The sequence below is a fragment of the Phyllobates terribilis genome, unplaced genomic scaffold, assembly GCF_046119375.1.
Source record: "Phyllobates terribilis strain yellow unplaced genomic scaffold, ASM4611937v1 Scaffold_5__5_contigs__length_657084704, whole genome shotgun sequence".
Taxonomy (NCBI): domain Eukaryota; kingdom Metazoa; phylum Chordata; class Amphibia; order Anura; family Dendrobatidae; genus Phyllobates; species Phyllobates terribilis.
Window position 1 is genome coordinate 486,454,515 of NW_027362765.1, and position 110,120 is coordinate 486,564,634.

Below are 110,120 nucleotides of genomic sequence, written 5' to 3' on the forward strand. Positions count from 1 at the left end.
TCAGAAAGAGCATAGAGAGAACGGTAGGCCTACACACTCACCCTGACCAGTGGGGCTCGCCCGAATGCTCTCAGACACCCAGGCCCATTCCTAACCGGTACCACTGTTGGGTCATTAATAATACCTACAATAAAGACCCTGGACTGTTTGAAGTGGACTCTGAACTCTTACTATTGCGGCCTGCACTATCACCCCCAGCATCCACCTACACTGCCCTGAGGCTACACTCTTCCCGTGGGGAGTTTTGCTACCCCTGTGCTGCACACCAACACCAGCCTCAGCGGTCTGCCTTGCAGCGGCGGTTATCCCTGACCGCAAAACACGGATAGCGTAGTCGGACATTCAAAACACTAATAAATAGACTGCCACAATTTGGTCTGACCACCCCGAGCCACGGGATCGGGTTGCCACTACTACCCCCATCAGCACCGTACACCAGAAGGCCCGGTTCCAGGTACCCCACGGCCCAGGGGGCGAGTCACAAACATAACACCATCTGTAAAAAAGCTGAAGTTGAAAAGAGGATGGCTTCTACAAATGGATAATGATCTAAAACACACGTCAAAATCCACAACAGACTACCTCAAAAGGCGCAAGTTGAAAGTTTTACAATGGCCCTCACAATCCCCTGATCTGAACATCATTGAAAATATGTACCTGGACCTCAAAATAGCAGTGCATGCAAGATGACCCAGGATTCTCACAGAACTGAAAGAATTTTCCAAGTAAGAATGGATGAAAATCCCTCAAACAAAAATTGAAAGACTCTTGTCTGGCTACAAAGAGCATTTACAAGCTGTGATACTTGCAAAAGGGGGGGCTACTAGGTACTAACCATGCAGGGTGCCCAAACTTTTTGCATTGGCCCATTCTCCTTTGTGATTTTAAAAATGTAAAAGATTTCTCTCTCTCTCTCTCAACAGTACAGACCAAAAGTTTGGACACACCTTCTCATTTAAAGATTTTTCAGTATTTTCATAACTATGAAAATTGTACATTCACACTGAAGGCATCAAAACTATGAATTAACACATGTGGAATTATATAATTAAGAAAAAGTGCAAAACAACTGAAAATATGTCTCATTTTCTTGGTTCTTCAAAGTAGCCACCTTTTGCTTTGATGACTGCTTTGCACACTCTTGGCATTCTCTTGATGAGCTTCAAGAGGTAGTCACCGGAAATGGTCTTCACTTCACAGGTGTGCCCTGTCAGGTTTAATAAGTGGGATTTCTAAAAAAGTATGTCTTTCCAAATGCATCCATGAGTGCTTTCTTACTTCTCTCCCTCTTTCGCCTTCCCCATGATAAATTTCAACTTTGTGTGTCTGAGGACTCACATCCAGGTGAAACAGGTGCTGGCGTCAGCGAGCCCCCTCCCACACGATTGATACCCCTGCTTATGCATTGAAGTTGTGCAATTAGGTACAATTCTAGTAAAAGCAGGGAGAATAGAATTGATACAGCAGACCTCAATGATCCACCATAGAAAATGTCAATGTGCAAAAAAGGAGAATTGCTCAACAGAAGCGCTGCTGGAACTGAAGATCAAGATCTTTATTATAATAACATTTTGAGATTTGTCTAATCCCTCCATACATGTCCATACAAACACTAGTAACATACATGCTTTATATAGTGGCAGGTACAAAACACCAATAGTAAGAACAGCATATCAAAATAGATTTAGAATTAGTCAATAAATATAATCTGTTCAAGGGAATTTGTCACTAGGTTTTTGCCACCCATTCTGAAAGCAGCATGATATAGGGGCAGAAACCCTGATTCCAGCGGTGTCACTTACAGGGCTGCTTGCTTTAGTTTTGATAAATCCCAGTTTTATTAGCAGGAAATTATCACTAGCAAACCTGTTGCCATGTAGTTCTCCAAATTCATGGCCTTTGTATAGCCCCACCTTCAGCACTGATTGGCAGCTTTAAGCCTATGCACAGTGTACACAGAAAGCTGCCAATCAGTGGTGTGGGTGGGTAATACAGAGCTCTGCGTTCAGAGAACTGGAAGATCTGCAGCTGGTAAAACAGTGATTTTCACAAAACAGCAGCAAGCAGCCCAGTAAGTGACACATCCAGGATTCAGGGGTTCAGCCCCTGCTTCATACTGCTATTAGGTGGGAGAGCAAAAACCTGGTGATGGATTCCCTTTTAGCAAAAACATATTCAAAGTTAGTTTACAGAAGCTTTTAGAACATTTGAAATGAATAAAAATATGTTTATGAATAAAAGATCTGACTATGGAGTCAGTGTTGGACCAAAATTATTAAGCTTAGGGGTTGTGTCCTCTGTGTGACTCCAAACTTATGAATCCCCCCAGTGCATGCACTGTGCGATGCGGGGATTCACTGGTTTCAGACCCAGGACCAGAAGGTATGTATGCGTTATAAATATTGAGCGAGGCCACTAGAGGGCACCGCCTCTCTCCATGCAAGAGTATGGAGCGAGACCATGCCCCTTTGCCGGGGGTATATATAACTCATACATACCCCCCGGTCCTGAGTCTGAAATTGACGAATCCCCGCAACGTACAGTGCGTGCACTGGGGGGGATTCATAAGTCTACAGTCACACAGAGTGACTGCAGATTTATTGTTTCGGACCGGACAACCCCTTTAATAATGGGTTAGGGCAGCATGGATCTAATGATTTAACTCCTTCCCACGATGGCTATTTTCGGTTTTTCCATTTTCGTTTTTTTTCCTCCTTTTCCAAGAGCCATAACTGTTTGAATGACACCATTCATTTTATCATGTGATGTACTGGAATGCAGGAAAGAAAATTGCAAGCGCAGTGAAATTGGGAAAAAAAAGCACAATTTCACAATTGTTTTTTTTTTTTACCATATTCACTATACGATAGAAATGACCTGCCAATCTGATTCCCCAAAGCAGTATGATTACTGAGATGCCAAACATGAATAGGTTTTTTATGTACATGGCAAAAAAAAATCTGAAATTTGTAAAAAAAAAAAAACCCTAATAATTTTTTCTTGTGTTGCCATTTTCCGAGACTTGTAACGTTTAGAATTTTTAGTTAATGGTGCAATGTGAGGGCTTATTCTTTGCGCCCTGGGACAACATTTTTAATGATACCATTTTGGTTCAATCCAATGTTTTGATCGGCCATTATTGCATTTTTTGCATTGCTGCGGCTGCCGAAAACTAATTCTGGCGTGCTGTAAACGTTGTTGTCAGAGATTGACAGCCGCATTTAACAGGTTAATAACCATAGGTGGCGCTCCGCTCCACACCCGGCTCTTAGAGGCAAATGATGGTTGAATATCACAGCCATCATCTGCTGGGAAAGATGCAAGCTCAGGAACTGAGTCAGGAAGCCGGTATATGATGTAACTGCACATCATCAGTTGGTAAGGGGTTTAATTCAACATTACTGCTCCTTTTATCCCCCCAAATCATCTGTCAGAGGAAATAATAGGTGGGTTAGGCTACCTTTAATATGTATAGGATCCTTACATTATCGATCTAAACTTCAGACCTCATTCAGATGTCTGTAATTTTTCACGAGCGCAAAAAATGGTCCGAGTTTCATCAGTGTTTTAAGTTGGAAAGCTTCTATACATTACAATGTTGATCACGGACCACATATAGATATTGTGCATGTGCTGTCTGTGATTTTCACGGATCCATATACTCGTATGGATAATTTGGATCTGTTTACTCTGATCAAAAACAGAGGTGTTTCCATGATTTTTTTGAGCACACACGGTCCACAAAAAACACAGACATCTGAAAAGCACTATAGACCTTAAGGCGCTACGTTCCCACGATGAACTTTTGGTGAGTTTTTGATGTTGCTGATTTTCTGCACCATTTGTACAACTATTAGGCTATGTTCACACATGTTGGGTTTTTCAGCGTCACAAATCTGCAGCAAAACCTAATCTCTGGCAGGAAATAAGCTGCGTCAAAAACACAGGTTTTGCTGCATTTTTTCAGCGTTTTTTTCACTGTCCTTCTGTCTCTATTTAAGCATGTACATAAAGTTCTGTGAAAAAAAAGTACCCCATTCTATTTTGCCATCAAAAACACTAAAAAAAATGCTGATGCAAATTTTGGTGCGTTTTTGATGCGTTTTTTTCACCACCCATTACTTCCTATGGGTGAAAAAAACGCTGAAAGAAGTGACATGCTCTATTTTCCAAAAATCCAACCAATGCACAAAATATGCAACAAAAAAACCCATGATTTGTGAACAGAGAATTCTGTTTTCTCATAGACTTTGCTGGTACTGCAAAACGCAGCTGAAAATTTGCATAAAAATCTGCAGCAAAAAACGCTGAAAAACCCACGTGTGAACATAGCCTTATGGAAATTAAGTTGTGTTTTTTTCATTGTGTTTTTCAGTCCATTTTTTTTACATGCATTTTTATCATGTTTTTTGATGCTGCATTTTTTTGTCTCAGGCTACATTGCTCACTTTTGCGGCAAAATCGCGCCCATTGAACCGCATAACATCCGCATGTAAACATGTATAGATGCGGATATTATGCGGTTCAATGCGCGGATGGTACTCGGGTATGGAGAAGAGGAGACTCTCATCTGACCCAGGTACCATCGTACCTGCAAGTTAAAAAAGAATTCTAAAGTAAAAAAAAAAAAATATATTCATACTCACCTCTCCGGCTGCCCTCAGTCTGCTCCCGGCACCAGCCCTCTCTCCTCGGCATCCCGCGGTGTACTGGCAGGACCTGCGGTGACGTCATTTGGTCAGCTGATGGTCACGCGACCATCAGCTGACTAAGTGACGTCAACGCAGGTCCTGGCAGTACACCGCGGTACGCCGAAGAGAGAGGATCGCCGCCGGGAGGAGACTGGGGGCCACCGGAGAGGTGAGTATAAGTTTTTTTTTTTTCTTTTTACTTTTTAATTCTTTTTATTTACACTAGATGCACGATTTGAAGCAGAAATCTCCTCATAAGTTTGTCACACAATATAAATCCATGCCAGTTGCATGGATTTATATTGTGTGATCAACTTGTCAAGCCCTTTTCCAAGTGATGCTCAAAATCGCTTGGAAAACAGCTTGAAAAAACTGCATGTAAAAATGCTTGAAAGACGCTGAAAAAACGGATGTAAAATCCGCATGCGTTTTTTCTACCAAGGAGATGCAGAAATGCTGAGGAAATTTCTGCTTCAAATCTGCATGGTGGGCACATACCCGTAGGCTGTATGCACACATCGCATTTTTGCTGCGCGGATTTGTCACAAAACCTGAAGGGAATCCTGATGCCAGTAAACTGAATGAAAGTCTCATGCACACCTTGCTTCTTTATGACTTGCAGAATCAGATCTGCAGCATGTTAATTTTTTCAGCGTTTTTTCACCCATTGACTTCAATGAAGTCAGTGAAAAACGTTATGAAAACGCAGGTCTAAAAATTATCCCGGATTTGCTGCTTTTTTTGTAGCATTTTTAGATAGCAGTAAATGCTATTGAGATAGATGATAATAATAACCTATTTGGCCTCTCATTGTCGATATGAGAGTCAAATGCCCCTGGGCATCCCTGGGGCACATTCGTATGGTAACTATTCTCCAGTTTACAGTTGTATTAAACATATTATGGTCATGTGTGATAGTTATTTGATTGTGCACCTTAGTCTGCCCATTTGTTTGCACTGGCTTAGTTCTCCCTTTGTGAGACTCCCATACTGTGACACCTTGGAGCATTATTTGCACTATCCCTATTTACTTTCTTTTGCTTTTATATATACTTGGTATATCTATTTACTCTATGCATCACACTACCATCCATTATTTAAATGTTATTTATACTATATAGTACAGACCAAAAGTTTGGACACACCTTCTCATTTAAAGATTTTTCTGTATTTTCATTACTGTGAAAATTGTACATTCACACTGAAGGCATCAAAACTATGAATTAACACATGTGGAATTATATACTTAACAAAAAACCGTGAAACAACTGAAAATATGTCTTATATTCTAGGTTCTTCAAAGTAGCCACCTTTTGCTTTTATGACTGCTTTGCGCTCTCTTGGCATTCTCTTGATGAGCTTCAAGAGGTAGTCACCGGAAATAGTTTTCACTTCACAGGTGTGCCCTGTCAGGTTTAATAAGTGGGATTTCTTGCCTTATAAATGGGGTTGGGACCATCAGTGGTGCTGTGCAGAAGTCTGGTGGATACACAGCTGATAGTCCTACTGAATAGACTGTTAGAATTTGTATTATGGCAAGAAAAAAAGCAGCTAAGTAAAGAAAAATGAGTGACCATCATTACTTTAAGAAATGAAGGTCAGTCAGTCCGAAAAATTGGGAAAACCTTGAAAGTGTCCCCAAGTGCAGTTGCAAAAACCATCAAGCGCTACAAAGAAACTGGCTCACATGAGGACCGCCCCAGGAAAGGAAGACCAAGAGTCACCTCTGCTTCTGAGGATAAGTTTATCCGAGTCACCACCCTCAGAAATCGCAGGTTAACAGCAGCTCAGATTAGAGACCAGGTTAATGCCACACAGAGTTCTAGCAGCAGACACATCTCTTCAATAACTGTTAAGAGGTGACTTTGTGCAGCACGCCTTCATGGTAAAATAGCTACTAGGAAACCACTGCTAAGGACAGGCAACAAGCAGAAGAGACTTGTTTGGGCTAAAGAACACAAGGAATGGACATTAGACCAGTGGAAATCTGTGCTTTGGTCTGATGAGTCCAAATTTGAGATCTTTGGTTCCAACCACCGTGTCTTTGTGCAACGCAGAAAAGGTGAACGGATGGACTCTACATGCCTGGTTCCCACCGTGAAGCATGGAGGAGGAGGTGTGATGGTGTGGGGGTGCTTTGCTGGTGACACTGTTGGGGATTTATTCAAAATTGAAGGCATACTGAACCAGCATGGCTACCACAGCATCTTGCAGCGGCATGCTATTCCATCCGGTTTACGTTTAGTTGGACCATCATTTATTTTTCAACAGGACAATGACCCCAAACACACCTCCAGGCTGTGTAAGGGCTATTTGACCAAGAAGGAGAGCGATAGGGTGCTATGCCAGATGACCTGGCCTCCACAGTAACCAGACCTGAACCCAATCGAGATGGTTTGGGGTGAGCTGGACCGCAGAGTGAAGGAAAAAGGGCCAACAAGTGCTAAGCATCTCTGGGAACTCCTTCAAGATTGTTGGAAGACCATTTCCGGTGACTACATCTTGAAGCTCATCAAGAGAATGTCAAGAGTGTGCAAAGCAGTCATCAAAGCAAAAGGTGGCTACTTTGAAGAACCTAGAATATAAGACATTTTTTCAGTTGTTTCACACTTTTTTGTTAAGTATATAATTCCACATGTGTTAATTCATAGTTTGATGCCTTCAGTGTGAATGTACAATTTTCATAGTCAAGAAAATACAGAAAAATCTTTAAATGAGAAGGTGTGTCCAAACTTTTGGTCTGTACTGTATGTGTATACCTTTCCATTTTATATTTGCAACCAATGTGGTAGTTTGATTCAGAGGTCTTCAGGTATATATGGATGGTATTTTGTTGTAAATTTTAGTTACCATTCACAACAATGTTTTTATATTGTGTCCTGGGTCTGTTTTTTGCATCATACACATTCCCCTATTTTCTCTTTTTAAATGGTTTTAATATGTATATGCCTTTGAATTGATGTACCAATAAGGGTATGTGCCCACGATGCAGAAATTCTCCGGATTTTTTCCTGAGCGTTTCTGCATCTCCCTGGCAGAAAAAAACGCATGCGGATTGTACATGCGGATTGTACATGCGTTTTTCCTGTCAGGGACATGCTGATGTGTAGCGTTCTTCACATGCATTTCCGCATGCGGGTTGACAAGCGCTTTCCAAGAGATTTTAGCATCACTGGGAAAGTGCTTGACAACTTGGTCACACTATATAAATCCATGCAACCGGCATGGATTTATATAGTGTGACTGAAAGAATGGTAAAAAATAAAAAAATAAATATTATACTTACCTTCTGATGGCCCCCGGTGTCTTGCTTCCCTCCGTCCTTGCTGCCGGCAGCGGTACACTGAAGGACCTGCCGACGTCAGCGTCGCGTGACCCGTCACATGACTATGACGTCAGCGCAGGTCCTTCAGTCCATCGCAATCTGCCGGCATGAAAGGACGAGTGCAGCGGGGGCCGTCAGAAGGTAAATATAATCTTTATTTTTTATTTTATTCTTTTTTTTACAGTTTCTATGGTACCCGGGTCCGGAGGAGAGTCTCCTGTCCTCCACACCCGGGTACCATCCGCACATTGAAACGCATGCATTCCGCATGTGCTTATCTAGTAAAGCGGAATCCATGCGTTCTAATGCAAGTCAATGGCGGCGAAAACGCAGCACTGCCGCAAAATAATTGGTAGTGCTGCGTTTTTTCCGCAATGATAATCCGCAGCGGAAATTTCCGCAGCATGTGCACAGCACATGCGGATTATCATTGGGGAACATGGCAGACCTTCTACCAAGCGTTTTTTAAGCGTTTCTGCAGCGTTTTTGCTGCTGCGGGGAAACGCTTAAAAAACGCATCGTGGGCACACAGCCTAAAGGAGTTTTACATTAATCATTTTTTCTGTCGGATCTAGAAATAGATAATATGGAGATAGACAACAGATATAGATAGACATATAATTGGACATTCCCTGACATATTCTAAAATTGCACCCTATGGAGCTTATTGGACAGCTTTTTTTGAGTAAATAAATAAATAAAAAAAACTACGTGGGGTCCCCTAATTTTTTTGTAACCAGTAAGGGTAAAGTAGACAGTTGCAGGCTTATATTATCAGGCTGGGGAGGTCCATGATTATTGAGCCCTTCCCAGCCTAAAAATACCAACCTGCAGCTGCCCCAGAAGTGATGCATCACATTAGATGCACCAATTCTGGTACTTCACCTTGGCTCTTCCCAATTACCCTGGTGTGTTGGCAATTGGGGTAATGGTGCTTGAGGTTGATACAATCATGTGCGTATTACATGCGTTTTTAGTGCGTTTCCAAAGCAGAAATGCACTTAAAATGCATATGCATTTTTGGATTTTCCTGCATCTATTGCAAGTCTATGGGGAAAATCTTCACATAAAACTCAGTGTACCCGCAAGAGAAATTGACATGCTGCAAATTTTAAACACGCACCGCAGATCAGATTACACTGAGTAACAAAAAGCACAGTGGCCATGAGATTTCTATAAAATCCCATCTACTTTGCTGGAACTGTAAGATGCTGCTTTTTTTCGCTGGGAAAAACTCACCTAAAGTTCTTTTTGAGAACGTAGTACTTTCTCATGAGTATTTGGTGAACGTTTGATTATGCAGATTTTTTATTAGTGAAGTTAGGTTACTTTTTTTTTTACATGCTTTTTTTCACGCTGATGTTTTTGTCTCTTTTTGGTTTGTCATGTTTTAAATAAAGATACTTTGTTTAAGATACTTCCTGGTATTAGGCTTTTACTAAACTTTCTTGAAAAAAAAATCATGTGGGGATCACATGTGTTTTTTTACCTGTAGATTTTCTGCATCTAATGCAATTTTATGGGGGAAATCTGCACATAAAACTCAGTGTACCTGCAAGAGAAATTGACATGTTTCAGATTTGAAACAATCATCGCAGGTCAGATTACGCTGAGTTAAAAAAAAAAAGACACATTGGGCCTGAGATTTCTATGTATTCCATCCGCTTTGCTAGAATGTTCTCGTTCGATCACAGCAAGCAGAGATCTTATAGGGTAAGATACTGAGGTGCAGCATATATTACGGAGCTGCGTAACTTGGCAGGAAGGTATATGTTAGGTGTGTGGCGGAGCTTACTGACGCCATTCTCCACCTATACAGTCCCTGGTGATAGGACTGGCCGCAGCTTTCCTGCACTTTGCTGCAGTAGATTTGCTACAGTACTTTTCCTTCTAATTCCTTTTCTCTAGATGTCCCATAAACATGTGGTGTCATGTGTTTTTCTGGGCATCAGTAGATAAGACCTTGTGTCCTGCAGCTGATAGTACAGCTGATGAGTAGGATAAGGGGTGAACCCTGTTACCCTCCAGGGGGCCGATCCATCCAGGAGAGTGAACTTTACGCACAGTTACTTGTGCGAGTCCCTCTCATTACCAGGCGGCAGAGGAGGAGGCCGGCATAGTAAGGAGGAGGCCGGCATAGTAAGGAGGAGGCCCCAGGAAGGCCGCTCCACCCCGCCTGGTGCCTGCTGCTGCCCCTGTCAGAGCCTCCAGCCATCCTGCCCCCCAATGGTTAAACCCAGGGGCGGGGAGCTGAGGAGGAGAAAGGTTGGTCCAGGGACTTTGCTACGTGTCTCCCTCTCCTTTTATACCTCCTTGCTCAGCTCCTGGAGTCACTGTCCTCCTGAGACTCCGCTCCTGGCTCCTTCTCTCCAGAAGTCACAGCAGCCCAGCTCCTGCCACCATGTCCAAACCGGTAGGAAACTTTAGTTCTGGATGCACAGCTCCTCCTGACTGCTGCATGATCCGTTGCTGGATCTTGTGATCAGGAGTCAGGACTTCTCTGGTATCCAGGGGCTGTCACTCACTCCCCTGCCTGTCTGGAGTACTGTGTCTTTAAATCTGAAAGTAGACTGCTAAGTAGTAATTGACAGATTAGGTCTTTTAAGATGTTCTGCAGCGGCTGGCTTTTTTTTTTTAAAGAGCTTTTTCTGCTGTAAATATTTTTATCCTGTCTTCCTCTCAGGTTAGTGATCATTTTTAGGAAAGTTGGGTGACCACCATATATATGAACTATATGACTGGTCCCATTTATCACCTAACTTAAAATGATTTGTCATTCAGGCTTCTTGGGAAGCTGGGTGACCATCTCTGCTGGAACTTACATTTCCAGCCATAAAAAACATATATACATATATAATGATAAAATACAAGGGACGATTATATTTACTGGAGAGCATTTAATACAGAAGAAAAAGTTTGGAGGGTAACATGGAAAAAGTTAAAGCATTATTTGTAAATATGTCATAGATCTTCATTATTGTAGTCCTCTGTAAGGACAAGGCCAGACGGGCGTATTTTAGGGTCTAGGTACTCACCGCAGTGCCTGGACTGACCATGGACTTCCCAAAACCTGAACTTAAAGCCTCATATACACATAAAAGGATGTACGATCAGGTCTAACATTGGAAACTGAATGTGTGAATCCGACCTCAGGCCCCTTTCAAATGTCTGATTTACTCCTGTTTTTTTTTTTTTTTTCTCCGAAAACCTACTCCTTAGGATGTGCAGACCCCCAGCAGGTCTGTGTATTGGAAATACAGACTTGTAAATCCGGCCTTAAGCCTGTTCCTTACGTCTGATATTCTCATTTGTCTTCTATTTGTGTTTTTCACGGCTAGAAGACATATCCATTATAATCTGTACTGTAGGGCTGTTCACGCGTCATTTTCAAAGACATGTCTCCATTTTTTAATTTTTTTTCCCAGACATTCAATATGCAAAAAAACGCCCAAAACGGAGACCTGTCCATTTTTGATCTTAGTCACTAATCAAACTCAGTCTTTCCCAATTTCAAGCTCCGCTCCAATCCTCTTCTCACAAACGTTATTGAAATACCGACTCGCCAGATCACATGGAGTATTCGGTGTAAATCGGGAGTCGCTTTTACAATGTAAGGCTATGTTCACACTTTGCATTTTTGCAGCATTTTTTTTAATGCAAAATTTCGGCGATGTTTTACAATACCAGCAAAGTCTGAGATTTCAGAAATCTCATGCACACACCTTGTTTTTTTCCTGACTGTTATGTCAAAGAGCTGCGTTTTTCACCAATAGAAAGTAATGGATGCTGCAAAAAACAGGTCGTATCAGGTTTTGCTGCGTTTTTGGCACCAAAAACTGAAGAAGTTGAATCAGGTTATTTTTTTTTTTTTTTGCACTAAACTTTATCAGCATGCACAAATGTACCCTGACAAAAATACGGCAAAACCTGTGTTTTTTTTTTTACGTTGCTTCTTTACTGCCAAGAGAGCAGGTTTTACCTGAGGAAAAAAAAACGCAATGTCTGAACATAGCCTTAGCCTATGGAGTGTCAGAGTGAGGCTCCATAGACTTACATAGTGAAGAAAGCGACTCCAGGTTCACGCATAAACCCCTGTGCGACCCAACGAGTCAAAATTTCAGTGACTTAAGTGAGAAGAGGATTGGAGCGGCGCTGTAAACCAGGGAAGATGGCGATCGGTATGTATTTACTTTGCGCTACACACGTATTTCGACCAGTTTAGTGAACAAAAAATTTCTTGGGAGTTCTTGCAGAAATAGCTAGCATTGAGAAATAAGTGTTTTATCATTTGCTCGATTTCTTTGATTTTCAGCTACAGTTGAGGTTGCATACAGTCTGTAGACCGTTTCCATGAGCTAGATGATGAGGATGTTGGCATGCAGCACTAGTTGTCATTTGAACTCTTTACGTCTTCTATTCTGCGACCATAACCCTTTGAAATACTCATAGTAGCCAAGCGCATGAACAGTATAGTCCAAACAACTATGACGTTTGTTGCCAGATGGGGCTTCAAAGACCGTCCTGGTGAAAATTTATAAAAATTACAACCTATCACCTGTACTCAGGATAGATCTTACGTTGTGGATCATTGAGATCCAAACCAATCACAGGAATAGGGTCCCTATTCTTCTGTTTGAATGCCAGAGGTAACGGAGTATGGAACTTGGCTATTTTCATCACTCACATAGTCAATGTGTAATAGTCACTTGACATATTGTGTACACTAAGGCTGGTGTCTCAGCTTTGATTTTATTGTAATATATTCCAGCTACGTTACCTGAATGGAGACATTCATGTGTAGGTCGATATTAAGGAATTCCATTCTACTTTCTGATCATCCGACTTGCTTCCTGTAGGGTAATCCCATGATAAGATCTCAGGAAGGTTCACATTCCAAGCCAAATCTGTCAGCTAAATGCTGAATTTAGTATATTTAGTATTTTTAGAGCCCCATTGATTCCATGGTGCTGTATAAGAGAAGGGGTCACATACAAATCTAAATTATGAATAAATTAACAATGACAGAGGGGAGAGGGGCGAACCTTTGTGGGCTTACAGTCTACAGGATGATGGGGAAGGAGACAGTAGGTTAGGAGTTGCAGCAGCTTCGATGGTGGTGAGGTGGCAGGGGGTTATTGCCCATACACTTTAGTCCCATCCTTTTGTGGCCAGCACAGGGAGATAGAAGTACATTACATGAAAATAAACAAAGACCAATAGACGAAGAACATGTAATCTGTAGACGCAGGAGATCTGCCAGTGGAAGGTGTGATTTTTAAAAAAAAAAAAAAAAAAATTCCGTTGACATGTTTGTAAGTCTTGTATGAGCTTCACCTTCTGTTGGCAGAACCTACAGACATGAGTTGCATTACCTGAGCACTGCTTCCCCACTTGAATAGAGAAGTCCCATGTATGACCACGGCTCCATTCAAGTGGGGAACTCAGAATTGCTGCTTTTGAAAAGTGGCGGACCCCCAGCAATATGCAACTTATCACCCATTGTTACAACCCCTTCAAATGATCAAACCACTCATTATTTGTTCATTTTCAAAACATCCTACTGGTTATAGACTGTAGATAGTTGCCTGTTTGGCCAACAGCTATTCTAGCTGACATCACCATCACACCCATAAATGCTCTGCCAAGTGTGCATGTGTTTTCCATAGGGAGAGAACATAGGGCCGGGCTTGTTGAAAATGGGAATTTTGAGTTGGGATGCCCCTATACACATTGGTTGATTAATGGATTTGGTTGAAATTCATCTTCTAATGTGTATGGCCACCTATAGTGTGTAAAGCCATCTTATGTAAGTGGTCAGCAGTATCCTAGCTGACGTGCAGTTTTTAGTTTTCTGTAGTTCCGCTTATGACTGGCTCATTGTTTGTCTTCTTTGTTCAGAATTCTTTTTCCTAATTTACATTGAATCCATGGGGAACAGGAATGATAACATTTCTCTGCCTGCAGGGATGTAATGTGGGCTTTACACATTTGGACTTTCAGGGTAGAATTTACAGATTTCCTAGAAGTAGTGTTTGTTTTGTGAAGAGTCATCTGACAGCTGACGCATTAAGGCCCCGTCACACTTTAGCGACGCTGCAACGATCCCGACAACGATACGACCTGTCAGGGATCGTTGCTGCATCGCTATGTGGTCGCTGGTGAGCTGTCAAACAGGCAGGCTCACCAACGATCAGGGGAGCAGCGACATCGTGGAAAGAATCTTTCCACGATGTCCTGCTCCTGGTTGCCAGCCTGCTGAAGCAGGAGCAGGCTGGTAACCATGATAAACATCGGGTTACTAGGGGCACACGCGCACCAAGTAACCCGTTGTATAAATATACTAATGCTCTGACGTTATTAGATAATTTGTATAATAATTTATATTTACTATGCCACCAAATGTAAATCATTGTGTTATCGCTCATCAAGTGTAATTCAGTGGGACAACTTTACAGGAAGTCTACAAAGTCCATGACCTGGTCTCCTCTCCATATGTCATATAGTAATCTTCACTACATAGAGGCTGCTAAAATGCTTACAAGAGTATTTTAGGTTTAGCACTTCTAAATATTTTGTGTTTCATTACTTTACTAACTCCCCTCTCCCACTCTCTGATCACAACCTTCTTTCCTTGTTTGTCAAGAACTGTCTCCACTTCCAGGACAACCCCACTTACCACACATACAGAAATCTATGTGCCATAAACGATATACAGTCATCTTTAGCTCCCATCTCCTCCCTCTCCTATCCAGACTCAGCATTGTCACATTGTCTAATCTGCTATCTCAGATCACTCTCTTCTTGACCCTTTAGGGTACGTGTACATAGTCAGGAAATGCTGCGGATTGGACGCAGTGCACTTGCTCTGCATGCAAACCGCAGCGTTCTACATTACAAGCAAAGTGGATGGGATTTGTAGAAATCCCATGCCCATTATGCGTCTCCGTGCACCTGTGGATCACCCGCGGACACGGACATGCGGCGCGTCTTTCCTAACCACAGCATGTCAATTTCTCTTGCAGAGTCGCTAGTCTCCGCAAGAGAAATTAGATCAGTGCAATGTATTGATTGCGGTGAGTCCACATGGTTCAATGAGCACATGCAGATTCACCTGCGTGCATTGCTTTGGACACAGCATAAAGTATACTGCATTCAAAGCGCTGACCGTACTGATGGTGTGCACATACCGTTACAATCCTGTTTCCGGTCTTTAGACTCTACTCAAACTGCCCTCACTAAAGTCTCTAATGACCTATTAACAGCTAAATCTAATCTCTACTACTCTCTGCTTTTTCTCCTGGATCTCTCTGCAGCTTTCAACACTGTGGATCATCAGCTCCTCATCACTATGCTCCGCTCTATCGGCCTCAAGGATACCGTTCTCTCCTGGTTCTCCTTCTACCTCTCTGACCGCTCCTTCACCGTATTTTTTGTTGGCTCTAACTCTTCTCCTCTTCCCATTACTATCGGAGTTCCTCACGGCTCAGTCCTAGGCCCCCTTCTTCTCTGTATACACTGCCCCTATTGGACAAATCATCAACAGAATTGGTTTCCAGTACCATCTCCATGCTGATGAGACCCAGTTATACACTTCTTCTCCTGACATCACCCCTACCCTAATATAAAATACCAAGGATTGTCTGTCTGCTGTCTCTTAACATCATGTCCTCCCTCTATCTGAAACTGAATCTCTCCAAAACTGAACTTCTCGTGTTTTCTCACACTACTAACTTGCCTATACCCGATATTGCAATTAACTTGGGTGGATCAACCATAACTCCCAAGCAGAACTTTCCTTTTTCTCCCTATATCCAATCACTCACTAGCGCATGTTACCTGCATTTTAAAAACATTGCTAGAATCAGTCCTTTTCGCACCTTTGAAACTGCAAAAACTCTTATTGTCCTTATTCATTTTTGTCTGGACTACTGCAACTTTCTTCTGATTGGTCTCCCTCAAACCAAACTTTCTCCTCTCCAATCCGTCCTGAATGCGGCAGCCAGGGTCGTATTTCTGTCCAGCTGCTTCACCAATGCTCCACTTTGTGCCAGCCATTACACTGGTTGCCCATCCGCTACAGAATACAATACAGAGTAATCTTTCACCCACAAAGCTTTTTACAGTTCTGCACCATCCTATATTTCCTCCCTCATCTCAGTCTATCTCCCTACCTCTGCCCTCTGTTCTGTAACTGATCTAAGACTAACATCCTCCATAATCCAAATAATCCATAAAATTATTTATTATTAGACAGGTAACCATCATTGTTCAAGAAAGGCAATAAGGGCCTATCTAAAAGAAACACTGTCTTTGTTGCCCATAGCAACCAATCACAGCTCTGCTTTCAAATTACTAGAGCAGTTTCAAAGATGAAAGCTGAACTCTGGTTGCTATAGCTACATAGACATTTTTTATTTCTCTTCGGATGGATTCACTCATCCGTGTGTCACGGTCCCAGCACGGTCCGTGATGAACAGACCGGTGGCTGGTCTCCAGACTTGAACTCAGCAGCCTCATATACACCTGTGAAGCTGCTGGTTTGGGGTCCGGATGCCCTCAGCCGGTCTGTGCTCGGACTGTGACACACGGATGAGTTAATTCAGCCTTAGGCACTTTTGATAATTAGGCCCAATATCTTTAAAATGTAGAAGTCTTCTATATAGTCCACAGTAGAAGCCGTCACTGAACGGGAATATCCAGCACATCTGTTCTCAGCGTCTCCAGACTGAACTTCTTAACCCACATTTCTTGGGCTTGACATATTGTGTACATGAAGACTGATGATTCAGCTTTGATTTATTTTAATGTATTCCTACTAAGTTACCCAAATGGAGACATTCATGTGTAGGTCGAATATTAAGGAATTCCATGACATGTACCATTCTACTTTCTGATCATCCGACATGATTCCTGTAAAAGTCAGGTAATCCCATGATAAAATCTCAGGAAGGTTCACATTCTAAGCCAAATCTGTCAGCTGAATTTAGTCTATTATTATTTATTATTTTTAGAGCCCCCTTGATTCCATGGTGCTGTATATGAGAAGGGGTCACATACAAAATACGAATCTAAATTACAATGAACAAACTAACAACGACAGACTGGTACAGAGAGGAGAGGGCCTGGCCTTTGTGGGCTTACAGGATAATGGGGAAGGAGACCGTAGGTTGGGGGTTGCAGCAGCTTCTATGGTGGTGAGGTGGCAGGGGGTCATTGCCCACACACTTTAGAACCAAATTAATAAGTGTGGACATTTTATTGGACATTCATGGGAGACAGTTCACAGTAATATCTATGTCCCTCCTCCGGCCACAGTATGATGGGACTCTGGACACAGCCAAGTTGGCTGCACATCTACACTTTCTCCATATCTCCGATAAAAATATATAGAAGTTACAGATACAGTGTAGCAGTGCAGCCGGCTCAGCTGTTCCTGCAGTCCCATCCTTTTGTGGCCAGCGCAGGGAGATAGAAGTTTCTTACATGGAAATAAACAAAGAGCAATAGACGAAGAACATGTAATCTGTAGACACAGGAGATCTGCCAGTGGAAGGTGTGATAAGAGAAAAATTCCGTTGACATGTTTGTAAGTCTTGTATGAGCTTCACCTTCTGTTGGCAGAACCTACAGACATGAGTTGCATTACCTGGGCGCTGCTGCTCATCTCTTCCTGCAGAATAGACCTGTCATAGGTTACATTTGCACTTGCAGGAATTTTCTTCTTCAATCCAAAGATGTTCTTCAGCAGCAGCTTGAAGTAATTTACAGTACTGTCCCCCTACTATAGCAGACCTTTCATGTCAATCAATGCATGCTGGACATCTGACATTCTGACTTATTTCTTGCATATTGTGATGCGTAAAATGGCACAAAAAGTGGCAAAATTTACTTTTGCTATTTATGGTTCAAGAAGAGACCAAAATGCACCAAATTTGTTATAACTTGTTTTGTCAGTCTTTGTCTGGTCACTTGTATGGGGTGGATCTGACAACCTGTGATTTGTCTTTGGTGTGCATGACCCACCATTATATAAATACTATATGGATGGCAAAATTAGTGTTATAAATTGCAGTATATTTAGTCATTCTGATAATTCTATCAAACATTAAGCCAGTATGCCAAAATAGTGTATGTGGATTGAGGAATAATGCCGCACTATTAAACTACAGCAGGTCATAATCAAGATGTGTGCATCACCATCACATGCTGCACAAAAAAAAGAAAAACTATTGCAAATTATGCAGTATAAATTGAACATCATGCCTAAGTTTTCACATGATGATGGTATGACAATAGAAATGAGCAAACAGACTTGCACTTTCCTGGAGCAACAGTCACTTAAAGGGAATCTGTCATCACCACTTTAAAGTTATCAGACCTCTACTATGGGCATACAGGGTATAGAAAAGTATATCTATACATACCAGTATGGCCCATAGTAAAGGTCTGAATGCAGAGAAATATAGTTTTATCTCCTTGGTTTTTCACAGGCTTGGCGTCCACCGGACGCCAAGTTATCCTCGCCCATCTGCTTATTATTCCACCAATTCCCCGCCTATGTCCACGTGTAAGTGGACTTAACATAAGTCCAATTTCAGTTACATCCTTGGCACTATACCTTATGAGGGTTACTAGTTTTTGCTCCTTGGCTCTGGCCATTCATGGGGCATTTAGCAGCACTGTCTGCCCCTCTCTACAGATTACATATATTTAAAAGGTTCTTCCTGTGCCAGTATGTTCTATATGTGGACTTGTTCATTTATGAACTTTTATACCATTTTGCACTTTAATATATCTATACCCTCACTACCCTTGGCTGGTTACTCGTCAGGGTGTCTGTTCTGCTCTGAGCACACTGTATTTTAATGTACTTTACATGACTTTTTACAATCAAAATATGTATCTAATAAAGAATTTTTCTATTTGCATTTAAAAAGCTCCATTTGTCTCCTGCTTTCACATGCTCCTGATGAGGTTGCGGATGGTCTCCTGTGGTATCTCCTCCCAGACCTGGACTAAAGCATCTGCCAACTCCTGGACAGTCTGTGGTGTAACGTGACGTTGGTGGATGGAGCGAGACATGATGTCCCAGATGTGCTCAATCGGATTCAGGTCTGGGGAACGGGCGGGCCAGTCCATAAGTTCAATGCGTTCATCTTGCAGGAACTGCTGACACACTCCAGCCACATGAGGTCTGGCATTGTCCTGCATTAGGATGAACCCAGGGCCCACTGCACCAGCATATGGTCTCACAAGGGGTCGGAGGATCTCATCTCGGTACATAATGGCAGTCAGGCTACCTCTGGCGAGCACATGGAGGGCTGTGCGGCCCTCCAAAGAAATGCCACCCCACACCATTACTGACCCACTGCCAAACAGGTCATGCTGAAAGATGTTGCAGGCAGCAGATCGCTCTCCATGGCGTCTCCAGACTCTGTCACATCTGTCACATGTGCTCAATGTGAACCTGCTTTCATCTGTGAAGAGCACAGGGCGCCAGTGGCGACTTTGCCAATCCTGGTGTTCTGTGGCAAATGCCAAGCATCCTGCATGGTGTTGGGCTGTGAGCACAACCCCCATCTGTGGATGTTGGGCCCTCATACCACTCTCATGGAGTCGGTTTCTAACTGTTTGTGCAGACACATGCACATTTGTGGCCTGCTGGAGGTCATTTTGCAGGGCTCTGGCAGTGCTCCTCCTGTTCCTCCTTGCACAAAGGCGGAGGTAGCAGTCCTGCTGCTGGGTTGTTGCCCTCCTACGGCCCCCTCCACATCTCCTGGTGTACTGGCCTGTCTCCTGGTAGTGCCTCCAGCCTCTGGACACTATGCTGACAGACACAGCAAACCTTCTTGCCACAGCTCGCATTGATGTGCCATCCTGGATGAGCTGCACTACCTGAGCAACTTCTGTGGGTTGTAGAGTCTGTCTCATGCTACCACGAGTGTGAAAGCACAACCAACATGCAAAAGTGACCAAAACATCAGCCAGAAAGCATTGGTACTGAGATGTGGTCTGTGGTCCTCACCTGCAGAACCACTCCTTTATTGAGGGTGTCTTGATAATTGCCAATAATTTCCATCTATTGTCTATTCCATTTGCACAACATCATGTGAAATTGATTGTCAATCAGTGTTGCTTCCTAAGTGGACAGTTTGATTTCACAGAAGTTTGATTTACTTGGAGTTATATTCTGTTGTTTAAGTGTTCCCTTTATTTTTTTGAGCATTGGGGGGGAAATGCTTGAAAGATTTGTTTCTTAGACATACATTCAAATTACAAGTGGTGATATAAAGAATACACTTGACAAGAATGTAAACTAGCAGACAATCTCTACGTAGAAACTGAACAAGAAATGTGTGCCAAGATATACGAGCTCAGAGTCTTTCTGGGAATGAATAGGGGATACAAGACTCCATATAACTCAGATTCCAAACAAGTAGGAATGAACAATATGCAGAGGTTTATGATTGGGCCAATCTACTGACTCAGCATTAAGAACTTTCTGTATTAGATCTTAATGGGATTTTCAGGGACTATGATATTTATATCCTATTCTTAACTGAAATTGAGTCCCCACTAATCTAAAATTAATTGCCTATCCTCCTTAACCACAGTGATAAATACATAAATCTAAAAATGCACAAGTTGTACAATTTCTTGAAGATGTAAAGATTTGTAGATATAAATTGTAAAACTATTAAACCCAGCAGTGCCTCATGTATCCTGGCTTATGTGCCTACGTAACCCTGTACTTTTAGTAACTTTATAAATATAATTACTCTGTTCAAAGACTTCTACTTTGTACTCCCCTAATCTGCTGAAAATGCTGGCTTTTAATTCCCTTCTGTGTACTTGGCTGTTGCCTTTCCTCAGTGCCAAATATGATGTGACAAAGAGTCTTTATATGAAACGGTGTCAATTACTTTCCAACTTCTCTGTAAGACCCACCTAGGCTGAATGCTCTCTTTTACACAGCGTCACGCTGACATTATGTCCACAACGGGGTATTTCACTGACTGAGAGCAGATGATGGGTGTATAAAAATCCAAGTATTGTAGTATTCAGTAGCCTATGTAGGAATTATGATTACAAGTTGTCTCCAGATTTCTATTACAGTAATTGTGAGGTGGTTCCCAAACTGCTTTCATGGCCTCTAGGGTTATGGAACGATTCCTACTAATGGCAGTCATCCAGCATCACATTGTGGATGGAATCATTAATATTTCTACCTTCACTGCAGGGTCCACATTGTTAATGATTTTGTGCTGTGATACTTTGAGGCATTAATATAAAGAGGGCCCTGTAGAGAATACATGACTATCCATGAGTCCACTTCAATACTCTCTGGTAACCGGAGCAGCCTGTATGAAGCTCCTCAGACAGCCATGGAATGCTGGCATCTTGGGCTTCTCTTGTGACTACTAGGTCCACGTGTCAGAGACGTTCACGATGAATTAAGGAAGTTTACACAGCTCAGGTCTGGCTGACAAAGTACTTAAGGGGATTACCATCTCTGAGATCCTATCCTTGCCATTTGCCACAAAACACCAGGATTGGAAAAGTCGCCACTGGCGCCCTGTGCTCTTCACAGATGAAAGCAGGTTCACACTGAGCACATGTGACAGACGTGACAGAGTCTGGAGACGCCATGGAGAGCAATCTGCTGCCTGCAACATCCTTCAGCATGACCGGTTTGGCAGTGGGTCAGTAATGGTGTGGGGTGGCATTTCTTTGGAGGGCCGCACAGCCCTCCATGTGCTCGCCAGAGGTAGCCTGCCTGCCATTAGGTACCGAGATGAGATCCTCAGACCCCTTGTGAGACCATATGCTGGTGCGGTTGGCCCTGGGGTCCTCCTAATGCAGGACAATGCCAGACCTCATGTGGCTGGAGTGTGTCAGCAGTTCCTGCAAGATGAAGGCATTGAAGCTATGGACTGGCCCGCCTGTTCCCCAGACCTGAATCCGATTAAGCACATCTGGGACATCATGTCTCGCTCCATCCACCAATGTCACGTTGCACCACAGACTGTCCAGGAGATGGCAGATGCTTTAGTCCAGGTCTGGGAGGAGATACCACAGGAGACCATCCGCAACCTCATCAGGAGCATGCCCAGGCGATGTAGGGAGGTCATACAGGCACGTGGAGGCCACACACAATACTGAGCCTCATTTTGACTTGTTTTAAGGACATTACATCAAAGTTGGATCAGCCTGTAGTGTGTTTTTCCACTTTAATTTTGGGGGTGACTCCAAATCCAGGCCTCCATTGGTTAATACATTTGATTTCCATTGATGATTTTTGTGTGATTTTGTTGTCAGCACATTCAACTTTGTTCTGTACAAAGTATTCAATGAGAATATTTAATTCATTCAGATCTAGGATGTGTTATTTGAGTGTTCCCTTTATTTTTTTGAGCAGTGTATATATGAGCACAACCCCCATCTGTGAACGTCAGGCCCTCATACCACCTTCAAGGAGTCGGTTTTTAACCGTTTGTGCAGACACCTGCACATTTGTGGCCCGCTGGAGGTCATTTTGCAGGGCTCTGGCAGTGCTCCTCCTGTTCCTCCTTGCACAAAGGAGGAGGTAGCGGTCCTGCTGCTGGGTTGTTGCCCTCCTATGGCTCCCTCCACATCTCCTGGTATCTGCTCTGGACACTGTGCTGACAGACACAGCTACCCTTCTTGCCACAGCTCGCACTGATGTGCCATCCTGGATGAACTGCACTACCTGAGCAACTTCTGTGGGTTGTACTGTAGACATCGCCTCATGCTACTGTACCTCTAGGGGTGAGAGCAATGTCTAAATGAAAAAGTGACCAAAACAACAGCCAAAAAAGGATGAGAACAGAGAAATGGTCTGTGGTCACCACCTGCAGAACCACTCCTTTATAGGGGGTATCTTGCTAATTGCCTATCATTTTTACCAGTTTTCTGTTCCATTTGCACAACAGCAGAAGAAATTGATTCACAATCCGTGTTGCTTCATAACTGGACAGGTAGATTTCACAGAAGCGTTATTGACTTGGAGTTACATTGTGTTGTTTAAGTGTTCCCCTTATTTTTTTGAGCAGTGTGTGTGTGTATATATATATATATATATATATATATATAATAAAAATTTGCTATAAAATAATTTTTATTCTACATATACATAAAGCAATGCACTATTATGATTGGACTTCAGCCACAACAGTAATATATCTAGCAGCCAGAATTTACTTGAAAAGGTAGGTAAATGTGCAGAACAAAGTCTATGTAATAGTTAAGAGACAGCAAAACATGTATATCTAGAATGATGCAATAATGAATAAAATTCAACAACTACTGCTTAAAGGGAGTATGTCAGCACAAAACGACTGTTCAAACTGAGCACATCACTTTGTGGGGTACATGCCCTTAAAAAATCATACCTTTAGTATCCAAATCTGTTGCTGTATTCAAAAATACAAATAAGACGCTCCATCAGGAGCAAACATACCTTTGGTGTAACCGGTACAGTTGCACAGGGGCAACTTCCACCTCCAACGCAGCACGCAGCTTCTGTCCCAGCACTTAATTGGGGGTATTATGCACTTTTGGAAAGAAAAAGGGCCCATATACTGTTCTTCCACAGAGGCCATCTTCAGTCTGTGTCCACCCCTGCACTTGGTGCACCTTTTGGCACAGCAGAGCAGTTCACTGCACTTTCTCAGCAATTTGGTTTTTCCATCTGTCTCCACCATCCTTTGGCTCCTGTAAAAGCCAGAGCTGTCAATTAAAGAAGAGGATGGCAGAGGTAGATGTGAAACGCGCACTTAATTGCCCAGCCATGCCAAGGGATCACCGAGCATCTCATTATTATATTTGAATAAAGAACAATTTCTGACAAATATGGCAACGGATTTGGACACTAAATGATTTTTATTAGGGCTATGTCCCCTACAGGGTGCTCTGCTTGTTTTAACAGTCAGTTTTTGTTGACAAACTCCCTTTAAATGGAATCTGTCATCAGTCTGTGTTATGTAATCCGAGATCTGTATGATGTAGGGTCTGAGACCCTGATTCCAGCTATTTATCACTTGCTGTTCTACATGCTGCCATTTTGGTACAATCAGTTTTCTCTGCTGCAGATTTGCAGTGCTCAGAATACTGAGCCCTGTATAACCTTGTTCACATCACTGATTGGCAGCTTTGTGTGCACACTATACATTGACAGAAAGCTGCTAGTTAATTATGGGGGGGGGGGTATAGGGTTATACAGAGTAGTTGACTAGGAGGCAAGAGACATTCAGTACTGTAGTGATAATCTTCTTATAATAAAACACAGATTTTATTGAAACATCACACAGACTATTGTGTGACACATCGCGAGAATCAGGGTCTCAGTCCCTAGCTCAGGCTGCTCTCATATTACATAAAAATCTACTGACAGATTCCCTTTAAATTAAAACTCTATCAGCTGGAGGAAATGTCTTTCACACTGATCCCTGTCAGGAGGTTGAATTGATAGCGTCCACCACCGACTGCAAGGGACACTGCCAAATTTCTACAAACAGTACATATTGTGGTTTTACCCAGTGATTGCAGTGCCTCATACTAGACAAATGGCAAGATAAGAGATGTATTTTGCTTGTTTTGCCTTTTCTTGATGTATTTGGTAGCTGCTGTGAATCGGGTCATTGCCAAACAGCTTTGATTTCCTAGAATGGAGTGTTTTGGCTTTCTCTTGGGAAGAATATAGAAGCCAGTATCAGCAAAGGCCCAGACAGACCCTGACGCTGACAAAGGGGCATTGTCGCACCATGGTGCTGCCATTGGGGGGGAGTAATGTGGAGGTTATGCCAGGAGGTAGTGGTGGGGCATGTGGCTCTGATCGTGTGGGCAGACAAAAGGGCCCAACTCAACCCTTTATGGCAGGTCAAAGAACCAGAGCTGAGGTCGGAGGATAGAAACCACCTCAATTGGGAACATAACGAAAGGCTCCTGGACCTCAAACTCCAGACAGGATTTCTGTTTTGAGGAATGACTGAAAGCTGTTCTTCTGTGTAGACCTGCAAAAGTGTTTGGGCTGGTGAGATGTGGGGATGACACCAAGGGACTCAAGTTAGTGCCATATAGACCAGAAGGAACATTCAGTCCTAACTGGTGGGAACTCCTGCAAGAGTTGTGTTTATGACGCCGGTCGTGAACCGAACTGTAACGCCTGTGTCTTACTACGGAGCTACAGCTACAACTGCTCTTCCAAAAATGTTCTCTAGGGAGCCTGACAGAATTTTTTTGTTAAAGAATAATTACAATGGAAATCTAGTTTCCTATTTTTTTTTCTTCAATATTTTAGTCTATCTGCTGCACAGATGCACATAACACCATTTCCTTCGACTGATCTGTACACATGGCTTTGGTTTCCAAATTATTAACATTTTTCAGAGGATGTTATGGTATGTGCTCCACAAATTGATTTATTTCAGTGATGCAGTGCAATACAGCCAGACAATTTGTCTCTAATAGGAAGCAGCTTTATTATGTTTAATTTTTGACTTTGGACTAAAGTTAACCATATGAAATCAAAGTCTACCTTGTAGTTATGGAAAGTTTCTGATAGTATCACATAATGCCTTTACCAACATATAACATAATGATGACATGTGAATTATAAATCAGTTACTGTGGAAATAAATAACATAATATCAACTTCAAACTATTGCGCAACAATTCAGGACGGCTGCACTTCTGAGAGCTGTTATGATTGAGTTCAGTTGTCACAATTGCCAGTTAATAGAATTGCCCAAATATTAAAATTTCATTTAGATTAAAGGTAGTTGAGGCTTTTGTATGTTCATTTATTGATTGGCCAACACCATACAGTGGGGAAAATAAGTATTATTTCTATAAATCCCATCCACTTTGCCGGAACTGTAAAATGTTGCTATTTTCATGCCGCAAAAATACACAACATTAAAAATGCGCCAAAAGCTCATTGTGGGAACGTAGCTTAACAGTCATGTAAAGCACTGTTAACTTAATTAGTGCAAAAGTCCATTTGGGTGACTTAAATGGAATCTGTCAACAGTTTTTTGCTATGTAAGCTGAAGACTGCATGATGTAGGGTTTAAAACACAGATTTCAGCAATGCCTCCCTTATCAAGCTCCATGGTTTTCTTTGCTTGCAATGCGGCGCTTGCATGCTTGTCTGACTCCACCCCCTCCTATGATAAGCACCTCTCTGTCTATGGACATTGTATATACAGAGCCTGGTGGGGGTGGGGTTAGCTTCCTCAGCTTTGCTTCATTTCTAAATCTAAAAACTCTGGTCATGTTAGAATGGCTGCATCCAGTAATCTAAGTGATAGATCGTTGGATTCAGCTTCTCTTGCTTCAGGCTGCTCTCAGATGAGGTAGCAAAAACCTGCTGACATATTCCCTTTAAGTGTTGCAGGTGGTGAGCTGAAGTATATATTATGCTGGATAAATTATCATCTTAATCAGTTTGCTGCTTGGTTAAGAAAATCTTATAGTATCGAGCCCTCAGGCACAACTGAATCATTCAGTAGTTTCCCAAACAGTTTGTTTCCAAGCCAATTTTTTGCATTGGGCAGTAATATTACTAATATCCTGGATAGACAAAGGCCAAAAGGTCATTCTTTTTACTTCTATTGGGGTAATGTAACCTTTTATACACGATTACTATGTACATTTAGAAGTTTTCTGTGCTAAAAGTACATCATGGCACATGGTCTAATAAGTAACTAATAGTCTTGGTTCTGTTATCAATATAAGGTTTCAGTAAAACTTTACCTATACCAATTACAAATTTGTCAGACATATGTATACAGTAGTTTCCATCACGACCTATGGAGTTGATAAATAGTTGACGGGCCTTTTCTCCCTATTTGCCCGAATTGTAATATATGTTACTCATCGAAAAACCTCTTCTACTTGTGTTCATATATACTTAGAAATAAAATCCCAGGGCATTTGTGAACTTCCTCTACTCTGTGTGCTCTCGGTTTTGTATTTGTTTGCTAGATGCATTTTCTTAGTTTCCTGGATAGATGAGTACACTTACTGCGTAATACGCTGGTACTTTGTATTATTTGTAATGGTTAGATTAAAGGGAATTGTTAACTCGGACAACCCTTGACACGTGGGGAAGGTCATAGTATGTGGACTTTTACTCTATGTTCCGGAGTTTCATAGTTAAGGATCCTTTGCTTTGTATTTCTTTTACGTCACTTCTAGTTCTTTATGATAAACCTCTGATAATCCAGGTTGAATTGCCCTCTCAGTGCTCCCTTAAAATAAATAATGCCCCAAGTGTCCCTTAAGACAAAAATAGTGCCTTTTTAAAAAGTAATGATGCCCTTTGAATACCACCTCCAAAAGCAATAAGTCTACTTTTTGTGCAACCATCACAAAAAAATAAAATTTATACTCTCCTAATCTGATCTACTAAGGCAGGGGTGGAGAACTTCAGGCCCACAATGACCTTTTCTCCGGCCCCCGGGCAGATTCCTGGGGACCACAGTGCTTGAGCCGGCGGCTGTATTTTGATGGACACCGGCCTTTTAATTTCTTCTTGCTCTGTGAGCATGTGCACACAGTGTTCACTACTGAACGCTGAGGTGTGTGCAATGAAAGATTACATCCTGACACCAGTGCCGGCTTCAAGACTTACTTTGTGTGCTGAGTTGGCGCACAAGTTCTATGGCCCCCAAAGGATAACTTAAATATCCAAATGGCCCTTGGCAGAAAGAAGGTTCCTCACCCCTGTACTAAGGCCTTTACTGCATGCAGAGTGGGTCCGCACAGATGGCACAATGCAGTGACACATTTGTTTCATCTACGCCAGATGCTGACGTCTTGAAGGTCACAGGTCTAAAGCGACCTACTGGATGGAGATTGATGGATCCAACCATAACCGTGTCTTCTCAACATCAATACGATTCAAAGTTATGCTCTTCCAGACAGCCGGGGCACCTGACCAGAGCTTCAGAACATGTGTAGTTCCTTGTATTTTTGGCCACTTTTTAGTAAACTTTCAACAGTAAAAAAAGAGAAAGTATTACTTTTTAAATATTGTGCCCCTAAGATTTTGCGCCCAAGGCAACCACTCATGTGGCCCCCACGGTCATCATGTAAAGAACCTTGAAACAGAAAAGTAAGGTCTTATTTGAGAAAATGTCCTTAGAAAGTATGGACTAAGACAGCCCTCCAGTAGAGGTAGAGCGCTGCTGCCACCAGCAATGCGTGCTGTTGCCCCAGTAACTTAATATAAAGGAATTTACTGTTTCAACAATTTACTAATTGTTTGGGAGGTTGAGTCCCCCATACACATTACATTTAAAGTTGTCCCGACCCTCATATTTTGGCAAGACCGGCCTACCATCTTAAGGTTATTGGGGCCTCCCGACTCTTCCCCGGTGGAGAGAAGGATCAGGCAGTTCACATTTGGACACCCAATAACTTTTGTTCATAGAGGTGGCAATCTGCTGGTTTGGCTACTTTCCTCACTGAAAACACATGAACCCTTGTCGGGAGAGATATCTCAGCTAAGGGCACTTCTTCAGTTTTAATGAGAAAACTCTGTCTATAAGATCTCCGAAATAAATGGCCCTTTGATTTCTGGGGGTTGTTAAGATTTTCATGACCTGTACAGCAGAAGAACTGTTTCTTTTTGGTCAGGGATGTTTTATGGTGAGTCAAAAAAGTGAACCTACACGTTAAGGTTATGGATAGTATTAGATATAAATGGGTAATTCTAAACTAAAAAAACTGCAGCATGAGACCTGCTAGAAAATGTAGTAACGATAGTCTACACACAGCATGGTTTGTTTCCATGGACATAGAGCCATTGAATTTCTTACTAAAAGGCAAATGTCCAGCGTCTCTTTTGGGTTGTCTATCAGGGAGGCATTTCATAATGCAATGCTCAGGTTTACTGTGAAGGCTTCACATTGCTCTTACATAAAGGACCTTTTGAGTTTTAACTCTAGAAGGCTTCTGCAGAAACCAGGCTTGGAGCGGAGCCAGGCCATGGTCTCATGAATAGGACTTTGTTGTGTGGATTTTGCGATCGTTCTGTCCACCTCCTCTGAAAGCTAGACTTATTTTTAATTAATAAGTGGTAGAAATATATAAATAATTGCCACTGAATGGGCATAGATTATGATAAAGAATGTCCCTGAAAACTTTACACTTTCTATATGATCATATTATTGTGATAAAACAGGTTAATAAAATCTATTTAAATATTCTATTTAATAAAAAATAAATGGATACGAATAGTAAGAAGTGATAGTATCGAAAAAGCCTTGTACACACGAAGAGGTTTGGGAACGGGTGTGAGTATTTTGTAATGCTTACTTACTGACGGCAAATATTTGCTTCATGGTTCTGGATCAATTGAACTTCAAGTAAATGTTTATTAAGTGCAGGTAAAATTACAAATGTCATAACTGGAAAGTTACTAAGGGTTGAGAAGTAAAGATTTCCCCTATACGCCAAATTTTGAAATTCTTATTGGGTATGTACTTTTTACAATTTTTGGGTGTTTTTTTTTTTTTTAACCACAAACTTTAGCATCAACAATTATTTTGCTATCTTACGATAAAAATACATGCCGCAACTGAAACGTTATTCACTTACTGAGAAAAATTTTGACACAAGGCTATGTTCACATTGCTTATCCACTTCAAGAATTGCCTTAAAAAATGCTTGAAAGTCTATTCCTATTTCTTTCAATGTTAATCTACTTTGCTGTTCATAAGTTCAGTCACTTGAGCCTTCCTTTCCTCTTTAGGTTTTGAAAAACTTTTTTCTTTCCCACAAGAATGTCATTTTTTTTTACACAGATTTCTCCCAGAATCCACTCCAAATTTGACACATCAAGTCAAAAGGCTACAAAAAAATCTAGAGGAAAAAATTCTTTAAAATTACTTAGTATAAAAAACAAAAACACAAACGCTTTAGTAAAATAATAATCCAAGGAATTCTGAGCCAAAAATTGCTGCTTGTAAACCTTGTTGTTTTTGAGCCTCTCTAAAAACAACCTCTCTCTACATAACCTAAGTGTCCAGCAGTTGGAAACAGATGGTTTGGGTACAGTAGAGTAGAGGATGTAATTGTCAGTAAAGGGGTATTCCTCTCATGTGAAAAATCATTATGTCTATGGCCAGCTTAAATGCCACTCCGGGTCCAAAAATAAAAATTGAGCTTAGAATCATGGAGGTGTTCATGCTCCCAAAGTTTAATTTGCCTAAAATGAAGCAGGGATCTCCGGATGCCCTCACTAGGCTGCAGCTGAAGTGAGCTACAAAATATCTACTTCGGCTGTGTTCACATAGCATTTTAGCATACTTCAGTGGCTTATGTCTGAAGCCAGTGTCGGGGCTTCTATCTGAAGCCAGCAAAATGGAATTTGAGCGTATGTTCTGACAGGGCTATTGACTATATTGATCCAGATGGAGTCATAGTGTGCGCTGTCAGAAATAATTTTCCGCCATATATGCCTAGCTGAGTCAAGCACTAAAACTTAGTCAACTGCGTCTTTGTGCCTGCCTCAACTAGGCGCATTTAAAATGATGTCTGGCAGAGCACATTATGACTCGAGAATGCAGAAGCAGACAGAATATATAAATGTCAGTGGATTTATATTTCAAAGACCTGCTTCTAGTTGAAGCGCCTGCTTTGTTATGATGAGGGGCAAATACCCCAAAACGTGTATCTGCAAATGGAGTTTCTGGTTTGACTTGTTATCTTAAGTCATATGGCAAGGCTCGTTAAAGAGTCAATATTGACTTTTAGGATTGTTAAAGGTCCAGTTCTCTTTCTGTCTAGAGAGACATTTAAATTCCCAGAGGGAGCATTGCATGGCCTACAAGTCTCCTTACTGCATCTTGGCACTCTCCACAAGGTAAAACATTACCCCTTAAACTCACTGAAAAAGAGGAATACTACCGTGACGGAGGCCAGAAAGTGACCAGTGTGAGTAGGCTCTATTCAACTGAATAGCTCTATCGAGGTTCCTGTTGGGAATTCAGTTTTTCGAGTATTCTGATGGGACTCTCGACGTAGTGCTTGGTGTAGAACACTGTATAAGTGGGAACCTAGCCTTACCAGTATGTGTCTGTGTGTATATACAGTACAGACCAAAAGTTTGGACACACCTTCTCATTTAAAGATTTGTCTGTATTTTCATGACTTTGAAAATTGTACATTCACACTAAAGGCATCAAAACTATGCATTAACACATGTGGAATTATATACTTAACAAAAAAGTGTGAAACAACTGAAATTGTGTCTTATATTTTAGGTTCTTCAAAGAAGCCACCTTTTGCTTTGATGACTGCTTTGCACACTCTTGGGATTCTCTTGATGAGCTTCAAGAGGTAGTCACCGGAAATGGTCTTCCAACAATCTTGAAGGAGTTTCCAGAGATGCTTAGCACTTGTTGGCCCTTTTGCCTTCACTCTGCGGTCCAGCTTGCCCCAAACCATCTCGATTGGGTTCAGGTCTGGTGACTGTGGAGGCCAGGTCATCTGGCGTAGCACCCCATCACTCTCCTTTTTGGTCAAATAGCCCTTAAACAGCCTGGAGGTGTGTTTGGGGTCATTGTCCTGTTGAAAAATAAATGATGGTCCAACTAAACGCAAACCGGATGGAATAGCATGCCGCTGCAAGATTCTGTGGTAGCCATGCTGGTTCAGTATGCCTTCAATTTTGAATAAATCCCCAACAGTGTCACCAGCAAATCACCCCCACACCATCACACCTCCTCCTCCATCCTTCACAGTGGGAACCAGGCATGTAGAGTCCATCCGTTCACCTTTTCTGCGTCGCACAAAGACACGGTGGTTGGAACCTAAGATCTCAAATTTGGACTCATCAGACCAAAGCACAGATTTCCACTGGTCTAATGTCCATTCCTTGTGTTCTTTAGCCCAAACAAGTCTCTTCTGCTTGTTGCCTGTCCTTAGCAGTGGTTTCCTAGCAGCTATTTTACCATGAAGGCCTGCTGCACAAAGTCTCCTCTTAACAGTTGTTGTAGAGATGTGTCTGCTGCTAGAACTCTTTGTGGCATTGACCTGGTCTCTAATCTGAGCTGCTGTTAACCTGCGATTTCTGAGGCTGGTGACTTGGATAAACTTATCCTCAGAAGCAGAGGTGACTCTTGGTCTTCCTTTCCTGGGGCGGTCCTCATGTGAGCCAGTTTCTTTGTAGCGCTTGATGGTTTTTGCAACTGCACTTGGGGACACATTCAAAGTTTGCCCAATTTTTCGGACTGACTGACCTTCATTTCTTAAAGCAATGATGGCCACTCGTTTTTCTTTACTTAGAATTTGTATTCTGGCAAGAAAAAAGCAGCTAATAGTCTATTCAGTAGGACTATCAGCTGTGTATCCACCTGACTTCTGCACAACACAACTGATGGTCCCAGCCCCATTTATAAGGCAAGAAATCCCACTTATTAAACCTGACAGGGCACACCTGTGAAGTGAGAACTATTTCCGGTGACTACCTCTTGAAGCTCATCAAGAGAATGCCAAGAGTGTGCAAAGCAGTCATCAAAGCAAAAGGTGGCTACTTTGAAGAACCTAGAATATAAGACATATTTTCAGTTGTTTCACACTTTTTTGTTAAGTATATAATTCCACATGTGTTAATTCATAGTTTTGATGCCTTCAGTGTGAATGTACAATTTTCATAGTCAAGAAAATACAGAAAAATCTTTTAATGAGGTGTGTCCAAACTTTTGGTCTGTACTGTATGTATGTATGTATGTATATATATAATTACTGTAAAGAGTTGACCCCTTTCTGACAAATCATGTTTTTGTCTTATTTCTGTAAAAGAGCAACAACAAAGGGTCATTTTTTTCTAAAATAGGGGAAGCCATAATGCTGTGATGGATCACACTGATTAGGATTGCATTGAGATTTTGATCACTTTGCTTTACTATGCTGTTAATTAATTTACTGATTTACTCAACTTTGTATGTAGATTGTATTTATGTAATACGAAAATATGTGGCATAAACTAGTTGGATGTCATAATACTTCTGGCCTGGCTTGAAAAAGTACCGTAATTACTGCGTTTTTTTTTCTGGATGCCATATGTTCTGTCACGTTAGAACTTGACTTTATAGGTGCAAAGGGTGGAAGTCATAGATAACTATTTGACTCCTACACCTGGCAATAAGGTAGCGCTTGTCATATGATGGCATAAAGTATGCAGTAAGATATCTTGTGTCTACACACCATCCCCCTATCCTTTTATCTTTTTGTCAGGTGGTTTTACAATTTGTTGAAATAATGTATATAAGTTATATCCACCCTTCAAAATTGTGCCTACACTTAAAGGGAACCTAACACCTCCGAGCCCACCCACATTGTCATTGCATTAAAATTATCATGCAGATATAACGTTAAAACCTAAAGTTTAAACCCAATTATAATCCTATTTACATACATTTGTTGTGTTGGAGAAACAAGGTCCTGTTTGTACACCAAATCTTCTCTAATCTTCTGATCATTTTCTCAGGTCATGGGTCAGATGGTAAAGTGGCAGGGATACGACAGTGTACCACATATACAAATTTCATAACTCCCCCCAACCCCGTCCTTCTTAGTTCTCTAGGGGTGTAGATCCTGTTCTCATGTTCCTTTCGGGGTATGTGTTTACAAAGTTTTTAAAGGGTCTAAAGCTACAAGTCTGCAGTCAGTCTATGTGACTGCAGACTTGTGAATCCTTACATCGTGTGCAGCGGTCACGTGACCGCAAGAATGCGATATGCATATTCCTGGCCACAATCCGACTAGATGGGTGCGGCCTCGCTTAATGCAAGTGTATTGAGCGAGGCTGGATACAGACTGTGGCTGGGAGTATGCACACAATTGCAGTCACATGAACATCCGCTCTCGGCGCCGGCATCGGGGAATCCTCAAAAGCGTGAGGTCTGCAGTCATAGCATGGCTACAGACTTGTAGCTTTAGACCGGACAACCCCTTAAGGCAGTGGTCCCCAACCTTTTTTGCACCAGGGACCGGCTTGAAGCAAGATCATTTTTCCATGGCCCAGCAAGGAGGGGGTGGGGTGGGCGGGGCTTTGGTCATATGGGGGCGGGGTAATGGAGGGATTTGGAGTTTAGTGCATACTTATCATATAGTGTAGACCAGGTCCCCGCCAGGAGCTATGCCAGGAGCCCCACATAATGTGCTGTGCCAGGAGCCGCATCACTGAGGCCCCATCACGCCCTGCAGCAGGACAGGGCAGCTGTCCTGACAGCTGCTGTTCAGCTGCATTTACTTCATCCCAGGGGCGGACACAGACTGTAGTGGGCCCCTGTGCAAGAAATTTTTGGGGGCCCCCCCCGCCCTTCATAAGGCAACAAAGTTATGTAAACATAACCCCCCCATGTGCATCTCTCACCCCCCCCATGTGCAGCTCACCCCCGTGCATCTCTCATCCCCCTCCGTGCATCTCTCATCCCCCTCCGTGCATCTCTCATCCCCCTCCGTGCATCTCTCATCCACCCCCCGTGCATCTCTCATCCCCTCCGTGCATCTCTCATCCCCTCTGTGCATCTCTCATCCCCTCCGTGCATCTCTCATCCCCTCCGTGCATCTCTCATCCCCTCCGTGCATCTCTCACCCCCCCGTGCATCTCTCACCCCCCCGTGCATCTCTCACCCCCCCGTGCATCTCTCACCCCCCCCCGTGCATCTCTCATCCACCCCCCGTGCATCTCTCATCCACCCCCCGTGCATCTCTCATCCACCCCCCGTGCATCTCTCATCCACCCCCTGTGCATCTCTCACCCCCCCGTGCATCTCTCACCCCCCCGTGCATCTCTCACCCCCCCGTGCATCTCTCATCTCTCCCCTCCCTCCCATGTGCATCTCTCATCTCTCCCCTCCCTCCCATGTGCATCTCTCATCTCTCCCCTCCCCCCCATGTGGATCTCTCATCTCTCCCCTCCCCCCATGTGCATCTCTCATCTCTCCCCTCCCCCCCATGTGCATCTCTCATCTCTCCCCTCCCCCCCATGTGGATCTCTCATCTCTCCCCTCCCTCCCATGTGCATCTCTCATCTCTCCCCTCCCCCATGTGCATCTCTCATCTCTCCCCTCCCCCCCATGTGGATCTCTCATCTCTCCCCTCCCCCATGTGCATCTCTCATCTCTCCCCTCCCCCCATGTGCATCTCCCATTCCCCCCACTCTTAGTTAATTGTATTTTAAAAAAAATAAAACTTGTTATACTTACCCCCATGTGATCCCTGCAGAATCCTGGCGCTCGTCCAAATCGCTGACACCAGGTTCTCCTGACTTCCGGCCATGTGACGGCGCCGTCACATGACCGGAAGTCAGGGGAATCATGAAGGTGCTGGCGCAGGAGCGCAGCGCTAAGATGTCCCGGACCCGGCGCTTAGCATGCGGCCGGGGGCCCCATGAGGAGAGAGACGCACAAGAGGGGGGCTCCTACCGGCCGGGCCCCATACTGGAGTCAGGGCAGTCATGCCCTGATGGCGGCCCTGCTGGAGGCTGGAGGGGCCCCCTCTCCCCGCGGACCGGCTGAAAAACCCCAACGGCCCGGTCCTGGTCCGCGGACCGGCGGTTGGGGACCTCTGCCTTAAGGCATCAGCGGACCCACCGAGGTTTTCCTAGGAGAAGCCACTTCAGGAAAAATCCGGCTTCAATGGCAGTTTGACGGCTGCCAGCGTCTTGTCCCTGCGCGTTCATATATAAAGTTGTGGGCAATTTCCAAACGAATGTGCCTGAATAAGAAACGTTAGTTGCTTCTTTTAACTGCTTCATGGTTTTCGAACCCTGAAGCAGTTAAAGTAGTAGAAAAAGACTGAACATGTGCACAGCAATGTCGTTTTTACATTGCTGTGTACTATGTTTACTTTTTGCAGTAGTTTTGCAACGCTTTATCGGCTGGGTTCGAGAGACGTCTTGTGTACAAACATGCACATCAAGGTGAGATCTATTTCTATCCCATAATATACACTATGGGTTATGTTTAGTGGCTACAAAGGTTAACTTCAGAGATGAACTGTGTTTCCGTAAAGTGTCGTTAAACTTGTCTGAGTCACATTTCTTTAGTCACAAAATCCTCCAGCCATGAAATAGTGTTCTGCTGCCAACAGTGTAAAGAGTAAATGTTTATTTCCTCCAGAGGGCAAGAGAGGAAAAGCTCATACAGTTCTGGACTGATATATGAGTTATATTGAGACAAGTCCCCTTGTACTGTTCACAGTATATGATTTAGGTCAGTTTTTCCACATTGCCAGTTTACTGACATTGGAAGCACATAGGTGTCTGATAGTCCTATTCCCAGAGATCAGTCAGGAAGCAAGTGACCCACTGCAGCGCCACCACAGGTGAATTTCAGCATTGCATGGTGCTCTTTGAAATCATTTGGCTGCTCTTGCAATACATAAATGTGCTAGGTCCTCTAAAAATAAAAACTCTTTATAGCTGCTCTTTTCGCCAGCTAATTGATCTTCTTAAATTTGAGGCTTCTCTTTAACAAATCACAATAATAGCAATAATTATTTTTTTTGCTATCACAGAAAGTGATGGCATAAATTGAATAAATCTGTGTTCCTTGTATAGAGCGTGACTGGCAGTGCCACTATAAGGGGACTGTCTTAATTCTTAGCATTGGAGGAAGTCCCTGATTTTGGATTGATGGCATATTCTAGTGATATTCGCTGGCTTTCTTCCCTCTGCTCCAGCACTGATCTCAGCATTTGAGCAGCGCATGATGTCACTGCCATGCGCCCTCTGACGCTGAGGTGAGCTGCGGGGATATTCACTGCTCTCCATGCCGGGACTATGGGTGTGGAGAGGAGTGAATATTCATTTCTTTAATAGCGCACACTGTCAGCAGCGCCGCTGCTTCCTGCTGCTTCTCAGTGATCCTGTGTGCCTGCTACTAAAGAGAGTGAATATTCACTCTTCTCCACGCCCATGTGAACAGAGCATTAGTTGTACGCTTGAAAGAGAAAAGAAAATCCCCTTAAGTATGTAGATCGCTAGACATGGAAAAAATGCTTCCGAGAACCGAGCAATAGAAAAATGATGTGTTGGTTTTACAAAGAATCCTGAAGTCTACAGATGCAACAAATGATTGACTTACAATGGATAGAATTCTGCCTTTTACTGATACATAGCTTGCTGCTGTTGGGCTTTATTAGAAATGCTGTACCTCAACGTTCTACCCAACAGCTAATAATTAGTGATGAGCGAGCATGCTCGTTACTCGAGATTTACGAGCATGCTCTGGTGCTCACCGAGTATCTTCATCGAGCTCGGGTGTTATGTTTCAGTCACTCCGGGCCTAAATAGGCTAATGATTTTCTACATTATGACTGTGTGACTGGAGCTGTCTAATCGTCATTATTGACTATGATAGAAGTTTCTGTCTAACTCCCCCCACCCTTCCATCGTATAGTCCAAGTAGTTTCATCATACAAGAATTTTTGGTGACTGGGATGTTGACCACCTTCAAAGAACATAAAGGCATGTAGTTTCCAGGGGTCACCAAGTAGAAATGAACAGCTAAATAAGGTAATACTGCCAGAATAATATACTTTGGGGGAACTAGAGAAATGATGAGTTAAAATAAATAAATAAATAAATAAAAATCCCTGAACTACCTCTTTAAGAGCTCGCTCCCACTTGTGATGCAATCGGACGAGTGCAATCCGATGAAAGATCGGATTACACTTGTCCCAATGTTACCCTATGGTGCAGCTCACATCTGCGATTATTTTCTCATGCCAATTCGGCATTCGAAAACAATCGCAGCATGCTGCAATTGCATCCGCAAATCTAATCTCACACACCCATAAAAGCCTATGGGTGCTTTTGAAACATCGCACTGCACTCGGATATCAAGCGAGTGCAGTGCGATTCCCGCCGACATCAGCAACAGAGGAGATGAAGAAATTAATTTCTTCGTCTCCTCAGTAGCTGTGCTGCGATCCTCTCATGCGAGAGGATCGGAGCACAGATCACTGACACTCGGCTCACGCTCGCAATAGAGCTGGAGCCAAGACTCCTTAGCATATCGCATCCGATGCTCTAGCATCGGATGTGATGCGCTAGTGGTATTCCGCCCTAAGTGTAGTTATCTGTAACAGTTTTAAACAAAGTACAGTCTATAGAATGTAAATGTAAGGATTCCGAATCTCGAAAGTCTCTGACCATCACCAAACTGGTTTAGAAATGTCACTGTTCTCCATTAAAGCGAAACTGTCAGCAGGATTTTGCTAAGTAAACTACAGACAGTGTCATGTTGAGGCTGTTGCACTGATTAATATGATACCTGAGGTGAAGAACTCCGTCTTGCGCAATCAGTGTTTGCAGTTTTGAGTTAATGAGATTCTCGTGCTCCGAGGCGGGACTGTAGGCAGGTTTTTTCCTTGGTGCTCTAGGCCAGATCAGCAAGAAAAAAATCTGCCCACAGGCCGCCCCTATCTGTCTGTCTCTATGATGAGGAATATACTTGTACTTCGGGACGGGCCTGTGGGGAGGTCTTTTCTTGCTGACCTGGCCTAGAGCACCAGAATGAGACCCTGCCTACAGTCCCTCCCCAGACCATGGGCATCTCATTAACTCAAAACTGCAAATACTTATTACACAAGAACCATTTTTTTGGAAACGGTAGAATTCATGGTTCCATTTATTACAACAAGTCTACCAGGTCCTGAAGCAGCAAAACCGCTCCAGACCATTACACTACTGCCACCATATTTTACTGTTGGTATGATGTTCCTTTTCTGAAATGCTGTGTTACTTATATGCCAGATGTAATGGGACATACACTTTCCAAAAAGTTCAACTTTTGTCTTGTCAGTCCAGATTATTCTCCCAAAAGGCTTGGAGATCATCAAGATGTTTTCTGGCAAAACTGAGACAAGCCTTTATGTTCTTTTTGCTCAGCAGTTGTTTTCGTCGTGGATCTGTTCCATGCATGCCATTTTTGCCCAGTCTCTTTCTTATGGTGGCGTCATGAACACTGACCTTAACTGAGGCAAGTAAGGCCTGCAGTTCTTTGGATGTTGTTTGTGGAGTCTTTTGTGACCTCTTTGATGAATCCTCGCTGCGCTCTTGGGGTAATTTTGGTTGACCGGCCACTCTTAGGAAGGTTCACCACTGTAACATGTTTTCGCCATTTGTGAATAGTGACTCTCACTGTGGTTCTCTGAAATCCCAAAGCTTTAGAAATGGCTTTATGACCTTTTCCAGACTGATAGATCTCAATTACTTTGTTTCTCGTTTATTCCTGAATTTCTTTGGATCGCAGCATGATATCTAGCTTTTGAGGATCTTTTGGTATACTTCACTTTGTCAGGCATGTCCTATTTAAGGGATTTCTTGATTGAGAACAGGTGTGGCAGTAATCAGGCCTGTGTGTGGCTAGGGAAATTGAACTCCGCTTTCCCAAGGACATGATAAACCACAGTTAATTTATGTTTTAAGGGGGACGGGGGGGCAATCACTTTTTCACACACGGCCCTGTAGGTTTGGATTTCTTTTTTAATAATAAAGACCTTCATTTAAAAACTGCATTGTGTGTTCACTTGTGTTATCTTTGTCTAATATTTAAATTTGTTTTGTGATCTGAAACATTTAAGTGTGAAAAACATGCAAAATAATAAGAAATCAGGAAGGGGGAAAACACTTTTTCACACCACTGTAATCTACTTTAGCTTTAACCTGGGTTCACATACCATTTGATTGTGGTTTGTAAACTAAGAAAGAAGATTATAGAGAAAAGGAAATTGCAAATAAAGATCTTGTCTAATGTTTCTAGGTTTGCACAAGGGACAATGAGTGTAACTGCATTTACTCCTGGTATCTGATAACATTTGGAAATCATTGAAATCCAGTTTCTCTCAGGTGGTCTATGCCCAAATAAACACTCGTGTAACCTCTGGACTCCTGAAAATATGCAGCATTGCACTAGTACAAAATAAAATAATTTTGCTTTCCACACAGCTCCCCATTACACTGTACGATCTGCAGACTTTTATCCTGTTTTGAAAATTTGCTGGATTGCGAAACCTGACTAACCTTACCCAAAAAGTAAACCTTGCATTTTGGCAATGTGTTTTGTTTTTTTTGTAGTGTTATATCACTAAAACTGTAATTGCAAGTTCTGCTTTGTCATTGTTTTTTAGTAACTTGTTTTGAGTGTGTAGATTGTATTTTGAGAATTTTCAAAAGAGATAGATACCAGTAAGTAGATTGATGTGCCATTATTTAGTAATTTCACCAGTCTCGTTTGCAAGGTTCTTTGTTATATGGTCACTATGTTGCTGTATGGAGATAAAAAGAAACTGTAAAGGCCCCGTCACACATAACGAGATCGCTAGCGAGATCGTTAGTGCGTCACGGTTTTGGGATCGCTGGGGAGTCGTTTCGTGATCGCTGGGGAGCTGTCAAACATACAGAACTTCCCAACGATTTCGGCCGCCCCAGCGATCTAACTAACGATCTCGGCGGTCGTTGGGACGCTTTCACACAGCAGCTATTTCAACAATCCACACCTTGATGGGGACTGTACTGTGTCACAAAGGCGTGCATAAAATTACTTTTCCGAGCCCCCTCATCTCCGATTGGTGGACGCTGCTGCGTACGGCCAGTCACAGCCGGAGAACGCTACAACGATCCGCAAAATCAGGACTCAGTCAAATGAACGGATATCAACAGCCCGGAGAATTCTGCTAGGATCTGCAATCCAGCACGAGGTCAGAAACAAAGGATGGAATCGCTCTTCTGTTGCCTTCTTTATGCATGGCGGAAAATGAGAACGCTGTAGCGACCACCAATCGGGGACGAGGGGCGCGGAAAAGTCCAATTTATGCACGCCTACGTGTCTCAGTTCTGAATCGCTAACGAGGTCGTTGATAAGGTGTCAAATACAGCGATGCACACTGCCCAGCGGGAGCGGAACGACCCAGGAATGGTCCAGGAAGCTTTGTAACGATCAGTGATCTCACAGCAGGGGCCTGATTGTTGCTACCTGTCAGACATAACGAGATCGCTAGCGAGATCGCTATTGCGTCACAAAAACCGTGACGTATCAACGATCTCGATAGCGATCTCGTTATGTGTGACAGGGCCTTAAGGCTATGTTCACAAGCAGTGTTTTGCCACTTTTTTCTGCAGCCTAAACCTGCTCTCTTGGCAGTAAAAATTTTATGTTTTTTTTTTTTTTCTTCTTTCTTTTTGCTCCACTTTTTGTTGTGGATTATATGTGTGATTCATCTACAGTGCATGTTTAATAAATTTAGTTTTATTAACCAAAAAATGCAGCAAAACCTGCTGTCTGCGTTTTCTGCAGCATTTTTGCACTTTCTCATTGCTTTCTATGAGCGAAAAAAAAAAAAACGCTGAAAGACATGACATGTTGCAGATTTCAAAAACGCTTCAGTGCTCAAATTCAGTCAGGAAAAAAAAACAGCGTGTGCATGAGGGTTCTGAAATCTCTTAGCTTTTGCTGGTAATGTAAATTGCAGCTTTTTTTCTGCATAAAAAAAAAACGCAGCAAAAAAATTGCTGCATTTGAACATGCCCTAATAGTAAAAATGACACCTGTGTCTACCTGCCATTTATCTTCCTAGGTAATTCTGGATTCATCTACTGTAAGTAAAGGACCTTTTACATGGGCTGATGTTTGGGTGAATGAATGTTCATATAAAACGTTTATTCCTGACCATTGTCCCTGGGAGCATGCCAGCCAATAAAACAAGGACGTGCTGCTGACACTAATAAACCTATAAGTTTACAAAACATCACACTAACGAGCGTTTGATCACGTACAGTGCTGATGGTTTCCCCGACTGGCTATATAGCTGGTTAGCGCTCAATTTGAGCAAACAATCTGTCTCTGGAAAAAGACCCTAACTCAAGAGGTAAACAGTAATTTGTCTGTCTCTGATATGTAATATTAAAGTGAACCTGACAGCTGATATGACCTCAGTCAGACATGTTTGACTCTGAAACGCTTCAACATTTCAGAGAGATATATTTTAGAAGCCGCCTGGGAGGGATCTGTCAATCCAGAGCACTGGGCGGGGATAAGCCGCCAGGGACCCAGCTGCGCTGGAGACTTGTTGGATAGGGGCGTCTCCGGTGGCTTCTCCCCAGCGGCTTTTAAAGTATGTTTTTTTCTGAAGCGCTGCAGAGTTTGAGTCAAACATACCTGGCTGAGATCATACAGCCAGTGTCTGATACATGCTGCCCTTGGAAAGGGCTGACACACTCCAGCCACATGAGGTCTGGCATTGTCCTGCATTAGGAGCAACCCAGGGCCAACCGCACCAGCATAGGGTCTCACAAGGGGTCTGAGGATCTCATCTCGGTACCTAATGGCAGTCAGGCTACCTCTGGCGAGCACATGGAGGGCTGTGCGGCCCTCCAAAGAAATGCCACCCCACACCATTACTGACCCACTGCCAAACCAGTCATGCTGAAGGATGTTGCAGGCAGCAGATTGCTCTCCATGGCGTCTCCAGACTCTGTCACGTCTGTCACATGTGCTCAGTGTGAACCTGCTTTCATCTGTGAAGAGCACAGGGCGCCAGTGGCGACTTTGCCAATCCTGGTGTTCTGTGGCAAATGCCAAGCATTCTGCACGGTGTTGGGCTGTGAGCACAACCCCCATCTGTGGATGTCGGGCCCTCATACCACCCTCATGGAGTCGGTTTCTAACAGTTTGTGCAGACACATACACATTTGTGGCCTGCTGGAGGTCATTTTGCAGGGCTCTGGCAGTGCTCCTCCTGTTCCTCCTTGCTCAAAGTCAGAGGTAGCGGTCCTGCTGCTGGGTTGTTGCCCTCCTACGGCCCCCTCCACGTCTCCTGGTGTACTGGCCTGTCTCCTGGTAGCGCCTCTGGACACTGCGCTGACATACACAGCAAACCTTCTTGCCACAGCTCGCATTGATGTGCCATCCTGGATGAGCTGCACTACCTGAGCAACTTCTGTGGGTTGTAGAGTCCGTCTCATACTACCACAAGTGTGAAAGCACAACCAACATTCAAAAGTGACCAAAACATCAGCCAGAAAGCATTGGTACTGAGATGTGGTCTGTGGTCCCCACCTGCAGAACCACTCCTTTATTGAGGGTGTCTTGATAATTGCCAATAATTTCCATCTATTGTCTATTCCATTTGCACAACAGCATGTGAAATTGATTGTCAATCAGTGTTGCTTCCTAAGTGAACAGTTTGATTTCACAGAAGTTTGATTTACTTGGAGTTATATTCTGTTGTTTGAGTGTTCCCTTTATTTATTTTTTTAGCAGTGTATATCTAACTGGCTGGGACTTATGACTGGCCTGTTTTAATTGGTTGTTTTTTTTTAGCCATTTCTGAATATTTTGAATTTTTAATGGTATCAATAAACTATAAATTTTAGATGTATGTTTTTCTGTGAATTTCAAAACCTGATGAAGTTGAATAGGTTTTTTCGTCACTGAACTTTATCAGCATGCATAAAAAGACAAATGGACAGTGAAAAAAAATGCAGCAAAAGTCAAGCAAAACCTGGTTTTTGGAGGCAGAAACTTTACTTTACAGGTTTTCTGCAGAAAAAGAATGTTGAAAAAACGCCTAGTGTGAACATGCCCTAAGATTGCTCACACAAGTCCTGCACTTTTATTTTGAACAGGCTCCTGAAATGTCTCAATAATAGAAAAAAGATAATTATTTCAAAATAGATCATCCCAGGTGACAGATTAAAATGTAACATGATGAAGATCAACCATATTTGCTCACTGCTTAGGAAATTTTTTTTCCAGGGATGGATCTGTAGAGCCTTGGACTGTCCGTAGAGGGCAAGGCCAGCGGCCTTTATACGAATGCACATGATTTCACCTTGCAACCTTGGACTGTCCCAGGCTTTGTAGGTATACAGATAAAAATATAAACTTGGAATTCAGGCCTTTTAACTCATATAAGCCTCATTTAGATATCTGGGGGGTTTTTTGTCACAAGAAAATCTGATCAATTTTCATCAGTGTTTTGGATCTGATTTTCTTCACTGTTTGGTCATCGTCGGTTTTCCCATTAGTGTTTCATCAGTGGTTTTCTCATATGCAAGAAAAAAAAATGGAAAGCTTCTCCTAGCCATTACAAGGGTGAACATGGACATCAGACAGATGCCATCCATATACTGTTTTTAATTTTCACCGGCCCATGGACTTGAATGGCTGATTTTTTATTTTTTTTTTTGACAAAAAAAGACGTTTGTGTTTTTTTTTGTGGACGCACTCTGAACTGCCCTATAGATTATAATCGGTATGTGCTCTTTCCGCTAAAATGTGGATAGAACATGTACGTGAAAAACTGACATGTGAGTGAAGCCTTATAGAGAGCAAAATATATAAGACCCAATAGGGGTGATTCATCAAAACTTTTTAGCTGGACTTCTAGTGAAAAAAGCTTTGAAAAGTTGCAAATTTTTTGCACAATGTGGGGTTGCATAGAAAAATGTGACTCCTGGTATTTTCACGCCATTCTAACCCCAGCATGGACAAATTGGGCAGAGCTGGGGCAGGATGGAGGCTTGACGGGGCATGGCAACTCCAGCTCGTCAAATTCATGACAAGCAGAGCCATTCGCTATGCCAGCCTTTGCTGGAGTAAGATTTGTGGTGAGGCACACATAGCAGCGCACACCACTACGCTCTTCACCTTATTCATTAAGAGGCGTCTGCCTCTTAATGAATCAGGAGCATTAGCTCCAAAATGTCCTGTCATCCTGACTGGCGTGAGAATCACCCATCTTTATGAATCACCGCAAGTTAGGTTTAGGTTACAGGTGGAAAGGTATCTCCTTCTTTTTCCTCATGCATTATAGCAGGGATGTCAAATTCAAGCACACAGAAGGCCAAAATGAAAAACTTGGACAAAGTCGCGGGCCAACCAGTATACAAAAGAATGGGCCCCACATAGTCCTCCATACAGAATAATGGGCCCCACATTGTCCTCCATACAGAATAATGGGCCCCACATAGTCCTCCATACAGAATAATGGGCCGCACATAGTCCTCCATACAGAATAATGGGCCCCACATAGTCCTCCATACAGAATAATGGGCCCCACGTAATCCTCCATACACCATAATGGGCCCCACGTAATCCTCCATACACCATAATGGGCCCCACGTAATCCTCCATACACCATAATGGGCCCCACGTAGTCCCCCATACAGAATAATGAGCCCCACGTAGTCCCCCATACAGAATAATGGGGCCCACGTAGTCCTCCATACAGAATAATGGGGCCCACGTAGTCCTCCATACAGAATAATGGGCCCCACGTAGTCCTCCATACAGAATAATGGGCCCCAGGTAGTACCCCAAACAGAATAATGCGCCCCAGGTAGTCCCCCCAAACAGAATAATGCGCCCCAGGTAGTCCTCCAAACAGAATAATGGGCCCCAGGTAGTCCTCCATACAGTATTATGGGCCCTACATAGTCCTACTTACAGAATAATGGGTCCCACATAGGGGTGGTGATTCTGGTGTTGCGGGCCAAATAAAACGACGGTCTAACATTAGTATTCGATCATCATGAGATCCAGCCAAAAAGAAAGGGATCATTTGATTAAAAAGTAACAAAGGTTTTGGTTGTGTGTTTTTTTTTCTTTAATTCCTTATCTCAGGACTCAGCCACCCATTGATCACTTGTCTATGTCTTTCTATTCAATCTGTACTCTGCGTGCTCTCAGGAGCTGAGCGCTTCTGAATCCTGAGCTGCCCACTTCTCAGCCATCTTTTGAGCGAGCGGTGGGGGTCTCAGGATGCAACCCTCCATTGTTCTGCAGGGGATAAAAGAGTGTTGCAATCATTCTGTATCCATACAGTATCCATGTTGGCAATGCTCCCCCTGATTACATGGGGCGATGTGCTGCTGACAATAGGATCACTTATGTAGTCTAAATGTCATTATCAGCTGATGAACAAGTGTATCACCTATGTAAATATGCTAATCAGCAACACATTTACATGAGCTAATGACCAGGAAACAGCGCTCTTCTGAATGCTCATTGGCTCATATAGAAGGAGCTTCTTAATGTGTACAATTGCCCCTTGTGATGTGGTGAAGGTCATAAGGATACGGGTAAATAAGGATGTTTGGGGAAGTAAACATTATTTGGGATTCTAAATGCAGATTGTCTCTATACACCCGAGGCCACACACCATTTATCTCACCTTACTAACAGCCATGTGCATCGTCTTTTCAACTAAACACCCATTTTATGTACCTTGAAAAAAAAAATAGATTTTTCGCACTCCTTTAAACAGCACTGGAGTGTAATATATGATTTTTTTTTTTCACTGCATAGTGGTAATTCCAGTTATCCATGTATTGCTGAGCCCTTGTTGTTTAGAACATTGTGCACAGATGTGTGATCCTCATTTCTTCCAAATTCTTAACCCTGGGTCACGCTCATCTAGATTCTTGTTGGCCATCAGTGATATGATAATAATGCTAATAGGATGTGGAATTTAACCATTCTATTCCCCTCCATGAAGATAAATATTTCCAGGGCCTGGTAAATTGCACCCTACGTCATTGATTCCCAACCTCATTACTGGGAAAGAGGGGGGGAGTGGTGAATGGAGAAATGTTCCTACTATTAGGGACCCCAATAACATTTCTGCTTCAAAGAAGATTGGTGTAGGGTTGGGTAAAGCATTTTGTAATTCTTGTCTGGTGCTATACTTTTGGGTCAAAGTGAAAGTGATATGTGTTGTCGCTGTCAAACAGCCGCGAGACTTGCAGCTGCGTTGACTTGAACCTATTTTTCGAGCACGCCGAAGATACTCTGTTAGCACCCGAGTGTGCTCGGTTAACCCCTTATCTGAGCACGTTAGCTCTTCACTAGTTCTAACATATCATTTAACCCCTTCCAACTCCTTGGATCTTGCTCCATACCTGGCGTGTGCCATCTGTGTTATACAGTTGGCATCCGCCTCTGATTGAAGAAACTATCACCAGCTCCGATTGCGGCTGTTTAAATATTTCAATGCCGTTATCAATCTGATAGCAGCATTTAAGTGGCCCAGTGACATGATGCAATTATTCCAGCGCCCATGGCCGCCTCCGAGACTATATTGCTGGGAGCCAATGAGCTGCCATGTAAGCCAGGGAGCTGGTGAACTTCCCTGTCACCATCTCAATGAAATCCTACCTGTGGCTGGGCTTCATAGGAGATAACTACCGGTAATTTTCCTATGTACTGCAGTATTGTAAAATTACAATATATTGAACAAGCCATCGCAGGTTCAGATCCTCTGGCGTGACTAAAAAATAAAGTAAAGAGTTGAACAATATTTCAAAAAAATATAAAAGTTACATACCACCTCCCCTTTTCCCAGTTCAAAAAAAAAAAATTATATATAATATATATATATATATATATATATATATATATATATATATATATATATATATATACACACTGTGTTCCATATTATTATGCAAATAATATTTTCTCAGATTTTCCCAAATTACCTATATGAATTGCAGTCATTGTAATTTTCCACTCAAATAACTATTAGAGTACAATTGAAAGGTTTTTGTACACAATGCCTATGATAACAGTATATTTAAAAAAAAAAATAAAAAACTCAAACTGCACTCAAAATGCATGTTCCAAATTATTATGCACAGCAGTGTTTTCAACCTTTTCATTTTAATAAAGAACAAAAAAATGGTCATTTTTGAAATTATAAGCATTAGCAGGTTATTACAAATTGAAATCAAACAGTTTTCAACTCAAAACTTTATTCTAGGTGATGTTACATTTGTACATAGGACCGCTTGTTCGAAAGGAGCTTCTGCACTCTCTCGTCCATTGAATTTGTCAGGTTTTGGATGGTTTCTGCTTTAATTGTTTTGCATGAGGACAGAATACCCTCCCAGAGCTGTTGCTTAGATGTGAACTGCCTCCAGCCATCATGGACACTCCTTTTGATGATGCTCCAGAGGTTCTGAATGGGGTAGAGGTCCGGGGAGCATGGGTGCCACACCATAAGTTTGTCCCCTTTTATGCCCATAGCAGCCAGAGATGCAGATGTTTTATGTGCAGCATGAGACGGGGCATTATCCTGCATGAAAATGATCTTGCTGCGAAATGCACGGTTCTTCTTCTTGAACCATGGAAGGAAGTGCTGTTTGAGAAAATCCACAAACATTATGGAGTTCATCTTTACCCCTTCAGGGATCCTAAAAGGGCCGATAATCTCTCTCCCCATGATTCCAGCCCAAAACATTACTCCACCTCCTCCTTGTTAGCGCCGTAGCCGTGTTTGCATGGGGTGTCCATCAACCAGCCATCCTCCACTCCATCCATCTGGACCAACGAGATCATTTCATGCAGGATAATGCCCCGTCTCATGCTGCACATAACACATCTGCATCTCTGGCTGCTATGGGTATAAAAGGAGACAAACTTATGGTGTGGCACCCATGCTCCCCTGACCTCAACCCCATTGAGAACCTCTGGAGCATCATCAAAAGGAGTGTCTATGATGGCTGGAGGCAGTTCACATCTAAGCAACAGCTCTGGGAGGGTATTCTGCCCTCATGCAAAACAATTGAAGCAGAAACCATCCAAACCCTGACAAATTCAATGGACGAGAGAGTTCAGAAGCTCCTTTCGAACAAGCGGTCCTATGTACAAATGTAACATCACCTAGAATAAAGTTTTGAGTTGAAAACTGTTTGATTTCAGTTTTCAATAACCTGATAATGCTTATAATTTCAAAAATGACCATTTTTTTGTTCTTTATTAAAATGAAAAGGTTGAAAACTCTGCTGTGCATAATAATTTGGAACATGCATTTTGAGTGCAGTTTGAGTGTTTTATTTTTTTAAAAATATACTGTTATCATAGGCAGTTTGTACAAAAACCTTTCAATTGTACTCTAATAGTTATTTGACTGGAAAATTACAATGACTGCAATTCATATAGGTAATTTGGGAAAATCTGAGAAAATATTATTTGCATAATAATTTGGAACACAGTGTGTGTGTGTGTGTGTGTGTGTGTGTGTGTGTGTGTATATATATATATATATATATATATATATACATATATATATATATATATATATATATATATGTATATATGACAACATATTTCGTATTGTCATGTTTGATTTATCAAAATATAAAATTATTTAAATCATAAATTAAACACCGAAAGGAAAAACTAGAAGTTCCAGAATTCCCCTTTTTAGTCATTATGTCTACCCCCAAATAGATAACATGTTTGATTGCTCTTCATTTCATGTACCCCAAAATGGTACCAATGCAACTACACATGAAAAAACAAACAGAAAAAGAAGTTATATGTCTCAGAAAATGCCAACACATTTTTTTTTTTACAAAGTTCCGATTATTTTAGCCTCTAAAATAAACAAAACCTTATAAGTTTGGTATCACTGCAATTTTACTGACCTGAAGAATCACATTGTCTGGTCATTTTTACCACACAGTGAACACCATAAAAACTGAACCCAAAAAAGAGCTGAATTCCTTTTTTTTCCCCCCTCTTGTTTTTTTTTTTTTTTCATTCAAAAGTACAACTTGTCCCACAAAATAATAAGCCGTCATGAGGCTACGCGGGAAAAGTGCAAAAAAAAAAAACAGAAAATCATGCAGTCATAAAGGGTTTAAGGATGGAGTAACCAGCACCACAGTCAGCTATGGTTTATTGGAATCGGCTATTGTATTTATGAAGGGTCCTTCTTTTTGGTAGGACACCATACTTTAGTACCTAAGATGTCAAGGATTTGCAGTTCTTCAGCAGGAACATGCCACCATTCTTCTCAAAGAATATACATCATTCTTCTCTTTCGGAGCATAGTTTTTTTTTTCTAGACAGGGTTAGTGTTGTATCACTGAAATGATGAAAGAGGACAGGACACCTATAACACATGGCAAAGGTTACCCTAGTACGTGGTTCAGATCTCCCTCATAGAGGTCTGTGACTTCTGAGACCATGTCTACAAGGACATTGACGCCTGAATATATAGACTAAGCTATTATTCAGCCTTCATTATATAGAGCCCATGATATGTTATGAGGACTATCTTGATGGTGAAGTTCATTGAACTTCTGGCCTTTGTGTTGTAAATTGAAGTGACTTGAAGAGCTGCTATCTTTCTTCCTTTGTCACCATCTTGTGGAAAAGCAAAGTCCAGTATCAGGAGATGTCAATAACCTTCAGGTCATGAGTACCTGGTTATTTCATTGAAACTTTCTATGTCATTTTATAGAGGTGAAATGAGTGCAATTGACCACAAAAGCAAACAACATAATTCCACCCTGGAAAATCATCTCCATAAATAGCCAAGACGCATTAGAGGACTTTTCACTCATTTTTTTTTATTTAAACAGACTATCTCCTCCAATAGCTGCTGCTCCACTGATTCTGGAACAGTTTTTCTTTTTCTTCTATGCCTCTCGTTTCCAAAGTTCCCGGTTATGATGCAAATTCTCCCTTCAACCAACTGAGTGTATACCACAGAACCTCTCTGACTCTCTGTAGGCATCTGCTTTTTCTTCTCTGGCACTAGCCAATCAAAACATAGCCATGCTCAGTGAAGTGTCACTTTTATTAACGAAGGGGGGCATAACTTTGGAATGGAAAGGCACATAAAAACTGTTACATAATCAGCGGAGGTTCACCAATTGGAGAAGATACTCTGTTAAAATGAAAAAAATCCACATAAAAATCCTCTATTACACCATAGTAAATCCTGTGCATAAATAGCCAATGCACTGAGCTGGTGTGGGTAGCACCCTGTACCTAAAAAGTCAGAGAATGACTGATTTAGGGAAACCACCAGGAATTAGAAGCTATGATATGTCATTAGGTTCATTGAATGCCCGGTCCTTGGTTTGTAGTTTCTTTTGACTTGAAGAACTGTAATATTTGTTCTTTGGTCACTAATTTGTTAAAAAGCAAAGTCCAATGTCAGGAGATGTCAGTAACCTTTGAATCATGAGTACGAGGGTCTTTAATTGAAGCTTTCTATGCCATTTTATAAGGATGACATGCATGTAAGTGACTAAGAAAATCAAACAACATAAAGCAATTCCACCCTAGGAAATTCTCTCCATAAATAGTCAACATACTGAGCTGATGCGGTAGCACACTGTCACTAAAATATACATAACGTAACTGAGCTGAGCTTCAACTCTTTATGATGTACCGTATTTGAACCACAGCTATTTAATTATAAACACAAATAAGAAAGTTTACATTTTATCTTGGAACCTATAGTGAATTGTGGAACTATAATTCCTTCATATAGTATTGCTGCAAATGTTCCATTGCGCAATCCCATAGTAAACTTACAAGGCGGCGAGTAATTTGAATTCCCTGACATTGCCTTAAGCACGTCGGCAGAATTGAGGCTGTTTATGGCAGCCTTACCTCTCCGATGAAGCAGAGAACGGGCTGTAGTAAAACTTTCAGCATATTGATGATAAACTGCTAGGGAAGCTACCTGGTATTAGAAGCTACTATGTGTTATGAGGACTATCTTGATAATAAAGTTCATTGAACTCCTGGCCTTTTGTGTTGTGGTTTGAGGTGACTTCAAGAGCTGTACTCTTTCTTCCTTTGTCACTAGTGTGTCAAAAAGCAAAGTCCAGTGTCAGGAGATGTCAATAACCTTTAGGTCGTGAGTAGTGGAGATTTCCATTGAAACTCTTTCATAGACCTTCATTTATATGGGTGAAATGGGTGCACCTCTATTAAGTGACCAAGGAAAAAAACAATATACAACATCTCCATTAGTAAATGTACTCTATAAATACCTAATACATAGTTGTAAGTAAACTTAATTGATGTAATTTTGATGTATGGCCAAACTAGTGTGGGTGCAGTGACGGCGCTCAGAATAAACTCTTCTTCACCAGGAATTTACCATCATTAACATGTATCATATTCTGGCAACATTATATTGTAAGCTATTACATGGCTTTGATTGTCTTTTTTTATCACTTTTTAAAGAGGGCATGATGGAGGACCCTAATAGTAATTGTACAATTTCACTTTCTATAATCTCGCCAAGGGTCTTTTAGTCAACAAAAGTGTGGCAAAAAGTCCACTTAGGGGAAAAAAATAGTTACAAAAAAATCTCAGCAAGATCATTTTTTTATTTCTCTCTATGGATTGCGAAGAATGATGTCCGCTGTGAAAATCCTCAATGCTGCAGATTAATAATCAGCACTTCTTGGCAGCATCCACGATGACTTTTTTGCAGCATGTGAATACGATTTGTTATCTCATTCACTTTCCTGCTGTTATCGGATGCAGAGGATCTTCCCACAAAGCGGGAATGGAAAATCCACAAAATATCCTCCATGTAGGAACAAGTCCTTATATTTAATATTTGACTGATAGGGAATATGAAATCACTATGACTCTTTGCTTTATTACACTAATGCTAAATTATGATGGAATGGTTCATGCATATTTTAAACCGGCAGATCCTCCAAGGATGGAGCCACGTTGTCATTTTCTATAACATTCCTTCCTGAACACTCACATGTTCTATTAAGATCTCTACATACCCAAGCGGCTTATTCCTATTTTCAAACATCATGTTTGTCTGTTTTTGCATTTTTAAACAATCTTATAAGGTAATGTCCATGACCTTTAGATTGGTGTTAAGAACTCCATACAAATGACTAACGTCCGCTGAACCCGTCGATCTCTGTGGGCTCGGTTGACAGTCTAATGTGTATGGGGGCCTCCCGACTTTCCTCCAATATGGGGAGATAAGGATCTGCCATGCCCGATTTCAGGCTGTCGATCATTTGTTTCTCGGCCAGCTAAGCTGCCACCAGAGGGGTCTGGCAGCGCCACTATGGAGGAGCCTGGAAAGATAGCTGCCGGCTAACCGATAGGCTGAATCATTGTATGACCGAGAGCTGTCTATTGTGTATGGGACCTTATAGAACTCTATAGCATAATGTCACTGATCTTTTACTGCGGGACATAAAGAAAACGTATAGTTTATTGGGAGTGTTGTCTTAAGCATTCATCTGTTATCTCCTGCCCTTGGTCTTTGATGAAGATCTCTTCTAAAACATTCATACAGTCTTTATTAACTATCACTCGCCGGGTTCAATGAACTTTGTAGTTTGAGATTTGATATCTAAGAGGGTAAAAAAATTCACTTGTAAACCATATGTAAAGTGTGTTGTCATTATGCTAGAGTTCATTGATCTATAAACTGTAAATGTCTACAATTCTGATAGTTTAGAGTAAATTACGATAGTTATGGTAGAGGAGACGTGTCTTACTATTGATTTATGATATTGAATGAATTCCAGGTCATAAGCTCTACAGGCTGTATCTCATTTGCTTAGCATATTATTAAGTCTATTTGGCGTTCCGGGAACCTGGTATATGCTGCCCGCATTTTTTAAGCCTACTTATCATTTTTCCTTACCTAACTCGTATAATGAGTCTGATTTATTTTAATGTTAGGGAAGGCGGCGGTATGGTTGTTGCTGTCAAACTACATCTTATTGTTTGTTGGGTGGTACGTAATTATATAATTTATCACATTAATCATGGAAGTGCCCAAGTAATTATATAAAATTCCTATTAGAAAGAAATGTCTACATGAGTATCTAGGCGTATATCTGAAAAGTCTTCTACCAGCCCTGCTTCTTGCCAACATTCAACCAAATAGAACCTGTTTACGTCTTCTGTAGTATAATGACTTGGGTGGTTGACATCATATTAATGGAAAAAAATATATATTTTTTTGTAGTGTTTATTCCCATTTATCGCAGCAAAAAAACGTTCCAGCTTGAAGCTGATGGGGAAATATATAAATACACTGCAAATTGTTTTTTTTTTTTTTTTTTTTGTGGCTTTTCTTTTGATGTGTGTGGTTTTTATTTAATGAAATTTGACAGCCAAAAATTGGTGGTAAGGAGTGCATGAACTTCAAGATCCTTTTTACATATCTTAAAAAAAATCATTAAAGAAGTCTCATGATGTGTTTAGGTTGTAGTAGTAATCCAAGCATCCTTAGCAAAGCAAATCATTTCCATAGTCCCATCCGGTTAGTGATGTCTTATAAACTGTCTCCTAGTGATCTAATCTTACAGGGCCTTGAAGTCCTTTGACACAGGCAGAATCTGCTTGTGAGGAGCTCTGTTCACGGATGTGTCTGGTTGACCTGTGCTCATTACACCTCCATCTACATGCGGCATTCATCTACAAGTATAGTCTTTATGGGGAAGAATGATTGCTACTATGATCATTTGTCCTCATAGAGTTTGCTTATTTTCGGCAGCACATCCACTGCTGACATCTAGGGATATTCCATCTACAAACGATGATTATTGGGCTTGCATAAAAGATATAATTAGCCATTAAAAAAGTGATTGATTGTTTTTTGGGCAGTTAATTGCTTGCATGTTAAAACGGGGCAATGATTAGGAACAAACTCTTTTAACATATCTTGTAAAAGAGTCTTCACATAGCTTTTTGATTTTAGGGTACTCATTTAGAGAAGCCAATAATAGTGATTGAAAAGCTTGATTGCTGGTTATCGGCTTGAGTAATGTAACCACAGATCACTTTGCATATAGCCATTCATTGGAGGTTTAATAGGCACGGTTGGCAAGTGTAAATGAACCCTTACTGCCACTTTGACAAACATCTGTGTCAAATGTGGGGACCAATCACTACTCTTGTATTGTCAATGTTAATTATGGTATCATTATATGGTGACTGTACTAAAATATTATTTAGTGGATGGAGATCATTACATATGTAATTGACATGAATTATTTATTCATAGGCTCAATTTCAGAAGGCCACAAATGTTGTCTACCAGTCCCACCATGTGAGCAGAAACAAGAGAGGTCAAGTTGTTGGCACCAGAGGAGGCTTCCGCGGCTGCACTGTTTGGTTAACAGGTATGATCTGCCCAGTTTTTCATGTAAGTTTTAGGTATAGTAACAACTAAAAAGAAAGTTGTGGGTATTGATGAAAAAATACTGTAATTTTATGTGTCAGACATGACACCATAAGTATACTCTATTTGTGGTGAAAATATGAACACTACATCTTTGAATGTAACACAATCTCTTATTTCTCCAAATAATTTTTACTGTAGTTACCATTAATTACCCCCCCCCCCGATTTTCTCTTTATCAACCTAACCCTAATTTGGAAACTAGTAAAATTGGATTTTGTGACTTTGATGACTTGAACCTTTTGTGAGTCCTTGAGTTTAGATATAATTCTTAGGAGGCCCATACACTTTAGATCTTTGTTGGCCGAACGATGGTCCGGCCAGCATCTCTCTCCTGACTCCTCCATGCACAGGATTGCTCTGCTCAGTAGAGTGCTCCTGTGTTCTCTGAGAGAGCCGCTGCCAAACATCTCTAGCAGCATCTTATCTTGTCGAGAACAAACAAATCATGAGTCCGAAATCGATATGCTGGTTCTTTGTCTTCCCCGTCAATCATATGTTGGGAAAATCGAGAGGCCCCCATACACATTGAACTGTTGGCAGGTTGGGCTGACGTTACTCTAATATGAATAGGTGACTTTATTCTTACATGTTATGATGTGATCTACATAATTCTTATCATTTGATCAATCTCAGGTTTGTCTGGAGCTGGAAAGACTACCCTGGGATTTGCCCTGGAAGAATATTTGGTGTCCCATGCTATTCCCTGCTACTCTCTCGATGGTGACAACATCCGTCATGGGCTGAACAAAAATCTCGGCTTCTCCTCTGAGGATCGGGAAGAAAACATTCGCCGAATTGCAGAAGTAGCAAAACTCTTTGCTGATGCCGGCTTGGTGTGCATTACTAGCTTCATTTCTCCTTATACCAAGGTAACAACCAATAGTGAATCTATAACTAACCTAGCCATGGGCCTTAAAGGGTTATTCCCATCTCCCAAGATCCTTCCCCAATATGTAGTAGATGTAGTAATAATAATAATAGCAAATACCTCCAATTAGAACTGTAGTGTAGTTTTTCTGATTCGCTATGCCACTTACCTCATGTGCAGGCAATACAGGACATTGAGTATCCACGGTTACGACCACCAGCAGCTAGCTAACTGTCACTTTATCAGTGGACGTAACCATGGATACCTAAGGACCTGCAATGCCTGCACACGAGGAAAGAGACACAGCTAATCAAAAATACTATACTACATTTCTAATTGGAGGTATTTGCTAATATTATTATTATTACTCCTACTACATAAGAAGAATGCTGATGTCCATTCACATATTTTCAGGAAGAATAACAGAAGAAACGCACAATGAAGAAACGATTCTCTGGTGTTTTTATTTTTTTGGAGTAGGAAAGCATTTATTAAACCAGGCTTGTCAGATGATCTGTTTAAACCTCTGTATTAAGGAACATACAGTAGACATTTTAATAGTGATGATTCCATGTCGTTTCAATAGGATCGTGAAGACGCTCGTAAAACACATGAAAATTCTGGATTGCCGTTTTTCGAGATTTTTGTGGATGCTCCATTAGCTATCTGTGAAAGCAGAGATGTGAAGGGCTTGTACAAGAAGGCCAGGGCTGGAGAAATCAAAGGTATACCTGAGGAACATGGACAATTTGTAGAACCAGTTTTGAATGTCTCCATGTACATAGGAGTACACTGAATTGTTTCGGACTGCTCATTATTGAGATGTACGGTGTCACCATTTACTTGCAGGATTTACTGGAATTGACTCTGGATATGAGAAACCAGATGCCCCAGAACTGGTGCTGAAGACCAATCTCCACAGTGTAAATGAATGCATCCAGCAGATTGTGGAGTTGCTGCAGGAGCGGGTGAGGGAGCTATAATTTTATGTAGCTGTGTAAATAGCCGTGATCTATACACTATAGTGGCAGACTCACAGTTCTTATTGGATCTATGGAAAGGAGGATAACCCCTATTCTCCCAGTGAGTGTTGTTACTCCACCTACCCTGTATTAGTGTCCATATAGATAAAGCTCTTAATTTTTCAGCAGTACGGCACACTGGGATCCTAAATTTTTCTCAAAATGATAAATCAGTCAGCGCCTCTTGTTCTGTATCTATTTGATAACAAATAGTGTATATATGCAGCTGTATCCTTCCTTACTTTCTTCGTGACTTAACATATCACAAGCAGAGTGAAGCGAAATAACCAGCTTTGAAAAAAATAGTGATTTCTGTTGGGAGATTTTATGCTGTATGTATTGTGACAAAGTCACTGGCAGACTACTGGAGGGGAGAATTGAAACCTTAAAATTTTCTCCAGCATGTTATGTGATGGGGGGATTAAACCGGCAATTTAAAAGGGCTTGGTTTTTTTGTGAATGGCCATAGTGCGGGTGGGAGGCCATTCACCATATTTCCACCCTGGGGTGTGGTCTGGGCTATAAATAGCCAGCCTTTTGACTCAGGTGTTGTTCAGTGTATGGAGAAGCTAGCTCCTGAGAGAGAGAGGAGCTTGTGTTTTTGTGCTAACCTCGACCGTGTGTTATTGGTAACCCTGAGTGACCGGACCCCGGCCCACCTAAGGACTGTTCTGTACCTGTACCTTTTTCTTTACTGTTATTCCAGAAGGGCCATGTTTATTTTATGACCTTTGCCGTGGTTTATGCCGTATTTTAATAAACCACTAAGAAATTTTAAAGAGACCGTGTTCCGTGTCTACCTCTATCACAGTACCTACTGTATGTTTGACCATACAATAGTCATCATGTGAATTTCCACCTGTCTAGGATTTTGCTAGCCATAGTACATTAAATTTGCATAGTGAGAAGTTGGAGTTCTTAAAGAAATTTGCAGGAGAGTAAAAAGTGGGAACATCTGTATATGGACTACAGCATATTATTATAAGACAACTTGTGAATGTTGTAAATGGTGCATTCCTTTACCACTTTGGATGTCCTTGTGTGAACTCAGCCTTAAAGCTCAGCTAAAAATCATTATGTTCTGGACTGTGTACGGAAATATGACAATTCTTAAGAGCTTACACAGACAGTCTTTGTGCTAGCTGTGACACTAGTCACTACTGAGTGTGAGGCTAGTGACTTCTCACAGACTTGTCGTGAGGCAGGATAGTCAAGAGGTCCGGGGTCAGTACCAAGAGGGCTAGTAACAGACAAAAGATTAGTCAGGTAAGAGTCCGAGGTCAGGGTATCGGGAAGGAAGTGGATCAAGACAAAGGGGTAAATCAAACAGATGGCCAAAAAGGTAAATCCAAGGTCGGCAACGGAAATCAGAATACATCTTCGAGTACAGAGCAACCACAGATATCACTTGAGTAAAGCTACAATTGGCAGCTGACAATTGTCAGAGTACTAAATAGCCCTGTAATCACCCGGAATAGATGACAGCTGGAGGAGATCACACAGACCCAGCCAGATAGGACGGCTGAGCTGTCAACCACAATACTCACACCTCTGCCTCAGATTGGGCGGTGGACCTCTCACTTACAATCCTGACAGCTCAACCAGTCCTCGATTCCATATAGCAGCAGAGCTGTCATTCACAGCATCCCTAGGACACCGTGAGTGGTGGAATCGTGACAGTAGCTACTTGGTTTAACATGTCCTAGGGACACCGTTTTCTCTCATGTACAGAGATATGGCTCTCACCACAAAGGTCCCTGGGTTGCATCCATGGAGTAGCTGCTGGCTGATGAAGCGAGTTTACAGTAGAGTAGTTGTCTTAGTGCCTCTAGTTTGAACCCGACTATACAAGGACAAAATCAGCAAGCAGGGGTCAATGCAAGAAGAATGGAATCGAATGTAGAATTTTCTGGCAAGTGGAGGGTTAATTTAGCCTGGGTTCAGCAATCTAAGCATCAGATAGAAGGGGTAAAGAATACAAGCCGGTCAGCTATTTGATCAGGGAGCTAATATTGTGTATCAGAATGGGTGCACGAGGTTCATGAATTTTGCGTAAAATAATTTTTTTTTCTATCTTTAACCTGTTTTACAACTTTTTTAGCGCAAAAATGTGCAGGTTCAGCTAAAATATGGCAAAAAATGCCACAAAGGTTTAGGTGTACATAAAATCACTCTTGGTTGGGCTGGAGAAAATTTATACCAATTTTTACGACTTTTCAAAAAAAAAAAAAAAATTGTAAATGATGAATCGGGCAAAAACATCTTGAAACCCTAAACTCTGCCCACATGTGGCAAACTTAAAAAAAACCCTCTACAGACGAACACATAGAATAGTCACTTTACAAGTAGATGCAAGCAAAAAAAAGCACAAGTCGCTAAAGCAGGCGCAAATGCATCATTGAATCGTGCCCAAAGTGTCAGGGAAAGATTTTAATCTGTTGTTCCATTGTCCGGACAACAAGACCTAATAATTATTTTACTGACTTGTGTAACGCCATCATATTCCGCAGCGCTTTACAGGCCTCATCCTCACTGTCCCCATTGGGGCTCACAATCTACATTCCCTATCAGTATGTCTTTGGAGTGTGGGAGGAAACCGGAGAACCCGGAGGAAACCCACGCAAACACGGGGAGAACATACAAACTCCTTGCAGATTTGGTGGATTTTGAACCCAAAACCCCAGTGCAGAAAAGCAACAATGCTAATCACTGTGCTGCCAATATGTACATAGTTAAAAATATAATAATCTATACAAAAATAAATGTTTTTGCAATATCCCGGATACAAGATAATCTAGAGCCGGAATATGTGAAACTAGAGCTGCATTTACAGCTATTATACAAGTCGGTGCAGATCTTGATCTCTATCAACTGATTATGAAGCGGCGGTAATCTACACGGACAATTTATTATATTCCAACAAAAGAAAGCAATAGATAGGATTGTTCAGGATCTTCATCTATATCTATCATTGTACTGTTAATTATGATGAAATGTGATCATCTTACAGTCAGGAAACATATCCAACAATACAGCATGATTTCATCCATTGACTGTAAAACCACATGGTTCCTTGTTTGGACAAAAAAAAACATACATTTTAATATTTTACATGTCCAGATCTGATAATCACCTAGACTATACACGTTGTGTTACCTGCCTGTGATAGCATCTAGGAATGTTTGGTATTTGATCAGATACTGGATTTCATTTCTCTAGGAAATTGTCCCATCTGGAGCGACAAAGGATGTCCATGAATTGTTTGTACCTGAGAACAAGTTGAATCAGGCTCGGGAGGAAGCTGACAACCTGCCCGCCATTGAGATTACTAAGGTAAAACTTATTTCTACGATGATGATGATTGATTATTATTTAAAGGAACAGTATGCTGAATCAGCAGTTATCATGAGTGCGACGCTTAGAAAGCACTGATACATGTACATCACATGCACAAAAATATCAGGACATGCGTCTCCAATCACTGGATTCAGGGTTTTCCTTCAGTCCCATTGGCACAGGTGTATAATATCCAGCCCCTCACCGTGCAGTCTGCCATTACGAACATTTATGAAGAAATGGGTCACTAAAGCGCTCATTGATACCAGCGCGGTCCTGTAATAGGAGCCACCGGTGTAACAAGTCAGTTTGTGACATTTCTTCCCTAATAAACATTTCCCCATCACTTGTGATGTTATTGAAAACCTGAAGTGTTTAAGGAACTTCAGGAACTCTCACATGAAGTAGCAGACAATGTAAAGTTACTGATGGGACCACTTAATGTTGAGGCGCCCAGGCCCTGATTCATGAGGGCTAGGGCTTGATGAGGGGACGTGCTGGAGTCAGACGCTCCTGTTTCATTAAGAGGCGCGTCAGCGACTGGAGTAAGATTTCTGTCGTAATGAACGCCACCTCTCGCCATGAATGAGATAACTTGTGGAGTCCCTTCCCCCACTCCTTCTGCCCCAGCTCCGCCAGTTTTGATGGAGTTGGCGAAACTGTCGTGAAAACATCAAAAGTCGCAAAAAATTGTGCAACGCAGAGTCTCAACTTTTCAGAGCGACTCGCGTCAGAATTTAATTGCTTGGATGAATCTGGGTCATAGAGCACAGAAGTCACCAACGCTCTTCTGGCTCCATAACTGAAGAGCCAAAACGTCCTTTAATATTAACATAAGTACATATACTTAGGGAGTATAGGTTTCCATAGCCCAATGGCTACATGCAAGCCTTAGGCCACATTCAGTATTTTACATCAGTATTTGTAAGTCAAAACCATGAGTGGGTGATAAATACAGAAGTGGTGACTTGTTTCTATTATACTTTTCCTCTGATTGTTCCACTCCTGATTTTTGGCCTTCAAATACTGAGTTAAAATACTGACCAAATACTAAGCATGTGAACGTAGCCTTACATCACCAAGCACAATGCCAAGAGTCGGATAGAATGGTGTAAAACACACTGCAACTTGGCTCAGCAGTGGATGCGTGTTCTGTGGAGTGTCAAATCACGCTTTTCTATCAGGCAGTTTGATGGACGATTCTAGGTTTGGCAAATACCAGAAGAACATTACCTGTCCAATTGCATTGTGCCCTTTTCTGTTTTCATGACTGTGCCCCAATGCACAAACCAAGATCCATAAAGACATGGTGGAGGGAGTTTGGTGTGGAACAACTTAACTGGCTGCACAGAGCCTGACCTCAACCCCAGATTATGAGCCAGGTGCTTTTGTATGACCACATAAATGTTCTTCTGGATGAATGGACAAAGATGCCTACCCTGAAAAGTGTATGATGTTATAGCTGCAATGGAGGGACTGACTCCACATTAACACCCATTGATTGAAAATGGGATTATTACTGTATGTAGATGTAATATGTAGATGTCCCAATACTTGTGTCCACGTATCGTATATCCACGTGTGGCACATAGTGTCTAGAGGACCAGAACTGGACATATGTGATATTAAGTAGTGATCATAGGCCAATAATTTTTCTATATTTTATTTTCCTGTGTAATAATAATAATAATAGGAACCTAATAATACAATCACTGACTTTCTATCCCAAAAAGACTGTTAGCAGACCCCAATAAGGAACACTCAACTGCACAAACGAAGGCTGAAGGTTTAGTTATCTTCTAAGTGGAGGACCTATGAAGAAAATATTGTGTTATACTGATATTTTTTAATGATAGATTAGGAATAATATAATAGTAAGAGGTAAAATCCCCCCCCCCCAAAAAAAAATGTGTACACCGAATGCTATTAGGTCCAATATCTGGGTGTGAAGCCTTTCTTGTAAAGACCGGAGATGAACTGTGGTACGAGACTAAGCCAGTGGACAAGACGCACTGTTTGTAGGAAATAAAAAGATCCCTTTTGAAAAGATTTCTTTTGGTCGTCCCTGAATCTTTTCAAGTATATACTACCTGGCAGAAAGGATAGCGCACGAGGAGCAGACCGAGCAATGTATTGGGATATATGAAGAATTAGTCATTTACTGTCACCTTTCTGGATGGAGGACTTGTATAATTGTCGTACTTAGTGCGGCTAGAAATCCTTCCCCAGAACAAACTCCTGATGAAAGATTCAGTCAATGACAAATGATCCAATTCTCAGTGATCCTTTCATCACCTCACGGGTCTAGACTTGATACTGACTGGAAACCTTTGCTTTTTACATAATCGCTCTCTATGATGTCCTTAAAGGGAATCTATCACCAGGTTTTTCTACCCCATCTGAGAGCAGCATGATGTAGTGTCAGACATCCTGATTCCAGCGATTTGTCACTTACTGAGCTGCCTGCTGAAATTTTAATTAAGTCTCACTTAATTAAGTGACACATCGCTGGAATCAGGGTCTCTGTCTCTACATTATGTTGCTCTCAAATTAGGTGGCAAAAACCTGGTGACAGATTCCCTTTAGCTTGCAATAATTAACAAAAGTTCAATGGTGTAAATGTGATTTCATGTGTTATTACAGCTAGATCTTCAGTGGGTCCAGATCCTGAGTGAAGGTTGGGCCACCCCACTCAAGGGCTTCATGCGTGAGAGGCAATATCTGCAAGTTCTTCACTTTGACACCCTCTTAGATGGTATGGATTATTTTATATTACTTTTGTGAGTCCCTCATGTTAGAAATTTCATGTTCTTAAAAAGGTTTTATGAAGGTTAGATTGCTGCCGGAGATGTATAGTTATAAGAACACGTTGATGCATGTATTACCGTATGTCTGGCTCAGAGTCTGCGGGACTGTGCATGTATCCCTGCGCCATGCCCCATCCCCTCAGGCCCTGCACTAGGCATGACATAGTGTATCAGATTTGTCTGGAATGCTTGTATCCGGAGGATCCGTCTCCTCTCCTGATGCGTGTTTTACTATATGATTGTATTTCCTGTGACATAATTGTTTTGCATCTTATTTTTTCCATTTAACTTTGTGGTGGCCATGCTCCTCTGTTTTGCCTTTTGGAAATAAATTGTCTATGTCCTGTGTCTTTTCACCGTTATTACTGATTCGACAGTGTTGGTGTACGCAGAGACACATTACACTAAGTGGTCAATTAATGTATGCATTTCCAGGAGGAATAATAGAGGAACAACACAGCACCGAGCTCTAAGGAAAGCTGCCCCATTTTATCTATATTCATAACTAAAATTAGCACATCCTATTGAACCTTAGTAGATGCATAACAATTTCCTATGCTCGTGATAGATCCACTACTATTGGCTGTCTGGCCAAAGTCATAAACAAGAAACATTAAACTTAAAGGGGTTTCCCATAGACAGCACTTATCACCCAGATAAATATATGATTGCTGGTAGTATGACTGCTGAGACCACCCACTTATCTTGAGAATGGGGGTCTCTAAGTCCCTTTTGTTAGTGTGCAGGTAATATCCTAGCATCAGAGTGATAACATTCAGAAAGCCTCTTCAATAGTTTGCTGCTATGACAGCTATTCAGTCAGGTTATGTAGAATTAAAGGGGTTGTCCGGCCATACAGTATTGATGCCCTTTCTGCAGGATAGGTCATGAATAACAGATCAGTGAGGATCTGACGCACAGCGGACTCCGCCGATCAGCTGAGTTTTGTTCCAGCGCCGGCTGGATGCAAACACTTTGAATGAAGCCAAAAAAGCAGCCATTTAGATAGGGCATCAGGTGCAAGTCTTCCACTAATCTGCTATAGATGACCTATCCTGCAGATAAGGCCATCAATACCATATGCCCGGACTGCTCCTTTAAGGCCCCCCCATATTTGTTCCACTGGCCGCTATCTCCCCATACATCAAACCACTTATCTCAGCCATTTCTCTATAGGTTATGTAAGACCTCTCCGGCGGTGGCTTATCTCCCGGAGAACAGCAGGATCACTCATTGGAATTCCAACATTCCAAGTCTGTTTCTTCCCCAGTATCCTCTGTTCGGGGAGAGTCGGGAGACCTCCATACCCATTAGACTGCCATCCATTTTTGCCGATCTCTGTGGGTTTGGCTCGCTCTAGTCTCATGTGTATAGTGGCCTTTAGATTTGTATTATGTTACCACTTGGTGAACCGTATTCATAAAGAAAACCATACGGAAGTGAACTGTGACAAATAACCATTTATATAGAAAGGCAACATTTTCTATTTGACCTTTTGAAGTGAAGAAGATGGGTAATTCTGGCCCTGATGTTCACCGTTTCAGCATTACGAGAAAGTGACGCGACTCCTCTTCTAAATACTATTTTCTGCCAGTTCCAAGTAATGATCCACATGATTCAGAGAGATCAGTCTTGGGCATAATGAATTGCAGACCTGCTGCCTCTTGCCTGGGAGGTTTTCTTGAGCCTTTCTAGTTGGGGATACCATGAATGGTTAAGTAGTTGTGTTGTGATTGATCAAACTACACTTCTCTTTAGATGCGAGGCATAACTCAGATTTAACATTCGCAAAGTCTCTTGGTGAGTTTATTTTACGTGAAGAGCATTAGTTCTGAATCATCGCTCAAATTACAGAGATTTATGTTCAATTTTCGCTGCAATAATTTAACGTTGCTGGTAAGTAAATGTCAGCCGATGGGGTGTAGTGGTTTGCACTTATGGGAAAGTCAATATTGAACCCCAATGAATTAATTCTCTTTATGGAAATGTTCTGTAAGTGCAACCCACCTAATCCTAAAGGAATGGAAACTACTGCCATGCTATACCGAGATGAATCAATATCCTCAAAATGTATCCGATAAAAATATCCCATGGGTCAGTGTATGGCTGGTACAAGAACATCATGAGATTATGTTGCTATATTTTACTAGAACGGTAATATTTGTGACCTTTTACCATCCATAAACCGATTTCATAAAAATGAAGTATCAAGAATAATTGCCTGTTATTTAAATGGTACCAATGTCTTGTTTTTGATTAACATTGGCTGTATAGTCACCGGAATCAGGATTTTTTTTTCTAGTCTGTGCAGTGTAGAAGAAAATCCCTATACCAAGGAAACTGTCAACAAGCAGGCCCCTTTAACACTGTGTTCAACAGTGAGCATAAAAAGTTTCTGTTAGGAGACATATGTTTAATAGTGTTCATTACCCATAAGCTCGCACCTTCAGAAACATATGCAGCGGATGCTTCTGCATGGAATATTGCAGTAATAAAATAATACAATTGTCCATAAAAAATATAAACCAGAAAAACAGAAGCCAAAAGGTTCCAATTCGAACTTGGGGACTATGAATAAAATTAACATATGTACGGTAAACTTTCCTTTACATACAGCAAAGAAACCCTGCAGACACAACGCTGAAAAAACCCTACATTTTATATTCTGTATTTGGGGTGCTTAAAAGGGAATCTGTCATTGTAATCCCCCACCCCAAATGTGTAGTTTATAAGAATACAAGTGATCCCGACCTTTTATTAAACAAATCCACCTTTCCGTTGCAGAGATATGCTAATGAGTCTGGAAGTGCTCTGGGGGGGCAGCTATATTCTTGGCCTAACTCCGCCCTCCACTAGGTGATTGACAGGTCGCACTGCTGCAGCCTCCAAGCTCCATTCTCAGCCTCATTTTGTCCTGTAAGTGATTGACATGCTGCCGCAGTGCTAACTGTCAATCACCTAGTGGAGGGCGGAGTTAGGCTAAGAATGGAGATTGGAGACAAGTACTTGAACCGGCCAGAGCGCTTCCATCATCATTTACTTCTCACTTCTAAAGTGGATTCTTCTGCACCAGAGAAGCGTTTTTGTCTCATAAAGGTATGGATTCACTTGTGTTCTTCTACACAGATGTAAGCGCTATAGGAGGGGGTAGAAAGACCTACAGATTTATTTTTAAGTACTAAAAACAGACGCACCCTACTCTCAGTTCTATCATCAGAAGCTAACCTGCTTGTTGATGGTTTCCAGATAACAATAGGTGTTTTTTTCTTTACATGGAGTAAGTAGCCAATGTTAATCAAGGGTGGGATGTCAGTAAATGTCTAATTACCCCGCTCCACCCTTTAATGAATGAGTCACTGTCCTGTGATCTGTTCTCCAAATAAAGCATAATTTGTAGCGAGCTGATAATACAGTGGGACATTTACAGCGTGTGGTGAGAGGGAGACGGCAGCCCCCCGGATTATCCATAAGGGGAACCTCACACTGTAAATGCCGATTGCTGATTAGCGCTGCACTGCTTCTAATCTAAATGGTAAGGACTGCTAATTAGAAGTAATGCGCTTTCATTTCTCTGTGTTTATGTGCTTGTAACAATGTCTATTTTATTTCCAGCATTCTGGCAGGGAAAGTTGTAGTACAACTATTAAAGCCCATTATACAAGTGTTCATAAGCGCCTTCCTAATCAAAGGTCCATAGAAATATGCGCTGATCAGCAGACGAATATGCAGAACGCTCTTTCATTGGCTGATCATATTATTTATGTTCACCTATAAATTATCATTGTCGGCAGCACATTTCCTTATGTACACATGCTGTTTGGGGACATAACGATTGTCCATATACAGTTTTGTGAACAAGGCCTTAGAATTAGATTAACAACGAATGAGTTGTATACGGGCAGAAATCTGCCCATTTAATTAGATTTCAAACTTGTAATACTACTTAATTAGTGAGGTTACTTCTCTTCTTGACTGGCTCTGTACCAGCATTGTTGGCGCTGTGTGTGTATATATATATATATATATATATATATATATATATATATATATATATATATATATATATATATATATATATATATATATATATATATATATATATATATATATATATATATACATATACATACATACATATTTTTTTAAAAAAGGTTGTTCACTAATGGACATCCCCCTTTTAAAGGGAACCTGTCAGCAAGATCATCTTGCACGACATGATTACATTACAGGTATCCCGATCCTGCTGAGCTACACTTTGCTCTGAATGGCCGAGGCCAATGTTAGGTTTTGAGTGACGTTTCTGCTGAGCGGCTTTGAAAACAGGTTCCACTTTTACTGAAAAAAAAAACAGATCTGACTTATGTTACCCCCTGTTTAACATGAATGGCACATCCATGCATTATATGTACAGCCAAACTCACCACAGCGAGAGCCAGTGTCTCTCCGTTCTGGTACACACATGGTCTTTTATGACCTCCATATGCCCTAATAGGGCATATGGATTGGGGTCGTCCTAAAGGGACAACGTCTGTTATTAATAAAACAATACCTGTATACAGCCACCACTAGGGGGAGCTCATTACTTACTCTTTATACCGCCAGGGGCACAATTATATTAAATTAATGGACGCACAATACAAATACTAATCATGAGCCTGTGTTTGTAGGCGGTGTGATCAACCTGAGCATTCCCATCGTGCTGCCAGTCTCTTTAGAGGATAAGGAAAAACTGAGTGACACCAATGCAATTGCTCTTTCTTACGAGGGGAAAAGAGTGGCCATTTTACGTAACCCTGAGTTTTATGAGCACAGAAAAGAAGAAAGATGCGCTCGAGTTTGGGGCACTACCTGTGCCCAGCATCCCCATGTCAAGGTAAGCTGTGCGTTATGATGTTATGGTGGTACCGTGCTGTTACAGTGGGTAAAAAAAGTATTTAGTCAGCCACCAATTGCGCAAGTTCTCCCACTTAAAAAGATGTAATTGACATCATAGGTAGACCTCAACTATGAGATACAAAATAAGAAAACAAATCCTGAAAATCACATTGTCTGATTTGGAAAGAATTTTTTTAAAATTTTGGTGGAAAATAAGTATTTGGTCAATTACAAGAGTTCATCTCAATACTTTGTTGTATATCCTTTGTTGGTATTGACAGAGGTCAAACATTTTCTGTAAGTCTTCACAAGGTTGGCATACATTGTTGCTGGTATGTTGGCCCATTCCTCCACGTAGATCTCCTCTAGAGTAGTGATGTTTTGGGGCTGTCGCTGGGCAACACGGACTTTCAACTCCCTCCAAAGGTTTTCTATAGGGTTTAGATCTGGAGACTGGCTAGGCTGCTCCAGGACCTCGAAATTCTTCTTACGAAGCCATTCCTTCATTGCCCTGGCAGTGTGCTTGGGATCATTGTCATGCTGAAAGACCAAGCCACGGTTTCATCTTCAATGCCCTTGCTGATGGAAGGAGGTTTGCACTCAAAATCTCACGATACATGGCCCAATTCATTGTTTCATGTACATGGATCAGTCATCCTGGTCCCTTGGCAGAGAAACAGCCCCAAAGCATGATGTTGCCACCTCCATGCTTCACAGTAGGTATGGTGTTCTTTGGATGCAACTCAGCACTCTTTCTCCTCCAAACACGCTAACTTGTGTTTCTACCAAACAGTTCTACTTTTGTTTTATCTGACCATATGACATTCTCTCAATACTCTTCTGGATCATCCAAATGCTCTCTAGTAAACTTTAGACAGGCCCGGAAATGTAATGGCTTAAGCAGGGGGACATGTCTGGCACTGCAGGATGTGAGTCCCTGGCGGCATAGTGTGTTACTGATGGTAGCATGTGTAACGTTGGTCCCAGCTCTCTGCAGGTCATTCACTAGGTCCCCCCATGTGGTTTTGGGATTTTTGCTCACCGTTCTTGAGATCATTTTGCCCCCACGGGGTGAGATCTTGTGTGGAGCCCCAGATCGAGGGAGATTATCAGTGGTCTTGTATGTCTTCCATTTTCTAATTATTGCTCCCACAGTTGATTTCTTCCCACCAAGCTGCTTGCCTATTGCAGATTTAGTCTTCCCAGCCTGGTGCAGGGCTACAATTTTGTTTTTAGTGTCCTTCGACAGCTCTTTGGTCTTCACCATAGTGGAGTTTGGAGTGTGACTGTTTGAGGTTGTGGACAGGTGTCTTTTATACTGCTAACAAGTTCAAACAGGTGCCAGTACTACAGGTAATGAGTGGAGGACAGAGGAGCCTCTTAAAGAAAAAGTTACAGGTCTGTGAGAGACGGAAATCTTGCTTGTTTGTAAATGACCAAATACTTATTTTCCACAAAAATTAGAAAAAAAAATTCTTTCCAAATCAGACAATGTGATTTTCAGGATTTGTTTTCTCATTTTGTCTCTCATAGTTGAGGTCTACCTATGATGTCAGTTACAGACCTCTCTCATCTTTTTAAGTGGGAGAACTTGCACAATTGGTGGCTGACTAAATACTTTTTTCCCCACTGTATATAGGGACTGTGGTGGCGGGTATTATTTTTGGTTGTGTGCCACATATTGTCCTGTCAAACTAGAAATATTAGCCCCAAAAGTGAAATGACCTCTTTGGGGGACGGACAAATAAGGAAATTCTTCACTGTGGACTTGTTAATGGTGTGTGTGATAACGGTGCTGTTATTTGGGAATGCATGGTAGTATTACAGGATTTCTTGTTGGGAAATATGTTGAGATTACTTCTGATTTTCTTTCACATGTCTTAATTTAGCTCTGATGGCATATGAGTCAATTTTAGCTTGTGCCAAAGATGCTAAAAACAATGCCCTGGTCCCATCCTCTGTATAAATAAGTGCACCCCCTGCTACACACTGACACCTCCAGGCAGCTCCTGCAATTGTCTCCATGTGCTGTTAGGCTATACTGATAAAAGGTATTTCTTTTATGTTTGCCTTTCTTGGTTTTGTGCATTTACCCTCCACAGTTAGCACTATCGGAGGGCAACAAAAATACAGAACCATTTTGTGTTATATGAAACAATACTGACCATCGTGATCAGATCACAGTGCACAGACCTGCAGGAAGATGGATATGACTGCAGGTCACATGTCCTCAACAAATATTGGAGCACAATCCATGCACCCATAGCCTCTCCCTCTCCCTCAAAACGTCATGCAAAATATATAAGTAAAAAAAATTGTTTCAAAAGGTGGAGAACCCCTTTATCTTATGTCCCCTGACACTTGCTATGGCATCAGGTGATGGGATTTGTTTGCATCACCCACGGATCCTGTGTTACACCTCTTCAGCACTAAGCTATTTATACTGCTTTTTGCTGGAACAATAAGTTATGAAATTTGAGCAGCACCAGAGTCATGATGTGGGGCTAGGGTGCCGGACTTAGAGCTGTACCCGTTTGGCCATGTTCAGAGCTGCTCAACTAATCCTCATATTGGCAAGACTCATAGAAAATATACATGTCTGTGTCTCTACAGCCAAATAATTTCTCCTGCTATGCACTGAGGAGGGGCAACACCCTGAAACATGTGTCTGCAAATTGAGATTCTGGTTTGATTTTTATTCTAAGTCATGTGGCAAGGCTCGTTAAAAAGTCAGTAGTAACTATTTGGATTGCTACTTACAATAGTTGGCGATAGAATTCAAGTCCTCTTCCTCTCTGAAGAAGAAATTTGCATATCTGAAAAATGGCTGAACAGAGCTGAAGGGGAACAATGCTCACCTGAGAGCTTCTAACTTCTGTGTTTCAATGATCACCTATCAAAATTTTTGAAATGTCAAAAAGTTTTCTGAAACTTTTAAGAAGCGGCCATGTTTATCTTCTCTACAACTTATACTGATACTATATATCACAGGTTTCCTCACAGTATGTGAGAATCAATATAACCTGAACTTAGTTTTTACAAATGCGTGTCTTCCCTTCCAGATGGTCCTGGAAAGTGGTGATTGGCTGGTTGGTGGAGATCTGGAGGTTCTGGAAAGAATCAGATGGGCAGATGGCTTAGATCAGTATCGCCTCACACCCCTGGAGCTGAAACAGAAGGCTAAAGAAATGAACGCTGGTAAGTCACGGTTCTGCTGCGGTGTACGAGGTTCCTTTCTAATATACTGCTACTTACCAAATTGTTCAAGTTGTCAAATGGGCAGATCATAGACTGACCTAAAAAGGCTCATATCGCCATAGAAAACAATGGCGAGTCTCAGTAATATCACCTAGTTGATTACAAGGGGCAACATCATAATTATACAGCTATAAAGTTATGGTGGCTGCACTGCAGGTAAGGTTTATATAGCTTCCTATTGCTGGGTGTCCATAATCGGGACCCAGTCCTGCTCAGTCCTTATTCACACTGACGTCATTATGACACATGGTAAGGGTTTAATACTAGAGGTTAGGACCATCCCGATTTGGGTACACCTTGATGCTGGTGGGATGGCTTTTACCCATTTTTTTTTATATCAAAAATGGTGTTTATGAAGTACTCAATGTTATTTATATGCACTGTTGCTTTTACTTATTTACTTACAGCAGGGCATATGTTCATTTTATCTCTGTTTTAGATTTTGATTATTTAATGACCAGTGTGAACATGCACCTGTGTACATTGTATAGTGACAGATAGCTGCTAATCAGTGGTGGGGGAATGACTGAACTAGGAGGCAAGAAGAAGCAGCTTGTACTCTAGTGATAATTTCCTGTTGATAAAACACTGATTGTATTGAAACAAAAAAACACAGCCCAATAAGTGACACATCCCTGGAGTCAGGGTCTCTGCCCCTACATCATGCTACTATGAGATTACATAGCAAAAATCTGATGACCACTTCCCTTTAATTCTCAAGGCAGATAAAATGCCCTTGTGGTGAGACTTCTATCTATAGCTGAAAAACACCTTAAAACTACTCCAGAGTCCACAGCTGGAGAAGAGGAAATATTTACATAGCAATATCTGTTCTTGCCTTGTCTTGATCTCTATGTAAGCAAATCTGTCCATTCAGCCATGTGTATGGATGGAGCATGTAAACCCTCCTCTGCTGTGGTTCTCCAAAGCTGCTCCCTGCAGCCAGGCTCGCATGGTTTATATTCCAACGTGTGCACATTTCTTTAAACCGGTGTATTATTAGTGTATAACACCTTCAATGATGACCCTTGCAGTTTACAATGGTGCCCAGTAACCTTTGTAAATTTGGCAAAGGTGCTGTGCATCACTGGGGTTTTGACCCTGGGCCTCTCATCCTGAGAAAGAGGGCTCTGCCAATTATGCGCACCTCCGCTCCATTCATTTTTAAATCTTTCACCGGGTTTGTACCAGCTAATCTGAGAGAAGCATAATACAGACAGAAACCCTGATTCCAGTGATATGTCATTTACTGGGCTTCTTGCTGTAGCTTTTATAAAATCACATTTTTTTTATCCATTATCACTACAGGACTAGTACACCTGCTGCCAGGTAGTCCTCCATATGCATAAGCTCTGTATAACCCCACCACTGATTGGCAGCTTTCTGCCTATGCACAGTGTACACAGAAAGCTATCAATCAGTGGTGTGGGAGGGGTTATACAGAGCTCCGCATTCAGGGAACTGATAAACCTCCTGTTTTGTCTATCAAAACTGCAGCAATCAGCTCAGTAAGTGACAAAACTTTGGAATCAGGGATTCTGTCTCTACATTATGCTGTGCTCAGATGGGATAATAAAAACCTGGTGAAAGATTCCCTTAAAGAGAACCTGTCATGTACCAAACACTATTAACCTGCAGATATGGATATGGGGTCAATCTGGAGGTAAATGGCTTTCTAAAGTTGTGCAGCTACCGCGCTGTAATCTTTACAGTGATAGAGGCGCAGCTTCAGTCACCGCTCAGTTTACATTGAGTGGCCGCTGTAACCTCGCCTCCGGCACTGACTGACAGTCGGCTCAGCACTGATGCACTGCAGAGCCGGCTGTCGGACTGTATGGGTCTGTGGTTACATACACCGTTCACTATATACTGAGCAGTGACTGAAGCTGCGCCTCTAAGACTGAAAGCCGGTGGCTACCGGGAGGAAAAACGTTATTTCCTCTTGGCAGCCCGGCTTTCAGTGCTGCGGCCGCTCGGCTTTAAAACGCTATTAACCTGCTGATTAACCCCATATCTGCAGGTTAATAGCGTTTTTTGACATGACACGTTACCTTTACAGAAACACTCCTCCTATCAACATTTTTATCCTCTTAATACATTGCAATCATCATACTATACAGCACTGTGTACTTACAATTGCTCATTTTGCCTTTCTACTCAGCTAATTCTTCCCTTTTCCATTAGTTGTATGACATCATGTGATTAAAAACTGACTAGCTGAATCCTTCTAAGCTCTATGCAGAAACAGGAGGTTCATTTTCCCTGTATAAAGGCCCCGTCACACTTAGCGACGCTGCAACGATCCCGACAACGATACGACCTGTCAGGGATCGTTGCTGCGTCGCTATGTGGTCGCTGGTGAGCTGTCAAATAGGCAGGCTCACCAACGATCAGGGGAGCAGCGACATCGTGGAAAGAATCTTTCCACGATGTCCTGCTCCTGGTTACGAGCCTGCTGAAGCAGGAGCAGGCTGGTAACTATGGTAAACATCGGGTTACTAGGGGCACACGCGCTCCTAGTAACCCGTTGTTTATCATGGTTACCACTCTGCTACAGTGAGCGGGAGGTTATCGCTCACTTTAGCAGGCTGGTAACCATGATAAACAGCGGGTTACTAAGTGTGCGTGTGCCCCTAGTAACCCGATGTTTATCATGGTTCCCAGCCTGATTGCTGCTCCCGCTGGTCACACACAGCGATGTGTGCTGACCAGCGGGAGGGCAACGACCAAAAAATGGTCCAGGACACTTTGCAGCGATCAGCGACCTCACAGCAGGGGCCTGATCGCTGCAAAGTGTCACACATAGCGACATCGCTTGTGAGGTCGCTGTTGCGTCACCAAAACCGTGACACAGCAGCGATCTCGCTAGCGATCTCGCAATGTGAGATGGGGGGCTTTAGACATCAGTCACTGCAAATGTCCCTGGCTGGCGGAGGAGGGAGCAGCTGGGTCAGGAGTTGAAGTGGGGGGATAATAAATGCAGGGACAAGAGACTTCCTGTTTCTATATAAAGCAGAGAAAAGAGAAGAATGAATTAGCTGGGTAGAAAGAAAAAATGAGCAATTGTAAGTCCACAGTGCTATATAATATGATGACTGCAATATATTAAGAGGATAAAAACTTTGATGTAAGTGCGTCCTTAAATTAGAGTGCCCAAAGATCAGCCGTGTGCTGCGTTCAGTTATCTCTAGCGTTCCCATGTAAAATTAATTGAACAGAGGTGCACATGATTGATTCAGGGCTCCTTAGGATTAGTGGGGATCCCAGCAGGCAGACACCCAGTGATTGGTAAGTTATCCCCTAACATATGGATAATGGATGACTTGCAAACTTGGAACAATCCCTTTAATGACATGACATGTGTAACGGGTCCGGGAGGCGGAACCTCTGAGCTACTAAACAAGGGGGCGGCCCTTGTAAGGGAGCGTGTGGCAGTCTCCGGGTGAACGGACAGGGAGTTACGGCAAGTGATCAGGGCAGTCTCTGGGTAAGGGGTAGGTACGACCTGTGATGGCAGAACCTCCGGGTAGGCTAGCAGGCAGATGGTAGACGTGTGCTCCCAGGTGAGCAAGCGAGAGTCTCTGGAATAGCAGGTGGTCACGGCACGTGACGGCGGAACCTCCGGGCTGGCAGGCAGGTAGGTAACGGAGAAGCGCTCCCAGGTGAGCGGGCAAGAGTCTCTGAGATAGCTGGTGGTCACAGCACGTGACAACGGAGCCTCCAGGCTGGCAAGCAGGCAGGTAGCGGAGAAGCGCTCCCAGGTGAGCGGGCAAGCTGGTCCATAGACAGACTGACCGGCGTTGTAAGGCAGACCGTCGGACCTCAGGCAAGCAGGCAGGTAGCTGATGTGCGCTCCCAGGTGAGCGGACAAGTTGGTCCTTAGACAGACTGACCGGAGTTGTAAGGCAGACCGTCGGACCTCAGGCAGGCAGGCAGGTAACAAGTATACAGGCAGGTAACTAGCAGGAAACTGGCAGGAAACTGGCAGGTAACTGGCAGGTAACTGGCAACGGGACCTGAGGGCTGAAGCACAGGTGAGACACAGGTGCAAACAACATTGCTCGGGCACCTCCATTTTGGAGGAGGTGCCTTATAAATGATGAAGTCCTCCGGCCATTGGCCGGGGACTCCTTAGGACGGCGCGCGCGGCCCCTTTAAGATGAGGGGAGCGCGCGCGCGCGCGCCCTAAGCACAGGGGCCGGGAAGGAGCGCGCGCTGAGAGCAGAGCGGGAGGAGGACGCCGGGAAGGAGCGCGCGCTGACAGCAGAGCGGGGAGAGGACGCCGGGCACGGAACAGAGCGGTGAGGGGAGCAGCGTCCCTGCCTAGCAGAGGGCAGGGACGCCAGCGCTACAGTACCCCCCCCTTTAGGCCCCCCCTTTTTTAGGCCAGACAGAAATTTAGCTAGGATGAGAGGGGCATGGATGTTCTCCCGGGGCTCCCACGTTCTCTCCTCAGGACCAAACCCCTTCCAATCTACTAGAAAAAAGGTCTTTCCTCTTACCCTTTTGGTGGCAAGAATGTTCTCTACCTCAAACTCGTCCTCAGCAGAAACCGGAGCAGGAGGCGTACCTGTAGACTTGGAAAAAGAGTTAAGCACCACAGGTTTGAGGAGAGACACATGGAAGGAGTTAGGGATCCGTAAGTTGGCCGGGAGTTTCAATTTATAGGCCACCGGGTTGATCTGACTGATGACCTCCAGTGGGCCGATGAACCGAGGCCCTAACTTATAGGAAGGGATCTTGAGCCGGACATATTTGGACGAGAGCCAGACTTTATCCCCAGGGCGGAATTGAGGAGGGTCCAGACGTTTTTTGTCAGCGTGTCTTTTCATACGCTCGGAAGACAGAAGGAGTGCGGACCGGGTACTCTCCCATATGGAGGAAAATTTGTTAACAAGAGATTCCGCAGCCGGATTGTCCGCCGAGGTGGAGACGGGAAACGGGATCCGAGGATGCTGACCGTAGACTACAAAAAACGGGGATTTGGAGGAAGACTCGCTCTCGTGATTGTTGTACGAGAATTCGGCCCATGGCAGGAGATCCACCCAGTCAGAATGGTGGGCATTAACGAAGTGCCGAAGGTAACTGGTCAGGTTCTGATTGATCCGCTCCACTTGACCATTAGACTGTGGGTGGTAAGCGGAGGAGAAGTCCAGGGTGACGTCCAGCAATTTACAAGTGGCTCTCCAGAAACGGGAAGTGAACTGTACCCCACGATCCGACACGATGTGACGGGGCAGGCCATGAAGACGGAAGATGTGGCGGATAAAGTCTTTAGCCAGCTCGGGTACAGACGGAAGACCTGGCAGTGGAATGAAGTGAGCCATCTTGGAGAAGCGGTCAGCGACCACCCAAATGACCGTACAACCGGCAGAGACGGGTAGATCAGTAATGAAGTCCATCGCTATATGCTGCCAGGGGGCAGCAGGTACTGGCAGAGGTAGGAGGCGGCCGGCCGGCAGGTGTCTCGGAACTTTGTTGCGGGCGCAGGACACACAGGCAGAAACAAAGTCTATTACATCCTTGTGCAGGTTAGGCCACCAGTAGTGCCGGGTAATAAGCTGGAGGGTCTTTTTCTGACCGGCGTGGCCAGCTAGTTTAGACGAATGACCCCAGTGTAGGATCTTCTCCCGATCAGGTACAGGTACGAACGTCTTACCAGGAGGAAGACGATTTAGACTCACGGGAGCCACCTGCATTACTCTGGCGGGATCGATGATATGTCTCGGATCCTCCTCGAGATCAGACACCAGAAAGGACCGAGACAAGGCGTCCGCCTTGACGTTTTTGTCAGCCGGGCGAAAATGAAGGACAAAATCAAAACGAGCAAAAAACAAGGACCACCGGGCTTGGCGCGGGTTAAGTCTCTGGGCATGCTGGAGGTAAGCCAAGTTCTTGTGGTCAGTGTAAATTATTACCGGGTGAAGAGCCCCCTCGAGCAGGTAACGCCACTCCTCCAATGCCAGTTTGATGGCCAATAACTCTCGGTCTCCTATGGAATAGTTGCGCTCAGAGGAGGAGAAGAGTTTAGAGAAGAAGCCACAAGTTACCATCCTCCCGGAAGATGATTTTTGAGTAAGTACCGCTCCGGCTCCAGAGGAGGAGGCGTCAACCTCCAGGAAGAACTGTTTGTTGCCATCTGGGCGATGCAGCACCGAGGCGGAAGAGAAGGCCTGTTTAAGGGAAAGAAAGGCCTCCTCTGCTTCGGGTGGCCACTCTTTGGGATTAGTACCTTTACGGGTGAGCGCAGAAATTGGAGCCGTCCGGGAAGAGAAGTGTGGTATGAAGAGGCGGTAGTAGTTGGCGAAGCCCAGGAATCGCTGAATGGCCTTCAACCCCTCCGGTCGGGGCCATTTCTCGATGGCAGACAGTTTCTCAGGATCCATTTGTAGGCCGGTCTGAGAGATAATGTAGCCCAGAAACGGAAGCGAGGTCTGCTCAAAGAGGCACTTCTCAAATTTAGCGTAGAGATGGTTCTGCCTTAGCCTGAGCAGGACCTGACGAACGTCCCTCCGGTGAGTCTGGAGATCCGGAGAGAAGACCAAGATGTCGTCCAGGTACACTACTACGCAGGAGTAGAGAAGGTCCCGGAAGATGTCATTGACCAACTCTTGAAAGACGGCAGGAGCGTTACAGAGACCAAAGGGCATTACCAGGTATTCATAGTGGCCGTCCCGGGTGTTGAATGCCGTCTTCCATTCATCCCCCTGACGAATACGAACCAGGTTGTACGCCCCACGAAGGTCCAGTTTGGTGAAGATCCTAGCCCCCCTCAGGCGATCAAATAATTCTGGAATGAGCGGAAGGGGGTACTTATTCTTCACCGTGATCAGGTTTAGGCCTCTATAGTCTATACAGGGACGGAGAGAGCCGTCCTTCTTTTTGACGAAAAAGAAGCCTGCTCCCGCCGGGGAGGTAGATTTCCGGATGAATCCTCTGGCCAGATTCTCCTCAATATATTCGGACATTGACCGGGTCTCAGCAGCGGATAAAGGATAGATACGCCCACGGGGAGGAGTAGTACCGGGTAGCAGATCGATGGGACAGTCATATGGTCTATGTGGTGGTAATGTCTCTGCCTCCTTTTTATTAAAGACATCTGCATAAGACCAATAAGGAATCGGAAGTCCAGGTAGATTAGCTGGGGTAGGAGAGGGACGGACGGGATGGACGGGAACCAGGCAGGTTTTATGACAGTCTTGTCCCCAGCGAAGGACCTCTCCGGTTTGCCAGTCTAGCACGGGTGCATGTCTCTGGAGCCAGGGCAGACCTAGCAAGAGGGCGTGAGAGAGTCCAGGCAGAACATGAAAGGAGATACTTTCAGAATGCAGCATTCCCACCTGCAGGGTAATGGATTCGGTGATGAGTTGAATGGGGCGAGGTAAGAGGCCCCCACCCACGGCAGCGACAGACAAGGGTACAGCCAGAGGTTTGGTGGGGATGCGGTATTTCTCAACCAGGGACTGTGAAATAAGGTTCCCGGCTGCTCCAGAGTCAAGTTGGGCTAGTTCGAAATAACGGTTCTCCCCGTAGATGATCGAAACTGACAACAGCAGGGATGGAGAGGATTTATTCTTGTCTAGGTGGACCTCTCTGAGCGAACCTAGACACAGGCGTTTCCCGACCTCTCCGGGCAGGCACGGATCCGGTGCTCCTTACTGCCACAGTAGAAGCAGCTCCCCTCGGCACGGCGTGAGTCCTGACGGGTTTTGACCATCTTGGTCTGGTCGACCTGCATAGGCTCAGGAGAGTGTACCTGGGGAGAGATGGAGGGAATGACGGGTTTCTGGAGAGTAGGAGCTAAACGTGGAATCCTTCTCTCACGGGTGACCTCTTTGGCACGCTCCTGGAACCGTAGGTCAATCCGGGTGGCAAGGGTTATTAGATCATCGAGAGAGGTAGGAATGTCCCGACCAGCAAGTTCATCTTTAATACGACCGGACAGACCCTCCCAGAAGACGGATACCAGAGCGTCGTTATCCCAGGCCAGCTCCGAGGCAAGGGTGCGGAACCGTATGGCATATTGGCCCACGGTGAGACCCTCCTGACGGAGGCGTAGCAGAGAGGATGCGGATGAGGTCTTCCGTCCGGGTTCGTCGAAGACTTTCCGGAAAGCCGAGAGAAAAGCAGGCAAGTTGGACACCAGGGGGTCTCCTCTCTCCCATAGAGGATTTAGCCAGGCCAGGGCCTCCCCGGTGAGATGGGACATGATAAAGGCAATTTTGGCCCGGTCGGAATTAAACTGATGGGACAAAAGTTCAAAGTGCAGAGTGCACTGATTTATGAAACCCCGAGCCTGGACGGGGTCGCCTCCGAAGCGAGGAGGTGCAGAGAGCCGGGGTCCGGGGTAGGATACCATAGTATTAGTGGACAGCGGAGCTGCCGGTTTGCAAGATATGGCACTGGCGGAGGTTGTTGGTGGATCAGACAGAGTGTTCAGGCGAGTATTAACATTCCGCAGGTGACCCAGGATGGCCTCCTGTTGGGACCTCTGACGGGACAGTTCAAGACAGAGGTCCGAGAGCGAGGGAGCTTGGGTGCCACCGGGTTCCATGGCCCGAGCAAACTGTAACGGGTCCGGGAGGCGGAACCTCTGAGCTACTAAACAAGGGGGCGGCCCTTGTAAGGGAGCGGGTGGCAGTCTCCGGGTGAACGGACAGGGAGTTACGGCAAGTGATCAGGGCAGTCTCTGGGTAAGGGGTAGGTACGACCTGTGATGGCAGAACCTCCGGGTAGGCTAGCAGGCAGATGGTAGACGTGTGCTCCCAGGTGAGCAAGCGAGAGTCTCTGGAATAGCAGGTGGTCACGGCACGTGACGGCGGAACCTCCGGGCTGGCAGGCAGGTAGGTAACGGAGAAGCGCTCCCAGGTGAGCGGGCAAGAGTCTCTGAGATAGCTGGTGGTCACAGCACGTGACAACGGAGCCTCCAGGCTGGCAAGCAGGCAGGTAGCGGAGAAGCGCTCCCAGGTGAGCGGGCAAGCTGGTCCATAGACAGACTGACCGGCGTTGTAAGGCAGACCGTCGGACCTCAGGCAAGCAGGCAGGTAGCTGATGTGCGCTCCCAGGTGAGCGGACAAGTTGGTCCTTAGACAGACTGACCGGAGTTGTAAGGCAGACCGTCGGACCTCAGGCAGGCAGGCAGGTAACAAGTATACAGGCAGGAATCAGGCAGGTAACTAGCAGGAAACTGGCAGGAAACTGGCAGGTAACTGGCAGGTAACTGGCAACGGGACCTGAGGGCTGAAGCACAGGTGAGACACAGGTGCAAACAACATTGCTCGGGCACCTCCATTTTGGAGGAGGTGCCTTATAAATGATGAAGTCCTCCGGCCATTGGCCGGGGACTCCTTAGGACGGCGCGCGCGGCCCCTTTAAGAGGAGGGGAGCGCGCGCGCGCGCGCCCTAAGCACAGGGGCCGGGAAGGAGCGCGCGCTGAGAGCAGAGCGGGAGGAGGACGCCGGGAAGGAGCGCGCGCTGACAGCAGAGCGGGGAGAGGACGCCGGGCACGGAACAGAGCGGTGAGGGGAGCAGCGTCCCTGCCTAGCAGAGGGCAGGGACGCCAGCGCTACAACATGTTTATGATCCATGCAAGTTGCAGGACTCATTGAATGAGCTTCTATTTGCTTTGCGCTGTACAGGGGAGGAGGGAGATATTGTATCTAGCACTGTACACTCTGTCCTCAAGAAACCTCATTGACTTGACCGCCCTATTGTACTATTTGCTGTGTGATAAAGCAATCTGGTACTCTGCTGCGAAGCTTTGTGGGCCAGCATGTCCTCATAAGACTCTCCTTAAGATATCGGTCATACACATCAGCAGCCTGGAATTGGCAAATCATTAATATGTCAGTTCCTTACTCCATCAGTGACGTTCCGGGTGCTCAGACTCCCACTGATTGCTGAAATAAATGAGCAGAGGCGCTGCTGAGTGCTGCTGAGTGCTGCTGAGTGCTGCTGAGTGCTGCAGTCCGCTGATGCGGAAAACGAGCTCAGAGGAAAGTCTGCAGCCTTTTGCTATGGTGGAGGAGGGCAGCAAGCACTTTTGCTCCTCATTTTGGCAATTTTTGGGGGTTTCAACAACAGGACCCTTCCAATCAAACCATTGATATGTATCTATAACTGTTTTTAACCCCTTAGTGACCAATAGACGAGTTTTTACTGACCTGCAATATAAGAGACTAGCATCCCCCTACGAGTGACAATCCTGTAACTGTCACCTGTACACTATAGCTGACAACTTGCTGCATCAGCTACGATCAGTGTTGGCACCGACCATGGTAGTTTAACCCCTTGAATTCTGCTGTCAACAGTGACTACAGTGTTTAAATGGTTAACAGAGTGGGGGCTCCCTCTTTAACCTCATCGGCACCCTGAGATCTTGATTGTGTGGTCCTTCCTGATGTTTGCCATGGCAGGTAATGGCCAAAATAATGGCCTTAGAGTCTGCTGGCTATAGCGGCCTGTTCAGAAGTTATCAAAATTTAGGTCGTAAAAATAAACTTTCATTCTTGTCATGCCACTTTCCATTACTTCCTGAAAAGTATCAGAAGGGTTAATGAACTACCTGAAAGAAATTTTAACTACGTTGAGGGACGCAGTTTTTAAAATGATATTACTTTTGGGTGGTTTCCAACATATAGGACTCCCAAAGTCACTTCAAAACTGAACAGGTTCCTATAAAAGTAAGTTTTGTAAATTTCCTTGAAAAAATGAAAAATTACTGCTCCATTTTTAAACCTTCTAAAATGTTAAAAAAATAAAACAACATTTTACAAATGGTGCTGATGTGAAGCAGACATGAGGGAAATGTTATTTACTAATGTTTTTGTGTGGTATGACTTTTGGGTTTAAAGGGAGAGTCATTCAAAGTTTGAAAATTGCAATTTTTAGAACCTTTTTGTCAAATTTCTGTTATGTTTTGCATTTATTTATAAAAAATATCAACCTAAATTTACCATTATTATAATGTGTCACAAAAAAAACAATCTCAAAATCAATGGGGATATGTTGAAGCATTCCAGAGTTATTACTACATAAAGTGACACTGGTCAGATTTAAAAAAAATTGGTCCGGTCACTAAGGGGTTAAGATAAAAGTTACAGTTTAACATTGTATTAAATTCTCTATATTTCTCTTCTTTTCTCCTAGATGCTGTATTTGCTTTCCAACTCCGCAATCCTGTCCATAATGGACATGCTTTGCTCATGCAGGATACTCGGCGCCACCTACTGGATAGAGGATATAAGTGCCCAGTCCTACTCTTGCACCCACTTGGAGGGTGGACCAAAGATGACGATGTGCCTTTGGACTGGCGCATGAAGCAACATGCAGCTGTACTCGAAGAAGGTATCTTGGACCCAAAATCCACCATTGTTGCTATCTTTCCTTCACCAATGTTGTACGCAGGACCCACAGAGGTGAGAAGATAAAAAAATGGCAATAATATCACAAGTTAATGATAAAGGGGGTCTTCTGCTTTAGGCAGCTTCTTCCTTATACACTGTAGTTGGGGTATGCAGAAATATATCCATATATGTCCCATTTGGAGCTGACTTTGGAGGCAATCACTGGGTTCTGCTGCGTTTCTTTGATCACAGTGTGTTATATAAGATCTATTAGGACTTCTTCACCTGGTGGACTCATTCACACACCTATTTCATGAAAGAATTCAGTAAAATTCAGGACAGGCAGAAAATTCCTACTAAATGTGTTCCTCCAAACCTATATATGCAATTATGTTCATGACTCCTTGAGTGGATACTTACATTTTTTTCATGCTGTCACTTCTACTGTAGTATTTTTTGCTTAAAGGAAATCTCCACTTAATAATAATATTATTATTATTATTTTCAAGATACTTTGTCAGTTATTTTGTAATCTATCTTTATAGCGGTCATCATTCTGTATTTCTGATAGGTTTAAAAGTCCCTTCCCAGGACATAATTAATTAGCTGTGTGCATCCACCACTAGGGGGCCCTGTATGAGCTCACTGCATACTGTATAATATATTATTAAAGGGATTGTCTAGGATTAAAAACAAAAATATTACATCTGTGAAAATAAAAAAAAAACAACTTATCCATTCACATTTGTTTAATCCTCTGTATCTCCAGCGGCGCCACTCATGTGGTTCACACTGGTCTGGGTTAACTTTGCTGCATTAATCCCATGCTTCACCAATCTCATGTTCTGCACTCAAGAATCACCACTGCAGCTAGTGATTGGCTGCAGTGGTCACATGGAAGTACAGCATATCTTTGCTGCAGTGATCCTGTGCTTCAGCAATCTCATGTTCTACACTCAAGCATCGTCACTGCAGCTAGTAATTGGCTGCAGTGGTCACATGGAATATCTTTGCTGCAGGAAAATAAACGGAGACCAGCGGGGATCACTGGAGCGGTGGCGTTTGAGTAGTGGGGGTGTCACTGGAGAGCAAAGATCTTTTTTTTTTATGTTCTCACATTAGGTGCTTAAGGAACTTTTCCTTGCTTGCAGAATATGCCTAAGTTTAACATATACCAGTGTGCAGGCAAGTTCTTATGGGGGTTGTCCACTAGTGGATATCACTTTTGAATGCCCCTCGTGTTCTTAATGTAGCAAGAAAAAAATCATACTTTCCTCCGGTTGCTTGATGATGATGCAGGTCCGGTGTTGAAACACATTGCATAATCTCTTTACCTCCCATTTCATGCCCGAGTGTTGTTTTTTACCTTTGAGTAGCCTTTTAAGAATAAATTTCTCACTTATCCTACATCCCATTGGATGCACTTTTCATTCCATTCTGACTTCCTCCACCAATAGTGCCCAAAGCTCAGTATTTTCCTGCAGACTTTATTTCTACCTCTTGAACCAGCGCCACTCCGAGTGCTGTGTCCTCTATGGATCTCTTGACATTGTTTGTCACATGAGCGCTGCAGCCTGTCAGCGGCTGCTGATGGGCTGCAGCTTTCACAGTTCTGACAGTTGGAAAGAATGGCTCGTTCTAAAAAGCTCTCTGAATTTGTCCGTGGTCCTGTAATAGGATATCACTGATCTTATCTCCTAAGTAATCCACAATCAACTGTGAGTGGTTTTATTTATCTCAGCTACGAAACGCCAGACTTCATAAAGTTACAGAGCAGAGTTGCCGAGTGCTGAGGTCACAGCGTATAAAAGTCACCAACACTTTGATGACCCAATAACTGGCATTAACATCGGCACAAAAATTGTGCGCCAGAAACTTTATGGCATGGGTTTCCATGGCCGAGCAGCTGCATAAAAGCCTTACTGCCACCACTGGACTCTGGAGCAGTGGAGATGTGTTAAGTAGAGTGATGAATCTCACTTCTCTACCTAACAGTTTGATAGACGACTCTAGGTTTAGTGAATGTCAGGAGAACGCTACCTGCCTGATTGCATTTTGCATCGGTAAAGTTTGGTGGAGGAGGATAATGCTATGGGGTTGCTTTTCAGCGGCTGGCCTAGGCCCTGTGATCCAGAGAAGGGACGTCTTAATTCTTCAGCATACAAAACATTTTTCAATTTTATGGGAACAATTTGTGTAAGGTCCTCTTTTGTTCCCCATGACTGTACCCCAGTGCAAAAAAGTCCATAAAGACTTGGTTGGTTGAGTTTGGTGTGAAGAATGTGACCAGTCGCACAGAGTTCTGATCTCAACCCCATCCAAAATATTTTGGATGAACTAAGATGGAGATTGTGAGCAAGGTCCTCTCTTCCAACATCAGCTTCTCACAAGTGCTCTTCTGGATGAATGGGCAAAAATGGGAGCTGGTATAGCTGCAAAGTGGGGACCAACTCCACACTAATGCCTATGGTTTTAGGATTGGATGTCATAAAAGCTCCTGTAGGTGTAATATTTACGTGTCTCCATGTTTAGAGTGTATTATGAAAACCTAGGACTCCTTCCTCAGAGCTCACCACAGGTCTGAGCTGTAAATTTGGCCAATGACCCCATAATCATACAAAATGGCAGCAGTCCGTGCCGGTCACTACTACATGTTGCCCTTTATAAGAGTAGGACGAAGTAGCTGACAGGTTCCCTTTTGTGTATCAGAATAAAGAAGGGCTCTGGCTGCTATAAAAGAAGCCAAGAATTTTTAATCTGCTTAGATAAAAGTAATTCATTTCTTTGGCAAACAATCGCTTTTAAGATGCTGACTTCAATAAATGACCATGCCAAAATACATCTGGCTACACATATTTGGATCCTGCTCTATTGGTGCTGTAAGGGCAGGACTTTTTGGAATATTTCCAATGAGGTCTTTTCAGGTAGCCACACATTCGTTCATAATATTAACTTATCGTGTAGAATTGAAATCCATGTTGAATGCCTTCCTGTAATAGTATAAAGGCTCAAAATTGGTTCCAAACTTTACACAGGTTCAGTGGCACTGCCGGTCTCGGATGATCGCTGGATCCAACTTCTATATTGTCGGGAGGGACCCTGCTGGCATGCCACATCCTGAGACCAAAGAGGATCTTTATGAGCCAACACATGGTGGAAAAGTGCTGAGTATGGCACCAGGGCTGACTTCTGTGGAGATTATCCCATTCAGAGTGGCTGCCTACAACACAAAGAACAAAGCCATGGAGTTCTATGACAGAGAAAGGTAAGTGATGCCCAGTTAACAGCACAGGGGCCACACATGGCCTTCCAGTAAAATCCTTCTTCTTGCCCTGTATAGATTGCAGCCGAACACATTCAGATGTAGCCATGTTAGAGAGATGAGACTTGATGCACTCGTTTTTAGATGCCAGTGGTATGCTGCCTGACACCCCCTGCAAGCTGGGGTCCCACACTGAAGCACCCTTTCTACTAGCTACATGAGTTGTTCAGGACTGTCTAGGCTTACCTAAAAAAGGACCTTTCACCAATTATTTTTTATATTGAACTGGACATACAATGTAATAGTGGCTTCAGAGCAGAATAAAACATTTTTTTATTACTATTATTATTTTTCCTCTCCATTGTGAAGATATTAGCAGTCAGAAAATGTGGAACCTAATGATTTAACTTTTGCTAAGTCCAAGTGGGTGTTATCCAATAGTTTTCACTGGGGGTGTGTACTTCTTCCCCCTGTATAAGTTGCCCAATCATAAACAGGCAGAATCACAGCAGAAAAAGAACACGCCCCCACAACAGTTTAGGTTTGTCAGTGTGAGATGTAAGGATACAGCCCTGATTTCCTGGTCTATCCTCCTGTATGATTAGAAAGTGTCAGGAGATTGGAGGACAGATGGCACTCACCTTTTAGATAAGGTCCCTGCAGCATTGCGGAGTAGCTGCGTCACATTACAAAGCTCTCCTCCTCTCGTAGCATTGTCAGCTCTTCTGTACTAACCCTTTCCCCACACTGCTGAGTGATTACAAGATACCGTGAGCACAACAGACATATAAGAGTGTCTCCTCTCCAGACAGGCAGTGTGGGGGACAGGACTGTACAGCGAATCAAAATTAAAAAAAAGTTTTATTCTGCTCTGTGGCCAAGATTACATCATATGTCCAGTTAAACGTGAAAAATTTGGTGAAGGGTCCACTTTAATTCAGTTGTTTCAAAGGTTATTTCCTAATGTAATAAGGAAGCAAATAATATCCACTAATCCTGGGTAGCCTCAAGTAGGACCCCCTTAATGTAAACGGGTGTTGCTGAATTGTCATTTTCCTTTTATTATTCGGTGATAATAATTTTTGCGCTTACAAGGTTTCTGATTTCAATTTTAGACACAGTGAATTTGACTTCATCTCTGGAACCCGCATGAGAAAACTGGCCCGTGAGGCACAAAACCCCCCAGATGGTTTCATGGCCCCCAAAGCTTGGAAAGTCTTAACAGATTATTACTGCTCCCTGGATAAGAATTGTTGATGTGAAGCACATACAGTGGAAATGTTTTAGTCTAGTATTTTCTATTTTATTTTTAATAATTAAAATGAAATCTATTTACGTAATTATATCTAAACTATTTTAAAGCTTTTAGTAAAATTCTAAGTATTTTGTTTTATAATTGGGAATCATTTCCCAGGTAAACAAAATATTGCACTTATTTGGATTCCAATAGATATATTTTCCATAGGTTAAGACCTCTGTTCTGTTCCTTGTAAACTGGGTCATCTGGAAGTTAGCATAGAATATGAGTAAGAACAACAGCTCTGAAGTACAAACTGCTGGTGCAACAAGTGAAATATTGAACAGATGAAGAGGATATGAGCATTCCATATTCTCTTCATCTGCTTAGTATTTCACTTTTGGACCAGCAGTTTAGACTTTAGAGTTGCTGTTCTTGCTCATATTCTCTTCATCTGCTCAGTATTTCACTTGTTGCACCAGCAGTTTGTAATTCAGAGCTGTTCTTCTTACTCATATTTTCTTCATCTGCTCAATATTTCACTTGTTGCACCAGCAGTTTGTACTTCAGAGCTGTTCTTCTTACTGTAACTTGAAAAATTAACTTGCCAGTAATTCTGGTTGCTTTGGAGACTTGCCTTTAGCCCCCTACAAACACCAACTGCTCCCCACTATTTCCTTGTGCTTATTTTTGCTTTCATTAGTGAACAAGAAGGCACTGATACACTTCTCATGCAATGCCCCCATGCATCTTGCAAACCAGATGTCGTACAGTAAAACATGCAGATAAGAATGAAACCACTTAAAGGTCCGTTATTAGGAACATCTCTACCAGAAATTGGACAGATGCCTGTAAAAAACATGCGAATAAAAAAAACTTCTGAGAAATTAAACAGTTTCTAAGGAACAGAAAAAAAAATTAGGGCAACGAGTAGCTTTAATTTCATGCCATTAGTTATTAATGCTGTTTTTATTACCTGCCAGCAGGCAACTTTTTGGATACATAAGAGCCCTTTAAAATGACAGGAAAATGTAAATGTTATCTGAATCCCATGATAATCCTAAAACGTTTACTATTTGTACAGAATCGTGAAATATTTCTCCTTGTATGAAGTCTGCTGCCAAGATTGTACTATTCCAATGAAAATCAGTATTTTTATAAATTGTTTCCAGATAATATGTACTTATCGTTTTTAGTCGATATGTTCATGTGTACACATTGTATTAAAGGACCAAATGTTTATTATGGGATTTCTATGCTAGAAATAATTAGCCGAGTGGCACGGGAGATGATGTGTAGCTGTAACCAAAGTGTCCTAGATCTCTGTGCTGGAATATACAGGGTGGTCCAAAAGTAGGTGGCCAGAAAATAATAACATTTATTTTGATTTATATATAAAATTATATTTACTAACACAAGTATAACATTGACAATTACATTTTATTCTGAACAATAATACAAAAGCCCTTAAATTTTATCAACGCCGATGCGCAAACTGTTTTCCATTATAATTTGCCCAGCTTTGAAGTCTGCCTCTTACACTTCGACAATCTTTTTTGCACAAGTCTCTTTGGGTATTAATTTCTTGAAATGCATCTCTTATGTAATTTTTCAAATCACTGACACTTTTTGGTTTTCGATTATAAACTTTGTGAGGAATGAAAAGTGGAATCTGATTGGTTGCTAAGGGCAACTGAGCCAGTCTCACTTTACACCATGTTTGATAAATCTCCCCCTTCATAACCTTATTACACTTTCTGTCCACCTACTTTTGGACCACCCTGTATAGGATAAGACCTCGTGGTCACCCGAATAATGTCCAGAACCCAGAGAGGTCAATGTAACCGATTTGCAGTAATTATGAAGAATCTTTCTGCTTGTCCTGTATGATATTTTAATTATGTTGTGATTTGGGCTGTTTTTCTAAAGCCTATATTTATTAGTAGGTGACATATATGTGCCTTTTAAAATGAAATGTGCCTACCAATCTTTCACAATGTCATATGAATATTGCTTGTTACACAGCAAATACATTTTTATATATTTATTTTCTTGTCGTATAATTTTTTTTAACATTTTTTTTTTCTTGCTCAGTACAGCACTTTCCAACAGTCCCATAGAGCAGGGTTCCCCAACTCCAGTCCTCAAGGCCCACCAACAGGTCATGTTTTCAGGATTTCCTTAGTATTACACAGGTGATAATTGCATCACCTGCACAGGCAATAATTCCATCACCTGTGCAATACTAAGGAAATCCTGAAAACATGACCTGTTGGTGGGCCTTGAGGACTGGAGTTGGGGAACCCTGCCATAGAGAATGAATGGAGCGGTGGTGCATGTCCAGCCTCTGCTCCATTCAGATGGGGCATTCTATATCCCCATTCTTGAAACTGGTGAGCATCCCAGCAGATCAGCTGATTATCACATGTACTAGGTATGTGAGATAATATATGTATATTACAGAAGGTAAGATAAAGATAACTCTTTATGCATGGGATGTCCCATAGGGGGATCAATTTGCGAGACTCCAGTCCATCTGCCAAATCGGAAATCTTTGGTCGCTGGACAAGAGGCTCGTGAATCCCTTACCTTCCGGGATCCCCGCTGCTGCCTTTATTAACGAGGTTGGCATGAGGTCTTCCTTGCGGTATGACATTGCGCCAGCCCTATCCAACCAAAAGTCGCATTGGGGATCCCGGAAGGTAAGGGATTCACGAGCCTCTTGTCCAGCGTTGAGAGACTACTGACTTGGTACATGGACCGGAGACCTGCGAATTGATCAGCCAGTCTCTAGTCCTTAGTCATTGTATGATTGTCATTATTAAGGAGAACATGCCACCATCCCTGGCATAATAATTTTTATTCCACAGCACTTTACAAATCAGAGGGGACTTGTACAAACAATATCAGACATTACAGAGTAACACATAATTCAACCCTTCAGACAAGAGGAGTGAGGACCCTAATCTAAGAGGAAATCAGTGGATTAATTTAAAGCTGAATTAATTGGTCACCAGTCACTTTCTGTCTATGTCCACATACAAAGTGTTACTGAGCAACTGGAGTGTGTGATAATAGATGAAAGAAGAGACCAGGAAGAATATTGGGAGAACGAAGAAAAGTTAGATTAATGAGGTGATGCGATAGGCTCACCTAAAAAGAGCCATTTTTTTTAGGTCAAACTGTGGACACTGAAGATGCACCTGATTGTTTGGGGTAGTGCATTCAAGAGAGCTGGTGCAGCGCAAGAAAAGACTTGGAGGCGAGAGTGGGAGGTTTGGATTATGGAAGATGTTAATCTTAGATCAATAGCGAAATGGAGAGCATGGGTAGGGTGGTAGACAGATGAGGGAGGAGGTGTACGGGCTGTTCTGCACTGGAGAGGTATTTTTGATTGACGTGTCTTTTTTTTAGTAAATACTTGGATGCCTCACAATATAACCATTATGGCGCATATTTCCTTATAACTCTGTATTGCTCTGTTCCTGTTATTCCTACTAAAAAATTATGAATAGATTGGCATTTGGGTGTAACCATTTTGAGGGACACCTGCGCAGCCTCACACCCAGTTGTCAATTTCTTCATAAATGACTAAGCAGAATAAAAAAAAAGGTAATTTACTAAAACAGACGTGTCAGGTGAGCTGATGGGTTGGTTCTCTTTGAACACTGGGCACAAGGAGTTTTCGGAGATGTGAGTGGAATTCAGAAAAGTTTCCATACACAGGATTGCCCGTTGCTGGTGTACCCCAGGCCATCCGATATTAATATTAGGAGTCCTGTGCTGGTAATAATTGCCGGTATTTACATTATTGCAAACTCTCTGATTATCACAGAGATAGTTCCAGTCATTCTGTACCTTGCTGCCTCCATTACAGAACGGTTCTCATCACACCGAGATATATGGGGAGTGCAGGGTTTTCTTCCTCCATCGCATTCTTCTTCGCAGGGGTCATAGCAAAAGAGATAACCGAAGTCTTTAGCTTCAGGAAGAATCCCACATGGAATGAGTATTAGGCTGTGTGTCCACTATGCATTTTTTAAGCATTTCCGCAGCGACAATTCCGCTGCAGAAACGCTTAAAAAAAACGCTTGGTAGAAGGTCTGCCATGTTCCCCAATGATAATCCGCATGTGCTATGCACATGCTGCGGAAATTTCCGCTGCGGATTATCATTGTGGAAAAATCCGCAGCACTACCAATTATTTTGCGGAATCACGGCGTTTTCGCCGCCATTGACTTGCATTGGAACGCATGACAGCCGCATCACTGCATCTGCAGATGCAGATACCATGTGTGTCAATGTGCGGATGGTACCCGGGTTTGGAGAAGAGGAGACTCCAGACAGCATTTCAAAGAACATTTTTTTTCAGCATTTTAGAGTGAAAGAATTAAGGCTTATGGACTTGGGATTCACGCTGCCTGTGGTTTGGGTAACAGGAATCCCCTGTCAGGTTCTCTTTAACTTACATTCTGGTGGCCAAGTCGGGACATGTGTCTAAGGCCATGTTCACACATTCAGTGTTTGTAAGCCAAAACCAGGAGTGGGTGATGAATGGAGAAGTGGTGATGTGTTTCTGTTATACTTTTCCTCTGATTGTTCCTCTCGTGGTTTTGGTTTACAAATACTGATGTAAAAGACTGATCAAATACTGAACGTGTGACTGTAGCTTATAAATGGTCACCTATAAAAGAAAAAAATCAACTGTATTAGCTTCCGATTCACCCAAGAAACTGGAGACTGATTTTTTTTCACACACAGATTCAGTCAGCAGAAAAAAAACAAAAAACACTCATCCGTTCTGACCCATTGAATAACATTGAGCTGAGTGCTGCCTGCTTTTTTATGGACAGGACTCAGATCCAAAATACGGTCATGTGAACAAGCCCTTACTCTGTTGGATGACGCACGACAAAGTTCCAAACGATCATCGTAAGTGACAATATCATAAGAAGTGTCAGCAGCTTCATGAAATACAGTGGGCAAAAAAAGTATTGTCCGTCATCAATTGTGCAAGTTCTCCCACTTAAAAAGATGAGAGGCCTGTAATTGACATCATAGGTAGACCTCAACTATGAGAGACAAAATGAGAAAACAAATCCTGAAAATCACATTGTAGGTGATCAAATACTTATTTTCCAAATCAGACAAACAAGCAAGATTTCTGGTTCTCACAGACCTGTAACTTTTTCTTTAAGAGGCTCCTCTGTCCTCCACTCATTATCTGTAGTACTGGCACCTGTTTGAACTTGTTATCAGTATAAAAGACACCTGTCCACAACCTCAAACAGTCACACTCCAAACTCCGCTACGGTGAAGACCAAATAGCTGTCGAAGGACACTAAAAACAAAATTGTAGCCCTTCACCAAGCTGGGAAGACTGAATACTTTTTTTCCCCACTGTAGGTGGGGAAGTAGTGCACTAGCCTCAGATCATCTGCCGAGTGTTAGCGCGGTTGTCTCACCTTGTTAAATAGGTAACACTACAAAGTGCTAGTAAAAATAAGCAACTTTGCAATTTACCTGTTATTAAAAGTCCACTCAGTTCTTCAGAGCTGTTTAACTCTATAGTGTTCTGTTCATTGCTAGTGATGAGCGAGCATACTCGCAAGTTCTCAGTACTCGCCCGAGCATCCAAGTACTCGAGATGGTCTGAGCTCGCCGAGTACTTGCGAGATGCTTGGGCAGATGCTCGGGTCCCTTCCCTGCATGGTTGGCTCTCTTTAGAGCGCCAATCAACATGCAGGGATTGCCTGCCACTCATTGTAATGCCGCAGCCATGTTGATTGTGGCATTACAGTGATTGGCTGGCCGCACAGCGTCATCAGGTCTATATCAGACCTGGGGCCGCCATGCTCGTCACAGTCTCTCCGGAATCAGGCAGAGTAGGGAGAGGTGCTGCTGAGCTAGGGAGAGATTTGGTTGTGTATTAGGTAGTGTAGGGAGAAAAACCGTACATTACACATATCCATCTCAACAAACAGTCCTTCTGAGGACTAATCCATCGGCAGAGATATCAGGCAGGCAGTGTATATAGCACAAGAGGCTCCATTCCAGTTCTGCCTTCTGCTGCTGTTAGATATTTCTAGACAAAAGCCCAGGTCTCAGGGGCCAGGAATAATTTATTTTGGATCTTAATCCTCATTATTTGCTTAAAAAACAATCCAGAGAACACCATTTTTCTGCAACATTTGCTTGTTGGCACTGCAGAATACAGCCAGGTCCTTTCCATATTACAGTGCTAAAAATCCAGCTATTTAAAACTGTGGTTGGTCAGTCACACGGATCACATATAATTGCGCTGAAAATACTGCCATTTTTGGCCTCCATTCAAATTTTTTTTTCACCGTGTCAGTGAAGTTTTTGGCACCGGTTTGCTGGTCAAAATAGTTACCTACAGGCCAGGTATTTAAAACGGTGATTTCTCCGTCACACGGATCACATTCACATATAATTGCGCTGAAAATACTGCCATTTTTGGCCTCCATTTAAATTTTTTTTCAGTGTGTCAGCAAAGTTTTTGCCACCGTTTGCTGGTCAAAATAGTTACCTACAGGCCAGGTATTTAAAACTGTGGTTTTTCCATCACACGGATTACATATAACTTCGCTCCAAATTCAGCCATTTGTAGTGAGCGTGGAAGATATTGTCCTCCATTTAAAATGGGCAAGGCGCGTGGCAAGGGACAGGGAACTGGACGTGATGGTGCATGCAGAGGCCAAGACCGTGGGCAAGCTGAACTTGTGCCACAACACACACCCACATCTTCTCGCCCGACCTTCCGGTCCCAATTCCTAGGGGACCGCAGCACACCACTATTGAACCCAGAGCAGTGTCAAAAGGTTGTTGGTTGGATAGCAGATAATGCTTCCAGTCACTTAGCCACTACTACAACCCTGTCTTCCACACGGTCAAGTCTCAGTAGCGTGAGTCTGGACCGCATATTCCTCACCCTGATCCTCCTTCCTCCCACCATGCCGAGTGCCCGGAGAGAACTGATCCCACACTTGGAAAAGTGAACAGTTCTTCAGAGTGTCCATTTATAGATTCGGGCCTCTCACCCTGTCCACTTGAAGCGGGGCAAGAGGAGATCGCATGTAGCGATGCCCAAATATTTGAGCAGCCACGGTGACATGAAGGCGACGTTGGGAAAGTGTCACAAGAGGTGGACAATGATGAGACACAATTGCCAAAAAGTCAGGAGGAGGACCAGGGTGCGGAAGTGGAAGAAGAGGTGGTGGATGATATAGTAACTGACTTAACCTGGCTGGAGGACATGCAGAGCGAGGACAGCAGCACACAGGGGGAGGGAGGCAGAGCACCCCAACAGGCAGGAAGAAGCAGTGTGGTGACCGCAGACAACCGTTCCCCATAACACCAACATGAAGGAAGCTGCCAGTACAACTGTTAGGTCTTCCCGAGTCTGGTTGTTTTTTAAAGACTCTGCTGATAACCCCAAAGAGGCCATTTGCACCATCTGCCAGGCCAGCATCAGCAGGGGTGGCAAAACTAGCAGCCTGACCACCACCAGCATGATCAGGGACATGGCAGCAAAGCACCCGACTTTGTGGGCTGAACCCTGGGGTCCAGGAACAGTGTCTGTGGGTGGCACCATTGCCTCTTCCACTGTTGTGCATGCAAGCCAATCCCCTGTCAATGGTGCATGAGAAGATGCCTCCTGCTCTGCACCTGTCGTCATCCATACCCCAGTCCTTGGAACGCAAGCGCAAATATGCAGCCAATGTACCACAGGCCACACTACTAAATTCCCACATTTCACGACTGCTTGAGCTCGAAATATTGCCTTTTAGGCTCATGGAGACGGAAGAATTCCGCAACCGGATGGCAGTGGCAGTCCATCGGTAATCGGTCCCCAGCCGCCACTATTTCTCCCAGTGTGCCGTCCCCGCACTACACAAGCAAGTGTTGTGAAACATTAGCCGTGCCCTCAACAACACAGTTACCGGGAAAGTCCACCTAACCACACACACGTGGACAAGTGCTTGTGGGCAGGCACGGTACATCTCGCTGAGGGCACACTGGGTTAACATAGTGTAAGCAGGGACCCAGTCGGACCTTGGGACGGAACACGTCCTCCCGACGCCAAGGATTGCGGGCCCTAGCTCAATCAGGGTTGCCCCCATAGTCTACAGCTCCTGCACCTCATCCTCCTCAGCCTCCTCTTCAGCCTCCATCTCCGAAATGACCACATCAGTCACAAGCTGGAAGCACTGCCTCGGCCAAGCGGCAACAGGCTGAGCTGAAGCTAATATGCTTAGGTGACAAACCGCACAATGCTGAAGAGTTGTGGACAGCTCTGCAAGAGCAGGCAGATCTGTGGCTCACACCGCTGAACCTACAGCCAGGCATGGTCGTGTGTGACAATGGCTGGAACCTGGTGGCGGCTCTGAGGCGAGGCGAGCTCACACACGTACCATGTCTGGCCCATGTGCTTAACCTCGTGGTTCAGCGGTTTCTCAAATCCTACCCGGAGCTGCCAGATTTGCTTGTTAAAGTATGCCGCCTGTGTGCCCATTTTAGAAAGTCTCCTACAGCTTTCGCCGCCCTTGCAGTGTTTCAGCAGCGTTTGCAGCTTCCGGATCACAGACTGGTGTGTGATGTCCCCACGCGCTGGAACTCTACACTGCAGATGTTGGGAAGGATTTGTGAGCAGAAGAGGGCAGTTGTTGAGTACAAGCATCAACAAGGCAGTCGGTATTCAGTTCAGACTCCACACACAAGACCTCCGGCATGGACATGGAAGTCAGACGTTATGTTACGCTGCCTTTCCCATGACCCTCGCGTTCTCAAAATTTTGGGTGACAGTCATTACTGGTTGGTGACACTTCTAGACCCACGCTACATGGAGAACTTTATATCTCTTATTCCTGAGGCAGACAGGTCTACAAAAATGGGGCTGTACCAGAAGGCCCTTGTTGCGGAACTATTAAAAAAATTCCCATCTGAAGACGCTGGCAGCAGAGGTCACACTTCGTTGGACAACCAAGGAGTACAGGCGAGAGAGACACAACTTCAATCCAGCAGAGGCAGGGGAACACTGTCAAAGTTCTGGGAGTATTTTCTCAGCCCCTCCCATCGCACAAGCCCTGAGGCACAGGGTACTCTCACAAGGAGTGCAAAGTTTGGGAAGATGTGGACCTTGCCGACCGTACCAACGTCCTCTGTGATTCCTCTGTGCCTTATAATTATTGGGTATCCAAGCTGGATACGAGGAATGAACTGGCTCTCTATGCTTTGGAGGTCCCGGGCTGCCCTGCCGCCAGCGTTTTATCAGAGAGGGTTTTTAGTGCCGCTGGTGGAATTATAACTGATAAGCGCATCCGCCTATCAACTGAAAATGCTGACAGACTGACTCTTATAAAAATGAACAAGGGCTGGATTGGGCCAGACTTCTCAACACCACCGAATGATAGCAGCGTAACAAACTCAAATCCAGTGTCTTTTTTTGGGAGGTGTATTCTCATGCACCTCTTCACTCCCACACATGGGCATATGCTTCCTGATTTTGTCTATTTGCTCTTGTCCTCCTCCTTCTCCTCATCCTCCACCACCATATCACCAGGGTGACCGTGGTCCGTGATGCAACACCAACATAATTTTTTTAAAGGGTGTTTATGATACCCATAAATATTATTTTTTTTTATACAGTATGTTCATGTATAACCCCCAGGGGTAAATGTTTGTCAGCCCATACACTTAGTGCATGGGCATTACAAGTATAGGAGACCGGCTCCTTTCTAATGGGAACATTTTTTTTATTTTTTATGAGGCCCTCCTCCACGTCTCTTCCAAGGGGCATTGGAGTGCCTCCAAATTTTTGGCAACCCTTGCATTCACTGCATAGGCAAACACAATGTGAGACCTACGTCCTAATAATGGGAACATTGTTTTCAGGAGGCCCTCCTCCAAGTCTCTTCAAAGGGGTATTGGGGTGCATCCAAATTTTGGGCAGCCCTGCCACTCACTGCATACGCAATAACAGTATAGAAGACCCACTCTTTAGTAATGGGAACAATAAAACATAGCCGGCTGATGGCTCTCTAAGAATAGTGAGGGCCGATTGCTGGCCCTTTAAGAATAGTAAAGGCCGCCTGATGGCCCTATAAAAATAGGCTTTGTGACTTCACAGTCCCTCCTTCATAAATGAAACACAATGTATCTGATAATGTCTCACACACCACATGGCCAGATAAGGTTGTAAAATGTTAAAATGACATTTCCTGGTGAATGATTTTGTCACTGTTGAAAGCAATGCAAAAGTGAAAAAACGCATCAAAAACGCTACGTGTGAACATAGCCCAAGGTGTGGAGGAGCATTTTTGTTTTTGGTTATTTATTTTGCTTATTATACAAGTCATTACCCTGGAAAGGATGTTCCTTAGTATATTTTCCAGGAAAATCCATTTTGGTTTCGTTTTTGTATGTTTTATTGTGAGTCAGTAAAAGTGGTGTAATACCTCTGACAACGTTGTTGACAGAAGTGACCTGGGAGTCAGAAATGCTTCCAGGGGTCTCCCTTGTGCTGTTCCCATGTCATTTGAGCACTGTTCCCATCGACTTACATTGGGCTCGTTGCTCGGGTTGAGCACCCGAGTATTCCAATGTGCTCGACCCTAGCAACGAGCACCCGAGCATTTTAGTGCTCGCTCATCACTATTCATTGCGTATGTTACGTTACGTTGCCATCTCTACGATGCGTTCCTGAAAAAGAAGGATGAGAGAAGGCCTGGAGTGCTGTTAAAGATGCTGCCACTGGATTTTTGAGGAGTGAAAATGTATTGTCTGGGGTGATAAATCACATTTCACTGTCTAGTAATTTGTAGGATGAATCTGGCTTTGGTGGATTACTAGAATATGCCTCCTGCCATAATGCAGTGCCTACTGTAAAATCAGTGGAGGGGCTGAAATTCAGGATAAGGCTCCTTATTTCCAGTGAATGGTAACTTTAAGGCCACGTTCACTCTTTCAGTATTTGATCAATATTTTTCAGCCAAAACTAGGAGAAGAACAATCAGAGGAAAAGTATAATAGAAACACGTCACCACTTCCACATTTATCACCCACTCCTGATTTTGGCTTACAAATACTGATGAAAACTGTCCAAACACTGAACGTGTGAACGTGGCCTTAGTGGTCAGCTTATGGAGGATACTTTCCTGTTCCAGCGTGACTGAGTGCATACATAGTTTATAATTTTGGTGTGGAGAAACGCGAGTGTCTGAACAGGACCCTGACCCCGTTGAAGGTCTTTGAGATGATCTGGAAGTCGCCTGTGAGCCCAACTTTTTTGTCTGATCGCAGAAATTCCCAAACACACTCCAAAATTATAGCTACATAAAGGGGTCTACCACCATAATATTTACAGCATCCAATTGTCAACTTATTCATAAAATTTTTAAGAGGAAAAGCAGTGGATCCACACAATACAAAGTTATGGAGAAGATGCTCTAGATTTGTTAAATTATGGAAATACTGTACAAGTATCCATTAAAGGAGACCATGTCAGGAGAGGCGACAGCTCCTTTTTTTGACTGTTTTATAAAACACGCAAGGTTACACTGTGAAAGCAGAAACTATATAGAAACATTTCCCTATTTTAGGGCTTGTTCACATGCTGCGTTTTTGCCCCAGGTAAAAAAAAAAAAAAGCAGCATTTTATTAGTACCAACAGAGTGAATGAGATTTCTGGAATGTCAGGCACACACTGCTTATATTTTCCTTGCAAAATTGAACCTTGAAAGCGTTTTTTTTGTAAAATCTGCAGAATGTCAACTCTCTCAGCGTTTTTCACCCATTCAATTGAATAGGGAAAAAAAACGCATGTAAAAAGGCATCAAAAACACATGCAAAAACGTGTGTATTTTATAGAGGTGCAAATACTCCATGTGTGCACATACCCTTATAATGAGGTGGCGCCTTAGGCACATCGGTACAGGAAATAACCTGACCAGAACAAACACCTTTATAACATGCTTTACTGACCTTATAGCAATTAAGGCAATGGTCAATCATTGCAGACTACTGTATAATGGACGTGTGAGGTTATGCGAGTACATCTGTCCTTACCTGATACACAATCCAACATTACCCAATGGGACAAAGAAATCTCATGGTATATTGCCATCCTAAATCTGAAAGCTGAGCAATAAAATCCGATTTATTGATAGATTCTTATCATACATGGATCTTTATCACATTTCCATCCGCATAGTCTCACTTTATGGCTTCTGAAGTGGCATAACGATATTTTACAATCCCACTCATGTTCCAGTATCATGGACTTCATTAACCTCTTCTAATTATGCCACACTGTAGCCATGCTTCATGGAGCCATCTCAGAAGAAATCAATATACAGTAAAAATAAATAGTTTATCATCTGATAATAATCAGCACACGACAAAGATTTCCATTCCCAATTACCAGATATGTGATAATGACATGTCTGGTAATGGACTCGCAGGATAAATGTACACATCCTCACCTTCTAGGACACCAACTTGCTGACAGACAGTAGGGATGGTATAGGCACCAATGCACAGACTGGTGTGTGACCGACGTTGTAGTCAGGGAGATAAAACAGCATGGATCTGCACGGTAGACACGAGTGGTCCCACGGAAGCTGGATTATCAGAAATGTACTTTCTTTTTATGGCACATGGATGGGAACTGTAGCTGACCAGCCGTCTACATAGAATGGGTCAGAGAAGGTTGAGATCTGGGCAAAGGACACATTGTCAGATGTATTATTCCCAACAACCAAAATTAAACCTACTGTATTACTATCGAAGACATTCATGACACATACAGACGTAAGAAACCCCAAACCAATGAGACATTTTTGACCTATCCTGTGGATGACGGGAGGCGGCACCGTCAGGGGTTACAATCAGTGACAGAGATTGGAGCTCCATACTTTGTGGCTCATACAAGATCAGGTTTCTTACCCAAAGCCAATGTAGTTGTCAGCAGTCCCAAATTAGTTAGGATTGTCATAAAATTTTTCAGAAGGAATTGCAGCAAATTCTGCCATATTCTAGTCATTACATCCGCCTTTGGGGTGCAGCGCAGTGAACAGATTCAGTGGATGAAAAGCCAGCTCAGTATTTCCTTTTGTAAGGTGTGTGTATAAAAATGTTTTTTTGTCCCATTTTTTGTGTAGATTTTCGTCATTGTAAAATCACTGCTACATTTTGCTGCAAAACAACAACAAAAAAACTACATTGGCTTTGCCAAGAGTCGGACCCTTAATCTAACATTATATTCTTGTTGAAACCACATATCCCAAGACCACACCGCTATTTTCACCTTTGTAAATCATGCTGATATTTTTGTTGGAAAAGGTGGCAACCCTAAGGCCGGCACCAATACAAATACAGATTACAGTGTCAGCCCCACTCTCTCATTAGTATTTGTCTATCCCGATAGTGTCTGTCAGCACGGAATATTCAAACCAAGTACAGGTGCTCGGTGCACCCTTGATGTGGCCAGAGATTATGTGCACCTCCCCACCTACTTATCTTTCCTCTATCTTCACCCCCACTCTTCTTTGATTTACAGGTCTGGTGTTATAGAGCTAGAAAAAGGCAGAGATAGATGAAAAACAAATAGGTGGGAAGATGCATGTAAATGTTTGGCCACACCAAGGGTGCACCAAGCGCATGTGCTTGGTGTGAACAGACATTCTGTGCTTAGAGACTCACTTTAATAGGTTCTTAGATTACCATTATAAACTGAAAATGTTGTAAACTGAGGCCATTGCAATTTGATAATGCAGCTGTCATGCTCGGGTCAGAAGAGATGCTAGCCAGTCCGCCCTCTGCAGTTCAATCATGGTCCGATTTATACAGCAGTCTGACTACGCCCTTAGTAGTCTCAGAAGATTCATGTAAGAGGCCACAAAAGAACATTCACATATATCATCCATTAACTGTATTATGATCAGGACAAGGAGCAAACAGTCTCCTTCCAATGATCGCTTACATTTATTAATTGCATTCCATTCTTTTTAGTTATTTTTTCTGTCTTTCCTCGCTTGGACTAAGTAATGGACTTTGCACCAAATTCTTCATGATGAAATTGGCTCAACTGAAAATTTGACCTTTTTTCTGTTTAAGAGTAAAACGTAACAAAATTATTTCAGTTAGCTTCAAAATACCACGTGTTATTCTTCAACTGTACAAAAAAAAGTAAAATAAATACAGGTTTTGTACTCCACTCTGGTACTGCACCAACATTTTGCAACATTTTGAAAAGTCACAAACGATTAATTAGTCAAAACCATCCGCATGAAAAAAATAAAAATTAAGAGTAAAATTGGCACAAAACTTGGCCATAATGACTTCGGCCCACAAATAAAAATACATAAAATCCTAAATTTTAATATAAAAATGGCCCAAAAACATTGAATTACAGCTTTAGTTTTCTGCATCAGACAACTTGGTGCTATTGAGACTTGGACATTAATTGAGTGGTGGATTGCACACCCCTGCACAGGACATATCCTTATCGGCTACCCTGGACTGTGTAGTTATTGGTAGTTGGAGGTCTTGATACGAGTTTAAAGAGGACCTGTCACAAAGTCAAAAGTGGACAGTTTTTGATTTTATTTTATTTCCTTGGCTCCCTTGAATATTTAGTTTTTTTTTTTAAATAAATCCCCCGTCCAGTTTAACAGACATGAGCCTTTGTATTTAGTGCTAATTTTTATGGAATTTCCCATGGGGGCGTGGTTCACAGGGTAATTATGCAAAGCAGCCAAGAGACACACCCACTTGGAAATACCATAATTATCACTAAATAAACAGATCAATATCATTGGAACTGTATAGCAGATTAAAAAAATAAAAATAAACCCAAAAACAGAATTTTCAGGGCAGCGGTGGAAATAAAGAGCAAAATCTGGCCACTTTTGAATTGGTGGTGTTGTAGCCATATTAAGACTGGACATGGACTCATCTCTGCATTTGAAGGGAGCAGCTTCGTAGTTGCTTTCATCAGACCACCACGGGCCCCATCATGGATTGCTTGGGGGATTCAACTGCTGAAGATGAAGATGTGGTTGAGCGATGAGGAAGACTGCCATCTTGTGGCGATTGTTACCTAAACTCCATTATTACATAAGTTCTGTACTTTCAATCTTTGCTGGTAAGAAATGAATTACTTCATAATCTAATAATAATACATGGAAAACTACGCCATTAAGGCGATCCTTCAATGCTAGACATTCATGGCTGTCCACAATGTAACTTAAGGAAACAGCTAGTGGATAGGACCGAATTCACATTTGTCTTTTTAGGACCCATGCTTGCATTATCTGTACTGCTCTTGTCCCCATACATACAAGCATCATCCCTAGGAAAGTCCTTGTATCTCCACTATTTTACAGGAAGCAAATCTAACATGTATTTGTAGATCACAATGCAGTGGAAAGTCATATTCATGTCGCAGTGCTGGAAAGGGTTAATCCTACTAATAAAGACACGATGACATGAATGGAACACAGAACATACTGGCACCGAGCAAACAGACAAAGCAGACGGTTTGTCCGGCCACCTAAACTTTTCTAAAAACATTAAGAATGGTGCATGATAATAAAACGAGTAATATTCTCTTTAGTGATCCACAGCAGCTTCCATTCCAATGCCTTCTCTTTCTTTTCCATTCCATTTGGATGGACATGTGACCGCTGCAGTCAGTGACTAGCAGCAGCAGTTACAAGTCTATTCAGACAGAGCAGTGAGTACAGAAACCAGCTCGGCTCCAGAAAAGTGGCGGTATGAAAGAAGCAAGTGATCAGTCACTGATATTTTACACTATACTGAGCAATTTTCTGCAAAAACGATAATTAGTCTTACCGGTAATTGTATTTCCAGGAGTTCATCCTGACAGCACCATGGAGGACGTCCTTCTTATCCTTACAGGGACAGGAAACACAGAGGTTAAAAGCCCTCCCCTCCCTCCACCCCTCAGTCTTATTTCTAAGTATCACACCAGGATGGTTGCAACAAACAAAAATGTTTTATTACAATTCTATATAACAATGTTACTTCACACTGTATATAACATGAAAGGGAGGGAACTAACTGTGCTGTCAGGATGGACTCCTGGAAATACAATTACCGGTAAGACTAATTACCATTTTCCAGGACATCCCCCTGACAGCACCATGGAGAATCCCAAAGTATTGATTTTAGGGTGAGACCACTGCATGGAGAACTTTCCTACCAAACGCCATTCTCTGACTGGCTACCACATCTAGCTTGTAATGTCTAGAAAATGTACTTAGGTTAGACTAAGTTGCGGCCGAACAAATCTGCTCCACCGAGGCCCCCCTCTCTCTGCCCAAGAAGTGGCCATTGATCGAGTCGAATGAGCCCTCAATTCAACAGGAGACTTTCCTTCTGCCACATAGGCTAGACCTATAGTAGACTTAATCCACCTGGCAATTGTCTTTTTTGACCCTTTTTTTACCTCTATTTCTACCCCCAAACTGGACAAACAAGTTGTGATCCTTTCTCCAACCTTGGATGGCCTCTAAATAAGTGATGACTGCTTGTCTAACATCCAGGGAATGGAAGAAGACTTCCTTTTGATTTTGTAGGATTTTGGCAGAAGGATGGTAGTACCACTTCCTGATTTATATTATGGGTAGAAGCAACCTTGGGTAAAAAGGATGGATCGAATCTAAGAACCATTTTATCCTCATAAATCTGTAAGTACAGGTCCTTTGTGGATAAGGCCTGTATTTCCCCCACCCTTTTAGCAGTTGTAATTGCTACCAGGAAAGCTGTCTTTAAGGAGAGTCTGCCTATAGTCAAGTTCTTGGACGTCTCGTATGGATGTTTACAAAGAGCATTAAGTACAAGATTGAGGTCCCAGGGGGCAACAGATCTCTTAACCCATGGTCTCAAGCTCTGAGCCGCCTTGGAAAACCTAGCTATCCAAGGATTCGCTGCTAATTGCGTATTAAAGAATACGCTCAGGGCAGAGACCTGGACTCTTAGAGTAAACCCCTGTTAAACCTGGCCTGCAAAAAATCCAAATTCTTAGGGATATTTGGGTTAGAAACATCGATAGCTGATTCTCCCCATTCTGAGCAGATTTTTTTCAAAATTTTACTATATATGGCCGAGGTCACCGGTTTATGACTGGCCTGTAGGGTTGTTATCACCTGATCAGAAAGTCCCTTGGACTTCAAGATCTGCCTTTCAGCATCCATGCCGTAAGATGCAATCTGTCTACTTCCTGGTTAACACAGGACCCTGATGGAGAAGGTCCTTCCTCAAGAGAAGCTGGACAGGGTCTTCTAGTGCCATCTTGGCCAATAGGGGAAGCCAGCTCCTCTTCGGCCAAAAGGGTACTACCAGTATTATCCTTGCCTGGTCTTCCTGAACTTTCCTTAGTACCCTCGGTATCAGAGTTAACAGAGGGAATGCATGCAACAGGCCCCTGTTCCATTGCTGGAATAGGGCGTCTATTCCTTCCGGATTGTCTAGCGGATTTAGGGAATAGAATCTCCTGACCTTGGTATTTTCTCTGCTTGCAAAGAGGTCCATTTCTGGAGAACCCCAACGATGCGCAAGATCGAGGAAGACCTGCATATTCAGTTCCCACTCTGTGGGACATATCCTTAGTCTGCTCAGGAAGTCTGCCATCTGATTCTGAGCCCCTGCTAAGTGTACAGCTGTTATAGATAGGGCTATTCTTTCTATCCAAAGAAACATCTTTGTAGAAAGGCTCTGCAGTAAGGGGTGTCTTGGGCCTCCCTGATGCCGCAGAAAAGCCACAGCTGTGGTGTTGTCTGACAAGACTTTTATATGTCTTCCCAGAAATAATGGTCTGTTCTGGCGGAGAACTTCCCACATGGCTCGTAATTCCCGATAATTTGAGGACCTCGCACGAATTTCTGGGGACCAGGTTGCCTGAAAGAGCTTCCCCTCTATGTGGGCGCCCTGCCCTGACTGACTGGCGTCGGTGGTAATTACTATGGCTGGAGAGGGGATCCAAGCTACTCCCACTTGGAGGTTTTTTTGGAAGCGTCCACCATACTAGGGACCTTCTTACTACTCTGGAAAGGGGCATTACTTTGTCCAAGGATATCGGACGCCTGTCCCAGGCTGACAGAACAGCTCTTTGTAGATGTCGGGCATGAAACTGGCTCCATCTGACACATGGAATGCAGGCCGTCATCAGTCCCAGGATCCTCATTGCACTTCTGATGGAGCAATGATTCCTTGGAAACTGAATAATCTCTTCTCAGTGACCTCTGCTTTTCTACAGGTAGAAATGAGGTTCTTAGGCAAGAATCCAGAGTAACTCCCAGAAAGTTTTTTATTTCCCCGGGATCTAGGTCTGATTTGTCCCAGTTTATCAGCCAACCCAATTCTTGGAGGGTGGAAATGGATATCCTTACATTGTCTAGAAGCTCCTGACGAGACCCCCCCCCCCACCAAAAGGAATCGTCGAGGTAAGGGACTATGATGATTCCCAAACGTCTTAAATGGGCTACTACTTCTGTTATCAGCTTTGTAAACACCCGAGGGGCTGAGGCCAGACCAAAGGGGAGACATCTGAATTGAATTTGGTGGATCTGATTTCCCACTTTTATAGCAAATCTCAAAAACTTTTGATCAATGGGATGGATGGGGACATGATAGTACGCTTTCTGGAGGTCTAAGGTACACATCACAGCCCCTTTGTCTATCAGGGGAATAGTAGACCGAACTGACTCCATCTTGAATCGTTTGTATCTCACCCAGTGGTTTAACGGTTTTAGGTTTATTATTATACGCGTTTCCCCTGAGGGTTTCCTGATGGAAACGAGTCTTGAGTAGTGTCCCTGGGACCTCTCTACCCGGGGAACCGGACTTATGGCCCCTATTTTCAAGAGTTTCTGTACTTCTAACCACATGGGTGAAGTACCAGACACTGGCTGGGAATTGGTGAGAATAAACCTCTCCGGGGGTAACTGGGCAAATTCGATTTTGTATCTTGAGGATACAGTCTTTAGAATCCAAGGATTCTGAGATTTTTTGCCAGCCTCTTTAGAACGACATCAGACGACCCCCAACGCGTATGGCGTCATTGCTTCCTCGAGCCGAATGCTGAACTAAAGGGGGGCCCTCTGCCCCTGTTCCCCTTGGGGTAACTCCATCTGCCGGACTTTCCTTTACCCTTATAATCTGGCTTATGCGAGGGGCGGGCTCTCCGAAAGGGCTAGTATCTATGAGGCTTATCCTCGGGAAACCCTTTGTTTTTATCAGACGCTTTTTCTAAGATGTCATCTAATACTGGCCCAAATACCCTTTTCCTCGAAAAACGAATGGAGCATAATTTATTCTTTGGTTATCCCCAGACCAGGTTTTCAACCAGATAGCCCGTCTAGTTGCATTAGATAAGGCGCTGTTTCTGGCTGCAAATCTAACGGACTCTGCCGAAGCGTCGGCCATGAAACCTGTAGACATCTTAAGGAGGGGAAAGGATCTGAGAATAGCTTCTCTAGGAGCTTTTGATGTTAACTGCTCCTGCAGATCTTCTACCCAAAAACACATCGATCTGGCTACAGAGGTGGCAGCAATATTAGTTTTTATGATAGCCGCCGACGTCTCCCAGGCCCTTTTAAGAAGGCCATCCGCTTTTCTGTCCATAGGATCCTTCAGGCTGGACAAATCCTCAAAGGGGATTGAGGTTTTCTTGACCACCTTTGCAATGGGAACATCGATCCTGGAAATCTCTTCCCAGGGATTAATGTCCTCTGGCTCAAAGGGAAGGCGTAATCTAAAGTCTCGTGGAATTACAAGTCTTTTTTCTGCATCCTCCCATTCTTCCAAGATCATGGAACGGATGTGGTAATTTACGGGGAAAACCCTGTGTCTCTGGGATCTTAACCCCCCGAACATTTCATCCTGCACTGTATGCGATGGCTGGGTGTCTTCCACCTGCATAGGGTCTCTGACCGCTTTTAGCAGTTCGTCTGTGTCTGCCGTTTAGAAAAGATCTCTTTCCCTTCTCCGGTGGATCTGAAGCTATATCTTCCTCCTCCTCCTCATCAGAAGCAAAGGGCTGTAACTCTTCCTCTGAGGATAGCTCCATCTCCCACCTCTGTCTTTTTGCCCGGGGACCTGGCAGAGACATCAGGGGGGAAACTAGACCCGAAATGGAGGCCCGGACCTCTTCTCTGATGATTGACCTCATATCCGAAAGGATGGTTGGTTGTTCATCCTTCACAATTTTAGCAGTGCAGCCTTCACATAACTGTTTAAGCCATGTTTCAGACAACCTGCAATTACATATGGGGCATCTCTTCATCTCCCCCCCACCGACTTTTTATCCTTCTTTACCGTCGTTGGTGGGTTAGCGGAGCATTTATCATGTACCATTGGTGGCTCAGATGGGGCCTCTGGCTTTCCCAAATCCTCCATCATGCAGTCTCCAGCACAGCAGGGAAGCCAGACACAGGCAAGCGCTTTTATACTTACCTGTCTGATGTCTTCCCTGCCTTTTGCGTTCCATCCTGGAACGCACGCCAACTGCCACTTTCAAATTTCACGCTCTGCCTCGCGCGCACTCCCATGACGTCACCGGAAGTGCGCGCACACGTGACCGGAAACAGGTGCGGAGGCAGGTGCCGGAGCCGAGAGCCCTCGTCAGAGGGAAGCGGCTCCTGGGTCAGGAGCAGCGCTGCACTGACCAGGCTGAGGAACCCCCATTCGGGGGGTGTCAGCCGCAGGCTGCTTCCCAGGAGGAAGGAGAAGTTCTGAGCCCGCATGCAGGTACGCTCTTCTGTGCACCACACCTCTCTGTTCCTATCCTCACAGGGACAGGAAAAACACTGAGGGGTGGAGGGAGGGGAGGGCTTTTAACCTCTGTTTCCTGTCCCTGTAAGGATAAGAAGGATGTCCTCCATGGTGTTGTCAGGGGGACGTCCTGGAAATAAAATACTGGATACCTTTACAGAAGAGTAAAGTGAATATCTGGTCTGGAGCTACTTCTACCAAGTACTGCATTATCTGACCCAAAATTACTCCTGTGACAAGAACGATCACAAACAATTTTAAGTGGCAGCCCATGGAATAAGTGGTCTCCACTCATGTGGCGGAAGCCATAGACGCCATAACAATGGCAGGCAGGGGCTCGTGACGATGGCAAGCAAGGGCTCGTGTCGATGGCAGGCAAGGGCTCGTGTCGATGGCAGGCAAGGGCTCGTGTCGATGGCAGGCAAGGGCTCGTGTCGATGGCAGGCAAGGGCTCGTGTCGATGGCAGGCAAGGGCTCGTGTCGATGGCAGGCAAGGGCTCGTGTCGATGGCAGGCGGAGGGGTGGGGGTTGTTAACATTCACTGAATTATTTGTTAAGGAAGAAAATATTTTCAGATACAGACCAGTCGCAATCCAATTAATATAAGTTTTAATGTACAAGCAGCAGTGATACATTCAGCGTGGAAGTTTTTTTTTTTTTTAAAGTAAAATTCTTTGTTAGCTATGACAAATAATTCTCAAATAATGAACATGTCACTCTAACAATGCATGCCTTCCATGAAAACATTATCTATGCTTAGAAAGTAATTTAACGTGTCAATTCTTGGCCCTTTGGGTTCCTTGACATAAAACGCTCGTGGTGTCAAGTTCAGAGCTTGGAGGTAGCACATGGATAGCTTTCTGTGCGCCATCTTTTTTTTTTCATTGACCAACGACAGTGTTGGGCCTAGCGAACCACAAGAGGACATGCTATCAAGCTTTCTCAATTTGGGTACATGAACAAAAAAAAAATAAAAATGGACGTATAAATAGCCCCAGTGAAATGTATGCTTCTGAAACAGAGTACACGTGGAAAATACTTGGCGTGTGAATAAGGCCCAGATGACAAAGAAATGTTTACAAGGCTTTTAAAAAGGCCATAAGAAAAGTGAAAATTCAAAACTTTCACATGCTCATATTCAAGCATCGCTGGCTAGAATCCCTGAAAAAACTAGAAGACACAAAGAAGAAACCAGTAAGTTGCTTTAAAATTAATAGATATCCATTTTTTTTTTCCATTTTGTTCCAAAATACTGCCTACTATTACCCAGCACAGAAAATTTTCTCCATTGGGGGCAGATTTGTAATTCTTACCATATACTGAACACACACCTGGATATTTCTGATAAGAAACTGAGCAGAACTGAATCTGGAACCTACACTCAATATTGAATTTGCAACACCGAGAGAGAATTCGTGGAATTCTGGAAATCCCCAGATCAATAGACATGAAAATGATATGCAAATGATGAAAGAAATACACAAATTGACACACATTGGCTGCTATCAATGAAGTTATTAATGGTTGTCTGAGGAATGTTCTGCCATGCTAAATGCACTTGGGCAAATCATCAAGATCCGCTGCTGACTGCTCCCTTTGCAGACCAATGATGTCCCCGATGCACAACAACGCTAAAAGATGCTTTAAGTCATGGTAGCACATTTAGGCCACGAAGGCAGCTCACACTAATATCAGACCAACGGCTTTGCGTTCTAGTGTTGAAAAATGGCTCCTGGGACACTTTCAAGCTTTCTCGTGAAGGAGTCCTTATGGTGTTGCCTTTGTGATCTCCACAGGAGTTTCTGGCTATCATTGCGTCTAAGACAAAAGCAGGATTCATTGGTGAAGAGGATAGACCTCCAGTCCAGCCTCCATTCTCGCCTTGTACTGCACCATGATAGTCATTGAGAGCGGTGGCATGAGGTCGATGGAACAGCTTTAGCTGGACGTCTGGCTTTGAGGCCAATGTCGTGCAAACACCTTCTGATGGTTTGTTCAAAAACTATTTGATGCCTTAGGCTTGGTATGGGACATCTAATTTCACTTGCAGTACAGACTAGATCACTACATGCCACACTTCGAGGAAAACAAGAACACGTGGGCAATGCCATGAAGAAACCTTTAGTTGGGAACTTCACATTGGTTCTACTTCCGGGATTATGACGAGAGGTGGAAAAAAGTAGGGTAGCTACTGGTACGGCCATTTCTCCAAAGAGTCCAAGGAGCTATTTTTCAACTTT

General features: G+C 43.1%; 1 protein-coding gene across 3 annotated transcripts; it reads left to right on the plus strand.

Annotated features, from left to right (window-relative positions):
- Nucleotides 1-10,151: 10,151 nt before the first annotated feature.
- PAPSS2 (3'-phosphoadenosine 5'-phosphosulfate synthase 2) lies at nucleotides 10,152-89,110 on the plus strand. Of its 3 annotated transcripts, none has more exons than XM_073685510.1 (13): nucleotides 10,152-10,281; nucleotides 54,874-54,991; nucleotides 55,687-55,922; nucleotides 56,508-56,646; nucleotides 56,771-56,889; nucleotides 60,163-60,276; nucleotides 62,923-63,034; nucleotides 64,845-64,886; nucleotides 67,754-67,959; nucleotides 71,024-71,159; nucleotides 82,368-82,636; nucleotides 85,600-85,829; nucleotides 86,942-89,110. In XM_073685510.1, exons 1-13 carry the CDS (start codon nucleotides 10,243-10,245, stop codon nucleotides 87,081-87,083), a joined length of 1,902 nt encoding a protein of 633 aa, XP_073541611.1. In that variant the 5' UTR covers nucleotides 10,152-10,242; the 3' UTR covers nucleotides 87,084-89,110. The 3 variants fall into 3 exon arrangements, with proteins under 3 accessions (XP_073541611.1, XP_073541613.1, XP_073541612.1); XM_073685511.1 differs by lacking the exon at nucleotides 10,152-10,281 and adding an exon at nucleotides 10,288-10,429; XM_073685512.1 differs by lacking the exon at nucleotides 64,845-64,886 and having other exon boundaries at nucleotides 10,153-10,281.
- Nucleotides 89,111-110,120: the final 21,010 nt, after the last annotated feature.

Bases quoted from the DNA above. Each gene is read 5' to 3' on its own strand.
- PAPSS2 (XM_073685510.1), top strand. From the start codon at position 10,243: ATGGTTAAACCCAGGGGCGGGGAGCTGAGGAGGAGAAAG. The intron at 60,277-62,922 runs GTAAAACTTATT...GTGTTATTACAG, and splicing joins CCGCCATTGAGATTACTAAG to CTAGATCTTCAGTGGGTCCA. The intron at 67,960-71,023 runs GTAAGCTGTGCG...CTTCCCTTCCAG, and splicing joins CCCAGCATCCCCATGTCAAG to ATGGTCCTGGAAAGTGGTGA.